Here is a 144179-nt window from a genome sequence, read left to right on the forward strand (position 1 = left end):
ATCTCCCTTGTGTTCCTCCTCCCTTCTCCATTCTGCTGTCTTTTTTCTTCCCCACAAAGCATTCTCTGAACATGTTTTAAGGCAGATGTTAGCCCTGATATAAGCAAGAACGGGACCCATAAATATTTTGCTGAGAAACCCTTCCTCTCTGCGCATCTCTAGGCATGTGGTGGTGCAGGTGGTTCTTCACCAAGCATTTTCTAAAGGTACCATTTCACTCCAGAAAAAGATTGATTTTCCCAAGCAGTTACTAGGTTCTGAAGTGGGCCATTATTATAGATGAAGCTGAATGGTGGAGCTTGGCACGAGACAGGATATATAACAACCACACTGAGGAAAACACTCCTTCAGGGAGCTGGGATGAGCCTCTGGGAGGTCCTCCTTGATTGGCCAAGGCAGGCTAGACGTCCCCCTACATGCTGCCATGCTGTGTCTTCCCCCTGCAGAGCCCCTGACACTGTGCTTGTGTGCTGGGCTCCCTCACCACCCAAGTGTAACCTTGCACAGGGTCTTGTATGCAGTAGGTGCTCAGTACATGAAGTCTACAGGAAAACAAGAGACCTTAGTAAGACCCTTTCTCCCAAGCAGTTTCTTAGCCAGCTCACCTCTAGAGCAGTGGAATTTCCACAGGTAGCCACACTGAGAATTCCCACTCATATGTGAAGCCGGAATGGATTGCATTCCAAATAGGTATTTCAGTGAGCGGTTCAGCATTTCTTTCCAACAAACACATCCAGACCTGTGCTGTTGAGTTATTACAGACACCACAACAAACGGGCCGAGCATACCTCCTGTCCTGGAGGAACTGACAGTCTAGCAATAGGTCCTTCCCCAATTTTGAGTTCAATTTTTCCCAAATCCTAAATTTTGACTGCTTATAGAATTGTCTGAAATGGGAGTCTCCTCAGCTCTGTCCTTTTGCCCCAGTGGGTGTGAGCTGGACATCGGCTGGTGTGGTCTGTGGGGCCTGGGGAGGTGGACTCTCTTCTGCTGGAATTTTCCAATGTATGGTTCACCCATGTTAGGTGCAAGTGTATTTTCCTAACCAGGGCTTGTGTAGAATATTATCAGGTGCATTGTATGTTTTCTGGAAATTATCATTGCCACATGATTTTTATTTGCAAGTAGGGTCACAGCCTATTTGTTTTTTCCAGAATGATTCCCAGAATTATGAACAGTTTTGAAATTCACTTGGAGGTAAAGCAACACATAGTTCACAAAATGTCACTGGGCTCTGTTATGATTACCAGACCCACTTTAATCCATAAAGTCACCTTGCTTTAGGGACTGTTCCAATTTAAGGGAACCAAAAACTTACCGGTCCCACAGGAGGGAACTTTTGGGCACGATGAGTAAGTTTATCATCTTGAGTATGGCAAAGTTCATGAATGTCTGCTTATGTCAAAATCTATCAAATCATCTAACTACAGGTGGTTTACTGTGTGTCAATTATATGTCAGTAAAAGCTGTTTGGCTCACTGCTTATTACCTTTGGTCAGCGCTGATCTTTTGATTTGGGAAATGCATGCTAACACTTATTTTCAGAAATACAGCGATCTTCTATTAAACCAAAGTTAAAGAAAATTTGGCATAATTTTAGATGGCAAGGTCGAGAAAGCTTGCTCAGCGTTGAGAGCAGAGGGTGGATGTACTGTGTGACCCAAAGCAAATCTTGTAGTTCTGCTCTTTCCTTTTTAATAAGGCCAAACCCAGAGCATCTAGTCTTACTCTTGACTTGCTATTTCCTTTCCAACCTCCAAGCACAATAGAATTAGCCTCTACCTATCGCTGGCCCTTCTCCTTTCCCCCTCCAGCACTGGCTCCATCATTAACCCATGCCTGGTCTCTGTACCCTGCAGATTCTGCCCCGTCATTTCTGCCGCCTCTCCAGCCATCAGACCACTCTTTCCGCACACGTCTTTTCCTCTTGCCAACCGCTCTACCTCCAGTGCCAACCACTCACTTATATTCTTTATAGAGAGTCATGTTACCAGAGCCAGAAGAGACTTCAGGGGTCAGCTCATCTGCCCCTCCCACTGTATTGGTATCTAGCTCATGGCTACATGGCTGGGGCATGCCACTTCGGATATCCTGATGGCCATGCATGGCCTGGGATGCACTGGAAGGGTGGGACCAGAGCAGAGCAAGGAATCAACTGATGTGTGGAGCTGGCTGGAATCACCTGGCATCATGTACTCTTAAAGCAAGGAGAGGTTCAGGAGCCCCTTAATTTTGCATTTTGTGTATCAGAGGAAAAACTTGTCTTTTTAAACAGTTTTATCTGCTTATACCGCTCTTAATCCTAAGAACTTCTTGTTCATCCCCATTAAGAGGATTGATTAGAGGTTCAATCGCCTTAGCACAGCGATCAGTTTCCACACAGCCCAGGCCAAGTCCACATGTCACCTCCGGATGCAGGTACCCAGGCCTGCAGCCACACAGAAGCACTTCCCCATCCACACCTCATGCCGTTGCACACACTGGTCCCTCTGGCTAAAATGTTCTTCCCACTTTCCCCACCTAGAAAACAGCCATTCCAACCCCTCCTCTGCGATGCCCTGCTGCCTGCGTTATCCTGTCATCACCATCCCCCGAGAACCCTGCCAGTGGTAATCAGAATAGTAAGGACAACATCGGCAGTGAGTGTCAGTTGAGTATGGACCACATGCTGGGTGATATGCTAATAAATTCTCATCATTTATTTAATCAACAGAAACAACTTTATTATGATGCTGCTTTTAGGGATGAGGAAACTGAGCCTTAAGAGGGTTGGTCACTTCCCCAAGGTTACTGCTAGGAAGGGGTGACCTCAGGCTCAAACTTGAGTTTGTCCAGCTCCAGAGCCCAAACTCCTAACTATGACATTGCCTGTCACCACTTAACCATGTTTTCTTAACAATCATCTGGGAATAAGTCCTTTTCCTGAGGACAGGGACCTCAGGGTGTCTCCAGTGCTTGGGACAGTACCTGGCATATTCGCAGTGTTCAGTTTTCAACTGCTTGTTGGATAAATGAATGAAGAAATGCATCTCAGTGGGGCCCTCCCCATATCAAACAGTCCTTGAACCAAACCCATGACAGGTACATGTATGCTGGTCTGTGTCCAGCTGGGCTATGCTCTTGTGCCACCCCTACGTGAGCTGGGCTCTCTCCAGCCCCTGTCCTCGTCCTCTGAAGAAGCCTCATGTTCTAGGAAGATGGCCAAATGAGGCCATGGGTCTTCCAGAAGGAAACACCTGGCTGGTCAAAGGCTTTTGCAAAGCTTTGTTTCCACAATTACCCCTTATTTCCCATTCCCTCTTAGGTTGCATGCAAGCCAACTGTTATTTCTTTTTAAACAGCTGAGGACACCAGATGGAAGGGTAGGGGGAGGTGGAGACACAGTGACAGGCAGGAAGGGGACAAGCAGGGGCTGTGGATGAGTGGGGAATGTTCTGAAACATGTGATGTAGGGACAATGCCAGACAGGTCAGCAGAGGTAGGAGTGGAAACAGGAGCTGTAAAAACGAGCAGCCACCGTATGTGTGCATGCACATGCATGGAGAGCTTTCAACACACCATTAAAACAGAGAAAGAAATGTTCTGGTTTCCGTAGCAACAAGGCTTATTGGTGCCTCAGCCAGCAAAACTTACTGGAAAAAAAGGCATTTGTCTGTTAAGAAGCCTGATGAACTGGGCGATAATTAGACAGCGTTCTGTCACCACTAACGGCATACGAATATACTCCAGAAAATATTTTGAAGAGCACGGATTGTCACAAATCCCATGAAGGCTGAGGATGGGAGTGAGAGGCAACAGGCAAGGAATAAAGGCTACTGGGATGATCCTAGGTGAACACCCCAGTGGGGTGGGCACTTGCGAGGGACAGGCTGGAGCCAGTCCTATGTGTCAGTCATCAGATCTAGTCCTATTCTTCTTGTCCCTTCAGGGCAAGGATGTGTGCATCTGTAAAACCTAAACTAGATTCAGTATGAGAGAGTGCACTGACCACACGGGTGGGATCTGTGTCTGTTAGGACCCTAATGGTACTAGAATGAGCCACGTGAATCTCATAGGCCATCTGGTCCCTCAGATGGGGTGGGACAAAAGAGGAGATTCTTGAAAATTGAGTGGGGGGTGATGCAGAATCTTGCTTAGGGTAGAAGGGAAGGAAATGCATCATTATTTGATATTCATAGCAGAGGACATGGGGTTGGGCATATAACAATTGTTAAATTTAATACTGAGTGCCTGAGAGACCACATGGATAGATGGATGGTGGATGATTAAGTAAGCAAACTGATGAACAAATGGATAGGGAATCATGGGGAACTTAGCTGCAATTCAGTTTTATCCTGCAGAAGATGGGCATGGAGTGGGCACACTTCCGAGGTGGTCATTTGAAGACGGGCATACCCTGTGATGTCCTGGGGCTAAAGATGGCCCAACATCTTCAGGATACCTTATGAGAAGGTGAATTTTCTGCATATTGTCCTCCACTGTGGATGGCATGCCCTATGGTGCACCTTTCCAGTGATACAACCTGCAGAAGGGTGAAGAGCCCACCTACTTCATCCAAGTATCAGGGCCACCTTTTGTAGCTCTTTAGGGGGCTCAGGTGAGCCCTGAGTTTTGATCTCAATCAGCTTTTGTTCTTTGATTCCCTACGGTGCTTGGTAAGCTCCTCATTTAACACTGTATGCGTATCCTTCACATCATTATTTATTTTTTAGTTTTTCCTACGTGTACGTCACATGTCTCCAACCTGACTAAGCTCCTTAGGGGCCTGGCCTCCGAGAGAACTCCTCTCATGCCAGCACAGTGAAGACCACTGCGTGTGGAAGCCCTGAATGTTTGCAGTGCTAACACGAGCAGGATACTGACCAATAACTTTTAAGAACCGAAGGCTTTAGGCTCCATCCCAAGCTTGGATCAGCGCCATGCCAAGAAGCCTTGTGCACCAAACACACCCACTTGTACCATTCCGTGGCTGCTGTCTGCTGTGCCTGTGTGTGTGGGCGTGGGCGTGGGGGCTGTGTGAACAGATGGGGAAGAAAGGGAAGGAGTCAGGGAAAGTGATGGAGGACTCATCCCACCTGCTGCTCACCGGCACTTGGCCTGTCCTTGACCTGAGTGTGTCACAGCCCTGCCCCAGGGAGGTCCCGCCCAGGGAGGGAATGCAGAACCAGCATCCCTCAGGTTTTCTGTTCCGGAGGGGGATGAGGTGGGGTGCACCCCAGGAACCACTGTCCCTTTATCACCACAACCCTGGCTGTGCTTTTTGCTTAAGCTCTGTTTTCTAGTGAAGGAAAACAGAGGTTCAGAGAGGCTGAGCTAATTGCCCAAGGTCACACAGCCAGCGAGTGCCATACATTGGATTCACATTCAGCATTTACACTGTGTCTGGTGTCCAGGCTTTGAACTCCTGTCTTATGTCTGCTCCTGTGACTCAGGGTTACTGAAGGCAGTGGAGGAAGCCAAAGTATATTTCACTTCCCTGAATAGATGCTTTTTCCAAAATACAGCCGGTTTGGGAGTATGAAAGAGAAAATAGGATCAGAGGCCACTGCTTCTTAAAATGAGTATGAAGGAAGCAGAGTTCAGAGCAGGGAAAAACTTTTAAGTCTTATTTTGTGTAAGCATTATATTCAACAGATTCCATTCCAACTATAAACAGATTTTCACATTTCCACCTTCCCCTTCCCATTCTCCCCCATCAGCCCCCACTATCCCCAACAGATTGTTCCCTTCCTTCTTGTTTAGATTACACGTAAGCAAAACTGGCTCTCCTTTCAGTCTCCACCCTCCGGCCCTGCACCATCTGGGGGTGCATATTTCTTACCCCAGTCTCTTAAAATCCTGTCTTTGCTCTCTGTCCCGCGGCCCTGCCGGTTCACTTTTGAGGCTCTGCGGAGTTTCTCCGCCGGCCGCCAGGGGTCGCCATCGAGCAGCCGGAGCCGCCTCTCCGCAGGGGCGCAGGGGCCTCTGGCCCGGAGGCGCGAGCGCAGCGCGTGTGCGTGTCAGGGCACCGCATTAATCAGGCCGCCGCGCTGCAGTGCGTTCCGCGGGGAGTCGGAGCCCAGGGATGGGAACGATCGGGCCTTTGCAGGCAACTAGGGCCTGGCAGCCTCAACCCTCCCGCCCCAGGCTCAGAGCAAACAGTGCTCAATCAAGTGGAGCGAGCCAGCCACCCTCCCTGGCCCAGGGCCGTGCCCGTCTTTGAGGATTCCGGAGCCATTGTCCCTGGCCCAGGATTCCTGAAAGGAGCAGGCGTCACACAGGGCCTGTCCGTCTGCGAAGGGCAGTGCCCTGCCAGGCCTGACTCCAGCAGGAGAGGAGGGAGGTGGTGTTACAGGGCAGCCCCCTGTGAAGGAGGAGAGGACGGGCTCTCCACCCCTATCGGCAGCCGGGTCCCCAGGAGCCGAGCGCCGCCCTCCTCCAGCACACACCGGGTGGTTTCTCCGTCGCCTCAGACAGACTTGGCCCAGCCTCCCGTGGTCTCTGCATGTGCCTGGAAAGCAAGGCCTCTGCCAGCATTTTATCAGATGGGATGCAGAGGAGCGGAGGGGAGCACGTGCTTCCTTTAGCATGAATGTTTCGGCATTATGTTTCATTTCTCTGCTCTACTTCTCTCAGTTCCCTCCCACTGCTCTTTTCGGAGACGGAAGTGCTTCTTAAGATTTGATGCCATTACTGGGTATCTAAGGTGGAGGCACAGGGGCCAGAAAGCGGGGGAGGAGCAGAGGGCAGGCTGGAGGCTTACTTAATGGGGGGCCCGGGATGCCTGTAGTAAGTCAGTGAACAGAAGCTGGGGGCTAGCCCAGCCTTTGCCAGCGTGGGAAGTACTGTCGAGCAGTTTTATGCAAGACTGTGAGGGGACCCCACAGGGGCCCAGAGGCACCTCCTCTTTCCTTCTCTTTTCTCCCACTTCTCCCTTCCCTTCGTTCCTTCCTTGAAGAGAGAAGCAAGCACACAGACAAATATGTATGCGTAAATACATGCTTATGATACAGGACAGGCTTTGACCTTTTAAATGAGTTTTAAAAGGAATTAGGAGCTATGGGAAGAGAAATTAACATAATGAAAGACTCTGGTGAGATTCTTGAAATAAGTGGGATTTGAGTTGGATCTTGAAAAATGGGTAGGACTTCTGCAAAAGAGAGGAAGACATGCCAGGTAGAAAAACAGAGCTTGAACAAAGACATAAAAGAGATATTTCATGGCATTTGGGGAGAGTGATGAATAGGCTGCAGTGGTTCAGCAAAAAGGTAGAGGGGAAGGGATGTGTTGGGTGTAGGCATGCAAAGGTAGGCTGGACCAGAAGAGGGAGAACTCTGCCGGCCCAGATGAGTGAGAACGCTGTAGAAAATATAGTGAAGCCTATCAAAGGTTCTCATGGCACCACAGACTTGGGGTTTGGGAGATCCCTCCAAAGGATGGATAGGTAAAGGGTTGAGGGGCTGACAGGGTGCTGGGCAAGGGAGATCTGTTAGGAGGCCACTGGTAATAGAAATAGAGATGATCAAGGTCTGAAGAGGGCTGTTGCCCTGGGAGTGGAAAGAATGTAGAAACCATGTGGAGGGGCCTCATGCTTCTGCTCAACACCTACCCCCATCTCCTTCGCCTCCTCTACTCTGTGTCACAGCTGATGTGCTCCCATCCTCTTAACTGCAACATGGAAACTACTGGAGGAGAACTCTCTCTTCTCCCAACCACCAGGTCCACATATGAGCCAGGGTGTGTGGACTATTGTCTCCATCTCTCCTCCTGGAATGCAGAGTCCCCATATCAAAGGCTGGTGCCTCCCCTGTGCTCTTCTAAAGAACTTCTTCTTCATTAGTCCCTCTCTCCCCTGCACCATCAGTCCCCACCTTTTAATATTCTTTACTGCCAAAACACAAATGTTCTGCATGAATCCCCTCATCCCAAAAGCTTCAACTGATGCTACATTCCTCTCTGCCTACAGCCTCACTTACGGTAAAACCTCTCCAAAGTATTGTCTAACAGACCGCTTCCATTTCTTCATCTACAAACTACTAATCAATTTGTTCCCTTCTGGCTCAGAGCATGGCTTGGTCAAAATTACTCTTCAATCTCTATCACCCTAAATGCAGCAAGTGGTTTTCTGGCCTTATCTGCGTCATTTAGTAATATTTGACACATTTGACAATTCCTTCCTTCATGTAACACTCTTTTTTCTTAGCTTTATAACATAATATTCTTGTGGATTTTTTTCTTTGTCACTGGTCTCTGCTGCTTATGCAGTTTTGCTGGCGCATCCCTTTAGGCAGAATCTCCAAGTGATGACGTGTTGCAGAATGGGTTATGGCGCCTCTTTTCTCCTCTTCCCTTCCTGTGCTTTCTCTTCTCTTCTTTCCCTGTATGAGCTACTCCCTTCCCTTCATCTGTGAGCTCCCATGGCACGGACACCACCTCTGCAGCGATGTCTCCTGGATGGGCCCCTGCCCCGAGCCCTCCCCATGGAGCCCCACACTGACACATCTCTCGACTTGACATCTCCACCGGGATGTCTCACTGGCATCTTAAATTTAGCCCATCTAAAACAAAGCTCTTAATTCCCTGCTGCACCCACTGCCAGCTGGGTGCCTCTTTCTGTGTGCCCAGCTCACCAAGTGGCATTATCATCCACCTGGTTGCTTGCACCAGAGACCCTGAGTCATCCTTGCCTCCTCCTTTGCCCTCATCTCTGTATCCAACTCATCAGGTTCACTTCCAACTCGCGTCTCAAACTGCTGCATTTTTCACCATTTCTTCTTATAACTCATTCTTCATGCATCAGTGTGAACCTTCAAAAACATTAATAAGATCAGAACCCTGCTCTGCTTAAATGCTTCCGTTTGGTTTCACATCACACTTGGAATACAATCAAATGCCTTGAATGGCCTCCAAGGCCCTTGAGGGTCTGCCCTCGCCCCCTTACTCTAGTTATGGTCACTCTGTCCTCAGTAAGGTCTACCCGAAAGCTCTCATTGCTGGCACTTGAGTATGTGAAGCTCTTTCTCTCCCTTTAGCCGTGGTATCTGCTGACCCCTGAAGCTGGATTGTTTTGTTCTTTGCCTGGATTTTTTATGGCTCCCTTCCCATCCCATAAAGATGGCTTTCTGATCCCAGTTCCCACACCACCCTGCTTATTTCCTTTGGTGCACTGACCACACTAAGCAAACCAAGGCGTATTTATTGTCTGCTGTGCCTTCTGAGAATAGGAAACTTGCTTGCTTCTCACCCCTACATTCTCAGCACTGAGCAAAGCTCCTGGCTGCGAATTAGAAGTGTTATACATTAGGTAGAAATGAGAGAATCTGGTTCTCTCATATACAGAGCCGAGGAGGAGGGGGAATTCCATTAAAGACAAGATGAAGGGACTGGAAGGATGCACATGCCTCTCCCTTTGAGAGGAAACAAGAAGAGAGAGGCTTGGGTGGGGATGGGTGTGTGTGTAAGGGGATGATTTCATGTTGAGTGTGCAATGCCCGTGGGACTTTTAACTGTCAGATGAGGTTGTAGGTCTATAGCTTGGCAATGAAGTTAAGGCTTGAGCTCTAGGCTTGGGAAACAACTATGTCAATGATAATGGAAGCCATAGGCATGGATGAGACTGATTTCAGGTACAGTGAGAGCAGGAGAGAGACAGGGACAAACCCTCAGGGTACACCTATACTTAGGGAAGAGAAGATGTGAGCTGCCTGTGAAGGAGACTGAGGAGCAGGAGGGAAACCAGAAGGAGGAAGTATCACTGAAGCTTAGGAAAGGCAAGATTAAAAAAAAAAATGGTAGCAAAATTTCAGTTCAGCCCAGCAAATATTTATTATGCTGTTTATGCCAAACTCTATATTTTACTCTAGAATTACAAATATCAATAAAGCCAGATCTCTTGTGTGTGTATGTGTGTGTGGTTTAGAGTCTGTTAGGGAAAACAGATACGTAATAAATATATAAATAAAAAAACATACTCACACAAAGTAGCACTATGCATTTTATAAGTATATACCCAGATATAAAGATATATGCCAAATATATTAGAACAGTTTCCCATGGTGGGGGGGGACAGGAGTACAGAATGGGGACAAAAAGGAATTAATATATAAATAAAACAAGAGAGGGTCTCAACCATGCAAGGATGTTAGAGGGTCATGAAGGCTTCTGATCATTCAACCTGCCCACCTCCTGGATCCTTGCTGTGTTTTCTTAAATATCATGACACCTTTTGTCTATTATTAAATGTTAAATATGTACTGTAAAATCTTTAAATGGCAGGGAAGATATAAATGAGAAAATAAGCATCACCTGACATCCTATCACCCAGATACAACATATGCTAACATTGTAACCATGTATACACACATATACATATATGTATATTTTTGGTACCTTTAGTTATTTAAAAATTGCTAGCAGTTTCTGTTTCAAATCACCTAGAAACACATCTCTTTTGGGAAGAAGCACTTGCATACCTCCTTTCAGATAGTGCATGTAAGGGGAATATCCATCTTCACATTGTTCTAGGAGAAAAGTGTGATGGAATATATTGTGGCTCATGAGGACCTAAAGTTTAGGCATTGGGGTGGGTGAAATTAGTGAATTTCTACAATGTCCTTTTGCCTCCATTGATTTACAAAGATGTCAAAGAGCCTTTTTGAGGAAGGAGAGGAGCATTTCTGTTGAGGTCCAAGGTTATTAGTATGTGTCCAACAGACTGGTGGAAGCCCAGGTGGCAGGAGAAAGAGAGGGAAGGGAGGCATCTCAGCCGGATCCATGGAAGGCACCCAGGGAAGGCCAGAAGCCGCCTGCGCCTACTCCCTGGACTGTGGGCTCATGTTGGGAAGGGTTGAGGGTGAGTGCACCCTGAGAATATTGTGGTGAGCAAGCATCTGGGCATAAGGGGTGTTCTGCGTGTTCAGGACCTGAGAAAGGATTGTAGGGCTCCTGTTGGGGCAGAGGTACTGAGTGGTGGTCACAGCAGCTAAGTTGCAGGATTGGGCCCTGGGCACATTGACCAAACTTTGCATTTTTGTTTCTTTCTTGGGCAGGACAGTAGTGACTGAGTATTTTGGCCTCAGTCAGAAGGTACCTCAATTACTTCTGGGCCTTTTGAAAAAGGGACTCACCTGGGGAAGCAGGGATGGGTTGCTCATGATTGATGGAATGAGAGTTTAAAGTCATTTATTTGGCTTTTAAGTGTAATGTAACTTGATATTTACCTCAAAAGAGTGAAGCAAGATTATACATATATACATATATATGGCACTTGTCTGTACTGCTGGAGCCACAGTGGGTTACAAGACCATCTAGTCTCTGTAGCCCAGAAGTTCATGTTCTAGTGGGATAGCAGAGGAATTTGGCCTTGCCCAATTAGAGTCTGGTCTTTGTCTGCTCCTACTAGGTGACTTAACCTCTAACCCTTGGAATTTCCTGAATGGTTGAAGAGTCTTTGTTATTCATGGTAAGCGCTGCAGACCCCATCTTGTAGTTTATGCTAACCAGGGGGCTCATCTGGGCCCCTTGGGCTACATGATATCAGCACCCCCACTGTGGAGGGGAGAGTGTAGATTGAGTTCAGCCTTGTGGGCAATCATTCACTCAGTCATGCCCTCATAATGAGGACCTATAGGAGCTCTGGACACCGAGGCCTGGGGAAGACTTCCTGGCAGGCAGCTCTCTAGGTGTAATGTCACATGTTGTAGCTGGGAGGGGTCAGCACCATGCTGGTTTTAACTTGTTCTTCCTTTGCTGGTTCTAATTGGTATCCTTTCCCTGTAATAAATGTGACTGTGAGTATAGTAGTTTTCTGTGAATTCTGTGTTTCTAGCAAATTATCAAAACTGAAGGTGATTTGGGGAAACCCCTGAACTTGCAGTTGATCTCAGAAGTCTTAGGCAGGGTTGGCATCTGGAACGCTGTGTCCTAAAGTCTGTAGTGTGGCTGACTTCAGGTATTAGACAAACAAAAAAACAAGTAAGTAGAAAAGTTACTTTCAGATAGTGATGAGTTCCTGAAGAAAATCAGAGTGATGGGAAAGAGAATGACAGGGCATCATTCTGGATTGTTTGGGTCTTCAGCTGCATTTTTGATGACAAGGCAAAGCCAGTCAGACAAAGACCTGGGGGAGGAACACTTGAGGCAGAGCCAGATGGGGGCATGAATTGTTGTAAAGTGGGAATGAACCATGTGTCTTTAAAAAAAGGAAAACCATCCAGTGTGGATGGAGTAAGTGAGGCACAAAGAAACAAGGTGGGGACGAAGAGGTGAGTGGGGTCCTATTTAGCGGGACCTTGTAGGCCAGGTCTGGCCTTTGTGTTTTGTCATTAAGTATGAATGAAAATTCACCGGAGGATTTAGGCAAGTGAGTGATACGACCTGCTTATGTTTTTTACACGCACATGTAGAATTTGGCAGAAAAGGGATCATACTATCCATGCTATTTGCCCAGGAGTAGGTAATACCCAATCATATCTGCTTGGTATGGGAGTTGTAGTGACATGCACTTCTAGCAGGGCCTGTGGGAGCCCAGAGGAGGGGCATTTCCAGCCTTAAGGAATCATGGAAGCTCTCCTGGACGAGAATGCCTGAGCCAGGTCAGAGGAGATGAGAGGTAGCCAGCCGAAGGAAGAGAGTGTAAAGGGACTCTCAGGCAGTGGAGGACCACAAACAGGCACAAAGGAGGGTAAAGGAACAGGGCATGAGGCAAGTCACCTGTGTGGAACAGGACAAAGAGGCCACTGGAGTCGATATTTTAAATTGAGATATGGACATACAACTTTGTATTAGTTTTAATATGACAACATAATGATTTGATATTAATGTAAAATGATCACCACAATAAGTCTAGTTAACATCCATCACCACACATAGTTACAATTTTTTTTTCTTGTGATGAGAACTTTTCAGATACAATGGAACCCCTTTTTAAGAGAAGTTGTCCAGCAATCTTGAAAGATCAGCTTTTGGGATGTTGTGATGATGTGACTTAAGCAGGCATTGTTGGAGTACGGAGACAGAAACCACACAACCAAGAAGGGGCACTGGTTAGTTTAAAGATAGCACAGCCTAATGGATATCCAAGAACAGGACACATTGGGATTGGAACTGGAAAGTCAGGAACCAAAGTCACTTCTATTTTTCACAGTGAAAGTCTGAGGTGAGCCCAGTACATTCCTGGGCCTGTCTACTCCAGGTCCAGTCATCTTGGGAAGGTCAGCAATTTCAAAGAGAGGAGCATGGGTCAGGCAGGCTTCCCAAATATGCCTTCAGCAGCTGCCCTAATGATTGACAGCATAGGCACTAGAGCCAGAGTAGTGGTGTCAACTCTACCACTTACCAGCTGTGTGATCTTAGGCTAACGGCTTGACCACTCTGTGCTGTTTCCTCTATAGGAAGATAAGGGTGATAATGAGTCTTTATTGGCAATATTGTTATGAGGGCTAAAAATGAGCTAATCCATAATGTGTAGGCACTTGGAACAATGCCTGGCAGATGGAAAGGTGTTAACTATTTGTTGTTGTTGTTGTTAGGGCCTAATGAGAGAATGAGAAAAATAGGAAAGAAGATTTTTGTAGAAGTTTGGTAGGGAAGGAAAGGAACAAAATACAACAGTAGTTTCCTGGGAAATCAGGAGGGATGGGGGGTGGGGATATATCCAGATACAGGAAGTATGAATACCTTTATCAGCTCAGAGAGCAGAGCCAGGAATGAGGTAATAAGTGAGAACCACGAACCTATGGGCAACAATGCAGAGCACATGTGAGGGTTGGAATTAACAACAGAAATGGAGAAAGAGAAAAGGGAGATGGGGATGCAGATGGACATGGGAAAGGAGAAAATACACATCTGACATCCCTGCTTATTGCAGAGAAAAAACTGGCAGTCTTCTGCCAAGAATGAAGGTCGACAGCATGTTTGAGGGAATTTAAGAGAGCTTCAGAATAATCTAGATGCCCTTCCTCTATGAAAATTAAAAAAAACCCTAATTTTATAGGAAGAATAAGTTTCTCTCTTCCCCAGGCTCCAGCCACATACTAGACACACATTTCTTGTAGCACCTTTCATATTTGATACTCATGCTTTGTCTGACCCCCCTCCTGAATGTTATATCTATGAGGTTCTAAACCTTAGTGGGTTGGCAGATTTCCCTCAGCAACAAGTGTGCCTGAGAAAAAAGTACCCTGTCTGCATGAAGACACTTCAGAAGGATCCCAAAAGAGCTATCTGCTTGCCAACCTCCCCTCCTGTGAAATAACTATAAAAATTCGTAGGCAAACACTGGCTTGGGGAAGAGTCAAGGATTGGTGAGAATTTTAGCCCCTTAAAGGAACTGTTGAATAACTAGATAAATTATGTTTATATGGTGAATTTTATATAAACCTACTATGAATGGGAAAAAGAGATAATTGCTGGGAACAATCTAAGCACTTGAATCATGTCTGTTGAATGAATGGTTGAGTATATGAATGACATTTAAGACAACTGAGGTAAGAAAGAGTGTATGTGTCCTCTACTCAAGTGTCCCCGTTTTATGATTTTTGTGACAGAAGCAGCTTGTGTAAAGAGGCTGCCAGACTCCATGGCATTAATCCAGGGTTATGGATAGGTGGAGAAACACCAAAGAGGATCCAGTGAACAAAATTTTTTTCTTGTGGTTTCCAGTGGGGTTGATTTCAGAAGGGATCCCTTAAGGATGCTTCCTCAAAACTACGCATACCCAAAAGTTAGCATCTTCTGGTGGATAACCTGCTGGTTTCTGAGGTCTCTGGACTATACTGGGTACACAGTAGAGAGGTCCTCGGTCTTTTGACCATCTCCCCGTGCTGGTTTGCTGGCATTAAGGCCACAGAGCACCAATTATTCCTTGTGCTAGCTTATGCCAGTTCTTCCCTGGTCCAGAGAATTGACCATCCTTCAACGTAGAATAGTCTAGGGCAGTGGCACTCACACTTTCGAGTGGACCAGAATCACTTGGAGGGTTTCTTAGAACACAGATTGCTGGCTTTGCTTCTAGAATTTCTGTATCAGTCAGCCCAAGGAGGGGCCTGACAATTAGGGTTTCTACCAATTTCTCAGGGGAGCTGCTGTGGCTGTTTCTGGACTACCCTTTGTCTACAGTTTCTTCACATCCTCTACCCGGCTTTGCTCAGTGGAGAGTGATCCATCCCAGCAAAGCGAGCTGCTCTGTTCCTCATCTGGACCCTCTGACTCCACCACTCCTCAGTGGCTGCAGCCCAGCAGCTGTGGCCTGTAGAGCAGGAGGGAATTTGGAAGACCAGCTGCCAAAAAAGAGCTATCATGTTTTGTCACTCAGCCTGGTCAACTCAGCTCAGGGCACTCAGAGCATGCTTCCCACCACTGTTGGCAAAGACTTGGGTACAGCACTGCACTTCTTCAAAGAACATTCTCACTGGGGCCCGGGTCTGGGGCTTTGGTCTCTGCTGGCAGTGGAGCTTTTATTTTCAGAGGACCTGAACGTGACTGAGGAAACGCCCTGACCTTCGCTCTTGCAACAGCCCCCTGTATCTCCTGGCTCAGCTCTTAGGTCCTGCCCTCACCCTTCTCCCCGGCAGGTCCCTCCCCTAACTCTTCTCTTGTGCACCAATGCAGTCCCTGCTCTACTCTTTCCTTGGTGCGCCAGAGGATCCACATTGCCTTCCTCCCTCTGGCAATTTCTGCTGTTTCCCCAGGTACCTTTGGACAGCCCTTTCCTTTAGTTTGAACATCCCCCAAGGGGAAGGCCTGGCTTATTTCACTTTGAATGTCTCCTTCATGCTCCATCACTGTAAAATCCAGCCCAGTGCTGTGGGGTGCCCAGTGGGTGCTCAATAAATACATGTTTCCCAAATGTGGGAAGGAAAGGCTCGGCTGCATTACACTGAGATACAGTTTGCCGGTCTCCATGTGTGATGTCCCTTTCACAGTGCACTTATAGTTGAAGAGACTCCTTTCCTTTCAAAACGTTTAAGTTCTTTCAGTTGGATTAGAAGGGGGTAAAATCAAGTTTCCAATCAGAGGCCTGTCTCCCAGCATTAAATCACTGTTGGAGATTCTTTGACTGGAGTTCCAATGAGCTGGGCTTGGTTTGCGTCTGTGCTCTGGAGGCCCATGAATGTTGAAGACTGTGTGTGGGTTGAAGGAAGTTTATGATTATTGGCAACCAAATAAAAACCACTGTGAACCAAGAAAAATTCCATTCTACATCTTCGTACTTCCATTTTACATCTTGGTACTGTATCTGTCAAATTGGATTACAACATCTGCAGAACTTACCTACTTTCTGTATGATTTTAAAATACCTAAGATTATGAAAATGCTTTGAAAAGTGCAAGGTGAGATGTAAATAACAAGGCATATATTCTATTTCTGCCTACACACATATTTTGAGGTTTCAGTTCTGACATTATGTGTCTCAACCATTGAGGAGTATCTATGGGTGTGTGAAATACATACTCAGACACATAGACACCTTTTTTTTGCCCCTCATCTGCACTAGGATTTATTTTAGAGAAAATGTGACAGAATCAGTAAAATCCACTGGGTACTCCTCCCCAATCTCATTTTTCTTCTCCTTCCTTTCTTAGAGGTAATCAACACCCTGGATTAGGTGTTTGTCATTCCCACACATTAAAAAAGCCTTTTAGTATATACATGGTCATAAATAATATATAGAATTGGCTCTCCTGTCCTAAAATTTTAGATAAATGGTAGTGTAATGTACATATCATTCTGCAACTTTCATTTGTTAGCTCAGCATTTACATATACGTATGTACTTTATGGAAGTGTATCTGATATACAAAAAAATTCACATTAAATGAATACATCTTGATGAATTTGGACAAAACCTATGATACCATCAGGTTCTAAACAGACCCATATTCTCATGGACACTTTTAAATAGTCTGCATGTCTGTGTGTGCTGACTTTTGAACCAGCAAGGATCATTTTAAAATCTGTCCATGGCAAGTGTATGTGAGGGACATCACAACGACACGTTTGTATGTCCAGGTTCAACGAGGTGAATTTAACATATCCAGGTAAGTTTTACCCATGTTTATCAAATATACTTTTAGTTCAGATATACCACAGATCATGCCCTGTCCTTTCGAAATACAATAAGGCACCTATTCCCGCCGTCTTGTTAAATAGTTAGCTCTCTAGGGAGGTCCTCATCCCCAACATTTTGGAAAAATTTCTTCTGTGCTTTAGACTTTGATTTTGGATTAATACCCATACAATGGCACTAATGGTTGCTAATCTACTTCTCAGAGAGCTGTTTATATATATTCTCTTATGAAAGATATTAACTAGCTAGCCCAAGAAAGTTCCTGTGTCTTGGTGAGAACTGTCATTCCAGGAAAGGTCACAGAGACTGGGTCTTCCTAGGAGAAAACTTTGCATTTCAAACATTCCTGGGAAACTCAAGCACACGGCTTCTGACTAGGAAGCAGTTCAGGCTTATGATCAGTGAAGATACCATTTCACATAACTGATTGCATTTGACATGAGAAGCGCAGACCAAACCTTGACCCTAATTAATGAAATTGCCAACTGCTATTTACAGAGGTTAGCCCAGCACCTGTGGTATGTTTGTGAAACCTCATTAATTTAGACTTCATTTTTTAGAATTTGTGTTTCTTTACATTTTTCTTGGCATTAACTATAGAAGAGGTTCTGCCACAAGAATTGACAACATGAAAAGTTATAGTGGGGATACATATAACACATGGAGGCATAATTTAAGCAAGCCGACACCCTCTCAGTGGCGGTCTGTCACTCTGTCTTTGAGCCATCGCAGGACGAATGGGTGTGAGGTGGATATACAGCATTGCGTGGAGACTGTAACCAAGAGCTGTCAGATCCGAGGCTCTTCTTTCTCTCCTCTGGCCACGTGCTCCTTGTCATGGCCCCTCTGCTCCTCTCTGATACCCGCTCCATTGTCTTTCCTAGCCAGTGATTGGGTGAGCTTACAGTTTCTGGGCCTTGGTGGCTTCAGTTTGTACCTGGCCATTGTGTTCTTACTGCCTCCAGGCACCGAAAGCTCATTCTTCTGGTATTGTCTAGTCCAAATCCCCTACTGGACCATTGTCTTTTAAGCAACACTTTAAGGGCCACAGCTGAGGGCCAGACCAGATGTTGATAGCCCTTATTCTAACTAGTTGGAAAGAGTCCCATGTTATAAGCTGTGGCCACCTGAGCAGGGCAATGTCTCCTGGAATTGGGACACTGGGCAAGCCAGGCATTTGGTAGCTGCCTGCTTGTGCCAAGACAAGGAAATAGTGTCCATCTCAGGTGAGATTTCAGTCCTAGGCACAGCCACCCATTCACCTGACAGCCCTGGCTCCCCTCCCCTATATTTTGGTGCTGTATGAATGGGAACCTTTGACCCATGGTCCATTCTGCAGTGGAGCATGGGACCCCTGAGGGCTGTGGTGCCCCCAGTTCTCTTACATACCACGCTTGCCCAGTGATGGATGTTCTGCCCACTCCTCCCTGAGGAGTCTTCCTCCACGCCCGGAGCTCCAGCCATCCCCATGACGACCTCAGACTGCTGTGTCCTGATCAGTTCTCCCTGAAGCTCCAGACCCCTGTGGCCCATTTCATCTCAGACATCTTATCTGCATATCCCACTGGCATCTGCAATTCACAGGTGTGAGTAAACACTGTTATCTTTTCCTAACGCCTCATATTCTCCAACTTCCTAGGTTTCCCAATTTACTGACTATCAAGAACTTCTCAGTTGTTCAAGTCTGGAAAGTCCTAACAACTTTGAATCTTCTCTTTCTCTCTCCCAGTCATACCCATTCAGAATCCACCCCTTCATCACAGTGCCTGTTGCCAATGCTTGTTCATATTGCCTCTATTTCTTCATTAGATTTCATATAACAACCTCCTAGCAAGAAGTTCTGACCCATTTTCTTCTCTCCTACTCTTTCTGCCATGCCACTGTTAGAATTATCTTTCAAAAATGACCCAATGTCAATTCCTTACTTTAAAAACTTTAGTGGCTCCCTATCACCTAGAAGATAAATTATAAACTCCTTAGCATACTTTATTATACTAGTTATGATGTGACCCTAATTTCCTTTTCCCTTTTCATACCTTTTTGTTTCCCATCACTTCCTGGGCCTCAGTCATGCCCAACTATCTGTTATCCCCACATGTGCCATTCTTCTACAACTTCATATATTTGTATAATGGCTTTCTGTCTGGAATATTCTTGCTCTACTGATTCGTAATGGCCAGCTCAAAAATCTTATAGTTCAAATCCTCTAGTCCACTTCGTCCTAAGGTGACAACCTTCTGGTCACAGCTCCCAAAGTTCTCTATCCATTCTTCCATTAAAACATTAAATGGCATTAGAATTATCTATTTTATAATGGTTGGCAGACTCCAGAAATTTGGGGTCCAGGAACATAATTTTAATGTGTGATGGGGCTGAGTAATGACAAATGGAAGTGTGGCAACACAGAATGCATGGACCGACCAAAGGCTTTTTTAGTGGACGTTGTTTCCACTATCATCTTCTCCCCTCATCAAATGTGAGTACCTTTCCTATATTTTCATCAGTCCCCTACATTAAGGGTTTTGCCAGAAAACTAAATTGCTTTTGCAGTGGGAGTGCAGGTCTGACCTGGTTCCCCTGATCAGAAGCACCTGCATGAGACGGGGATCTGGAAGTGAGCAATGTGAGGACAGGCAGCACCAGAGCATTGCTGTTCTGGCAAGCCTGGTGGTGAGGGCGTCTGGTTTTGTGGATGGACATGCTGAGCGTCAGGAGGTGGGATCTGGGCAGAGATGGCAGCACTGTTCTGCAAGGGAGGCCTCCGTGGTGCAAATGGGCTTGTTGAGAGCCTCTGACCTACCTAACATCCTATAATACACATTTTATGCTTAGACTAGCTAGGGTGGATTGCATCATTTGTGGCTAAGAACACCTGAGTGAAAAATTATTAGAATTGAAAGCATGTATATAGTATTAGTCCTTTATGACTACACTAACAAATCACCATAGATTTAATGGCTTAAAACAATGCCAATTTATGACGTACAGTTCTGCAGGTCGGAAATCTGACAGAGGCCTCACTGGGTTAACATTAGGGTGTCTGCAAGGCTGCATCCCTTCTTGGGGAGTCTGGGGAGACTCTGTTTCCTACTCTTCTTTAGTATCTAGAGGCCACACATGTCCCTTGGCTCTTGGAGCTTTTGCACCATCTTCAAAGCCAGCAACAGCAGGTTAAGGACATTTCACACTTCAGATTTCTCCTGCTGCTTCTTTTGTCTTGTCTCTTTCTGTCCTGACTGAGGCTGGGAAAGGTTCTCTGCTTTTCAGGACTCGTGGGATTAGATCGGGCACGCCTGCATAATCCAGGACAGTCTGTCCATCTCAAGGTCCTTTAACTTAGGCACACCTGCCAAGTCCCTTTTGCCCTGGAAGGTGACATCTTCACAGGCTCCAGGGATTAGACTGTGGATATCTTCGGAGGGACATTATTCTGCCTAATATAATACATATTTATATAGAGAGTACATACATGTGTATGTGCGCATGTAATACACATTTATATATCCACATTCCCAGAGCAGTTCTGACTCCTGGGTTTCATGGCGCAGCTCCGGCTCACTCGGTACCTCAGGGAGGTGGTCCTGTCTTGCTCATATTCATGGGCCTGGCTTCTCATTATAATTACTGAAGAGGTTGCTGAGTATAGAACCTCAGCCGGGCGAACTTTACCAGCAAGCCAAGACCCCTTCCCCACGCCCGCGGCCGCCCCCACGAAGACACGGCCCTGGCTGGCAGGCTGCTCCTCCCAGGCTCCGCCTTGGCACCACTGGGCGCTTCCCTGTGGCACTGCCTCCTCTTTACAGGTACCAGCTGTTACCTGAGCAGCCAGAACATTACACTTCATATCTTTAATTTAATTACTCCTGAGACACCCTAGGGAGGTGCGGCCGACTCAGGAGCGGAGCACAGAGAGGGAGACCCAGGGTCCTGGACACTTCCGCAATCCCCAGCGTGAGTCCAGAGAGGTCCGGAGAAGGGCAGAGCTGCTGGGCCCCTGCCCGGTCCCTCCCACCAGGCCGCGCGGCTTCCCTTCTGCCACCCACAAGCTGTCCCACGGGAACTGGTTCAGCGGTAGAAAGACAGTCAGAAGGGCCTGCTCGAAACCCAGGGGGCTCTTCAGGGGGCGGCGCGCCTGGCAGTATTGAAGCTGACACTGGCCTGGGTTCTGTGATGAAGTCAACACACATGGCGGGTCCTTTCAGCGCGTGGAAACCCGGTTAGGTGTCTTAAATGACTTCCCACCGCTCTCTGGATGAAGTCCTAAATCCTTCACAGAGGCCCGCATTGCTCTGCACGATCTGGGGCCTGCCGACGTCTGGTTTCCTCTCTCACCAATACATTCCTGGCTCGCGACAGCCCAGTCAAGCGGGTCATCTTCCAGCTCTTCAAAGTGCCTGTGCCCCGTGCCCATGTGCTTCCTCCCCCTCGATCATTCCCCCCTACTTACCCTTTCATCTAGCTAACTCCTGCCCCACTTTAGGTCCCTGCTTAAGTTCACTCAATTCAAGGAAGGCTTTCCTGCCACCCTAGGCTTTAGTCAGTGTTCTCCAGAGAAACAGGACCAGTAGGGTATGTGTGTATTGGATGAACCTGCATAGCCCAGGAGCTGCAAGGGGTGTCCTTGTCTTTGAAATGCAAGTGAGACTTCCTGAGACCTTCATTCCAGGGGCAGTGGGGATCCACCTCTCCCAGTGTCTCCAGAGACACTTACAAGAGTGTATGTATATATGTATTCACGCTGTTAGTTATAAGGAATTGGCTCACAGGATTATGGAGGCTGAGAAGTCCCGCAGTCTCCTGTCTGAGAGCTGGAGACTCAGAAAAGCTGGTGGGTGTAGTTTCAGCCTGAGTCTGCAGGCCTGACAGGCAGGAGCACCGGTGGTGGACATCCAAGGCCAAGGGCAGGAGAAGGTCAGGGGCCCAGCTCAGCAGGGAGGCAGCTGGAGCTCCCGCTGGACTCACGCTTCCCTCGCCTTTTGTTGCACCCGGGCCCTCAGTGGATTGGATGAGACTCACCCGCACTGGAGAGAGCAACCTGCTTCACTCCGTCTACCAAGATTACTCATTCAAATGTCAGTCTCGTCAGAAACACCGTCACAGACACACCCAGAAACGGTACTTAACCAAATATCTGGGCATCCAATGACCCGGTCAAGTTGACACATAAAATTAGCCATCATTTTCCTTTTGTAACCATATTATAATAATTACATTAATGTAACCATAATTACAACCATAACAACATATCATAATTACAATTAACTAATTATCTATCATGATATGATTACTACCTTAAGGTCTGGCTTTCCTTTTTAGACTATAAAATCCACAAGGAACTAACCTTACTCACTACTTTATGCTCAGAGTAGAGCCTAGCGATGGAACAGAGTTGGCACTTTTTAAGAATTTATTGAATAGCAATTACTAAACAAGTACGCACCGAGGGATGGAAGGGAGCTAACAGCAGGGGGAGCAGCCCGGGTCCTGGGCTGGCTGTGCTGGTAACCTGTGTGGGGACTGGACCGCCACTCACTTCTGCCTGCTTCTCCCCTAAGCCAGGGCTCTGCCTCACTACGGCGCAGGTTCTTCCTCGAGGCCACACTGACAAGTCTTGAAATTTCTCCCAAACTCTGTTAACAAAGCAAGGGGAAGGCAGCTAATGGAAGCAGGGTGAACTCAAATGGTCAAGGCCAAGTGGGAAGGCAGAATGAGTCCCCTGAAACTTGGGGGTTGGTAGGGGCCATCGAGTTTATCTAGTTCAGGCCCTTATTTTTTAGGTGAGGCACTGTAGGACCAGATAAGCTCATTGGCTCATTGGTGACCCAGCCAGGACTCAGATTCACCTCTTCAGATCTCTAACTCAGGGTCCCTTTAACTCCATCATTTCCCCTACCCACTCTTAGACTTGTGCACATGCCTGAACACAGATACACAGAGGCAATGTAACTGATAAACCTACAAACCCAGGTGCTAGATGGGGGTGTCCTTGTCTTTGAATTGCAGATAATACTGTCCTGAGACCCTCATTCCAGGGGCGGTGGGGATCCACCTTCTCTCCCAGCCTCTTGGAGGTACCTGCAGGAACGAACTCTTCTGCTGCTCACCTCCAGCTCTCAGCTCCTGCTCCAGATGAATTAATTCGAATAATGCGTCATCTGGGCAGCTTGTGTATCTCTTGCCTTTTCCTCGCCACATTCCCCCTTACCGGATGTGATTCCCTCCCCTCCCCCAAGTGACACCATCACCAGGCTGATGGAGCCTGTGTGTGGCAGACACGGGTGAAGGTTCAGGGCCACAGCCGGAGTTTACATAGGAGCACCACAACCAGCTTCACTCCATAACAGGCACCCTGTTCTTGAACGTTCTGGGGCACTCCACACTGGCTGCTGTTCTCAGCCACACTTTGCAGGCCCCTCTCCCTCCCCTCTTCTCTCTCATCCTATTCCGAATCCTGTTACATTTTTGTGCAAAAAAGCCTCAATTATGTCATTGACTATCTGCTTTCGGACCAAGCTCTTGGGGCCCATCTTCTATACTTCAGTAGGCATGGCAGGTATCTCCCCAATCAAAGACAGAGCTCTCTCTGACATGAACTTTACCTAGTGCCATCTGTGTGCGTGTGTGTGCGTGTATGTGTATGTAAACATATTGTGGTTCATGTGTTGTAAATACTCTCCTCATTTTTCTAGTTGTTACTTTAGTTTAGTGTTCCAAAATACTGCTTAGAGAAGGAGGAGAGCTCAAAGAAGGATCAGGAAGAGAAGAATGCAAATGGCCACTCTAGGCAGGTAAGGACTGTGCTACAGAGGGGTGGGAAACGCTCTGAAATCCACAGAGCTGAGACAAGGCCCAGGCTAAGAGGGGCTTCTAGAGGTGGGGGGCCAGTGGCAGGGCACTTGAGGCAAGGCTTGTGGGGGGCGGAGTGGTTGAGGCCTCTCAGGTGGGCAGGTCAGACGGAGATTGGGCAGAGAGAGAGGGGCCACTGGACCAGCGGTCAAAGCCCCCATATCCCGCTCCTGCAGCTGTTGCTTGACCCCCAGTTCTGGCTGTCAATCCCCATTAACACAGGGCCCTGGGAGGTACTTCAAGGAGACCTGGGAGTCAGAAGCCAAGGTCGGGACAGAGGGGGATTTTGTTAGGCCATTCTCACTGGGTAGAAAGAGCAGGGCTAGTGGACAGCTGCCGTGTTCATGAATGGGAGGCGAGGAATGGGGGAGCTGGTGGAAGGAGTCTTTGGGGAAGGAGCACAGACCTTCTGGCTCTTGGCTGTCTCCTTCCAAAACATGGGTCCGGTCCAAATGGGCTGAACTCTCATTTGCTTCCAGAAGCTCTTCCTCGCTCAGTTTCCAGCTGCCCTGGGCCTGATCACAGAGCCTGAGTCTCTTTTATGTTAGTAATTATAAGAGTAGCTAATACTCACAAATGCTTTTCATGTATTTACAACAAACTATGCTAGTAGGCATTACCCCTATTCCAGGAGGGAGGAAACTGAGATAACAGAGAGGTGGCGGAGCTCGTCCGGGGTCTCACAGCCGGCAAGTACGGAGGCTGGGAATTAAACCCAGGCTTTTCAGCGTCAGCGTCCAAGTGCTCAGCCACCGAACCAGCTGACTTTGAGGAGACACTTGAAGCATGAACTCTTGTATAGATGCCTGGATAAAAGGCAACCCCAGGTACAAGGCCACCCCATTTTCTCAATCAGAAAAATGACAAAAGAGACAGTTTGACCACTTTCAAGATATAAACTTTTAGTCAAGTATCAACTCTAATAAGACATTAATTATTCATGTAAAAATTACGTAGGCTTGTGCTAGTCTAGGATCTGAGCCTCAAGGACTGGAAACTGACTTCGGCTGATGTGAAGGATATCAGGCAGCAGGCAGAGCTGGGGGAAGGTGGAGAACCAGTCCTGAGAACAGATGCTCCAGGTTCAGCTCAGCCACGAGGACACTGCTAAGTGACCTGCATTGCTGCCACTGAGGGGCCCTGGTAGCAGTGCAGTTCAACATTAAGACAGATCAAGCTCCATGTACAGCTCCAAGAATTGACGGGATAAACACATCCATGTACCCAGCACCTCTCCCATTGCAGGACATTACCTGTACGTCATATGAAAAAGCTCAGGGTCACTAAATATTTAAAACAGTTTCTCAGAGTGTAGCCCATCTGCACTCTTACCAGTAAGCTGTGAGTGTGTTGGCTGCTGTGCATCCTTACCCAGCCAGGGCCTGTTGTCTTCTCCATGGCAGCCATTCTGGTGGATTTATAATGGCATCTCACTGAGGTGTTCATTTGAATTTCTCTGATAATTAGTGAGGCTGGGCACCTCTTCACATCATATTGACCATTTGATATTCCCTTTGGTCCTTTCATTTTTTTTTTTCTCCTATTGAATTGTCTGTCCTTATTGATTTGTAGAAGTTCTTTACGTATTCTGGATATAAGTTCCTTGATACATGTCTATTGCAAATGCTTTCTCCCACTCTGTGGCTTGTGTGTTCCCTCTTTCATGATACCTTTGAACAAAGGTTCTTAAATTTGATGTAGTTCAATTATTTATTTTGTTCTCTTTACTGTTTGGCTGTTGTTTCCTATATAGGAATTTTTTGCCTACTCCTCAGTCTTGAAGATATTCGTCCATGTTTCCTCCTAAGATCTTCATCATTTAACCAACATATTGCTTTTTAAAATGGTCTTAAATATTTTGGTTATGACAATGAAGAGTTGCAGTTTCTTGAGGATAATGGATGAATCCATGTTAAGTGTTTTGTCCTCTTTTAAGCAGCCCGTGTCAGATTTATATCAGATAACCTCCGAAAGCCCCCAGTATAAGCAATGGTTGAGATCATTTCAGGCTAAAATGGGTTTTCCCAAAACAATTTTTATGGCTCAAAATGATGTAACTAAGAGAATTCCATTGGTAGAGAAGAAACTCTCATTTGATATCTTAGCAAAAATGGCATATCAGGCCTGTTTTGATTGAGAGTGATGTGAATTCAATGCCAAGTAGCTTAACAAAGAAAAATGAGAGTGATGGAGAGGGTGTTGAGTTGGTTCTAATCCTAATAACCAGGAAGGATGCGATGGGACCAAGTTCAGGCATAGGACTTTAACTGTACGTCTTTCTCTGTACCTCTACATCTGCTTACCTAAGTGTTTTGGCTTTAGACTCTAGAGGAAGAAAGGATGATCACTGATAGCCCTCAGTCTATAGTCCTATAATTAACAATCCAGAAAAAGAGACCCTTTGCCCAGTGTTCATATATTACAGCTGAGAGAGGGCTTTGATTGGACTGGCTTGTGTCGTATGCCCACCTTTAAACCTATTACTGTGGTCAAGGAGATGGAATACTCTAAATGGTCAGCCTGGGTCACATGTCTACCCGCATGGCAGTGGCCGGAGGGCTGGGTCACTGTGAATGACAGCCCACTTTGCACAAGAGGGTAGGTGGGTGGTTCTTAGGATGAAAGTGAGGCAATGTTTTCAGACATCCACTGAAATACATTTGTGTTCAAGTGGCAAGAAAAGGAAGAATCTTTTGGTGCCAATGATTCTTCCCCGGCCTCTCTGCTTTTTATAAAATTCTGTGAAGGGACCTGTGCCAGATGCTGGGGACACAGACATGAAAAAGCTGTTTTCTGTGTCTTTAAGGCTCATACCACCTTTCAGCAGGTTGGAAACATGAAGACACAAATGCAAGGCAGTGTGATGTAAGCAAACCGGAGGTCTGCCCGAGTGGCAGAGGGGGCAGCTGGTGCTGTCTGCGGAGGAACGGATGAGGAGCAAATTTCTGACGGGGAAGTAGAGAAAGGGCACCAGGGAAATCCAAGTGGGGTTGTGAGCACAGCCAAGAGCCTTTTGGCATTGCTGGCTCCGTCTGTGCCAGGAGGGGCATGGGCACAGGCATCAAGGGGGCAGGCAGGAGCTGCCACCTTAAGGCCGGTGAGACTTTCATCCCTAGAATTGGCTGCATTTTGGCCACACGAAAGTGAAGTCCTGTCCAGGGAGCCTGTTAGCCTCTGGTAAGCGTTCACCTGAGGCTCAACCCCTCCCTTGGCTTCCCATCACACAAAACGTGCACTGCAGAGCATGTGTATGTTTGCACTGAATTCAGGGCTGTCCTTTCTCCGATCCCTCTCTTCATGTCCGTGCGTGCCTGCGCACTCTGGCATCTCTCTCTCGCTGTGAAAGGCTGCCTGCCCTGTGGCGTGTTGACAAGGAGAGACATGCTGGGGAAATGTCATGGCTGAATGGTCCCCAGGGAGACAGCTTTGTCAAATGCTAAGCGTTTGGGAAAGATAAAGGCCCCCGTGGGCTGGGGAGGGAGTGACTAAGCCAGGGTAGGTGAGGGACTGGCAACATTGGTGCCCCTAAGGCAGCCTTAGTGCTTGTTTTGGAGTAAGCTGAGCACAGGTGCCTGCCATTTGCAAAGGGTGAAGTGAAGCGCCTAATAAAATCTGGTGCCCAGTCCTGCCAGCCTGTGTTCTGGGCATGATTAGGGAGACTGACAGATGAGTTTGGGTGTGGAGGATCTGTGGCCCCTTCTGGGTCTGGAGAGAGCAGCTTTGCAACCAAAAACACACTTGAATTCCCCAAAGGGGTTTGAAGCTGATTTAGCAGGAGGGGCAGAGGTCAGCGGGAAGCTGGGAGTTAGGCAAGATTTGCAGGACTCCTGCTCCAGTTCTGTTATGAATTCCCAGTGCACTTTTCTGGGACCTTTATTTTCCAGGCACAAATGGACCCAGCCACAGGGACTTCTGAAGAGCCATAGTACCTGTGGTTTTGGACAGGAATTGGCAATGTTTTGGACGTTTCCTGAGCCATATTGAAACCAAACCCATTTACTCAGCATGCAACAGGCAGGATTTTTTAAGATGCAATATTATGTATGCTTCAGGGAAGTAGAAAGGTTCCTCCTTTATGGTGGGCAGCACCCAAAACAGAATTCGAGGCTCTTCTGTTCCCCAGATTAGTCATAACTAAACTGAGTTTGAAGAGGAGGAAAAAGAGGTTTTGAAACCTGAACGGTCAAAATCTTTCAGAAGATGGATCATCAAGGCAAATTTCCTCTCACTTACAATGAGATCGTATAAAACACTGCATTCTGCGATATTCTGGTTTTGAGAATATTTGGGTGGCTCCAAAAAGGCAGAGAAAAGTTGCCTCATGACGGAAGTTGCTTATGACTTTTCTTAGACTAATTATACAGGAAAACACTTTAATGTCCACACCCGAGCTGACGGGCCATGGAAGATAAGTAAGGAGCGGAGCTGCAGTCTCAGATTCACGAGGGCCTTGTTTGTCCCCGCATGCATTCGTTTTTACCAGTCTTCTGTGCCAGGAAGAGAAACAGAAGGAGTAGGAGAACAGTGAGTCCCAGCTACGGGCAGCCACCCTGTTCTTGGCAATGGTGGTTAGGAAGCCAAGAAGATTTTGAATAAAAATGATGGCTGAGGGTGAGTTGAAAGAGTCCAGTAATGGCTTAGTGAGGCAGGCATGCTCTGGGGAAGCTGCAATGGGCTGAGAGGAGACCTGTTGGGTTGGAGGCGGAGGATTCCGTGTAGATGGGATGTGAAAGGGGAAGCCAGAGGCAGAGTAATCATGCCCCTCGCTATCCTGCTTGCTGGCTGCATAGCAGTTCTGGCCAATTAGCCAGGGCTTCTCCCCACCTCTCCTGCTAGGCAGCGCTGCTAATGGGGGTGAGGTCAAGAGGGTGTCCTCGCTTCAGTATCCACCTCATCATTGCCAGGCACCACTTACTGACAGCTAATTTTGCAGTTGACAGTTCTCAGTGGCTTCTGTAGAGGTGCCAGTGGGGGGAATGATCCCCAGAGGGAAATGGAGAGAGGTTAAAACAGTGGAAATGCTGGCAGAAGTACAGGGTTAATAGAGAAAAGGTGGACTATTTATCTTTGCCAAGTTGCATGGTGTCAGGGCCTTGCTGTGGCACAAAGGAAGGTGCCCCACCCTGGAGGGGACTCCATTGCCTTTAAAATGCAGGGCAGAGGCCTTAAGGATTTGTCCTAATGCTGGTGTGGTGGATCCTGTGGATGACCAACCTCATGGAGATTCATTTTTCATAGGAGGCGCATGACGGCTGTGAATGAAGCCCTTCCTGCTGGAGAGACTTGGCTCACAGTTTCAAGAGGAAAACAGGCAAGATAACACCTGGCTGGTTTCCTGGGGGATGGACGTGGTGGAATTCTGATAAACTGACTGAGAAAACAGCATCTTTCCCTGCCTCACTCTGTCAAGTGAGCACCAACAGCCACTCTCTTCCCTGGTGTTTGGGTTGACAAAGAGTGAACCTCAGCTAACCAGTATGTGGGCCGGGAGAGGTGTGCACCACCTTCATTCAGTCAATGTTTGAAAACTATTGTTTCAAGTTTTGTGTTTTTACACAGTGGATTCTCTATCTCTTTGGCTAATGTGATCTGAATGAATAATGTTTTAACTAGCCTGATCGTCTCATCGATGCAGAAATCCTGTCTATAATTTATTCCTTCCTGCCTCCCTTCTCTCCTGGGACAGACATTTTTGATATATGTATTCAGATCAGGGCAATAAGAATGGATAGTAATTCATGTGGTTCATATGTCCAGTGGGGGCAATAGCCGTGTGGATGCAGCATACCATGGCTCAAAGCACAGTGTCTGGCATGTGATAGAGTTTACTCTATAAATTTTTGTGTAAAAAAATGGAAGAAAGGAAGAAAACCACCCTCAGTATTTGTGCCTTTTGCTTTTCAAGGAAGCCTTTTTCACCATTGAATAATTCTGCCAGAAAAGCCTTTCTTCCCTTATTGAACTGATGTCTGTGTCCCCTGTGTTTTCACCTGCTGGCCCCTGGTCTCTGTCTTCCTGTCAAAATTCTTTTCACCCTTTAAGAATCATCTCAGTGATCACTTTTGTTTGCTTTCCCCATTCCATGTTTCTCCTTCTTTGTTGGCCAGCGAGGTGACTGAAATTAGTCCTGCAAGATGCTCCAGAGAGTGAGAGTGTTTGACTTTGTGAGTCTCCCTTCCCTGGGTTTAATTTTGTAGGCGATGGTTCAGAGAAAACCCAGCTGCGATATCCCCTCACCGGGCATGTGCACGGGCGCCAGTGCACACCACATTGGCAGTCCTGCGGCCCAATTACAATAGATCTTCTGAGGGAAGAGCCACCCTTTACTCCCACGTATACCAGGAATGCTTGGCCACTGGTAAGCCGCGGCTTCACCCTTTGTTGGACAAGCCTTTAAGGATGTCATCATAAATTAAAATGTCACAAGTATGAGCACAGCCATGAAACTTTAAGACCGCCTCTATTTGACCCAAAGTGAAAAGGAAATGGGCATGCCGTCTAGTTCACAGCAGTGTTAAAGGTTTGTGAAGAGGACTTGCAGCTGTGATTACAGATCTGACTTGGGCATCTCTCCCTCACGACTCTTCAATGTGACACAGACCTTGCTCTTCCAAGCCAGTCTCCTTGGCAGCTTCTATCGCCTTTGTAGAGTTTATGTACATTGTCCTGCTTGTAAACCCAAGTTTGTAGACCATTTTGATCATTTAAATTTCAGCATTTGCTCCCAGCAGCCCCTCTTAGCTTATTAGGTCACAAAGGGTTTTTAAAACAAAATCAAACATTTTCAAATTTACGAGACTGAAGTTTCTTGGCTATAGATTGGTGATAGCAGCAGAAGGGAATCAGGTTTTAAAACTTGCTTTGGGAGTATTGAGCAATTGCATTTGTAGTGATTTTACAACCTGGTGGGCATTTATTTTGAAGTTATCTTTTGATGCCATACATTGGCCACTTACATTTTCCCTATTGATTTCTCCTCTAAGCTCAGCCCAGGAGCCTCATTCTGTAATAGGACAACACTGCTTTGTGTGCTGGTCCCCCGCCCTGTCCTCCATGACAGGCTTATAACAGATGAAGCCAGAGCACACCATACCTACAGACTGAGGGGGCAGCACCTGTTTAGAGTGGCCCATAGAGTCAGGGAAGCCCCTCTTGTGCTTGCTCGCCCCTAACATGGCTGGGGCTGTGTTCACCTTCCTCTTGATGTAATATGTCACCCCCAGTGAATCAGCCCTATTGAAGAAGTGGTGGAAGTCAAGGCTGCAAGTCTGTCACCAGCACATATTACTCCTCTGAGTTTTGGGCTTTGCCTCAGTTGACCAGGTGGAAACTCATCAAAGTGTGGCAGAGAGGAAGGCGAGCCCAGACCAGTACAGAGCCAGGGACAGAGGGAGCTAAACTGAGCACGATTTTCCCTATTTGCCATGTGGCCTGGAGAAGCGCCTACAGAAACATTAGCAGTTCACTCGTGAAGATTTCCATCTTCCGTCTTGGTCTCTCCCCCCTTGTACAGGAGCCCCCAGGGCTTCACTGGCAGGGTGCTGAGGGTTCTTCAAGCAGGATCTCCATTCCAGGTGTCAAATTGCTTCTGTGACACTCCCGTGGGTGACTAGTGGTCAGCTCCGATTTAATGCGATCAACCCCAGGTGCGGCGCCCCTTCGCCCACACTTGGTCTTGCACCGCCTTCCCCATCTGAGTAAATGCTAACTCTAACCTTCTGGGTGCCTTGGGGTCACCCCTGAGGTCCTTCTCCCGCACGCCTTTTTGTTTACAACTGCAATCTCATTAGCTCCGTATTCAAACCATATCCAGCTCTGACCACTTCCCACTTCCTCCATTGCTGCCGTCCTCATTCAAGCCACCTTGATTACTGGAGCAGGCCTGCAGCCAATCCGCTGCTTCCACTCACCTCCCTGCAGGCTCCTCCCAGCACAGGGGACTGAGAGCCCTTCAAAATTAAGTCAGACTGTGTCTCTCCTCTGCTTAACACCTATACACGGGCCCTAAAAGGCCCTACATGGCGCATGATTTGTTTCCTTATCCCCCCGACTTGACCTTCTCCTACTCTGCCCCCACTTGCACCTCTCCATCTGCTCTGGCTGGGCACCCTCCTGCCTCAAGGCCTTTTATGTGCTTCTGCCTCTTCTTTTCATGCTTCTCCTCTGGAAATCTGAGTGGCTTGTTTCTTCATCTCCTTCAGATCTTCCTTCCATGTCACTGTCTCATTGAGGCCATCTCTGGTCATCTCAATAAATCGTGTCCCCACTGAATACTTCCCATTCTGCTCCGTTGTTTTTGATCTTAGGACTTATCACTGTCCTGCTTCTCTCTGGCATGCTAGTGAGAGTATGGCTAGTGCCGAGTGACAAGCCCCCCGAACCCAGTGACGACAGTCATTTATTTTCCCTGCAAGCACATCTGTGAGTGAGTTGGCTGACGATTAGGCATCCAGGCTGGGTTTGGCTTCCTGCTCCGCTTCAAGCCGGAGGTCTGGGCTGACCTCCTCCTTGCTGGCAGGACTCAGGTGGCCTCCCTGTGACTTTATTCTGGGGCCCGTGCAGAAGGGGCAGTCACCCCCCAGGGTAAGCTCTTCTCATGGTGATGGCAGAGGTGCAAGCAGGCAAGCCCAACCTGGAAGCACATTTCGAAGACATTTCAGCCTTCTTCAGTAATGATGGTATGTCCAACATTTTCTGTGATGTGTTATACGTTGTTTCTCTCTTGAGATGAAATTGTATTATCAGATAGGACCCCCTCCCGCGTCTCACTCTGCCACTACTTTTGTTCAAAGATCAAGTTTTAGAGTGACTTTCCCTAACAACTGTTTCTAACAGAGCATCCCTTATTTGATCTCCTTACTCTGCTATATTTTAAAATAGCATTTATCTCTACGTAACATTATAGTAAATATTTATTTGCTTGTTTCTTTGTCTTTCCTACCAGAATGCGCACAGACCTCATGAGGGGAGATACTCCGTCTTGTGCGCTGATGAATTCTCAACACAGAGAACAGTGCTTGGAGCCTAGAAAGCTTTCAATAAATACTGTTGAATGAATTAGAAAAAACAGTTATCAAAGGGGTCTAAGACTGTGTTAGAGGAGTACATGGAGGAGAGGGATTTGTCCCTGAATTATGTGGTGTGATTCTGCAATGCCCATTTATTCAGGGCAGAGCTCTTTTTGACACAACATCAATATTTTTTGGCATTTGTTTTTTATTTGCTCGTAAAACACTGTCTGTGCCCCTGTAAGAGCATCTCTAAATTTTTCTTGATACTGCATGTGATGTTTTAATTATTTCTGAAGCCATCCTCTCAGCCTGTAATATATCTGTGCCTCTTGTCTGCTGATACTTTGAAAGTGGTAGAGACTGAGCTAAAAATACTCAGAAGTAACTAAGCAGTCAGCTTTGTTTCAACCTTGCACACTGAGTGCTTTTGTGTCTTCTCCTCGCATCTGGTCTCAAAACAAAAATCTTTAACATGGGAAGATATTCTAGTCCTAAAGCAATCTATTATTGTCACAGATAATGAACAAGGCAGCTTTAAAAAACACCCAAACAGTGTTCTCGAACCTGTCTCTCCAGGCGCCCACCTCGCTCCTACATGAGAATGCTATAATCAGGTTCATCCCAAGCAGCCTTACTTTTATATAATTTAGAACTCTAATGATTTGTTAAACCTCACATATTTGTATAGCATTTGTCCTTTTTTGGAGCACTTTTTCATCATAGATATTTTTTCTGTATACGTCAAAATAGGCATGGCTGCTCCCATTTGTCACAGGACAAATCAGGCACAGAAGAGTTCACCGACATCCTTAAGGTCACTGGGCTAACTAGTAACTGAGTCAGTATGAAATCTCCAGTCTTCTGTGCTGTGCAGATTTCAAATGTTGAAATATTAAGGTAACCTCTTTTGGTACCCAGTGTAGACTCCCTATTTTCTAGATTTGAAAACATATCAGTAGACTTAAAATAATAAAGTTAAAACGAATAAAAGTGTATTTGGCAAAGCTGTAAGGCTGGGATGATCTACACTATGTGCTCTGTCCCCTGCCCCATGACTATATTTATGAGGATAAAACCAGGGTGGTTTTAGTGGAAGAGGATAGGCATGAAATGGAAGGAAATGTGTGTAAGGGCAGGGACTTTGCCCAACCGTATACATAAAATGAGAGGGCCTTCTTTACCACTCTGCCTCTCTCAAGCCCTCCCACACAGAGGCTTAGTCCTGTCCAGGATCTGAGCTAATCCTGACCAGGGTATCAGTGGCCTCAGGCCTCCAGAGGTTGGGTTCTGGGATTTGCTGTCATGGATCAGGTGTCTGATGTGAGCTATAGATAACCTATGCCATCAAGTCCATGCCTTCTTTTGGCTGCTACCATGGTCAATTCATATGACTCCATTTCTCTTTGGAGCCCTGGCCAGAATATCAGACCATTTATCTGGGACCCTGATGCCCCATCTAGCCCCTACCAGCTCATAACCTGAAAGGGTGGCTGAGTTTTGTTTTCCATAGATTCCAGCACTGGTTGGAAATAGGGACGGATTGATTGTTGGTAATACAACCTCCTACCTGACTATCGGCATGACCTGCAGTGTTCACTGCTGAAAACTCAATACCTTACTTCCTACCTGGGATGGCGTACACAGGCAGTGAATAAATGTGTGAAAAAATAAACACACTTTCTGGATTCTTATGTCTACTCATTAGGAGAGCATCTTTTTAGATGGACATCTGTCTGGACAAAAGTTGAATTAATTCATCCTTTTGGACTGTGAGTCTTGGGCTTTCCACCTGTACTCGTGGGGCCCACTGGCAGCTAATTCAGTATTCCCACTCCCAGACTCATGGGCAAGCGTGTGCCTTACAGGGGTTTCCTGTTCATTTGCCTCTTTATCCAAGGTGGCTATCCCCACCGCCTACCACCCCTGCTTGACAGTAGTGGAAAGACCGCCCCTTCCACTTTTGGGGACTGTGAAAGCCATTGTAGAAACCAGCATGTGTGCCCTTACTAAACAAACTCTAAAAATTCTTTTTGAGGAGAAGGAAGGAGAAATCTCTGGCTTATGCTCAGGATTTTGAAAGCAGAATTAGATTTGGCAGTAGCTAAACCTCAATTACATTTAACAGAGATTTATTTATTTTTAAAGTACTTCTATATGCCTGGAACCACAGAAATGAAAAAGAGGAGTCAGTCATGGGCTCTGCTCTCCAGGGATATTGGATACCCAATAGTAACTGAAGTAGGCACAACATGCCCAGCCTCAGGCAGATTCAGCAAAGCTATAGCAGGGCAAGAGTGATGCACCTCTGGGACTCAGGAGTTACTGTTTATTTCTGGGAGACTCGAGGAAGGGAGAAGTCTTAGAGTATGCTAGCTTGTTCTTTGTGTCTTTCCATTTCCTTTCTGGGATCTTTTCTTTTAAATTAAATGAACTCAATTCAATGAAAAAGTCCTGATTGGTTAGTACAATCCAGAGTTCAAAAAAAACCAAAATGATTTCAGTAGACATACATTAAGAAGCCTTTCTTTCACCATATTCTCATTCAGACCATTCCTTCCACTCGTGTTTCCTATAGGTAAGCTTTCGTCTTGGTTTCTTGTGTATTCTTCCAAGGCTACTTTACGTAAAAGAAGCAGATAAAAATACACATATTTTATTCTATCCCTTTTCTTACACAAACTTAATGTTATATCCAGTCTCTATCTCACTCTTCTTCCTTCAAAATATATCCCAGAGATGATTTTTTATCAATAAAAAAAGAGTGTCTTCATTCTTTTTTTAAACAAATGCATAGAAAGTCTTACGGTTTATTTAACCAGCTCCCTATAGATGGACACTTGGGGGTACTTCTGTTTGCTATTAAAAATATGTTGCACAACCATTTACATATATGATTTCATATGTGTGCAGGTGTATCTGTAGGCAAATACCCAAAAAGTAAGACTGCTCAGGGATCTACTCTCTTCTCTTTTTCTATTTATATCAAGCTTGTTATTCCCAGTCTCAGAGATGTTTGCTTTGCCATAGAGACTCTCAAAGAGCAAAGGAATGGATTTCTTATGGTTGAACTCCAGCTCTAAGAGGAGATATTAGGTGGGATCTTAAGATACTTTCTACATGGTAAGACATACAGGAAGTCCCTTATTCCTATGTGACCTACTTACGGGATTGACTGTATTATCAGATCCTGATTTCCAATTCTATTAATATTTGCTTTGGCTCTGTTTGTGGTTAGCTCTGCCCTCATTCATCTGTTCAGTCAACAAACGTTTGCTGGTCACTTACTAGACCTCAAGCTCCGATAGACACTGGAGTTGGAGTGGACTCATCCTTGGTCCCTGCTTTCTAGCTCAAAAACTAGACAGAGATTTAAACATCTAAGTAAACATGGAGTAGAACAGGTGTTACTATAAACATATATAGTAAGTTGAACTTTGCCTCCAGCAGCCCTGCCTCCTCTGTGTATGTTCTTAGCAACCTATTGGATGCCCCTCTGCCACTTGCAATATGCTCCTCCTAAAACACAGAAATTGGGGCCAGAAAACTTGAATTTCTGGGCTAATCTATGTTACTTATAACTACTTGATTTTTCAGAATATCAAAATCTTCACCTGAAATGTGTGCAAACATCAAATGATATAAAAGCTTGAAAGTGCTGTGCAAATTATTGTTTGTATCTTTTCTCCACTAAGAAACAGAACTGTGAGTGAGACCATCAAGTGTTGTGGCAACAATTTCAGTAGTAATGATAATATCTGTTTCTGGATTGATGGAGCCCCTCAAGTCCCTTTTCTTTGCCAGTGCATTTGTCTTGAGTCCCATGTAGTAAAAGGCAGATGTTAAAGTTCTCCTGCAACAGCCATCAGGGCAATTTCTCTGCTCCACCAGGAGGACTTGGTGTGTCACTTAGGGAGGTGCCAGCATTGGCCCACCTGTCCTTGTCACTGTCAGTGTGGATTCATTACTTTTGAGCTTCTGAGCTGACCTCCTTGCTCTCAGCAAGGTGGGGAGGGCTTTTTGACATGATGTCCCTGGGACCTGCACCAGAAACTATTAGAGTTGTACCCAAAGCATTCCTGCACGTGGAAAGCATATTAGCATCAGCACATGGTCAGAACTGGGCATATGAATCAGCCAGGGTGTGGTCAGGAAGAGAAAGCCCAGGCCAGGTGGTCCCACAGGAGAAATGTACTATGGAGAGCACATCTCAAAGATGCTGGAAGAGCTGAAAAGTCAAATCGGGGATAGGGAGACAACTCAGACGTTAGCACCATCAACAATCTGCAACCTTTTCTAGGGGTGGAGGGAAGAGGGGAGGAGGTAGTGTTAGCAGAGCCCCAGAGACAGGCCTGCCCTGGGGCAGCTTGCCTCACAGAGCGGCCCCAGCCCATTGATGCGGCTGCACCCCCCGCCCCCCCTCCACCAAAGCAGAGCGAGGGAGGGATTCCCCGTCTCCTTCACTCCTCCCATCCCCCAGTCTCCCGCTTGTGCCTTCCACGAGTTGAAACTAGTGAGAAGACACTTGGCAAGGGGGCCTGGGAAACATTTTGCAGGGGAAAGTCGTGGAATGAGTCTGAGAGCGGAGTCTCAACGCACTCTTAGAAGAAGCCTTCTCTCTAAGTGGGAAAGGTTTCCTCTCACTCTGTTCTTATTCCTAAGGGCAAATTCTTTTGTTTTGAGGCCTTTCAGGTTTTAAGTTCTTTGTTACTCCCTTTTCCATGAGGGCCACTGAGTCCCGTGCAGAGAGGGTTCTGACAGTCTCCACCTGGGATCGTCACATCATTGCACCTGTTCTCTTTGACGCCTGCAGCTGTCCAGCTAGTCCTTTCTTCAGCGGCTTGTGTGGAAGTGGCAAGGGCAGGGTCAACAGGTCACCTTCAAGGCCAAGGGCATTAACTCTCTTTGAATCACAGAAAAGCCAGAGAATCGCTGGGTGAGTGGAGGAGGGTGATTGCTGGGAATCAGGTCGCTTAGCACCTGCCACTCCTCCCGTGCGCTACAGCGGAAACCTCTGAGTTGCTTTACCTTCAGATGTGATCTCCCGGGCTTGATTAGAATTAAAGAATTTTAGAGCTAGAAATGTTGTTAGAAATCATCATTCTCAACTGTTTCTCATCCTTCATTTTATAAACAGTGAAAATGAGGTCCAGCAAGGTTAAGAGACAAGATCAGGATCACATAACAAGTTAGTGGTGTGAGCTGATTTTAAAACATTCTGTTTCCATTCACACAAGTCAATTTTGCTTAAGATTCATATGGACTCACTATCTTTATACATAGTTTAAAACATTTAAACAATTCCTCTCTTACTACTGCAGAATTCCTCCTATTGCAGATCAGTTTAGGCAGGCTCCAGCTCTTTTGCAAATCACTTTCTGCAGATTTTTCTTTTCCCCTTCTGCCTCCACCATATCCAGTACAAATTACTCTGAGCCTGGGACTATGTAGAATGCGCCTAGGTTTGAACTGGCCTGTGCCTTGTATTATAGAGGGAGGGGCTTTGAGGCTTTCCCTTCCCCAGTGTGGTTGTGGTTCTTTCGATGAGAAGTTCTGCAATTTTATTACCAGTGAAGTAAAATAGAAAACCAATACTATCATTTTCACTGTAGGTTTTATTTCCCCGGTGATACATGAAGAAATTGGTTCAGCGAAGAAGCCAGTTATAAGCATGGAAATCTGCAGACTGTAAGTCCACTGGAGCCCTGGAGAGGGCATGGAGCCGAGGGAAAGAGGCGAGTCTGATCCGCGGTGGGAGGGCTGGTCCTGCGAGGCTTCTCAGCAGCTCCCGGCAGGGGCTTCCTGTAGTTTAGTGTTTATCTGAATAGGGAAGGAGAAAAAGGCAAAGAAACCAAGAGAATGAAGATGGAAAGAAACAAGGAGGGAAGGCATGAGAGAGACAGAGACTGAAGGAAAGAAGGAAATGGAAGGAAATGTCCCCATAGAAGCAAACAGACCGTGGGAGAACAGGAATCAACAGGGCCGCGTGTCACCCAAGATGATCGTTTTTTTTATCAGTGTGAGGTAGTCAGACTCAGGCCATGTTTCTTTGACTACAGGGAAATCAGAGTGACCAAAACAGGTCTGTCCATTTGCAGCTGCAGGGACTCACACCCTCAGATCTTACAAGGGATGGAAGGTGGGAATGGGGAGGATGGAGACGGGGGCAGGCTTAATCTCCTGGGCACAAGGGTTGCACACGCCTGGGGATCAGTATGCACTGATTAAATTTTATTCCTCCCTTTGCAACTTGTTCTGATGTAGTCATGGTGATGCCAAGTTAGAAACAGTACAAAGATTGATTCACGGACTTTTGTTCTTTTTCAGTTGTTGTGGTCAATACTTGGTTAGAAACCAGGCATTATCAAGTTTGGAAGGTAGAGGAGTGGGTAGGGGAAAACTTCATGGGTTGACATAGAGGTAGGAAGGTGTTTGCTCTTCTGGGCAGTAGTGGAGGAGGAGAATCTTCCAGAATGGGGCTAGTGCCAGCGGGTTGTGTAAAATGGAAAACAACTGCCCTTTAATTAGCTGGAAGGAGAGAAGGCATAACTGGTTTGCCATTCTCAGAGTACTTTCAGTTACATTTGCCGGTGGGTCTATGATGCTCTAACCTGGCAGTCTCCTGGAACTCAGAACCACTGGTAGATGGGAAAGATCTGGAGCCAAGTCATCCTATGACTGCACCCTGACACGATCATCAACTGGCTCCTTACCTGGATTGCCAGGGCTGCCCAGGTTCTTGTCCTTCTCGAATCTGTTTGGCACCTTTTTGCATTTCTTCAGTTTGGGAGCTACTCACCATTCTTCCAATACATTCGCTTTTTAAATCTGGGACAGGAAGAATCTGTTCCTATTGTTTGAATTCAAAGGACCCTAACCCAACCAATAGATACTCTTCTGTACCAGACCACTGATTCCTCCATTAGACTTTTGGAATCTCTAGCTTTTCCAGTAATAAATATTTCCAGGCCTAAAGTAGACTGACGTCCCTCAGTTTAATGGGAAACCTAATAAGCCCTGGCCTTTCTTGAACCCTAGAATGAAATGTTCTACCTTCTTGGCTATGAAAGAAGGTTCATAAACATCTACATATGGATCAGGCTCAGAAAGGCAGCCCGTGGTGGGAAGGGTGAATTCTAATTCTGTGCTAACTAGTAATCAGTAAATCTCTCAAGGCACAATTTAGTTTCATTTTTGTGACATGGACTTCACAGGGTTGGTAAGACAAAGTGACTGAGCTCATGCATATAAGGAGCCACATAGCACCTGGCACATAATGGAAGGTGTCTCCACATGTCTCCTTTGGAATATAAGTGCCAAACCCGTGGGCTTGTGGGAATATCTGTAGCAACATCCATAGTGAATGTGGATGAGGGATTTCATAATCCTTGGGAATGTCAGCACTTGAACAGAACCACTGAGCTCAAAGGACAGAAAGATGCCCAGGAGCTTAAAGGCCAGAGAAGGACAAAGAGGTGGTGATGCAGAGATTAAAAAATAAAGGGAGGGCCTCATGGGGAGGGACTAGGTATACCAAGAGAAGACACACGCAAGGCAGAGCGCAGGGGAGACACAGATACTTACAGTCAGGGATGCAGTGCATCTCGTGAGTTTTCTCCGGTTCTGAACTCCCGAGTTGTTGTACAACCTAACACCTAAGGACCGGAGTAGGAGCATATTGAACCCGAGCACCAGGCTAGAAAGACCAGAGCTGGCATGGGGCTGAGGCCTTCTGCATAAGCTAGAATTTCTTCAAACTACTAAGGCTTTCATTAAGCAAACTTTAATTTCTGTGTGTTCTCTCCACTGTACCTTAAAATAAATGTATTCTTTATGATCTGGGGAGATGCCTACTCTTCTAATTTGGAAGAAATATAAATGTTGGTAGGATCGTCTCTGGAGAATGTTGCTACCTATCGTCATTAAGGGAGAAAGAAATGAAAGAGCAGGAGATAAGCTCGTTAGTTGAGAAATCTACTAAAAGAAGGGAATTGGCACCTCAGGGCCTAATCTTGAAAGCTGTTCTGGCACAGACAGCAACATACTGAGCAGAGGAGGAATGGAGATGGGGAATGTGGAAAAAAAAAATTATCAGAAATGCTAATCAAAAACATAATGAAGTGCTAAACTATTTTAAATAACAACAGTTTTGCTATGCCAACTTCATTCAGTTATCTATTACAGTTATTAAAAATGCTCCTATTCCTCAGCTGTTTTCAGCACAGAAACCCAAGAGTTAAACTGGTAATGGCAGCAGCTAAATTCCTCATATCTCTGAGCTGTGTGGGATGCTATTCTTGATGACAGCCACAATAGCCGAACACATCTCTGAATTGTAATTGTCACAGGGCTCTTTCCTGGGTTCATCCACCTTACTTAGCATTTTAAGTCTCTCCTGCTTAATGAAATGTCATCTTTTCATAGCTGGTGACCAAATGATTGTTTAAAGTGAATCAGAATGTGAAAGATGATGGCTTGTATAACTTGGAGCTTAATTCATTGTGATAGTTAGACTCAAGCTAACTAAAGGATGTCATATTTCAGGACATGTGACCTTTTACCATCCCACACTTCACCAATTACAGCAAATTTCCCTTTATCCAGAGTAGCTGGAGATAGGTGGTTTCAGTTTCCCATATTCTGATTAACTGGGTATTGACATATAATCCAATTATCAGAGAATGAAATTCGTCTTCTCTGGATGGTGGTCTCAGCTTTGTGACCTTTCTGTTCCTTCCAGTCTTTCTTCAGGTTAATCTTCTTGAAGAGTAAGTCATTTCTCCCCAACCAAAGACTTCAATAACTCATAACCAGTGGGATAAAGCTGTCATTTAAGGTTGTTCATGACTGTTCCCTGTGGCCCCTCATGTTCTTCTTCACACCCCAACCCTTCTTCACTCCTGTGTTCCCCACATAGGGTGGTGCCCTTCTACCCTGTTTTGACATATTCAAATTCTGCCCGTTCATTTTTTTTTTTAGTCGAAGTATAGTCGATACAGAACATTATATTGGTTTTAGGTGTATGTATGACATAGTGATTCAACAAATCCTTCTCATTCTTAAAGACTCAGGTCAGTTCTTTCCTCTTTGGAAAGCTGTCCTCAGTCTCTCCCCTTCAGCCCTCAACCTCCTGTTTTTACCCATATCTTCCTCTTCTGAATTTCTACCTCTTCGAAAATGACTTTCCCCTTTCAACCATTATCATTTACATCTACTTTATCTTGCCAATTAATCGCAATTTCCTTGAGTGTATTATGTGTGACAGATACATCTCTGTCAGCCCCCTAGATGCTACCACACGCCTTGTATACAGTAGGTGTTCATTAAATGAATGAACCAATAGAACCATAATTTCATCATTAAAATGGGTCAGAAGGTGCTTTTCTCTTAGATAATTCATAGAACACTTCAAGATCTCACTGGACTTTTCATTTATTATGCTTAACATCAGCCCTCATTAGAGAGGCTGAAAAGAAGTCTGGGTATTTGAAATTTCCAGTTTGGATTTCTGAACAAAACTGAAAGCAAGTACATTTAGCAGCCAAGGGACTGACAGACCTGGAGGAAAAGTGTAAATGTTCATTTACCTCCCACAAAACAAGGTAAGCAGCACAAGGAATTAGGAGAAAATTAAATCCATCTAGACATGGAATGATTTTGTCTGAAAGAATCTAATTAGTCTTGTCAGAGTGTGATGAGAACCTTGGTGTTAATACTACTCACCAAACCGGCTACCGGAGGATAATGACTTTAGGAAACCCAGCCACATCAGGAGGCAGTACCCGGCACTGAGCAGAAGCGGGCAGCTTCCTTCATGATCATCAGAGCCACCGCCGGGGATTGAAAAGTCACTGTGGGTCCCTGCCCCAAGGCCTGCAGGGCATGGTGTTTATTTCAGAGCTGGCACACTGTCCAGGATGCCACGCCTATAGGCTGGCAAATATTCACGCAGAGTCATGCACTTACAGATAAAAATAAGAAAGAGGCCAGTTAGCAAGCATGGGTGAGCGGGCAGTGTCCTTGATGCCAGATCATGCTGTAGTAGGAGCTCATGGAAGCATATGATCAAGGTAGCAATGGGTCAGCTGCTAAATAAGCTAATTAACAGAAACCAGGCAAAGAGAAGTAGATATCAGGAAAAAGTAGGAGACTAGGCCAGGCAAAGAGTTGAAATCTACAGAAGTTGAGGGAACAGTGTAAGATGTGTTGTCAATATGGAGCAATCTGGATCATTCTGGAGTTTTCTTTCCAGAAAACAGCTGCATGTCCCAACATCCAGGAAAGGCATCGGATGCCAGTGGAGTTTGCTGTTCCAGCTCCAGCTGCACTGAAATGCCCTGTGGCTTCAGTGAAACCCATTCTGAGGCCTCCTATTGTTTCTGGTGGGTGGGAAGGGTTCACTGAAAGCTGGTGGCAGGATGATGTAGGGTGATCTTTGGAGGTGGCTCTCCAGGCAGAATAATTTTCCCAACACAATGGCACACAGTTGTTGGAAAGACACCCTCCCTGGAGCATTAAGCTGACCAGGACCTCTATTAAGGATTCTCTTTCTTAGACTTTTATCTTATCTCTCTCAGAGGCTGTGGAAACCCAAGGTTCACTTATAATCCTCTCCAGACTCTCTCTGTCTTGGCCTTTGACATTGACACTGACTGTGATTCTTCTCATAGCTGCTTATAGTGTCTGGTAACAGCTGGTGGCAGCAGGAGCCAGGCTCACACACCCTCCCAGAGCAGCCCAAGCCCATCCCAGAGCAGCTTCTGGGTGGATAGCTAGATACAGTTTGTTGTGTAATGGAACCTTCTGAATTACAGACTGTACAGTGTTAAAGCTAGAAGAAGACAGCTTTGTACTTGATGTACAGAGAAACAAACTCAGAGTGGTTAAGTGATTGGCCAAGATCACAGACTTACTTAGAACCAAGAAGACCCAGATCGCCTGAATTCCTGTCTATTAAATCATATCCAAAGGTCATTAGGGACCACATCCATTCCAAGTCAAGGGTTTATGTTCCCATCTGATTAGTGAAGAGGAAATTCTGGTCCATTTCCTACTCAGTGGAAACTGATTCTTAAGATGATTACTGTGAAGATGAATAAGAATGGGTGAAGATGTGTGCCCTTGACCCATTTATCACATCCCTCTGAACCTCAGCTTTCTTAGTTGGAAAATGGGGACTTATCACCCTCTCTCAAAGGATGATTGGAGGGGTTAAATGGGTACAAATGTAGGTAAAGCCTTAGGTGCATGGTCGGTTCTTGCATCATCAAAAGAAAGGTTCAATAATGTTCAGTTCTGGTGCTTTGTGTGTCATTGCTTTAGGGTTCTTGGAGCTTAGTTAACTCTTGCAAGGTTCCCCCTGACCCTTGCCCCATGTTCTGTTGATTAGAAAGAAGCACAGTGTGTGAGGGGAGTGGGTACTTATGACCAAGAATCAAGATAGCCAGGTTCCAGTTCTAGCTGTGCTACCTGCTAGGTGGATAATCTTTTGTAAACCACTTAGAGTCTATGAACATCAATGTCCGCCTCTCAAAAACTCAATAATAAACTATTTCCCATGTCTACCTCATAGGACTATTATGAAGACCAAATAAAGTAATAAAAGAGCACATGTTTTTACCATTGGCTCGGTGGCTATGCAAAGAGCATGTCAGTTTTCATCGGTCATTTATTCTGGAGACACAGCTTGCTCCATTTGAAAACTTGAGCTCAGACAGGCACTGACTTGCTAAAAGCTTAACAGTTACTGAGCAGGACATCCAGGACTCAAAAACAAGCCTCTCAACTCCACGGGCTTTCCTCACCGTGAGGGTAAGCAGTTAGACAGACATGAGCAGGAGGGGAGAAAGGAGGATGGCAGGCCGCCCGGTCTCCACCCAGAGACTGCCCTGGTTCCCTTAGGCCGACCTCCTTTGTGGTTGAGCACAAACTGATAAGCAAAAGATTCGAGTCACTGGGACCTTCCTGATTTTACAGCATACACACTTAATGAAAGACCTTGTCACTAGCGACCCCAAGGCCATCATAATATCATTATTATAGCATTTATATTACAGTTTTGGCCCCAATGTGGCTTTCTCTTAGATGCTCATGAGAAAAACAAGAGGAACAAAAACTTTTGCAAAGAAGCTGAAGGGGGGATAACAAGATGATCCAAAAGATAGCGTGAAAATGACAAAATGGGAGGGAGGAAACCAAATAACCCCCATAAAAGACACAATGTAAAACCCCAGAGGGGCTACCCTCTCTCGGGGTCAGTCCGCTCCTCTGTACTTCCCATTTGCTTTGCTAAATAAAAACGCTCTGCAGCTTTAACTGTCTATCAGGTCTCTTCACTGAATTATTTCCTTTGAGAAGACAAGAACCAAGGAATTCCAAAATCTTCCACCTGGTAACATTGCTATTATGTCAAATCACATGAAATTGCTATTTTTGTAGGTTAAAAAACTCATTAATGTCAGCAATTTCATGTGTTTTAACTTGATGTAACACATCTGTATGAAGAACTATTCAAATTCAAAAGAATATAGAACTACTGAGTATTAGTACAGCTCTGATTTGTACCACTTAGGACAATGTTCCCTTATACCATGTAGAGGATTAGAAAGGGGTCATACATTTTAAATTTCCCATTTAACCCAAGCTAGAATTGGTGGAATCCTGCTCTGGTTGGGCACATTCATGCAATAACTCAGCCATAACTCACGCACTAGAGACAAGCTCTATCAGTAGCTCCTCCTCAAAATGAGGTCCTGATCTGTGTGTACAATATTTACTCATAATCTTATGGGAAATTGTGAATTCATGATGAACGTGAACTCAGGTGCAGACTGAGATACTAAGTAATCTGGTAACATAAAGTATATGCTTTAACAAATGTACCTTTATAAAACTGAATTTATTTTTTAATGTGGAATTTTTAATGTGGAATTAATTTTTAATGTGGAATTTATTTTTTAATTGGTCTGTTCATGAAAATTGCAATATTTTGGAAATCCCCAATTATTTGCTCATAGGGTACTTGGAATCCTATGGGGAATGTTGATTAGAGCGTCTCTTCACTCATGCTGGAAAAAAGACTGTGAATGGGTTTTGGGATGGGGTTGGCCTAGTGTTACCTGTACTGGCATCCTCCATATGGTATAATACAAGCTTGGATAGCTACCCCTGGGAAATGTATACAGATTATCATGATTGCCTTTGTCTGGATGGCTAAGGCCAGATTACACCCTATCAATAAAAATAGAGATTTTCCCTGAAGATATTCCTACTGTTGTTCATCCTGCGGCAGGGAAAGCGAGAGCAGAGTCCTCTGGACCAAGGAGGGAAGAATCTCTTTCTGTGGGTTGAGGGCAAACTAAGGTTCAGGATTTCGTGGTAGAGAAAAGTCTGGATATCCCTGTAGGATTTAATCCATCTAGTTTCTGCCAGATAATGGCCTTGCAGTAGCATTTAGACAATTTCCTTTTGAAGTTGTGTCTATCTTATACCAAGTCTTCGGAACATATTCACTAATTGTTATAGATCAGCTTCTAGGTAAATACAACAGTTGACCAATGTACTTACTTTCACTCCCTCCCAATAGCTCACTAAAATGATACAAAAGATATTTTTAATCTTTAACCATAAAAATAAAGAATAGGAGAGGAAACAATGACAATTAAACTTTGGAGGTTGGAAACCAGTTGGATAAATGGCAATGACTTAGCAAACCTGAGAATGTATAGAAAATGAGTAGAAAGAGTCTGCAAAGTAATTTGAGTTACATTGAAGAACTCCCTAGAGGACCCAAAACTGGTGTCACTAAGGAAGTGGGTGTAAAAGTGGGGCTGATAGGAATATTAGTTCAAAATCTTTTTAGGAAGCAGTTACAGGCCCCAATCCTTGCCCCAACAAAGTGCTGCTCTCTCTCTACCAGTGGCAGGAGATGGGAGATGGTAAAACAAAAAGTCACTTAAGTGAGGTACAGTTGAGAGTAGCAGTACCATAGAAAGTAGAGGTGTCAATGGGAGAGGATGTCAGCCAAGGTAATTCTTCCATAGTAAACCCCACCAGCATCAACCTACCCACTAGCTCAGAGCCATCAGTTGGCAATTTTTAATGAACACTCTCACATATAACAGACCACCAAGACAACCATGCATGTCAGAGGGAAGTCTGTAACATGAAAGCAATAGATAACAACAAACAAAGAAAATTAAAGCAACTCGAAGGAAACAAAGATTACACAGGAACAAGAACATTTAAAATATTTGATATTCTCAGAGACCAGAGAGGATGATACCTCTATAGAACAAGTATATATTGTATAAAACAAAAAATTTCAGAAAACAAAAATGCTCTTAGAAATTAAAAATGACAGCTGAAATTTAAAAAATGGAAGAGTTGAAAAATAAGACTGAGAAAACTCCCCAAAAATAGAATGAGAAGGCAAAGAGATGCAAAATAGGAAAGAAAAGAGGAGGAATTTATATAACCAGCTCAGAATGTCCAATACTTTAAATGTAGGCATTCTGAACAAGAGAAGTGGAAAACAGGAGAAAATATTATCAAAAAAATAAATTTCACAGAATTGAAGGGTATCAGGTTCCAGATTGATGTGGCCTACACCAAGGCACATCATGTGAAATTTCAGGACAACAGTAACAAAGTCAATACCCTACAGTGGCTCTAGGGTGGAGGGAAGAAAGTTCATAAACAAAGGATACAAAATCAGGGTGACTTTGGACAACTCCAAAGGATACTGAAAGATGGGAAAACAATGGAGAAATGCCTTAAAAATCTGAAGGAAATTACTTCTAACATGGAATTCTATACCTAGCCAAACTATAAGTTTAGGATGAAATTAGAATAAAGACATTTTTAGACATCTTTTCTTGGACAATGATGTGTTACAATTAAACAAGTAACTAAATCCAGAAAGCAGATGTTGGATTCAGGAAATTTAACAATCTCATGTGAGATTAAAAGGAGAATTCCTAGAGCAATGATAAAGGGGGGGGGTCTCAAATGACAGCTGTGTAACAATTATAGAGTTAATGAGGCCATCAGAAGTTTTACAGGAGAGGTTTCTTCAAGTTAAAATTGAAAGAACACCTCATGAGAGGGTTTGGATAATTGGTGGAGGGCTTAAAGCTTAATTTGTGGTAATTACACAGAAAGCTAAGCAAAATAAATAATCAATTATTGACTCCAAGGAAACAAAAAATTATATCCAATAAAAAAGCAGTCATAATGCATTCTATAGCTCAGCTGTGAATAACATTTATATATTCACAATAGTATAACAACTGAATATTGATACAACTAAAATGAAACATATATTGGGAGGACAGAAAGATGAGAAAGTGTATGGGATGGGGAGGTAGAGAGTAGAGGTAGAAATTAAAAAGAGCAAAATGTTCATCATCTATTATGGTAAGTTAACATATTTATATACACATAAAAGCATGAATATATACACACATATATAATATATATAAACAAACATATATTAATATAGCATATTATTAATATACAAGTGACTGCCTATGGGTAGGGGAAAATTGATTAGGTGGGGGAGTAGAGGTTACTAATTTTAACAACCTGCTTTGTAGTATTATTTCATTTATACATAAACAAACAAACAAACAAACAAATATATATATACACACACTGATAAAGCAAAATTCTTTAAAATGTTCAAAGATCATCCTTGGGTGTGGTTAGAAAGTCCATGGGTGGGGCCTTGAAGAAGTTCAGTACCAGGTAGTAAATTGGTCACCAAGCTCTTGAGCAGGGATGTCTGTCAAAGAGGCCAAGGACAAGAAAAGTAGATTTTGATAAAGTGAGCATTCTTTAAGGCTACTGGGAAATAACATGGAGAGGAAACCAGTTGAAGAGTGAATTTTGAAAATATTCAAGATTGTGGTACTCAGAATGGATGCTCAAGCTATTGTTATTTGAAAATTAAGAAGGGATCCTATGAAGACTGCACAATGTATACATCTGGGTTACATGCCTGTATAATGAACATTAGCATCTAATTACCTTGTATATTGTACAATATATTGCATACCATGCTGCCTACAATATACTACATGGCCTATCTTAAATACTTATGTATATAAATGATAGCTCTGTATGCAAATCCTCATGCTGCTAAAGTTGTCCTGTTCACAATGGTGCCCCCAGTCAAGATCTAGGCCGCTTAGTCTGTGCATAGCTATTGATAATTTTCCTTATTGATAAAAAGGAGCTTTTGGTTGTTCATTAATTAGTACTCAAGGCATAGAGTGTTTATTTTATGTAAGTGATATTTAAATCCCAATCAGTTCTTTTATTTCAGCATGAGTTATTTATGCCAAAATGCTACAGGGCAGGGATCCACCCTGGGGATACAGGGCCAGTCTATTAGCCTGGGAAAAATGTGAGTTATATAGCCTTGAAAATAGATGTCTAGGGCCTAGCTGCCTGATGGAATTTTAACCAGGCTTCACTCTTTCCCAATACTTAACAGGTGAGTAAGGCAGAGCCTATATGTGCTGGTGGGTTAATAGGTAGCTCCCTGCACTTCTAACAAGAATGGGAGAATAAACACCATGAAAGCACAGAGCAATGCATCAAGGCACTATTTCATATCTTCAATGCACTTATTTTCATATCCATGATGTCACTGATTCTCAGATTCCTTGTATCAACAGTATTAAAACTCCAGACTGGGCTTTAGGAGACTGGAACTCTGTTTCCAGTTCTGCAATTACTCCAAAGGCCTTCACAGCCCTGCCAGGAGGGACAAGCTCAGGTAGCTGTGTTTTGGGCCTTGCCGTAACTTTTGGGAATGACGGCCAGAGCAGCCCCTTGTGTGCAAGTCTAAGGGGAAAGGTGGGCAAGCAACCAGTCTACTTCCACATGTGAGAAAGTATGATCAGAGCATGGCCCTGAGGCAGGCACCCCGTTATCCTCTCCAAACAATGAGGAAGGTGGTGGCTAAATCTACTGAGACCAGAGCTCGGGCTCTGTTTAAATAGACACCCTTAGAAACAGTCTGTTTCCAAAGTAGTGATACCAACGCCAAGATTCTGGGCCTGGAGTAAAGGCCACAAAATCAAATAATACAGCTGCATTCAGAAGACAGCTAAGTTGCTGGATGATTACTAAAGGTCTATCTATAGCAGCCACAGAAGCTGTCAGACCAGGTTGGATAACAAACAGGCCAGCATCTGATATGCTCCTTATTTATCATGTCCCTTCATGTTCCATGATGTTGCAGCGCTGGCAGTGATCGCTATCTCTGTGTGCTGCTGTCGACATAAAGATGAGTGCATGGTCATGGGTGTGCACGCAGTGAGACTGACAGAAGGCTTGAGAGAAAGAACAGTGTTAGCTTGGTGCTGTGTGCAGAGTGGAACCCAAGGGTGAGGTGCAGAAGCCAAGATGGAATGTCCTCCCTTGGGGGTGGGGGTTGGTATACACAGGACAAATAATGCAGGTCTTGTCCTGAGAGGAATTTGGGGTGATTCCAGTGCCCGAGGTGTGGGACAATTAATTTCTGGCCATCCTTTACTGCTACCAGGATCCTCAGCCTTTGCCAGCTTGTGTGCCCCCTGGTGTTATTCACTCTGCTTAGTGTCTGTGCTTGCAGCCCGCCAAGAGCTGGCCAATCATCGCCTGAAGGGTGCTGGAGTGCTAGGAGGGTCCAGGCGGTGCACAGAGATGTGTGTAATGGTGGGCCCGTTGCTCTTTCTTCCAACCACTTGTCCTGAGATGCATTCAAGGGTGCTGGGATTCTCTGCAGCCTGAGGCTGCTGGCCCACCTCCCCAGGTGGTGCGCCAGTCCTTCCAACAGGCGTGGCTGGGCTGACTCGGCAGGCTTCTGAGTGACTGCTGCTCCTGGTGCTCTGTGGCTGAAGACATGAATTGACGTTGAGTCAGTGGAGAGCAGCAGCCGGTGGCTGAGAGTCACCTACAAAATCCTACCCGATGCTACAAAGGCAAGAATAGCTTCCTAACTTTATGAGGCATCAGAGTCTTAGACAACAATGGGAGTTTGCTTTTTTTCTGGAGAAGGGTAATCTGGTGCAACAGACCTGGTTTGAACAGCCCTTTGAGATACCAGCTTATTATCTCGCTAGAAGAGCTTCTTCCTTACATTTTCTGAAAAGGGCCGAAAGTCACCATTTTGGGCTTTGCCAGCCACATACAGGCTCTGTGTTTACCTCCCACCGTCCTTCTTCCCCTTCGTCTTCTCATCCTCCTACCTTTTCCCCTTCCCCTCCTCTTTTTTCTTCCTCCTCCTTCTTTTCCCATTACAAATATGAAAACCACTCTCAGCTCAAGGACCATGTAGACACTGGCTGTGGGCTGGATCTGGGCCATGGGCCTGGGGCTGCCGGGCCAGGCTCCAGAGCTTCAAGTGAACAGAACCACCTCGTATTGCACAAGGCACCATGGCACTTGCCAAAGACGAATTTGCATGGGACCGTGACTAAATGTGTGGCTCTCAGCTGGGTCTGCTGCACCTCTATGTAGTTCAGAGAGGTTTGCCAGGAGCTGAGAACTCAAAATACTTGTTAGGATTCATTTCTGTAGATGGTTTCCCAGATTAAGAACTGAGTTAAAAGGGAGAGAAATGCGAGGCAGATAAGTTGAGATGCCTTGTAGACCAGAGTATGAATTATAAATATCTCTGGCTTGGATGGGGGGGCTATGAAAAGAAGTCAATCTCAACTTCCTGTGCTCCTCCACCACTAGGTCACACCTTGGAATTAAGCGTGTAGTAGGCTTCCCCAAATCTGATATCTTTGGGAAAACCTGAGACTACCATGGATGGAACCCTGCTTCCCTTGGAGTAGGTTCCAGGGGCTGCAAGCCTGCCAGGGAAGCCCCATAGTAAGCTAGGCACCACGCACGAGAGAAATGGTGGAGGCTGGTGCTGGCCTCGATGGGCCTGGCCTTGTGGTCCTTGGCTCACGTGATTTGTGTGTGACCTGTAGTTCCTGTGAGGTGGTTCCTATGTGCCCCAACTGTTGATGGAATGAGGTGAAAGCTTGAAGGAAGGGTTATTAGGTTCCTGGGGGAGCTGTTAACAAAGTACCAGGAATCAGGTGGCTTTAAACAACAGAAATTTATTCTCTTGAAGCTCTGGAGGCTTTAAGTGTAGAATCGGGGTGTCAGCAGGGCCATGTTCTTGCCTTCCTTGCCCCTTCCAAGCGTCTGCTGCTGCCGGTGGATCCTTGGCATTCCCTGCTTGCAGCTGCATCTCCTTAATGTTACCTCTGTCATCGTCCAGCGGTCTCTCTATGTGTCTCCAGCTTTACACGGTGTTTTCCTCTCTTACAAGGGCGCCAATCACATGGGATTAGTGCTCACTCCAACGACCTCATCTTAACTTGATTACTTCTGCAAAGACCTTATTTCTAAATTTGTGGGTACCAGAGGTTTGGACTTCAGCATATCTTTTGGTGGTGGTGGGGCAGTGTTTAACTGATAACAGTGTTAACAGCTGCAAAGTGCAGAGGCTCTTAACTGTCATCCGATCAGGTAGTACAGCTGGATCTCAGAGGGTCTGCAAGGTCAGCAGGATCCAAAGCAAATGACCAGTTAGCGAAGGGACAGTAGCGGCTTCCACGGGGCTCAGGGATGAAGGCTTGGAGCACATCACTGTGGACTCTAGCAACGCACCCAGCTAGAGTCAGAAGGCAGCATGCGGGCTGGGTGTGTCCACTCTCCCCTGACCACCGCACCATAACATTTCTTGATACTCAGGGCCTTAGATCCCCGCCTTGAGTAAAGGGAAGGAAAAGGGCAAAGGGGAGGAAATACTGACTGTCAGATGATCTTTGCCCTAAAGAGATGAAGTTCAACCTGAAAGACACTTTCAAGCCAGAGGATGCTGAATGACAGTCAGCTGGTAAATCTAAACTCTGCCCCCCCTGCTAGCTTCATCAGGGCAGAGGCTTGGCAGTACAAAATAAAGCTTTCTGTGCATATGTCCACCCCCATCAGAATCACTCTTTGATCTGCCTCTGCATGTGAAACCCATTATTGCCGACCATGTGAGAGGCACTGCTATTGCATGTGAACAGTGTGACAGGGTCTCTGCCCTCGTGGAGCTGACGCTCCCCCTTAGGAAAGGACTGTCATCATGCAAGTGCTGGCCATCCCCATTCTCCCATCAGGGGGGCCTCAGGGTGACCCACCCCTGCCCCCACTGCCAGGCAGCTCCAGCTCTCTCAGAGACTGGCTCTTAATTTTCTTTACTCCTCTTGGCACAACTGGGTTTCAATAATACAAGTAGATGTCATGGGCATAGATAATTTCAACTATAGCCTGTTGGTGACTGAGTGGCTGCTTGATTTTCTCTCATCTGTTCAGTACTTAGAATGGCTCTTAGGAAGAAACTTCTTCCTGTCAGTCTAAACACCCTCCTTCCCAAAAGCTACTTATCTAGTACCCCCCACTCAACCCAGATTTTTGAATGCTACTCTAGCTGCTTTGGGTTGCACAAATGGGCCATCAAATTCTCAATTCCAGCTTGGAAATCTCCTTCTCGGCCCTTTCCTTCTGCTCACCTCTATGGATGCTTCCTGCAGTAGCCACCCACGGGTCTCTCTTCCAGCATTTTTCCTGCTGGAGCCCATTGTCCCCATTAATCAGAGCACTCTTTCTAAGGAGTGCACACCTGGTCATATTCTTTTTAAAAGCATTTACTACATATAATATATATCCATCTAAATATACAAATATTGAATCATCATGCTGCTTACCTGAAATGAATATAATATTATATAGCAACTGTATCTCTATACAAAATTAAAGACAATGTGGCGTTGAAAAATATCAAAAAGAAATATGACAAAAAAGGGCCCTGGTATGCTATCTAACCAGAACTTTGTGGGGTAGTTTCATTCACCAAATTTCAAGAGTGAGATAGAACTATAGAAGTAAATAAAGGGGTGAAAACTGAAGTTTGTTTTTCTTTTTAGAAAGAGCCAAAGTAATGGGGGCTGAGTCAAAAAATAAGGCCAACAGTGACAGTGGGCCTGAAATAGGGAGGGAAGGGGGTGCTGATTACCTGGTCTCTGCAATAAGTCTGTGGGGGTCTGCGTGATGGAACATGCGCTTAAATATGAAAACAAGATGTATTTCCCCTAGAAGTAATAAACCATCTCCCAACACACACCTTTCACTTTAGTGAGGAAAAAGCATTTAATGGTCCTCTATTGCCTAGAGGGTAAGATCCGAAATTTTCATGGATAGGCAACCCCCAGAGGAGCCCCCACAGTGGGATTCTCTCGGCTCCCTGAACAGATGAAGCTGGTCTGAGTCTTTAGAAGTCTGTGCTTGGCTCACTGCCCTCTGCTGTGGCCTGGAAATGCCTATTCATTCTTCAGACCTCCATTCATGTCATTCTGCTGGAGCTTTGCTAAGAACCCTTATGCAAGGTTCTCACAAAACCTTCTGTTGCTAGAGCACCTCCCATACTGAAGGCTCATTGTTTCTTAGTTGATGTTCCCCATTTGACATCCATTCCATCATTTGTTCACTCAGTTAATATTTGATGAGCATCTACTCTGTGCTGGACATTGAAAAAACACAAGGAGCTAATATTGTGGTGAAGGAATTATAAATTCTTTTAATAAATTTAGAATATGCAGTAGACTGAACATTTTGGGGCTAGGATAGGGTCTTCTGTCTTTATGTCCCTGGTGATTAGCACATGCTTGGCACAAGCCTGTCCCTCGGTAGTGCTTGTGAATGAATGAAAGAAAAAAGAAGCAGAATCTTATGGTATTGGCTGCATGAGTATATAGAGAAAGCCTTTTAGGGTATTATTTATTTTTGATTCTTCTGAAATTCCCTCCTTTCCTCAAAAAAATCATCTTCTCCACAGAACTCTCACTTATATTACCAAGAGGGCTTTTTTTCCCCAGGCTCTTCTCATGTGCCCTTCCCTGTATCTCATTCTCATCATTGTCTTTCCCTCATGATATTCACTGCCTGGCAGATTTCTCATTCTTTCTCCGGAAAAGCAGACCTCCAGCTTTTCTGGGAAAAAGAGAAACGTCTTCTTTCCCCTCCGATTTCATGAAGACTGGCAGTGCCCTCAAGACCAAGGTATGGCAGAGCACAAACTGCCCTCATATTACAGAATATCATTAGTTTCTGTTTCTCCTGAAGGCCCCAGGAAGGCAAATATGCTGCACACACAGATGCATGTGTCACTCCAGATGGGGATGTTCACGGGTACCTGCGCGTGACAGCATACAGCCATGCCCCATCCCCCAGGGCGGCACTCCTGGTCCTCAAGATTTGCTAAGGTGGACCTCTGCCTGAGCCTCCCTTTCTGCACTCTCAGATATTCCTCTGCAGCTTCCAGGCCTTCATGGCCTTCGGCCTCCATGGCCTCTCCTTGGTTTTGTTTCCCTATAATCCCTTTTCTTTTGCAACATCTGTACTGAGATAACATTCACATTTGCTGATGTTCTGAACTGAGCTCTGTCACTCACAATTTATTAAAAGTTAACTATGCACACCACCACCTTGACAGGGTGCTTTTCTCGGGGGCCCCTTCTGGCCACAGTCACCATACTGTGGGGATCCTAAATTGACAGCAGGATACAATTTTAGAACCTGGTCCCCTTAGGCAGGCCCCATCACTCTTCAAGACAAAGACTAATAAACAGTGACTCCAGAAGCTTCCAAATAGGGCTAGACAATGAATGGCTAGCTCTTTAAAAATGTCCCACAGCTAAACCTCATGAAGATTCAGTGTCTTCCTCACCCCCTCACCTCCCCAGTCATCTTGGATCAGTCAGGATGAGCTAGATAATGCTGTGTTGACAGACGCCCCCAAATCTAAGTGGTCTACCATAGTAAAGGTTTCTTTCCCACTCGTTCTACTTGTGCACTACAGGTTGTCTATGCTCTGCTCGATATCCCCACTTTAGGGCACAGACCAGCAGAGCAGCCTCTGGCCAAAACATGGCATATCTCCCAGCAGAAGAAAAAGAGATCATGGAGACATACGAGCTGTTTCCTGAAGCTTCCATCACGTTCACTTGCATTTTATCAGCCAAAATGGAGTCACGTTGACCAGGCCTAATGGGTATCCTGGGTGAGGGTCAGCAAATAATTTGATGGATAATACAATCGGTGACACATTGTGAACTTAATCCTCTAAATAACTCCTCCTTTTCCTCCTCCGATCTGTCTCTTCCTTCATTCAGATGTGGGTGAATGGCACTCACATCTACTTGGTCACGTTTCCCCAGGATGCTGCCAGAATTGTCTCTTTAATTCATAAAGTGAATCATATCACACCCCTGCCTAAAATCTTCAGTGTCTGCCCGTTGCTCATGGGATAAAGTCCCAACTCCTCAGGGTGGCTTTTGTAGGTTTAAATTCAGTCTGCACAGCTACTTGCGAATCCTTGGAGATGCAGTTGGTGCATACATCTTAAATACTTTTATTACACTTACCACTCTTGGTATCCAGAGTCCCCTGCAGTTCCCTAGTTCAGATATTCTGATCTGTCCTGCAGTCCCTGATGTCCAGCAAAGACTGTAACTAAAGTGGCAGGGATTGGCAGGTTCCAGGATGGCATTGTTGCCAGGCGTATAGTGCTTAATAACCAATCAGACTTACTCATTAGTGTTATTAACCCTCTCTCCCCAGCACTGCCTGCAATCAGTTACATGATGGCAGGCCAGATGCTTACCAGATGTCCACAGGCCAGTTTTGTGGGTTTTCTCCATGCTCATCAGGCAGTGTGTGAAAATGCCTGAGCTGGAGAGAAAGGGGCTGGGGCTGGGGGTGGAAGGATGGTAAGAGCAATAAATGAGCACATATCTTCAAAAGACAGGTCGTGTAAGCCAGGTCTGGTATTAATGAATGTTGGGTTTGTTGAGAAGTGGCATCCAGGCTGTGGCAGATAGGAGATGGGCTCCATCTGGGACCAGTCCTGGCCAGGGAGGGATGGGTTACAAGAAACAACCATTCTCTGCCTGGTCCCACACCCACTGCCTGGCGAGCACATTCCACCCTGTGTGGTGGGAGGGTGATGAGTCCCCGGTGACCCCAAACACTTCCAGTTATCTGGGAAGTGAGACTGTGGGCACCTGGGTGAGTCATGTTTGCATCAGTAGAATGTAGATATGGTGATAGCTTTTCTAGGATGCAAAACCAGAGATTCTTACAGCAGCAAATTGGATAAATGAAGTCCTGGGGATTAAAGCCCTCTCCACAGTGAAGGTATCTGGCGTGTGAGGTGAGGCTGATTCCACAGCCCAGATCTGTGCCATGCCTGTGCCTTTTGGCTGGTGGAGCCTGAGCATCAACAGGAGCAGACAGGACAGTCCTACACTCTGACCCCACTCCGTAGTCTGGGCTCAGAGGCTGCCTTTCCGGAGGCTCCCTTCCCTGCTCCCGTGGAAGCAGATGGAGAGTGGGAGTGAACAAACAGCTTAGGCAGCCACTGAGCTGGGGGCGGGACGATTGTAGTAATTACAATAATAAAAATAAAATTATCACCAGTTATTGAAGATTTGCCAGGCATGCATTTAACCCTCGCAACAACCTTATTTGTTTGTGGCACTATTGTTCCCATTTTACAGATGCAAACACAAGTCCAGGGAATGTAAGCCCGCAACCCCACGCAGTGCTGCAAGTTGTACAGTCAGAATTCAAACCTATATTGTGCAATTCCTAACTGTGCCTTCATTTCCCATTCTACAAAAACTTAACACCTTTGACCCTAGATTGATTTTTGGTGATTGTGGTAAATTGGCAGAAGGTTTAATACAATCTTATTTTTGGTTGGGAGTGCTTATAATTAAAATATGCTGTAGTCAATGGATAAGGAGTTCTTTTAAGCTAAGAACCTGTGAATCTATGTAGCATCAAGAGAAAAATTCAGCGAGCTTTTCTTGATATGAATATTTTATTGAGCAAGGAACAAACCATTTGTGGGCAGGGAGACTTCAAACTTGAAACTGGTGTGAAGTTCAGAAGCATAGCATTACAGGATGGCTTATAAAGTGAAAATGAGGAAATTGTTTAACCTTTATAATGATTGGTCATTACAGTGGGATTTCCAGATGGCAGGGGATTGGTTAAAAGTAATGATCTTACATCATTTTAGGAGAATGGTTTAACTTTTGATTATGATTATCAGAGGCATGTACATGAAATAACCTAAGTTAAATTTCACTTGTATTCATGAAATAAGCTAGACTACTTTGCTATTTTGCTTAACTGGTTTCCTCTGCTCAGGATTTTCAAGTCTGGTCTCCATTTAATTTTATTTTAACAGAGGGTAGGTTCAGGTAAAAAGATTGGGGAATCATGTTTGTAGATGTCACATGTATCTTTTAAGATTTAAATGAGAGAAACAAGACAACATGTACACACGTAATCTCTGTACCTGAATAGCTGATTTGGCTTCCTGTGATGTTTGCTTTGGCAGCCTGGGAGCCAGACGGCCTTGAGAATGGAAGACTCAAATCTGAGAAGGGAAGAGTGCAGGAGAAGCACTAGTGGTTATGTGGTTTGGAGACAGGACCCCTGTGTCCAGGGCTGTTCTCAGGCTCTCAGTGGTGCGGTGTGGGTGGTGCTTACCCCATCAGTTCCCTGGGCACTTGTGTCCCCAGGCAGCTTTCTCACAGGAAAATCCCTTATGTTTACAACAAAGCCTCTTCAGCGTCAGTGGGAAGCATCAGGGCTGGAAGGGCTGTAAACTCACGGGCATGGAATAGCTTGATTGAAACCCTTACTTACTGCACATGGAAGGGTCTGAAAGCCAATACTGAATACTGGACTCCCAGCATACTTCCAGCCTCCATGCCAAAGACACTCCCCCTAACTGAGATATTTGCTGGGAATGCCTGACCCGCTCATTTCTACACCATTACCTTTAATGTGGCTAAGACATATTAGGTGCTGATATGTGTTGTTAGAATGGATTAATAAATGGGTAAGTCATTCTCTGAGCAAGAAGATAGAGATCAAGTTGTGGGGAAACATTTCATACCATATTTAATAATATGATTCATTCAGTATCTGTGGAGTTCCATTTTAAACAGACCCGTGTAAAGCATTGTAAGAGATATAAAAATAGAACTTAGGGCTACTTTCCCTAAAGAATAGAAACTATAGTTATGAAGGCAAATGATAACTGAATATTTTTCCCTTGACCTGAATTCTTTTCCCTTAATCTCATGTCTAGATTCCTCCCATCCTCTAAGACCCTTTCAGAGGAGGCCTCCTCCAGGAAGATTCTCCCTCCTCTGCATTCCCAGAGTGTATTATAATTGTTTCTGTATATGCACGATCTACTACATTCTGCAGAATATCATTGCCACCTGAATCATTGCTGTATTTTCTTCTCCTGGAGCCTAGGGTAAACCTAGAATATAACAGACTCGTGATGGTTTTTAAATTAATTATTGAACCAATGAAAACCCACTAACAAGACAAATTTTGAAGATGACATAGGACAATGGGGAAAGGGGAAGAGAGAGGAAGGGAATCCAGAATGCAGAATGGACTCTCCCTACCATGGAAAAAGAGTCATGAAGTGTATCTAAGGCAGTGTTTGGGGAGCTCACCAAGAGGATGTGACCCCTGGTTGACCTGGGAGCTAAACCTTGGCAACTGGAGGCTCCTAGACCCCTCTTCTATCCTTGGAATGTGCATTCCGCTTACTCTCCCTGCTCCCAGAAGCTGCCCTTAGGACATAGTCTCGAGCCACCCAAGACAAACCTCAAATGAAAGTTCCCTTGCTTATTAAACCTGCCAGCTACCCATCTGGAATGGCCTGCCTGTCCTCAGTCTCCCCCTAACCTCTGTGGATGGGGGCCAGTTTCAGATTACACCTGAGATCTCCAGAGGTGGTGACCCAACAGGTGGGGATGAGTCCGAGAGCTCAGTGATGACTAGAGCCTTGTGCTTGGGCCATGCTGGCTCATAAAAGTCTGTGATGCCATTGAGAATGAGAACATTAAAGTCAAATTTATTTTCAACATGGATTTTGGGGTATAAGGAATGCAGTGCAGACTGGAGTAGAGAAGAAAAATTTCCTTCAGGTGAGCCAGGAAGGTGCCAGAGAATCAGAATGGGAAGGGAGGCTAACAGAGCAGTGATTTGACCAGTGGAAGGGATAATTCCATGGGTAAAGCTATTGAGAAGTGAAGACGCTAGTGTCTTAGTGGTTGGGAATTCAGTCATCATGGGAAAGGTTAGTTAGTCCATTGGGCCTGTAAGATCCAGGGGAATAGGAGAAACTGAGAAATAAGTGGGAGGGTTTAACCTAGATTGAGAGACTAATTATATTTAATTCCGAGCAATAAGACCCAAGATAAAGTTAACAGGTAGATTTGGGCTCTAAAGGGCTTAAGAAATTTCTGGCCAAGGTGTCACTGAAAGGTCCCTCTTTGAAACCTTTCAGTGACTTTCTATACATAAAAAATTTTTAAAAGAGCAATTTCAAATTCAAAGCCATGTTCAAACATAAGATAAGCATCTCTATGTAGCATAAATAAAACAAATATGAAATGTAAAGTAGACTGAATCTGGGAGCCTGTGAGGCTCTGGGTCCAAAACCAGGACAAGGCAGCCAGGGGTTTCATTTTTTGCCAAGTAACATGGGAGAAGAGATAATAAACTCTCAAAATAAGACTGTAAACCAAAAGCCCCAAAACATGAAGGAAAGATAATGCTAAAAAAAAAAAAAAGAAAACAAAATCAACAATCAGGAGACAAATTAATGCTAATGTACAGGAAATAGTAAAGCAATCTGAAACAGGCTGTAAGGCATGTGTGCTCAGAATCTTCACAGAGACAAAGGAAGGAAGATTACCCCCACTAAGAACAATAAATCATGACCGACTCAAGTAAGAAATAAAACAAGAAGAGAAGTTTATAAAAATGAAGCGACTGGAAATCCTGGATGTGAAAAATGATCTTGAAATGGAAAAATCTTAACACAGAAGATAAATTCCACACTGAACCCAAAGGGACAATTACTGAACTGGAAGACAGTAGTGGGGAAGCCACCTAGGATAAAGCGGATAAAACTATAAAAAGGCAGTTAAGAGATGTGGATAATAGCACATGTAATATGTATATTCTAGAAGATGAAATAACTGAGAACCAGTATTTAAAGAGATAACAGTGAACATTTTCCAGAATTGATGCAAGACCTGAATCCTTAGTCTGAAAGTACACAGAAGGACTAAAAATAAATCCTCATCTAGACACACTGTGGTGAGATTGAAGAATAAAAAGTATAAAGCAATTTTTTTTTAGATCTACAGGAGAGGAAAAAACCCAAATTACTTTAGGAAGAAGGAATTCCCTCGTACCATCAGGAAGCCTCTCATTAAGAACAATAGGAAGGTCAGTGAAGTAATATCTTCAAAATATTGAAGGAAAATGAGGGGTCAGATGCATTAAAAATAATTTAGGTTAAAAAATTTAATATAAAGGCAAAATAATGGTTAACTGAGTTTGTGCTACATGTCCCCCCACTGCCCTTTCCCCTGAGCCTTGTCAGTAGAACTTGTACCATAGGCGTACCTCAGCTAGAACTAGCTTCTGTACTTAGCTTGTCAGTAGCGCTCAATTGGGAGAAATTTTGCCTCTCAAGGGACTTTTGGCAATCTCTGGAGACATTTTTGATTGTTACGGCTTAAAGATGCTCCTTACATCTATTGGGTAGAGGCCAGGGATACTGCTCAACATCCTGCAGATATATAGGATGCACTGCCACAAGAGAGAATTATCTCACCCAAAATGTGAATAGTGCCACTGTTGAGAAGCCCTGAGCTAGAAGTGAACAAGAAACAACATAAGCCCCCAAACTAGTAAAATATATTGATTAATTAACTGTGCATTATTAAAAAGCATTAGCAATACAAATGGTACATATAAAAACAATAGAAAAGCATAAAAATGTGGAACTACATTCTAGCAATAAGGGTGGTTTATGCATGGTGAAGAGGAGGGTAGAAAGGATAATTTTAGACTTTATTTAAGATGTACAGTTAAGTATGTTTTGTTAAAAATTGGGGAACAACAATAAAAATAATAGAAAAGTAATTTATAGGTTCCAAACTAGCAAACGAGGAAAAGTAGGACAATGGATGACTTCATTACTTTAACAAGAGATAGGAAAAGAAAGATAATAAAAGCAAAAAGTGTGGAAAACAAAAGACACAAAGTAAGATAGAAATAAAATCAAATATGTAAGATGCAAAAATGACAAGGATAGATCTCACCTTTCATAGATAAAAATTTATTGATATTTTAGATATCAAAAAATATAGGTATCAGAAACACAATGTTGGGTAGAAAAAACAAGTAGTATGATGTATATATAGGCTGATGGTACCATTTGTGCAAAGATTATATTTTAAAATGTTATTTATGGATAAATGCATGCACAGTAAATAATTAAAAACATGAAAGGAAAAGATACACATGACCTTCAGGATAGTGGAGACAGAGGAATGAAACTGGAAGAAGAGAATATAGGAAAATGCCCTTTCTGAAATATTTTATTTCAAAAACAGTAAAAATTGGAAGCAAATACAGAGAAAACAATAACATTTGGGTAGTGGGTACACAAGTGTTCATTATAGTAGCCTTCAAGATTTTCTGAAAACTTAAAAAATATATTTTTATTATAGTATTATTGATATACAATCTTATGAAGGTTTCATATGAACAATATTGTGGTTTCAACATTTACCTATATTATCAATACCCCCACCCCACCCCATTGCAGTCACTGTCCATCAGCGTAGTAAGATGCTGTAGAGTCATTACTTGTCATCCCTGCACTGTACTGCCTTCCCTGTGACCTACCTGTATTGTGAGTGCTAATTATAATGCTCCTTAATTTCTTTCTACCCCTCTCACCTCCCCACACTCAGGTTGCTTCCATATCTTGGCTATTGTAAATAGTGCTGTGATAAACATAGGGGTGCATATGTCTTTTTGAATCAGGGACATTGTTTTCTTCAGCTAAATGCCTAGGATTGGAATTACTGGGTCAAATAGTATTTCTATTTTTAGTTTTTTGAGGAACCTCCATATTGCTTTCCACAATGGTTCAACTAATTTGCATTCCCACCAGCAGTCCTCTTTCTTTGTGTCCTGGCCAGCATTTATTGTTTCTTGTCTTTTGGTTAGCCATTCCCAACTGGTGTGATGTGATATGTCATTGTGGCTTTAATTTACTTTTCCCTGATGATCAGCAATGTAGAGCATCTTTTCATGTACCTGTTGGCCACCTGAATTTCTTCTTTGGAGAATGCCTGTTCAGATCCTCTGCCCATTTTTTAATCAGGTTATTATGTTGTGGTACATACCCTCTATACCCATTTTGTTGAGAGTTTTTATCATGAATGAATGTTGAATTTTGTCAAATGCTTTTTCAGCATCTATTGAGATGATAATGTGATTTTTGTCCTTTTTGTTGATGTGGTACATGATGTTGATTGATTTTCAAATACTGTACCATCCTTGCATCCCTGGAATAAATTCCACTTGATCATGATGGATGATCTTTTTGATGTATTTTTGAACTCAGTTTGCTAATATTTTGTTGAGGAGTTTTGCATCAATATTCATCAGGGATAATGGTCTATAATTTTCTTATTTTGTGGTGTCTTTGTCTGGTTTTGGTATCAGAGTGATGCTGGCCTCATAGAATGAGTTTGAAAGTATTCCCTCCCCTTCTACTTTTTGGAATACTTTATGGAGGATGAGTATTAGCTCTTCTTTAAATGTTTGATAAAATTCAGCCATGAAGCCATCTGGACCAGGGGTTTTGTTCTTAGGTCATTTTTTGATTACCAGTTTGATTTCATTGCTGATAACTGATCTGTCCAGATTTTCTGTTTCTTCCTGGGTCAGTCTTAGTAGGTTGTGTTTTTCTAGAAAGTTGTCCATTTCTTCTAGGTTGTCCAATTTTTTGGCATATAATTTTTCATAGTATTCTCTAATAATTCTTTGTATTTCCATGGTGTCCATTGTGATTTTTTCTTTTTCATTTCTGATTCTGTTTATGTGTGTACACTCTCTATTTTTCTTGATAAGTCTGGATAGGGTTTATCTATTTTGTTTATTTCCTCAAAGAACCAGTGCCTGGTTTCATTCATTCTTTCTATTATTTTATTATTCTCAATTTTATTTATTTCTGCTCTGATCTTTATTATGTCTCTCCTTCTACTTACTTTGGGCCTCATTTGTTCTTCTTTTTCTAGTTTCATTAATTTGAGTTTACACTGTTCATTTGGGATTGTTCTTTTTTCTTGAGGTAAGCCTGCTTGCTATATACTTTCCTCTTAGAACTGCTTTTACTGCGTCCCACAGGTTTTGGGCTGTTGAGTTGTTGCTTTCATTTGTCTTCATATATTGCTTGATCTCTGTTTTTATTTTGTCATTGATCCATTGATTATTTAGGAGTATGTTGTTAAGCCTCCATGTATTTGTGGGCTTTTTTGTTTTCTTTGCATAATTTATTTCTTATTTCATACCTTTGTAGTCTCAGAAGCTTGATGGTACAATTTCAATCTTTTGAATTTATTGAGGTTCTTTTTATGGCCTAGAATGTGATCTATTCTGGAAAACGTTCCCTGTACTCTTGAGAAGAATATGTATCCTGCTGATTTTGGATGGAGTGTTCTGTAGATGTCTGTTAGGTCCATCTGTTCTAATGTGTTGTTCAGTGCTTCTGCCTCCTTATTTTCTGTCTGGTTGATCCATCCTTTGGAGTGAGTGGTGTGTTGAAGTCCCTAAAATAAATGTTTTACATTCTATTTCCCCCTTTAATTCTGTTAGTATCTGTTTCACATATTTAAGTGCTCCTATATCAGGTACATAGATATTTATAATGGTTATATCCGCTTGTTGGACTGACCTCTTTATCATTATGTAATTTCCTTCTTTGTCTTTTGTTATTTTCTTTGTTTTGAAATCTATTTTGTCTGATACAAGCACTACTATTCCTGCCTTTTCTCCCTATTATTTGCATGAAGTATCTTTTTCCATCCCTTCACTTTTAGTCTGTGTATGTCTTTGGGCTAGAAATGAGTCTCTTGTAGGCTGCTTATAGATGAGTCTTGTTTTTTTTATCCATTTTGCAACTCTTTGTCTTTTGATTGGTGCATTCAGTCCATTTACATTTAGGGTGATTATTGATAGATATGTACTTATTGTCATTGTAGGCTTTAGATTTGTGATTACCAAAGGTTCAAGGATAGCTTCCTTACTATCTAATAGTCTATCTTTTAAAAAAATTTTTGGTATCATTAATATACAATCACAAGAGCAACATTGTGGTTACTAGATTCCCCCCATTATCAAGTCCCCACCACATACCCTGTTATAGTCACTGTCCATCAGGATAGTAAGATGCTATAGAGTCATTACTTGTCTTCTCTGTGCTATACTGCCTTCCCCATGCTCCCTGTCCCTATGTTATGTGTGCTAATCATAATCCCCCTTCTCCCTCCCTTCCTGCCCACCCTCTCCAGTCCCTTTCCCTTTGGTAACCATTAGTCAGTCCATTCTTGGGATCTGTGAGTCTGATGCTGTTTCGTTCCTTCAGTTTTTGCTTTGTTCTTATGCTCCACAGAGGAGTGAAATCATTTGATACTTTTCTTTCTCCACCTGGCTTATTTCACTGAGCATAATACCCTCTAGCTCCATCCATGTTGTTGCAAATGGTAGGATCTGTTTTCTTTTTATGGCTGAATTGTATTCCGTTGTGTATATGTACCACGTCTTCTTTATCCATTCATCTACTGATGGACACTTAGGTTGCTTCCATTTCTTGGCTATTGGAAATAGTGCTGTGATAAGCATAGGGGTACATATGTCTTTTTGAAACTTGGCTCCTGCATTCTTAATGGTAAATTAAGGTAAATTCCTAGGAGTGGAATTCCTGGGTCAAATGGTATTTCTATTTTTGTTTTTTTCAGGAACCTCCATATAGCCTTCCACAATGGTTGAACTAGTTTACATTCCCACCACCAGTGTAGGAGGGTTCCCCTTTCTCTGCATCCTTGCCAGCATTTGTTGTTCCTAGTCTTTCTATGTTGACCATCCTAAATGGTGTGAAGTGATATCTCATTGTGGTTTAATTTACATTTCCCAGATAATTAGTGATGTGGAGCATCTTTTCATGTGCCTGTTGGCCACCTGAATTTCTTCTTTGGAGAAGTGTCTGTTCAGATCCTCTGCCCATTTTTTAATAGGGTTATTTGCTTTTTGGGTGTTGAAGCATGTGAGTTCTTTATATATTTTGGATATTAACCTCTTCTAGCAGTCTATCTTAAACCACTTATTACTCTATTTCAAATACAATGTAAAGGTTCTTTTTTTCCCTTCTTTTCTTCTTCTTCTTCTACTGTTTATATATTAAGTGTCATATTCTGTACTCTGTGTATTCCTTGACTAACTTTGTGAGTAGTTGATTTAATTTTGTATTTTCTTAGTTATTAATTGGTCTACTTTCTTTCCTGTGGGTTTATTTTCTCTGATGACAGCTATTTAGCCCTAGGAGCACTTCCATCTAGAGCAGTATCTTTAAAATATCTTGAAAAAATGGTTTGGTGGTAGTGAATTCCCTCAACTTCTGCTTAGCTAAAAATTGTTTAATCCCTGTTTCAAATTTAAATGATTATCTTGCCAGGTAGAGTATTCGTGGCTGGAGGCCCTTCTGTTTCATTGTGTTAAATATATCATGCCACTTCATTCTGGCCTGTAAAGTTTCTTCTGAGAAGTCTGATGATAGCTTGATGGGGTTTCCTTTATAAGTGGTCCTTTTTCTCTCTCTGGCTGCTTTCAGTACTCTTTTCTTGTCCTTGATCTTTGCCATTTTAATTATTATATGTCTTGGTGTTATCTTCCTAGGGTTCCTTGTGTTTGGGTGATCTCTGTACTTCTGTGATCTGAGTGACTATTTCCTTCCCCAGATTGGGGAAATTTTCTGCAATTATTTCCTCAAAGAGACTTTGTATCCCTTTGTCTCTCTGTTCTTCTTCTGGCACCCCTATAATGCAAATATTGTTCTGTTTGGGTTGGTTGCACAGCTCTTATTATTCTTTCATTCCTAGAGATTCTTATTCTCTCTGTGCCTAAGCTTTGTTTTCCTATTCTTTCAATTCTATTTCATTTACTATCTCCTTTACCTCATTTAATCTATTTAAAATCCCTCCATTGTGTGTATCATTTCAGATACTGTATTTTTCAAAATTTTTCTATCTCTTTGTTGAAGTCCTCCCTGAGATCTTGAATATTTTTCTGTAAATCCATTAGCATGTCTATGACTTTTATTTTGACATCTTTATTGAGAAGATTGGTGATTTCAGTTTCACTAAGCCCTCTTAACGGCATTTTTTCTTGAATTTTTGTCTGGACCAAATTCCTCTGTCTCTGCCTTTTTGTGTGTGTGTGTGTGTTTCTTATTGGATAATAGATTTGTATAGGAGGTGTCCTCTAGTGCCCATAAACTCAATTTCCTGTGCAGGAGCCCCAACTGTTGGCATGCAGTGGGTGTCTGCCTTGTTTGTGTTCTGCTTCAGCCTGCTGCAATGGGGGGTGGGTGCAGGCTGGTGGGACCAGTGCCTGCTGGGAGGAAAGAGCTCTCAGGGCTGGACTGCACATGAAGTTCCCTAGCTGGCCCAAAATAGGCTGAACAGGCTAGGGTTTCTCCCTCTGCCTACCTGGGAGTGAAGTTTGATTTCACTGCCAGCTGGCAGGCTGTGCACCACTGCAGGGCATCTCTAGGCTGTGTTGCCAGTGAGGGGAATGGAGCATCTGAGTCTCCTGAGGGCTTCCAACCTGTTGGGCTGAGGGCAGGTTGTGGAGGTATTGTCCACATGACCTTTATCCTAAACAGAGAGTACTGTGCACTCCTTGCCCCTCTGGCACCCCTCTCGTTGCTGGGAAGTCTTTCAAACTGCCTTCCCTGCTTTCTTTCTGAGGGGGGCTGTAAGAGCATGCCTGTTCTGCACAGGCATCTGGTAGCTCAGATTCCCTGAGTATTCTGCCCATATCTATTGTCCAGCCCCACTAATCACCAGGGCATCCTGCAGTATGAGCTTGTGCTCCCAGTGCAGATTTCCATGGCCAGGTGTTCAGGGTCCTTGTCTTCTACTCCCTCCCTGCTCCATTCCTCTTCCTCCCACCTGTGGGCTGGGGTGGGAGGAGGGCTTGGGTGCTGCCAGATCATGGCTTTGTCACTTTACTCTTTTCTGTAGGGTCTTCTCTTCTTCCCCAGATGTAGGTGGTCAGTTCTGCAGTCTTCAGGCTGATTTCAGGCCTAGTTGTATTTACTGTATCTTCATGTTCTATGTGACTTTGAGAGGAGATTTTTGCCTTGCTTTCCTACGCTGCTGTCTTTTATTCCTAGAAACTATTTAAAATATTTTTTAAAGTAATTATAAATGGATTGAAAATGGAATAAATCTGTCCCAAGAAAAGATGCACAAAGACAGCATGCTGATAGAGTTTTAGAAGTAAGTCTGCATTTTTAGGGATGATGTTTTCTTCCAAATCTGGTTTATTACTTGTTAAAAATATCTAGGTAGTAATTGTTTTAGGCTGTTGCTTTTAATTGTATATTTATTCTCTTTCTATCAGATAGTCATATAACAAATAATTTAGTAATTCCTATAAAATAAACCAACCAAAAAGTAGATAAATACATATATTCATAAATAGATAAATAAAATATTTCAAAGTTTTCTCAGAGGAGAAGGCAGTGCCTACAGGACGAAAGAAGGAAATCATAGATGTGACCTGTGTAATGGAGAGGTCTGCTCCTGTCCCAGCGCTGCCATGTGTTGCTGCAGGCAAGTCGTTTAATCACTAGGAGATCAGATTCCTTGTAATAAATAAAAGAGGTTAATAATACTTGTCTGATATGGTTGAAATGATAAGGGGAAAGTACTATACACATTTTAATAGGCCAAGTGAGATATCTGAAATAGAAAAGAGATGAGCTGAGCTGGTTATGGAAATTTAGGTAGGGGAAATGGGAATAGAATGTGCAAGTCCCACGTGGTGAGGTATGAAGAGGAAAGGTGCTTGTAAAGTAGAGGAATGTTTCCACTCCCTATTCAACATGTACCTTAGGCAAAAGTGGACTAAAACGAATTGCCAGCACTTTACCTCAGAGGGCATCACCTTACCTACTGCTAGATTTGGGTAAAAGGCAATGATGCAGGATAGGTCAGTAGGAAATTGGCACTAACAGGAGTAGTTATCTGATGAATACAAACAGGCTATGCACTTTACATATATAGATATAAAATAAAACTGACAAATGCATCAGTAGAAAGTATGCTGAGAAGGGTAATTGCTTAAGAGACCATATCTCCACATATTGACCCATCCTGGGAGTGTTACCATAACTCTTGTTTCCTGATACCTGGGGAGGTGGTAGGCATACTCACCATAGGCTAAATGAGTTCCCGCAAATTCTCTGTTCCCATCAATCTAGCAGTTACTGCCATCTGGTCCCCGTGGCAGTTGGGCAGCAAGTTATATTGGTTTAATATAGTTTGAAAATCCATAACACTTTTCATTTCCTATGTATCCCAAAGCATTTAATGTTTAAAGAAATGAAGTCAGAATTTTCTCAGGACTATAATTGGAGCAGCAGCAAAGAAAAAGAACTCCAATAGCTGCAATGGATATCAAAAAAGGCCTCATAGCAGTCCCCAGTGGTTCATGAAAAAGATGCCAAATAAAAGCTGCTCACAGTCCCCAAAACAATAGCAGAAATAAGAGCAACAAAGAGCCTTTATTGAGTGATCACTGTGTGCCAAGCACTTTGCTGACTGCTTCTCATCCTCATGTACACTTGCAACAACCCTGCTAAGGAGATATTATTATACTGATTCTATAGATGAGGACACTGAAGCTTGAAGATCATAGCCAATAATTAGCAGAATGGGAATTTCAACCCCAACTTGTGACTTTCCAGAGCCAGAGCTCTTAAATACAATTTCAGTGTTTTTTGATCCCCAGTCAGCTAAACACCTTCATGACTCACCAAGTCCACCTACCACCTGAATAAACCTATTAAATACTTAACTCAGCTTCCCCTCCCTACCTTTTAAAAAAATATTTTATAGAAAGAGAAACATATATGGGTATAGAATATCTGGAAAAGATTAAGAAAGCTACACAAACGAATACATGGGTCAATGAAGGAAAACACCTTTGTAATCCCTACCCAGGTCAAGAAGTACAACTTTGCTGACCACCTCAGAACCTGCTTCATGTGCTCTGACTCAATCAAAACCTCCTCCCTTCTCCCACCAATAACCACTATCTTGACTTTTGGGGTGTTTTGTTATAATTTTATCACCCCAGTGTGCATCTCTGGGATTAGTAGTTTAGTCTTGCTCTTTTTGGAAACATGATATTGTTTTAAGTACTAAGAAAAAATCCAGTTTCTCCCTCTATCCTTTTATTTTACTTACAATTTATTTGTCATTGATCTGAGCTTTTTGCCTTGTGGAGTTTTACTCAGTCTGGGTTTTGCTGATTGCATACTCATTGTGCAGTTCAACATGTTCCTCTGTCCTCTATATTTTTCTGTAAATTTTTAGCTGGATCCAGAGGTTGATTAGACTCAGGCTCAATCAAACTGGCAAAACTATAGGTGGTGGTGTGCTCTTTCACTGGAAGGCATGTAGTATCTGTTGATTTCAAAGCCTAGATCCATTAATTCATTAGGTAATAAAAGTGATGGTATTCTATTTCTTTTATTCCATTCTTCAAAAGTTACCAATCAGTTAAACTCATAGCTTTAAACATATTTGAAGGGTTTAAGTCTATTGCAATTATTATACTTAATGAAGCTTAAAATATCCTATCTTTGGGGGCCAGATCTGCTCCAACACTGGGGCTGTGACACTGACTGGGCTGTAGGGACAAGAGCGAGGAAGGAAAGGCCACGGTCCCCTCTGAGCATCCTATGGGATGAAAAAAGATGGCGGCATGAGAGGAGAGACAGAGGCTTCCTCCTAAAACTGGATACAATTAGAAAATTTAATTGGCGCAACTAATCCTGAGAGAGCAACAGGAAAGAGGATGGCGTCAAACTGCACACACCTGGAGAAATGAGCAGACCTCAGCGAACGGGGTAATGTACCAGAGCTGTGACTCCGCGGGACCCGAGCCTCTCCCCAACCCCAGCTCACCGGTGGGAGGAAGAGAAACGGAGCAGGGAGGGAGTGGAAGGCTTGGGACTGCTGAATACCCAGCTCCGGAGATCTGCTCTGGGAGCACAAACCTACATTTCAAGGTGCTTTCATGAGACTCGCATGACTACCGGGTTGGAGTGTTAATACAGGCAGAGTTCCTGGGGAGACTGGGATTCCGGCTGCTTGTGGAAAGAAGGCATCCATATCCGGCTGCTCTGGGACAAAAACATATCTGTGTGACCGGCCCACTGGCTCAGGCAGTGGAGACAGGCACAGCAGCCAGGAGGCAGGGAACAGCTCTTCCCTCCCCCCAGGTACCAGTACCGCTCCCCTGCGACCCTTGACATTGCTTCAGGCACTGAGCAGCTCCAGAATAGAGTTTCTGGACACTAGAGGGCCACATATACAAACATGAAACACCAAAGGAACCTTGTCTAGAGTAAAATTATTAATACAGCTCCTGAGAAATATTTAAATGATATGGACCTCGTGACTCTTCCTGAAAGGGAGTTCGAAATAAAAATCATCAACATTGTAATGGAGGTACGGAAAGATATCCAAGAACTCAGGAATGAATTCAGGTCAGAGATCCAATCATTGAAGAGCACGATGGAGGGTATTAAAAGCAGGTTGGATACGGTGGAGGAGACAATAAATGAAATAGAAACTAGAGAAGAGGAATACAAAGAAGCTGAGGCACAGAGAGAAAAAAGGATCTCTAAAAATGAAAGAATATTGAGAGAACTGTGTGACCAATCCAAGTGAAACAATATTCGCATTATAGGGATACCAGAAGAAGAAGAGAGAGAGAAAGGGATAGAAAGTGTCTTTGAGGAGGTAGTTGCTGAAAACTTCCCCAATCTGGGGAAGGACATAGTCTCTCAGGCCATGGACATCCACAGATCTCCCAACACAAGGGAGCCAAGGAAGACAACACCAAGACACATAGTAATTAAAATGGGAAAGATCAAGGATAAGGACAGACTTTTAAAAGCAGCCAGAGGCAGAAATAAGATCACATACAAAGGAAAGCCCATCAGGCTAACATCAGGCTTCTCAGCAGAAACCTTACAGGCCAGAAGGGAGTGGCATGATGTATTTAATGCCATGAAGCAGAAGGACCTGGAACCAAGATTACTTTATCTGGCAAGACTGTCATTTAAATTTGAAGGAGGGATTAAACAATTTCCAGGTAAACAAAGACAGATTTGATGCAATCCCTATCAAATTACCAACAACATTCTTCAATGAACTGGAACAAATACTTCAAAAATTCATATGAAACCACCAAAGACCCCGAATAGCCAAAGCAATCCTGAGAAGGAAGAATAAAGTGGGGGGGGAGGATCTCACTCCCCAACTTCAAGCTCTACTACAAAGCCATAGTAATCAAGACAATTTGGTATTGGCACAAGAACAGAGCCACAGACCAGTGGAACAGATTAGAGACTCCAGACATTAACCCAAACATATATGGTCAATTAATATTTGATAAAGGAGCCATGGACATACAATGGCGAAATGACAGTCTCTTCAACAGATGGTGCTGGCAAAACTGGACAGCTACATGTAAGAGAATGAAACTGGATCACTGTCTAACCCCATACACAAAAGTAAACTCAAAATGGATCAAATACCTGAATGTAAGTCATGAAACCATAAAACTCTTAGAAAAAAACAAAGGCAAAAATCTCTTGGACATAAACATTAGTGATTTCTTCATGAACATGTCTCCCCGGGCAAGTAAAACAAAAGCAAAAATGAACAAGTGGGACTATATCAAGCTGAAAAGCTTCTGTACAGCAAAGGACACCATGAATAGAACAAAAAGGTACCCTACAGTATGGGAGAATACATTTGTAAATGACAGATCTGATAAAGGCCTGACATCCAAAATTTATAAGGAGCTCACGCATCTCAACAAACAAAAAGCAAACAATCCAATTAAAAAATGGGCAGAGTTGCTGAACAGACAGTTCTCCAAAGAAGAAATTCAGATGGCTAACAGACACATGAAAAGATACTCCACAACACTAGTTATCAGAGAAATGCAAATTAAAACCACAATGAGATATCACATCACACCAGTAAGGATGGCTGCCATCCAAAAGACAAACAACAACAAGTGTTGACGAGGTTGTGGAGAAAGGGGAACCCTCCTATACTGCTGGCAGGAATGTAAATTAGTTCAACCATTGTGGAAAGCAGTATGGAGGTTCCTCAAAATGCTCAAAATAGACTTACCATTTGACCCAGGAATCCCACTTCTAGGAATTTACCCTAAGAATGCAGCACTCCAGTTTGAAAAAGACAGATGCACCCCTATGTTTATCACAGTACTATTTACAATAGCCAAGAAATGGAAGCAACCTAAGTGTCCATCAGTAGATGAATGGATAAAGAAGATGTGGTACATATATACAATGGAATATTATTCAGCCATAAGAAGAAAACAAATCCTACAATTTGCAACAACATGGATGGAGCTAGAGGGTATTATGCTCAGTGAAATAAGCCAAGTGGAGAAAGACAAATACCAAATGATTTCACTCATCTGTGGAGTATAAGAACAAAGGAAAAACTGAAGGAACAAAACAGCATCAGAATCACAGAACCCAAGAATGGACTAACAGTTACCAAAGGGAAAGGGACTGGGGTGAATGGGAGGGTAGGTAGGGATAAGGGTAGGGAAGAGAAAGGGGGTATTATGATTAGCATGTATAATGTGGGGGGTGGGGGAAAGGGGAGCGCTGTGCAACACAGAGAAGACAAGTAGTGATTCTACAACATCTTACTATGCTGATGGACAGTGACTGTAATGGGGTTTGTCGGGTGGACTTGGGGTAGGGGAGAGCCTAGTAAACATAATGTTCTTCATGTAATTATAGATTAATGATAACAAAATAAAAAATATATATATCCTATCTTTGACTAATGGGAGCCTCTTCATTTTAGCTCTTGGCTTTCTTGCTATGGGTATGAGAAATAATCCAAGATTATCATATGTATTTTATACCTTAGATCTGGAATCTACCATTTCTCCAAGAACCTCTGTTTGTCTTTGTAAGAAATCATATCTTAAGGCCATAATCTCAGTTCTTGTTACAGAAGGCTTACTGTTACAGAAGTGGTCATAGTTTCTAGGCATTTTCAGTGAACAGAGCTAGGAAATATATATATACTACATACTGTTATATATTTAAATATATGTAAGTATGAAATATCACATGAATTCCTACTGAGACTTTCAATTAAAATCTGGGAAAATAGAGTTTTTGCTTAACCTTTTCGGTTTTACATTTTAAATCTCATTTCTACATTACATTTTAAAAAATCTTGTTTCTTTCACACTGAGAATTCCAGTTCCAAAGGACACAGGGATATTAAAAATAATACCCCATATTTGCTTTATCTTACATTGCACAAACAACAATCTCAGTATAATAATGAGTCTGATTCTCCTTTTTGTATGATTGTTGATAGCTTTCAGGCTCAACTTTTCTTCTTTTCCCCTTGCCTCACATCTGGGTAAGAAGATAACAAGGTTTATATGTTCTACCTGTTAGCACTGGTGGAAAGTTCATATCATGTAAACCCTAGACTGTGCATGGGAACCCACATCCCAGCCTTACCACCCCTAACAACAACTAAATTCTAAGCCAGTTGCACCCTTACTCTCTCAAGACATTTTTGGGCTTGCTGGAAGCCAGCCCTTCACTCCCCAGAAAGCTTCATTGTGTTAGTAAAAACTCTTTCATACCCTTTTGGTGCATTTGTGGCATCATCAGTCTTGACATCTGATGTATTAATTGACAGTTCTCCCTTAATTAATTAAAGGAGTTAATGAATTAAACTCCCTTAACAATAATAATAAATATTTATTTATTATTTATTATATTTATTAATTATATATTTATTAATTATTCAATATTTATTTTTATTTAATATTTATTTATTATATATAATATATATTAATATAATAATATTAATTCAATTAATTAATAAATATTTAATATTAATTATTTATTAATTATATAATATTTATTAATAAAATATATGAATATTTATTGATATATATTATAATATATTATTATTATTATTTAATATATATTAAAATATAATAACAAAAATAATTAATTAAGGGAGTTAATTAAACTCCCTTAACAATAATAATAATTATAATAATACTATAATAAAGGTAATTACTAAGAGGTTAAAATTGTTATGTATATTAGCTCCCCCTTATCCATGGGGGATATGTTCCAAGACCCTCAGTGATGTCTGAAACCACAGATTATACCAAACCCTATATATACCTTGTTTTTTCCTATACATAAATACCTATGAAAAAGTTTGATTTATAAATTAAGTACAGTTAGAGATTAACAATTAACTGTAAATAGAACAATTATACAACATACTATAATAAAATTTATTTGAATGTGGTCTTTCTCTTTGAAAATATCTTCTTGTACCATACTCACCTTCTTCTTGTGATGATCTGAGATGATAAAATGCCTACCTGATGAGATGAAATGAGGTGAATGATGTAGGCATTTTGATGAATATTAGGCTACTACTGACCTTCTGAGGCTATGTCAGGATCTGCTTTTGGACCACTGTTGATAATGGCTAACTTAAACCACAGAAAATAAAACTGAATAAGGGGAGACTACTGTAAGTGTGCTATCAATTTCCTTCCTCCACTTTTTGTAATTATACAGTATCTACATTGTCAGAGTCACAGCCATTCCATTCTATACTCTTTCTTTCTCAGCTATAATCACAGTTATTCTGGTGATTATATATTTTAAGATCTGGTCCTTATATATAAGTTGCTTCAGTCGTTTTGGTTTTTTGAAACTTGTTCTCTACAAGATTTCTCAGGCAGTGCTCATAAGGACAATATTCCCTAGGTTTGTGTATGCTGTTAGCAGTTAGTGCTCTTTGTCACTGAAAGTTAGTTTTGCGTGATATAAAATTCTTGGGTCATGTTTTCTTTCCTTGGTTATATTGCTAATGTTCATCCATTGTGTTTTACTAACTTTTGAGTTCAGCCTTTTTCTTAAATTAGGTTTATGGAAGTGTAATTTACATGTAATAAAATTCACCAGTTTTAAGTTTCTTGGATTTATTGGAAAGATTGCATCATTTTTATGTCACCTTGCATATTGTTCTTGAGAAATTGGAGACTAACTTGATATCTGTTCATTGTAAGTGACTTGGTTTTTTGTCTGGCTTTAAGCATTGCTGGTAAAAATCCAATGGTGATCTAATTTTCTTTTATAAGTCACTTGCTCTTTGCATCTAGTTATTGCTCAAATAATTTTTTCTTTTTAAAAATCATGTATTGTACAAATATTTTCTATTCATAATAAATCTGAACTAATATTCCCAAATATTGGGTTGTGCTCTTTTAATATATGGTTAAATTTTTCTTTTTTAATTACAAGAAAGTTTCCTTGGACTATCATTTTCTGAATTTGCTATGTTCCTTTGCTTTGGTTTCCTTCTTTAGGGATTCTTATTATCTGTATCTTTGTTTCTCTTCAATGTTTATTTCTTTATCACAATTTTTTTTTCTCCTTCTTCCATCCAATTTTATTTTAAACACTTTTTTCTCCTATTTCTTTTAAGGATTTATCTGTTGTATTTATTCACCAATATTCAACCGAACAAGAAGTGTTCCTTCTTGTTTAATCCTCATTTAAGAGACGATTTGTTCCTTTATTTATTATTTTCTGAGTTCTGTTACCACATTCTAAGTTTTGTATAGTTCTGATTTATGTTGTTCCTTAACCACCCCCTTTTAAAATTACTTTTTAAGTGTCTTTTAGCTTTGAAATAGAAGGTTACATTTTTTTCTCTTTGTGGGAAGTGCTTTTTCTTTCCTGGAAGGAATATTGTTATGTTTTTAAAAAATGTTTTATTATAAATATGTATTTTTAATTATTACTTTGTGTGGGATTTAACCTCAATATTTTTCTCATGCTCTTATGTATATGAAATTAGTTTCCCTGAAATTTTAGAAAGTGATGTTTCAAGATAGATGTTCTAACTTCACAGAGCTCTCTCTTCTATGGTTTTATATAGCGTTAAAAAAATAATTTACTTTCTGAGATCTCTTGGCTATGTCACACTTCCCCAGTTTCATTTGGATTTTTAAAAATATCTTTATTTTTCCTTTCCTACTTAATTTTAATTCCATTCCAGCAGTTTCTCCTCAGTCAGGTTCTCTTCTTCAAAGGGATCCTTAACTGGTAAGTTTTGAGAGTCTGTAGAAGCTAGACTTCTCCATTCCTTTCAAACTTCACTGCAGTTCACTTTTCCTCACCCACAATTAAGGGCAGTTACCTTCAGGATCTCCAATTTTCTCATGCTCTTATGTATATGAAATTAGTTTCTCTTATGTATATGAAATATGTTGGATCTTTTTTGCTTATCTTCTAAAAAATCACTTTCACCTTAATACTTATTACATAGTTCTTTATTTTCTTTTCCAATTAATACCTGTTAGCTATTTTTGGGTTCTTCTCATGTTGCTCATGAGCTTCTGGTTTGCTGTGTCTAGTTGTATTCTTTGTTCCAGTATGAAGATTCAGGAAGATTCAAAAGCTATGCTGTTGCTCTCTTCTGATTTTCTCAGAATTTTCTACTTTTTTTTTTGAATTGCATTTTTTTGAATTAGGTGTATTGAGGTAAATTTTACATGTAAAAATTTCTGACCAATTTTATGTTTCCTGAGTTACATGAAATATTGCTTCCCTGTTGTGTTGCCTAGTATATTGTTTTTGAGAATTTGGAGGCTCATTTGGTATCCATTAATTGTAAATGACTTAGTCTTTATGAATGGAGTCCCAGAAATATATTTTTCATCTAATTCAGTGCCTGAGTAATTTCAGTAAGCTATATATTAATGTTAACTATTTGGGATCAAGTTTGTTGAGGTATACTATAGGTTCTTCCAATTTTTTTTAACTTTCAGAAGGTTTTCTTACATTGGTGTTTAGAAACTTCTATTTTATTTGCTGTCTTGCTTGTCATCTTTGGGATCTCCAATTATACATATGTCGGATCTTTTTTGCTTATCTTCTAAAAATCACTTTCACCTTAATACTTATTACATAGTTCTTTATTTTCTTTTCATTCTATTATTAATTTTACTTAGTATATTTTCAATCAAATCTATTTTCACCTGAGCACTTTGTAATCTTGTCTTCATTTTTGAGATTTTATTTCTTTCTTCATTTTTTTCTGAGTTCAGTCAACTCTGATTTTGTATCTTTTCTTTTTCAATTTCTGTAATGAATTTTGAATTTATGGTTGAAATATTCTCTGAAAATGCAATTTAGATGACATTTAATTCATGTTGGAGCCCTGTGTTACAGTTTTTCTCTGCTTTGTGGTTGATTGGGGAGGATTTTTTTGTTTGTTTTATCATTTGAGCAGTTTTATTGCACAATTTCCATTTTCTTCTTTCAGCAACTTTGCTTGGTGCTTTCTATTTGTTTAAAAATATTTGGAAATTTCCTAGACCAGCCATAGCAGATATTTATGTGGAGGAGGGAGAGGAGTTGCTTGGCTTGCTAAGTTTCTTTTCTTTTGTACAGTGAAGTACATTTTCTTTAATAAATAGTATCTATTCAGGGAGAGAGAGGCTCTTGGTTTTATGATCGTCTCTTTTATTGTTTCTGTAGAACATGTATTTCAACTGCTTGTTTCTTACTTTCCCTTCACCACCATGCCATCATAAGAGGCATTGTATCAATCAGGGTCCAGTCAGAAGATTTAAAAAAATGCATGAATAATTGGAAACTGAAAAATTAATGTTAAGAACTGTTAACTAATAGTAGGTAGTTGAACAATAAAATAGATTAAAAAAAAGACTCCCAAGGGTTCAGGAAATAGCAGGTCAAAGAAATCAACTACTAATTCTAGGCAAGGGAGAATGGCAAGAAAGAAATTGAGGCCTTAGGAGAATACCCTCATGGCCACAAGTGTGAGATTCAGATTTGTTTAAAGAGGGACATACAGCCTAACTGTAATGACAGACTTGTCAGATAACATGGTTAAGTGAGGATACAGTTTCCTGACAGCACACCTGGAGTTGCTGTGCAAGTGGCCCAGTGAAGCCACCCAGCATCAGCTGCTAGGTAGAGAGAGGATGTGTTGAGGATGTATTTGGAGTTGCCAAGGTAGTAGACCACTGGAGTGGGACAGAGTGGCCTGAAGGCATAGCCAGAGTGGGTCCATGAGGGCCACTAGGCTGCAATGCTGAATGAAAACATGGTGGACTAGAATCTAGAAGAGAATTATCTTCATATGGCTGTCACCTTGAAGTCTTACTCAAGCGCCCTCTGTTAATGTAGCTTTGTATTGTGTCAGCTGGCAAAGGAGACAGGTTTACAGGGTCTAGCTGCAGTATAACAAAGGGGGCCAAGGAAGGGTGGATTTGGAAATGGGGTACAGTAAATTGCTAACTGGTACAGACACCTTCTTTTCCAAGTTGCTTCTCTCTCAGAAGCTGTACCTTGCAAATACTGCCACATATGAAACTATACACTTTCAAGCCCTTATTTTCAATTCCCAGTTGCCAGTAGTCTTATCTACTATCTCAGACCTTTTCTCAGTGTTTGTATGTTCAGGATAGGATCCTCTCTTTCTGGAGGTGAGTTTATATGTGTTCTGCCATCTGCAGAATACTGCACTCTCCTTTCCTTCATGTCTCCCACTGAACCTCTTCTTTGGCATGAATTATAGATGTGGCTCTGATAGTCTCAGATGTTAATATTCCCATTTATTTGTAAAATGAAGTTTGTAGCTTTTTTCTAGTTTCAGATCTTTCTTTTCCTACTTATCTGTAAAATGACACTTGTAGCTTTCTTTTTATATCGCAAAGTTATTACCTTGTAAGAAACCACTCAAATGGCATGTAACCACAAGTATTTATTTTTTGCTTATCCATCTTTGGGTCCACTGAGATCCAGGCAGGGATTCTCTGGGCTTAGTTGTAACTTCAGTTTGGGTCCAGGTTACTCCACATGCCTTTCATCTCCTAGAACTAGTAACTATGCAAGGCATGTTATTTTCATGAAAAAAAGACAGGAGTGCAAGAAACTAAGCCCCTCTATGAGAGCACATTCAAATCTCTCCTTGCAATCCAATCCCACTGACAAAAGAAAGGCATATGAATGAATCCAACATGAGTGGGGATGAAAAACTTGTTTTCCTCATGGAAGTTGGAAGAGACGAAGTGAATACTTGCTGAGCAATTAATCTAGTTTACTGTAGGTTTCCTATAAATAAGTATTTATGTCCATCTCACACTCAGAATATACTCACTACCATCCCAAGAGCCCCCAAATTCTTATCAAGTCATGGCAGAAGGCTTAAAGATCAGGTCTCATGACCTACCTCAGTCTGGATGTGGCCCCTCTTTGTCCAGAGACCTCTGAACTAAGAAGATAAGTTATTATCTACCACCACTGCATACATATCCAGTATATGATGATGGGCCAGAAACAGGTTAGCTCTAATTAACTGCATTCTAAATATTCTGACTTTAAATTGGCAGGAATGGTAGTCACACAGTACTTGCCTGCTGGTTTATAGACATTCTGAAATCCTGCTGGGCATGTTGTCAGATTTTATCACACTGAGGATAGAAATATTCCTCTATTACGCTCTGGTGGTCCCCTGCAGGAGTAATCCCAGGTCCACTGTCCCTTACTAGCTTTGGCTCCAATCTCTGGGAGTTCCTTCTTGCTTTCTTATTTGATTCCTATCAGCCCAAATGCCAAAAGTCACACATATTTTTTTGCTTTTTGATGCATTCCTCTTTCTTTCTAGACTTAAATTGCAACAAATTTGGACACCACATGCTGCTTCTATGGGATCATGTTCTCAAGCTCTTTAGTCCCCCTTTTGTTTAGTTGAAAGGATCTACCAGATTTTACCTTCATCTTTTCAGTGATATAAGCAAGTGCTACAGCCACACGCTTGATAAGACCTGTAACCTCTGGTCATATTTTACTGCAAGCACCTTGGGTTTGTCCTTTTCTCTGAGGCTGTGGTAAAATGGCAACACCTTTGGTTTAATAATAAGCACTTTTATTTTCTAACCTTGGAATTTTCTTCTAAGTATTGCTTGCAAACTGGTTAGTATTTTTCTGACCTAGTCATGTAGTACCCTATGCAACAAGTCATGTAGTACCCTGTGCAACAAGTCATGTAGTACCCTATGCAACAAGTCATTTAGTACCCTGTGCAACAAGTACCAGTGCAACAGTAGCTGCCAGCTCACACTTTCAATGTTCTACCTCAAAGCTTCTTCATCCAACACTAGATATGTGTTAGATACATTTTCTGCCTTCAAGATACTGCAGGTGATAGTTTACCAAATATGTTGTCACTGCATAACTTAGATCACTATCATTCATCCTTACGTAACATTCTCCTTATTGGTCAACCTTCCTAGTCACAAACTTCATACCAAAAATTTTAAGTTTTTGTAACAGCAGCATTTCACTTACAGTACTAATTTTTGTGTTACCCACTGCTGCAAAGCAAATAGCCTTAAAACTCAGGAGCATAAGACAATAAAGCATTCATTTTTCATTTACGATTTTGCAAGGTGACTGAGATTCAGGGGATCTAGGCTGGGTTCAGCAGGGTTTGGTTACAAGCTGCAGGTTATATCCAGGTCTTCTTCTAGTGTCCCTCATTCTTTTTCAAACCAGCTTTTAAATAAGGATTGTTCTTTTCATAGCAAAAACTAGGAGTACAAAAGACTAGACCCAAATCTACAAGCACATAATCAGGTTTCTGCTGCATTATATCCCTACTACGTGATCAGCAGAAGCAAAAGTCATCTCAGCATGCCCAGTGGTTGTGATTCTTAGGTGGGAGGGAGAGTGGATAATTGTGAACAATAATTAAATCATCATATCTACCATACTCTGTCTCCTGGTGATGTGCTGTGGGCACAGGTTTAACTATACTACTCAACTCCTTTTGGAGGTTATATGAGAAATTTAGATATAAGCAGCTGCCATTATCCTGTAAGAATGTAGAAGTTTTCTGTTTAAGTCAACCTAATTATTTATTTATTTTTACTTATTCCTAAGTAATAATATCCATAAAATGAAAGACTTAATATGTTAGATATATTTTTCTTAGTGCATGTGATTTTAACATATACATTACCATTTTAAGGGAATTCTTTTCCCCAACACTGCATAAAACCCCCTGGTTTACTAACTGGGATACACATACCAAACTTTTGGATAGCACTGTGTTACTTTACATTTACCATATTACCAAAAAATTCCCTAAACCTCTGATGTAGGTGTCTCTTGTTCTTTCCTCCCACATAAAAAATCGGATGTATTCAATGTCTCTTCATGCGATGGATCTTGACAGCCTGGATGATAGGTTTGACTCCAGCACATGGCATGCAATAGTAACAACACATGATGCTACTTACGTTGTAGAGGTGATCTAAGTGCTTTATGTATTAGCTAATTTAATTCTCGCAACAACCCTCTGAAATTGTACTATCATTGTCTCCATTTTCTGGGTAAGGTAACTGAGGCACAGAGATTGTAAGCAAGTTGCCCGAAGTCACAGATTTAACAAGTGGCTAGGCCAGGATTCAGACTCAGGCAGTGTGGCTCCAGAGTCCATGTTCTTCACCACTCTGATGTTCTACCGATCGTGGCAGGCGCTCGGTAAGGATTTGTTGAGTAAGTGGATGCACAAAATCCAGTACATAGTGAAGGAGAAAGGCCAAAGTTTAGGGTCATCATATGGTGTTTCAGAATTACAGGATACCTTTTCGCACATCCACCTCTTTGGAGTGTTAGGATTGGTTATTTGTTTCATAAATGGATATCAAATTATCCCATTTCCCAACGAGCTACAAAAGCAGTACTCTACTTAAAAAGAACCAAAGGCCATGTGCTGTTTATGTAGTGCTTTGTCTGAAGACAGGCGTTAACTCACCAGTAGATGGAAGTGAACACCCTCTTCCTCATGGTTCTGCTGCGCCCTTGGCTGAAACAGCATCAAATGCCCCCACGACAGATTCATGTGGATCCCAATGGGTTAAGAGCTTCAGGCCCAATCCTGAGGCACCCTTAGGAGCAGATGGTCTCCTTTCTTTTTCCTTTCTTCCCTGAGGCAAACATTAACTCAGCTGGCTCTTGGAATTGATTTATGCTTAAGGTGAATTACCTAGAACCAAAGAGCCTTTTTTCAGGTGTTAGTACTAGGCTAGGGCACCCTGAAGACAATAGCTTATTTCAATTCCAACATCTCTGCTTTTCGGGCCACATGATGGGGGCTCACAGTGTTTGCAATGGTCCTTGGGCCAAGTACCCTGCAGGCTTTTGGAGCTGGGAGCCCCTCATAGTCTGAGCCTTTAATATAGATTTCTGTCTGCTTGCCTGTACATGATTGTGAGGGCACCAGAGCACGAAAGAATAATGTGACCTTCCAGGGCTGTGAAAACAATCGTGTCCTCTGTGAATGTGTAGGTTGAGTGATGATGCAAATTAGGGCTTCAGCTTATTCTTCAGGGTGAAGTGCCCAAGACCTTGAATTACCTTAAGAATATGTCATCTTTATTTATTCATACCCAGGAAGACCCGTGCCCTGCCCCCTTCTTAATTCAAGAATCCCTACATCCTTGTGATAAAATTGAGCCCCGTGCTCTCGCCTTCTGCACCCTGCCCCAACTCTGCCCTTTTTCATCTCAGTGTAGATGAAGATCAGAGGCACATCCCAGCCTGACCAAAAGCCAAACAAAAGAATTTATCTAACATCCATTTAATGGGTATTTATTGAGAATCTTCTAGATATTTGGAGAATTTTAGCAGAGACCTGAAGCTCCATGCTAGATCCTGGGATGATGGGCAAAGGATTTCATTTCTCGTCCAGCTCTGAACTGGGTCAATTAATGTCTCAGTTCTTCATCTGCTGATGTAGGATTATAATGATTATACTTCAGGTTTTTGAAAGAAATACTTTATGTATGATGTGCGGCACAATGTTCCACTTAAGAGAAGATCAACAAATGTTGGTACTCCCCTAGCCCTTCTCCTCTCCTTTCCTACCTCCTCCCCAGGCACAGAGGAAAGAAAGATGGCTCAGAGGCAATCCTCACTCCTGAGGGGTCAGAGTCCAGTGGGGAAATAGGTTTGTAAAGAGATAAGCTCTAATAAAATGGCTGGAGAGAAGGATGAATGACGTGCCTTGGGAGGAAACAAATGATTTCTTAATAAACTCAAAGCTGGGAGTTTTAAAGATCCTATAGCTTAGTTTCCTTATTTTACAGGTGAGAAAACTCAGGCCCAGAAAGTCACATGGTTTGTTCAAGGTCACAGCACAGCAGAGGTGGGAGTAACACTCAAGACTCCAGATTCCCAGCTTGGCGCTTATGTCACACAGGATATGAGAAAGTCACTGAGGCAGGGGAGACTAACAATTTCTTACTAAGCAGGAAAGCACAAAGCTGGAATTACAGTAGGTGGGCCTGGGGGCTGGAAGAGGGCTCCAGAGCCGAGGAGCCAACGAATCGCCTCTTGGGCTGCCAGAGCCGGTAACTGGGAGCTCAAGGGCAGGTCCCTCTCTGGCAGCCCTACACCCACTCAGAGAGTAGGCCTGTTGTCCCAGAAGCCAGGCCCAAGAGTCAGTACCACAGGAAGCTCATCCTAAGGGAGGGCACGGTGCAGGGGGAGAACTAGGATAAGGGGGGCTATGTCCTTGAGGCTGGAAACCACTGGAGGGCCTTGAGCACTTCGGCAGAGGAAGCCTGCAATCCGAAGCTAAACCATATTTGAATCTGGAGTGAGAGCTTCCTTTCATCTAGAACCAAGTCAAGGTTTTGGACTATGCCTGTTTTAAGGAATGCCTAAGTGTTTTTCATGCCCAGGGAATTGTCTTCAGAGGCTCTGACCAGGGACATCAAATGGCTCTTGCCCTGCACCCCTCTCCTCCTGCCTTACGAACCGCCAAGGAACTCCAAGGTCAGCTGTCCATAGGAGGCAGGTAGAAGCACGAGGGTGTGCTTGTTATTCACATCCTTACAAGTGGCTCAGAGTTAGCCCGAGAAATGAAGGACCAGTTTGCCTAAGTCTTCCCCAGCCTGCCGATGTTTCAATTGCATTGAATGTTTTAAACTCTAAAGCAAAAGAGAAAAAGCTAATTATTTGGCTGTTGGAAATAGAGGAAGAAACAGCCATCATCACTCACCTTACTCCCAATCTCCTACCTGTGGTTCCAGTACAAGAGCATATTGATAAGGAAAGGTGTGCTAAGGGAAGGGCAGTCCTATTTTTTGTTTTGTAGGGAAGATCATTGGAATTGAGTTGAGGTTCAAGGCTGCAACAAAACAGATATGTAATCCGTGGCATCCTAAATCCACAATGGGGGTGCAATGACCTCAGGGAGGCTTCCCCTCTGTTACCTTCTCCCCCTCCTTGTGCTTCCTCTCCCCAAGCAATCTGAGCAGAGGTTCTTGTCAGAATGAGGGTCTTTCTTTCTTTTAAGATGAGGTCGGGGTCTAATTATTATTATTGGCCAAGTCATTTATCTTATTTAAGAAGCCGGTGTTTAAGAACAGAAATGAAAATACTTCTCTGACTAGGTTTTTCTGACCCTTACAAGAGTCTCTCTTATTTTTGGTATATTTCAAGTCAAAACATACTCATTCTTCAAGTCTTAAATACAGCATTAGTATGATTTTTCTTTTTAAAGGGGAAAAAAGAAGCGAAAACAAGTATCCTTTTGGGAAAACTTCTAATGCCTAAGCCAACATCTGCTTTACGATTCCTCATCTCCCAAGGCTACACGATCACAGGGAGAACTTTCAGGAATCTCCAGTGTGTGCATTTGTTCTTCTGGCTGAAATATCTCTCCTTGCTGAGAAGGCAAAGAGGGCATGGCTGTCAGCCTGCAGTGCTCTCTGTCTCTGGGCGTGGCATCCAACTGCTCTTTGGATGGACTACCCATGGCTTTTTAAATTCCTTTCTCCTCTCAGGCTGCTCCTATGTTCCCAGTATCCTGATTAAAAAATGTGGAGGGTCCTATGCTTTTGCCATTGCAAAGCTCTTAGGAGACTGAGAGCAGAGGCTGCAGAAATTCCCCGCTTTCTGATTTCTCTGGGTATTCTCAAGCAGGACAGCTGAAATGGGAGCCTGATGGGTTTGCAAATCCATTAGTATGTCACCATCTTGGAGGAGTCAGAGCAGATAAGCAACAAGTGGAGTATTTGCACAAGCAGGGTGCTAAGGATGCAGGGGACGGGACCGCGCCACTGGAGATGGGCAGGCACCAGCCCTACCCACAGAGCTCTTCAGCTACAGAATAGAGTTGAGGACCCTCCCTTGAATTTCCCAGTCTGAGAATGAAAGCTAGACAGATAAAAGTGCTTTTAAGAGGTAAAGGAAGTTTGTTTGAAAGTTGGTGAATGCTAAATTAAGGAGGAGCTCTTTGGAAATTCCTTTTGATCTGTATAAATGACAGAATGTAGTGTGATCTGTGTACCTAACACTTGTCACATGTCATCCACTGGCACTGATGCCTCATATCTTCCTTTAGTTCCTGCCTCCTTTTCTCAATGATCTTCTGTCCTGTCTGCAGTCCCCAGGCCCCTGTCCCCTCCCAGCAATTTTTCCTTCTAGTCTGAGTGGATTTTGTTGGTGAGGAGCTCATGATATCAAGCAGAATGTGTCTAAGAGCATGCAGACCGTCCCAGGGAAGACTCCTAGTTCTCAGATCTACTGCTGGAGATAAGCAAGAGGCTGTGCTTTCTGAGGCCTGGATGTGACTTGAGCATCCTGGGGAAAATCAAGGGAGCTGAAGGGAAAGGAGAAAAAGGCAATAGCAGCATTTTTATTTGCATCAGGCATGTGGGGAGGGCACACTGGAAACACTGCCCTCTGATTTTCATGCAGAAAGATGGATGATCAATATGCAATATGCAAATGACAAGGAGGCGGAGGCTTTTCATATTGTTTTCTTACTTTGGTTGCTACAGAGAAGGTCAATGGAACTTGAACGTTTGGAGGTGGCATCTCTCAGATGAAAGTAAGAGCCCAGCTGACAGAGGCTTGACCTCGCCTTCCATTGATGGGATGGGCCACCGCCAGGGGCTTTCAACATCTCAGCCCCCCAGTTTCCTCATCTGGAAGACAAGGGGGTACAATGAGGTTGGTTTTCAACTCTCTTCCCACTAGGAGCAGAAAGCTTCTGTAAACACCTCCCTTCCACCCCCTCTGCCCTTTGTTTTCGCTGGTTATTTCTGTTTTTGTCACTGAGTCTTCTCAGTGTTCCCTGCCACCCTCCTGTGGTAAGATGACTTGTCCCACTCTTGTCTGTCCCATGGAATGAGCCCTGAGATGAAATAGAGCAGGTTGTCGCCTCTATTGTGTGATTTAGTGTGTGTGTGTGTGTGTGTGTGTAGGCTGAAACAGTTTCTTCCTCCAAATGTCCTGCCAATTTCTAAAATTTTGCCATTGATTATTCATTCCTTCCTCTTCAAGGCAATTTGTTAAAATATCAGAAACCTTGAGAGCAGTAATATAGGTCTAATCAGTCACTGGCCCTTTAAAGCAAATAACTCTTTCCTGATAGCAGGTTTTGAGAAGGGGGACAGCTGGGGCCACTGAATGGAAACATCCTTCCTACTTCAGTCTGAAGCTGGCTGTTCACCTGGGGGTCCCGGTGCTGACACAGTAATGCGTGCCCAGGCCCACTTCTAAAGCTAAATTGCAGCCATGTGAAAACTAACAGCCTCTATTATCCGTGAACTGGACATATTCAGGGCTCCATGCTTGTGGGAGTAAAATCTGAAGCCAGAGCTGGAGAACTCAGCTCACGGCAGCTGTTTTCTGGGTTTGAGATTCAGAGAGTATTCATTTAAATGTGCACTCTCAGTGGTTGCTTGATGCTAAGAAAGAAAAGTCCCAGAAAAAGTCCTTTAACTATCCCTAAGGCAACTCTGCTCTAATGAAACTGGGAGCCTCCCACACACCCCAGATGTAGGTACTAGGGCCTGCCCTTCCACATCTGCGCGGTTCAGAAGAACGTCATTTTAATTTGCCGCTGCTCTTCTCCTTGCTCTTGTGTTCCAATACCCAGTAGTCCAATAAGGAGCAAGAGAACTAATTTTCTAATATTAACAAAGTTATTCAAGGGAACTGCATTTTCTGTTGCTGCAGTTGGCATATCTTTTCCAGAAGGCTTGCCTGTGGCTGGCAGCCTGCCTGGCACACCCCTACTGGAGTCCTCTGGTGATGGAGAACAGGGCTGACAAGATTCAGATGGTCAGATTCCAGACAGGCCAGTGAGGGCAGTAGTCTGGGAACCACGGGAGTTTGAGGCCTGAGAGAGGCATCAGCTGGTGGCTGTATCCAATCTGGAAAGAGGGGTGGTGTGGCCCAAGAGGATCCCTTAGGGGAAGTAGACTGAAAGCAGCTATGAAAAAATTCTGAAATGAGGACGTGGGACAATGCTGGTCACATGCCCAACATGCCCCACCTAGAAACCCCACATGCCCCACACAGAAACCCCACATGCCCCACACAGAAACCCGCTTAATCAGCAGCACTTTTTCGTGTGTGATGTGATGGAAACCACTGCTGATTTTCCAAATGCAGGGTAAAAGACTTACAGCTGAGATGTAATTATCCAACCAAGGACTGATTTCTGCTTCTTTTGGAATGAGGTGTGCCATGTGACTAAGCCCTCACCAACAGAGTGGGAGTGGAGGTGATGTGAGCCATTTTTAGACCTGGCCACAAAACCTTGCTCCAGAGCTCCTGTGCCACCCCCTCCGTGATGGCTGGAGTGGAATCCCAAGGAACCTTCAGAGCCATAGCTTGAGGATGATAGAGCCACTATCTGCCTGGATCCCTGGATCCTGAGAAAATGCTTGGAGCAGAAGGCCCAGCAGATAGCCTGCTCGAGATTATTAACACGAAAACAAAAAGTTCGGCTATTCTTGAGCTATTGCATTTTGGGGCCTTTCCATTATAGCAATTTAGACCATACTAAACGTCTTAGTCCATTTGGGCTGCTATAACAAAATGCCATAGACTGGGTGGTTTAAAAACAACAGAGATTTCTTTCTCATAGCTCTAGAGGCTGAAAGTCTATGATCAAGATGCCAGCAGATTCGGGGTCTGGTGAGGGCCTGCTTCCTGCTTCATAGACGGCCATCTTTTCATTGTGCCTTCACATAGCAGAAGGGGCTAGGGAGCTCTTTGGGCCCCTTTTATAAGAGCACCAATCCCATTCTTAAGGGCTCCATCCTCATGACCTAAGCACGTTCCAAAGCCCCACCTCCTAATGTCATCACCTTAAGGGCTAGGATTTCACCATATGAATTTGGGGGGAAGACAAACATTGAGTCCACAGCACTAATTAATATATACAATAACCATACAAAGTAGGTGATGCCCCCATTTTATAGGTTAGGAATTTGCAGCTCTGGAAGTCTAAGGAATTTATTTACCCAATGAGAAGATTTGAATGTGGAGTCATGAGTTGAACTGGAATCTGGCTTAAAACCTCTAGCTCCCAGAAGTTTAGGTGTCTAGAGAAAAAGAGGTGGAAATAGACGGTTTAGATGAAAGGGAATGTCCAATTCGGTTAGTATATCCACTAACCCAGGCCCCTGTTTACAGCCCCTTTCTACAGCTCCAGCTGCTGCCACACTGAACTTTGTCTTCAGAAATGAGAGAGCTGGAAGGGGTCCTAATAATCACCCAGCTCAGCAGTTTACACATTTCATTTTGGCAGCAGAAACCCTTCTAATGAAATCTGACTCAGAAACCTTGCGCGTGGAACAGTTCAGAGCAGACCTTGTCTCTTTGATGTGGGGATCTGGAGCCCCACCTGCTCATCTCCTGCTCACACCCCCCCTGAGGCTGTGACCACGGACTGGGCCAGCCCTTCACTTTATAGGTAAAGCAACAGTGGAGCCCTGTGTCTTCATCAGGGTCACACGGACAGTAAATGGCAGCACGGGAACAGGAACCAGGCTCCTGATTTTCAAATTTGGAAAATTTTCCATTGCACTGGGCATGCTCTTTTGAGATATCAGCCCTTGAAACAGGTCCAGATCCAAGATACTCAGGCTGTTTATTCAACAAGGACAATTGGCCGAGGTCAGAAATTAATTATTGTAATTGTTTTATTTCTGTGTAACAAATTACCACAGACTTTGTGGCTTAAACAAAACCCTTTTATTATCTCAGTTTTCTGCAGTCCAGTGGGATCAGCTGGGTTCTCTATTCTGGATCTTCCCAAGGTGGAAATCAAGGTGTTGGCTGGGATGCACTGTGTCTGTAGGCTTTGGAGAAGAAACTTCTTCGAAGCTCATTCAGGTTGTTGGCAGAATTGAGTTCCTTGTGGTTACAGGACTGAAGTATCTGTTCTTGCTGGCTGTTGGCCGTCAGTTACTCTCAGCTTCTGGTGACCACTCTCCTCAGGCCATTCTCTGTGGCCCCCTCATATCAAATCCCTCTCAGTTCACATCTGTCTCACTTCCCCTTCTGACACAAGCTAGAGGAAACTTTTTGCTTTTAAATAAGTCATGTGATTAGGTTTGACTTGTGTGGTTAATCTCCCTATCTCAAAGTCAACTGATTAGTAACTTTAATTACATCTTCAAATCCTTTTGCCACATAATGTAGCATAATCATGGGAGGGACACCAGGGAATGAAGGTCATGGGGCCATCTTAGAAATCTGTCTGCCACACTTGAGTAGTTACCACTCACTGTAGATCACATCCCCTTCTCTTGGGAACTTCAGGAACAAAAGTAACATCGTTTACTCCTGTGACATCCTAATAACCTTTTGCTAAATTCTCTCTGCCAGCTTCTTGGGTAGGTGAAACAACCTAGTTACACTGGTTTTTTCCTTAACATGGTCCATAGCGCCAAGGTAGGTATTAAGATCTGCAGGGTGTGTTTCCAGCACTGGCAGCTCTGACAGGGCAAGCTTAGGGCCTGAACTTTCCCTACAGGCTATTTCTGGACATACACAAGAAAGCAGGTACAGGCCTTAGATCCTGGGGCTATCAAAAAAAGCAAGGGCCTCTATTCCCCTGGTAGCTGTCATAGAATGCCAAGCACAACAATCTCCAGAGGGGAGAAGAGATTTATCCAAAGTTTACAGGACTAGTTAAAGATAACTCCTAGTTCAATGTTATTTCTGCTACTCTAGGTCAACACTAGTGTCAGCTGTTTTCTCTGCTGATTCTTTGCCCTGGCGCCTAGGTCATCTCAGAAAAGCCTTCCATAGTGTTTCAGTTTGTTTCCTACCCTGTGGTTCAGCAGGTAGGATTGCTGATTGTGTTAGCCAAGTCTGAGAAGCATGGGAAATTGCATATTCCAAGCATCATGCTGGCAGAGCCTGACGGACCATCCCAGAGAAGCTGTCTCCAAACAGTTGTAGAAGAAAATTGGGATGAGAAAGTCAGGGCTGGGAAAGAAGATGCCAAGAACAGTAGGTGGTGTGGTAAGCTCCCTGGTTTCCAGTTTTTCTGTGTCAATGACTTCTCTTCTAATCACCCCTGGAAAATACACACGGGTTCCCTTTGAGTTAGGAATGCCTGCTACCCATCACCATCAAGCTTTTCTAGTGAGGAATTTGGCTCTCATAAGTCAGATCTTTCTAGAACGAGTCCCATAAGCCACAAGGAGGCTGCATGTGGGGTTTTTCTCTTAGCCTCTTGAATTGTGTGAGGTCCCAGGGTTGGCATCACCCTCCCTTCCGCCAAGCAACCCTGTGAGTTGCAGATCTCAAATTTTATCTTCTCCAAAACCGAAGGTCTTGGAGGAAAAAGGTGGTAGAGAGATGGCAATGGACTAGGACTCAAGGGCAGATGCTGCAGAGGTGGCTGCCAGTAGCCATCTCTGTGAGTCCTTTCCAGGTTCTCTGATTACACCTTTGAGTTGGGGTGGCAGGCTGGTGTTGAGTAAAGACGTAATTCATAAGTTGTCGGCTTGGAGAGGATAAGTCTCACCCCAAGTCCAGGTCTGGACCTACAGGCTTGGAAGGACCTTCTTTGTGCAGCAAATTCTGCAGATTCCTGGCTGGACGCTCATAGGTCCACTTCTTTCTCTCTGTAATGCAACACTCTGCCACCAGGCTGGCCTTCTGGGGAGTGCTAATCCAGACCAGGGCACCCCAGTAAGAGACAGTGGGGAAGGTGCTGGTGCTGTCAGGGGCCTTCACTGCTGGCTTCAGTCATTTCTCACTGCTCTTCCCTTCCCTTGGAAGGGATGCAGTTTACAATGGGCCTATTAGAGCCCTAATTGAATCGTTAACACACCAGCCATTAGCAGCTGCTAATGAGGGAATCCAGGGGATTACAGCATCAATTATCAAGTTTGACTTCTCAATGTGGCTCTGCCAACAGTGGGCTCTTGTGAGAGTCTGTAGAAAATGTGACAGAGAGAGAAAGGGAGGACAGCCATGGGCACATCGTGTGACTGTGCCCTGTGCATAACCAAGATAAGCTCTTACCAGGCCTGCTCTCACGTGGTCGCACAGCACGGGTGCCGGGGCAGCCCATGCCTCCGGAGATGGAAAGAGCCTCCCACTCCCAGGCCTGCACACCTTTCTCCCAGGTCCTCCCACCCTCCTTGGAGCTCATATGCTCCTTTGCCCCCAGGGCCGTTTTCCCCTCCAAACCATTCCCCAGTTTCCCACTGCCCACATCCTGTCAGTCACCCAGCCCTTGGCATTTCAACTTTAAGTATCTCTGGATTCCTTCCCTTCCTTCCTTTTGCTCTAGTGTTGCTTTAGTTCAGGCTCTTATCACCATGGAAATGGTCCCAAGTCAGTAGGAAGACTAGTCTCTCTTTCTCTAGTTCATCTCCTCCCTTGTGACCAGACTCTTTCTAAAAGGTGAATTCCATTGTCGGACCTAAAACCCTTGAGAGATCCTTACAGGGTGAAGCGTGCGGGTCCCTAAACAGGGCATGAGAGTGCCTGCACGGTCTTCGTCTGCCCTACATCTCCGCCTCAGATTCCACCACTCTCTGCTCTTCACATCTCGCTGGAGCTGTGGTGAACTGCCTTCCCTTTTCCCCCAAAGTGCCAAAATTTGGGGGGGCAATACATCTACCTGAAGTGGCTTCCCCTCTTGACCATCTGTGACATACAATATCATATAACATTATATGATTATATGTTGACATACAATATTGTATTAGTTTCAGGTGTGCAACATAGTGATTTGACAATTATATACACTATGAAATGATCACCACAATGTCTGGTTACTGTCACCATACATAGCATAGTTATTGCAATATTATTGACTATATTCCCTGTGCTGTACTTTTCATCCCCATGATTTGTTTCATAACCAGGACCTACTTTTTTAGCCTCATGTATGATGTCTTCCTAACTCATCCCTTCTTTCTTGTGAGCCCTATACATATTTCTCTCTCCTAGTATGTATTTATAATATAATTATAATTATTTGTCTCCCCTGCTGGACTATGAGATAATTAAGTGCATCAATTTCGATATTTATTTCTGGAAGCCAGGGTTCTAGTATACAGTGTCTGGCACATCCCAGTAAGCTCCTACTACTATAGGGTCACATAGCTTGATTAATGGGGAATAGAAAATAGATAATGTTTTTCACAGGTTGTTTCATGGACCTATATCAGCATGCATTTTATTATTCTATGTGGGACTCTTAGTGGTTCACAGTCTAATTCTTCTGAACCTAAAGAGAAATGCCTAACTCATCAGAACTCCCACCCTCTATCCCAATAGCTCAGCGCTTCGCCTTGGGATCCATGAATAATTATTGAATTGAATTAAAATCTGCAAGTGTTTATTAAGCCCCTTGTTCTATGAGGCCCCAGGAGCAGGTGCTTGGGAAAAATATCAAAGGCTTCAGAGTTGTAGTTTCCTTCAAGGCCCTTCCAGCAATGAAACTTCCTAATTGTTTATGCATTATCACAGGCAGATGCACCGGGTCCAGGCTCCGAAATTGTGTCAGGGTATCGTGTGTGGAAAAAGGTGCTTTGTAACCCTGAGAGTCTTCAGCGGGATGATGGAGGCAGCTCCCGTTCACTCACTGCCTACCACATGCTTGTCACTGTGCCCAGTGCTTTGGTCTGTGTTCACGGGGACTCAACTGTCACAGCCACCTCGGAGGGGTGTCGTCCTGTGCCCTGGCTACATACGAGAACACAGAATCCCATGGAGATGATTAAGAAGCGGACCCAGGACTTACACCGAAGCCGGTCTGCTGCCTGGGCCCCAGCTCCCCACGGTGACTACTGCCCCTCGAGGCGAGTGTGGTCAGTATAAACCAATCGCTCTGAATGGGAGGGAAGCTCTCTCCAGGTCCGCCTCCTTTCCCCTCCATCTGTTAAACTTTGCAATCCTGTTGACTGTCTGCCTGTCCAAGCCTGTCCAATTGGACAAAATGAGACAATACAGAGATTAAACTATTGCTCCAGATCAGTAGCCTTATTTCAGCCCAGAACTTTCTTTGGTTGGGGATTTCTGAAATTGAATTACTCAGTCTTAAAAGCAGGAAATTGAAGCTCCCTGAAGGAAGAGACTGCTGCTGTTCAGGATGGTCTTCCCTGCATGCAGAAAAATGCCTGGCATATAATCAGCACCTTATAAATATTTATGAAAAATACCACAAATGGTAGAAACAGGGATATTGCAGCCGCATTTAAAAGGCCATGCCCATTATTCCCTTGAAGCCTCCTTTACCAGGAACACCTATGAGACTGTGCAGCGCTGTGTACTTCAGCCCGGTCCATCTCACTCCTCCACGAGCAGGGGGAGGCAATCCAGTGCGCAGCCTGCAGGACCTGCATGGGAGGCACGGGCTGCCCCTGGCCCCAAGCAGCTCCTTTACTCCTAGTTCACCAAAACGTGGAATTTAAGGCCAGATGGGGCTAAGGTAAGATGGGAGGGTTGTGGAGGCATGAAATTTGAGCAGGACTCACCCTTAGAGCCCTGCAGGTTGCTTCATTCACCTTCCTGCTGCCTTTGTTCCTGATAAACTCATTCTGTCAGCTTTAGACAAATGGGGGTTCCAGTGTCTGTAAAAATACAAACTTTCCCATAAAATGTATCATGCCAAATCATTTGTTTTACCTCATGATGGGTGAGTTTGTCCAATTCTTCCCCGACATTGAAAAAAGAAGTCCATACAATATTTAATCATGCCCTGTTGGTCCAAATGTGTTTTTTAAGTGGACTTTATTACTGACATAACATTACACCCAGTTTTATGAAATAACACTGAGAGACCCCTTTGCCCTTTACCCCAGTGAGATAACATCTTGCAAAACTATAGTAAAATATCACAACCAGAATGGTGACATCAATACAACCCCCAGAGTTTGTTCAGAACTTCCTGGTTTTACTCTGCGCGTATTTTGTGGATTTTGTTCTGTCCGACTGTATGACATGTGGGGCTTGTGTACCACCACCTCAGCTGGTGAGAGCTTCTTTCACAAGGATCCCTTCTGTCCTCTTTTATAGCCACGCTCCGCATCCTACCACCCCTCTTCCATTACATTTCCATGCTTTGCCATCTTCCATTACATTTCCATGCTTTGCCATCTTCCACATTTGATGGCCACAAATATTCCATTATACAAATTTGCTACATTAATCTAGTTATTGATTGGCAAACATTTTTTGCTGGATATATCCCGTTTGTTTTACTGTTCTGGAGATCGACTTCACTTAATCTTTTCACACATTCAGGATTATTTCCCTAGGATAATTTCCTAGAACTCACCACTTTTAAAAAATTCATCATTTGATTACTCAGAGGTTACTCCACTCACCAAGCTACAGAGGCTTTAGAAGGCTGCTTCCAAACATTAAAGCCATGAACGGTAGACAGAGTCTGGCCCAGACTGGGATATTCAAAAGTATGTGTTGCAATTCCCAAAGGTAATTTCAAAAGAGACGATGCAATAACATTTGGAGCCATGAAGGTGTTACTGAAATTAGTGCAGGTCACTAGCTTGAAGAGAGCAATGATCTGTAAGTATGAGTTCTGGTTTTGTTTATCAGACACTTTGCTTAGTAGCCTCTTCAAGTATGATGGAGCAAAGGTCAAGGGAGGAAACCTGAGGTCAGGATATTAGCCAGAGAGGATACAGAGGGAGTGGGCTTGTTAGCAAACTGGAGGCACACAGTTCCCCCTGGAGTCTGAAGGGCACTTTCAGGCAGGAGCAGGTTTGCCACAGGGCATTGCTGGCCGAGGAGGGGAAAGGCAGGTGGGCAGTTTGCCAAGGAAACCAGGTGGGGTGACGCCACCATCTGGATCAGGGACACAGGAGGCGAATGGAGGCATCTAGAGGGTATTGTCAAAAGACTTAGAGGAGAAAAACATTTAGAATAAGAAAACTTGATCTGCCCAGAGGAGGTAGGGAAGTGTTAGTTAGCAGGGAGGAGACGGCCCGAGGAGCTGGGCCGGCTCCCTTCTGGGGCCGGGGGGCTGAGGTCCCTCTGGGTCCTGCACGGACCCCCTGCCCGAGAAGGTCTACCAGGAAGGAGCTCAGAGACGTGGTGATGGGCTCTGCACCTCTAGGAAAGCGGCTGCATCGTTGGGCGCTAAGACTTCCCTTCTTGCACGCCTGAGCAGTGCTGCCCTAAGACCTAGGCAGCTGGGCCCTGTCTAGGGCCCTGGGATTTGAAGGTCCCATTCTAGTCCTTGGCTAGTGTTGTCTTCTTGCCCCATGGAGTGAGGACAGAGCCACTTGGAGCCCGCATCCACCCACAGGCACTAGACCCCCAGTGCCCTGTCACGCGCTTTACCTAAAGCCCAAATTCCCTGCTCAGATGGTCTCAGGTCCATCCCAGAGCTTTTGTGGGCCACTTTATGGGGTCTCTCGGCCCTACCAAAGGCGATCCAGGTGCTGCTGGCTGTGCTCTTGGGCCTGAGGCTGACTATTTGGGGCTAGCATGGAATTCCATTCTGGGGGCTGGGGGCCTATGGGCAGGTGCATGTGGTCCTGTGAGGTGTAGGTTGGGGCCTTTGGTAGGAAAAGAGAGGTGTGGGCTGTGGGCCTGGGCCCTTGTTAGTCCTGTCCTCTCTCCCAGGCCTGGCAATAGTCAGGGGCAGCCTGTGGGTTAGTCCCTGTGCAGTTCTGACTCTGCACCCTGCCGCCTCCTCCTGTTGCCTGGAAATGCACCTGATCTCATAGCAGTTTTCCGTTTGAAATGGAAATTGCTTCATTTGTCAGTGTGTCAGGCTCCCAAGTAATTACCCTTCCAGAATTCCTGAGGCCTCCCCCCTGCCGCCATCTTCACCAGCTTTCCTAGTGTGTTGGGTGAGGAGGCCCTCTACCTTCCCACCTCTGTTTTCTGGCAAATGAAACAAGGTTTAAATGCAGAGTTGAAAGGAGAGGGAGGTTCCCCCGGGGCAGCGCTCCCAGCTTAGGTAATGGTTATAATCACACCAGCGAGGGGGGTACAAATACTAATTTCTAGGCCCTGTGCCTGGAGGGTCTGATTCTTCTGGTTTTGGGGGACCAGGAACAGTGGCTCTTGGCCTTGGATGAACACTGGAGTCCCTCGGGGAGATTTAAAAATTACTAGTGCCTTGGTCCCAACCCCAGGAAGTCCAGTTTAATTGATCTGGGCTGTGGCTTAGGTCTCCGGAGTTTCTAAAGTTCCCCAGGTGACTGTAATGTGCAGGCGTGGCTGAGAACCACGGCTCAGGACTCCCTTCAAGCCTCAAATGAGCCTTCTGACCAGGGAAGGGCACAAAAGTCGCAGGTGGTCCTGCAAAGGGAGGGAGTGACAGATTTTTCTACCTCCAGGAGGCCTCGCTTTGACTTTGTTTTTGTGTTTTGTATTTCTCAGAAGTAGCTGGCAAGCTCTTTTGTCCTCTCAGAGCTGGGAGAGCTGTTTCCCAAAAGCAGCCAGGTAATTGTCCCAGGGCTTGCTAATTCTAGCTGGGCCGGCCTGCCTGCTCCCCCATCTCTGCCATCCTCCCCACACCCCCCAGCAATAATCCTCACTTTCTAGTGCACAAACATTGACTCATTTTCCCGGGGGGTGCGTGGGGCAGGTGTTACTACCTGCACCTGAGTCCTGACCTGGAAGTTTCAGGGGCTGTCTTTTCTGGGATGCACAGTTCCCATCACCCCCTTCCCTTTTCATCCCCTTCCCCTTTCTTTTATGAATTTGTGCCATCTCAGTCCCTCCCCAGGGACTCACACCCCCGACCTGTGGCCTGGCTAAGGAAGGACGTGCTGAGGATCCTGACTCAAGGCCTCAGAGGAGGGGGCAGAGGGCAGCGCTGGCTCTAGACAGGCAGGATGAGGAGTGCCTGACAGGTGATGGCAGATGCTGGACTCGAGCCCTCTGGGGTTTTCCGTGGCCCTTCGCTTACCATGCACCGAGCGAACCGCAGGGCAGTGGTGAGCCTGAGCACAGCCCATAGGCCTGGCAGTGCAGACTTTCTTCTCCCCTAGGGCATCCCCATGCCATTTGTTGGGGGCTCATATAGGAGCCTGAAGGCTCACATACACCCTGGAGGCAGGCCTGACCTATTCTGGAAAAGGCATGAGGCCTAAAAGTAAAGAGGGAAAGAGGCAAGTGACAATCTGCTGGTCAAATGTCTGCTGCAGTCACTAATTAGCCAGAGGACAGGCTCTAGTTTTAAGAGATGGGAACATACACCCGCCTTTTCAGACACCCATGTCCCTAGACAGGACTCTGATTTTCTAAGTGCCAAAAGCCAGATTCTATCAACTACAAACCTGTGAGCTTGGTATTACAAGATTTTGCCAATATTTTCACCAGGTTGTTATTAAAGGGTTTGTTATGGAGCACCTAGAAAATGACTCTAGGATCTCGGGGGCCCCATATAGGTCTGAGGGCAGATGATTTTGCCCTCAAGCTAATGACATCTTTCTCTGACAAGGTCACGTTAGGCTGGTCAGCGAAGAACTTGCAGGCCTCAGCAGCTGAGCAGCAGGGACTCTCATGGTGTAGTTGTGGACCCGAGAGAAACACATGTGTGGATACATGGATACATAGGCATGTTGGTAACTCGCTGAACATCTAGGCACCACAAGTACTTTCTTTGTAATGAATGTGTAAAAAATCCTCCTGTAGTTGTTTGATTTTAAACCCCTCTCTTTGTTCTGCTGCCTTCAAGTTTACTATTTATGACTTAGATGGGAATATAGATTTTCAGAGAACAGGAAACTGAGAAAATCTCTCTCTTTCACACACACACATACACAGAGATAGCTAGTTAGATAAATAGATTTTTGAAAGGCTGTATTAAAGAATGGAATTGGGCAAGATGATATTTAACGAATACATCTAATAGCATGACTACAGAGAAGACATGGCTTAGCAGTAGCTCATGTGAAAAGATTTAGCAGTTTGTGTCAGCAGAATCTGCAATTGTGTTGTGAGGGCTCCTGCAATCCTGCTTGAATCTTGGGCTATAGTAATAGAAGTAGAGAGTCTGAAGTTGAGGAGGTGATTTTCTGTTCTGCAATGTCCTGGTCAGATATCATTAGGCATTTTGTCTTCCGTTTTGTACATCATCCTCAGAAGCTGGAATGGTCTAGAATGGAAGAGAGAAACTAAGTTTAATAAAAATGACCTGAAACATTCTCAACTGAGGAAGACAGAAGAAAGGTGGATGAGAAATTTTAGGAGTCATGGAAGAGAGCTGTAACATATGAAGCCTGTCTAGACACTTCTGTGATACCCTTAGAGGTGGAACGAGTACATAGGAGAAGCTCTGGATGACCAGGTCAGGCTTCCACATAAAGGAAGCCCTCCAGAGATGGGATTCTGGGCTCAGACCAATCCCAACACACGCTGGAACAGGTCAGTCAAGACAATACATAGTTGCAGTAGATATTGTCAGAAAGGCCCTCCTAGGTAACTGGAATAGGAGACTTTATACTTAATTTGGTTTCAGAAACTCCCGAAAGCTTTCTTGATGTCCAGAAACATCTTTTCTGGCCATTGTCTGAAACTTCCCCATTAGCGCTCTGTCCCTATAGCTTAAAGCTTTGATTCCTGTTTTATGCCAATACTCCTGGAGGTCCTATCAGTAAATTATATATAAATATAAAAGGGGAGAAGTGAGAAACTTGAAGGGGAGGGAGTAGAGAGAAGGTGTGAAGACAAAGGATGGAGGTGAATTTGGAGATCTCAAGTATGGGAAACCTATATTCATTTCTATTTGCCCGACTTGAATCAGAGGGTGGAGGGCAGATTTCCACTGCTAATGATCTCAGATGATCCCACATCCCAACCTCAAAAAGGGCTCCCTTTAGCCTCTCTTGGCTTCAGTATTTCAAGGCTCAGATGGGAGTTTCTGCTGCCAGCTCAGGCCCATCCTCCTGGGTCCTGCCCAAAGCCCCACACCGGCAAGAGCAGAGGCAGCAGGTGCCTGGTTCCCTGCACCACCCATCCTGCAAGCTGGAGGTCTGGCTGGCATCACACCCAGCGCATTTCCAAGAGCTTGCTAGCTGGGTATTTACTGGGAGGATCCTTGGCAAGAGGAGGCCGTTCAGCAGAAATTTTGCCCAGGCCCATTTGCCTGCGGTGCCGTGGCAACAGAGGTTTGCTGCCCCGATGGAGTTCGGTTTATGTTACAACATCAGCAAGCTTATTCCTCAGGCTGTTTATAGCCCAGTGGCTGGGAACAGGCGAGGCAGCCCTCTCATCACAGGAGGCAGGGTGGAATGTGACTTGTATTTCCCTAACTCGGTAGCAGGGGAAATTTGATTTATTTTAGCGTTAATCCATCACCCTCTGGCATCCTTTCAAGACAGGCCTTGAGCATAATTACAGGATCTGGAGAAAATGCAGAAGTCAAGTTCAATTCATTCTATTAACATTCTAAAAACATTTAATTACGATAAAAACCAAAAAGCATTTAACGTGAATAGGACCATGGCTTTATCTTCTCCATGTGTTCATCGCAGCAATCACTCTCTCTGCTGTTGCTGGCCTGTTATAAATTTGTTTCCTGGTTTTGAGGGTTCCCGTTGTCACCTTAGCTAGGGGGCAATGAGGTGGGATGTCCACTCGGGACCTTTTCGAGTCACATCAGGCCTAAGACCATCCATTTCTTTCTGGATGGTCATTGTGTTATCCTCTCCTCCTCTGCACTCTACTTTTCTTTTCCAGGCCTCTCTTCCCAGGGAACAGGTGGGGGCAGCTGTGGGAGGTGGGAGAGGGGGCATGGAGTCATGTCCTTCTCCTCCCAGCTGTCCGCTGGACAGGTCCTCATGCATGCAGGGCACCGCAAAACAGGGGCGGCTGCGGTTGTGATTTTGAAAAAAAGTACAATGTTTCATTTCTTTAAAAGTCACTGACGTAGTAATTATGGGAAAGACTAGCACTTTGTCAGATTTCTTTCTATTCATTTTATGATTAGGCATTGCTTTTACTTTAACTTCCATATGGGGTTGTGGTAGACAGACCATGGCCCCCCAAAGATGTCCATGTCCCCCTAATCTTGGGAAGTTTGAGTATGGCATGTTATATGGTAAAGGGGAATTAAGGCTGCAAATGAATTAGGTTGCTAATCAGCTGACTTTAAAATAGGAACCTAACCTGGTGGGCCTGTGTAATGACAAGGGTTCTTGAAAGTGGAAGAGAGACAGAAGACAAGGCCAGAGTGATGTGATGGGAGAAGGACTCGGACCCTGTTGTTGCCTCTGAAAATGGGCGAAGGGGCCATGGGTCAAGGAATGCTAGCAGCCTGTAGAGGCTGGAAAATGCAAGGAAATAGATTCTCCTGGAGAAGCGTCTAGAAAGGAACACAGTCCTGCTGACACCTTGATTTTAGCCACTGAGACCCATGTTGGACTTCAAACCTACAAGAACTGTAAGGTGATGAATCTGTACTGTAAATGTGTGGTAATTTGTTACAGAAGGGGTTGGAAACTAGCTGAGGCCCTGTCTACGTTAGGGGAGGAGAGATGCTTGGAGCCATGTCGTCATCACCAGCAAACACGCTCATTCCCAAGCATCCGCCAGGTGAAAGGCCACGCGCTGGGGCCTGATCCTTACCCTGCATACACCCAGGAGGAGGCGGCCTGAGCTGGGTGCTCAGTGAGGATCTGGAGGGGAACCTTCTGGAGCTTTCAGGACGGAGCCAGCCCAGGCTCCATCCCTTCCCATCTGGCTGAACTCTGGAAAGGTATTTAATGTTTTTGAACTGCGTTTCCTCCCATTATAAAAGATACAATAATGATATTATACTATGGTTCATGAGTATGAATGAGTTAGTTAGCATTGGCACGGCACATGAGAAAGGTCAAATAAGGGTTAGCTGTTAACAATTACTGTAATTGTTATTATTGGACTTCCTGGAAGTCTTTAGGGGCAAAGTGGGCTTCAAAGAAGGGAAGTTAGAGAGATAACAAAAATAGGTAATATTTACAACCACTTTCTGTGGACGAGCATAGTGATAAGCACTTGTCTTTATATCACTATGAGCAAAACCTAGGATGGTCCCACTTTACAGGTGCAGCAGCAGAGGCCCAGGAAAGCTAAGTCACCTGACTTGCACAACAATTAAGAGACCAAGCAGGATGCAAACCCAGATTCCGGTACTCCAAGCCAGCATACTCCAACGGCTACTCAGAGGCAGCGATGAGCACGTGTTGGAAGGAAATCAGGAAGGGCCACCAGTTCAGCTGAAGCAGAAGGTTGGTGTGACGAGTAACTGGGACCAGGCTGGGAAGTCAGCAGGGGCTGCACATGCTCACATAATGAGATTTTGTTCTTTAGGGAAGGTGGAGCCATGGGAGGTAAACAGATGGTATTGTAGGACTGTGAACCTGGTGGATGTGTTACGGATGGAGTCAAGACCAGGGGATCCCAGACGCAGACAAAGCACTTAGAATGTTACCCCAAATGCTGAGACACTGAGCGCCTGCCTGGGGTGAAGCAAGAGGCAAGGAATGGGTGAGTGAGGAAGGTCACGCAAAGGGAGCATCAGCAGGGTGGGAGTGCGACCCGTGACAGTGGGGGGAGAAGGAGGGAGGAGGAGAAAATGCAAGAGTTCAAGCTTCAGGGCTTGGTATTTAGCCCTCTGATGTAACGGCTACCGAGGCAGGCGGGATTTGGAAGGCCATGTCTGGGTTGTTCTGATCACATTGACTCTCTGAGCCCCAGATTTTTTACGTGTACAATGGGGGTGGCCATGCCCCGCTCCCACCTCACAGAAACATCCAAGGATGCTCCCATGACATCACAGGTGTGACGGTGCTTGGACAGACGAGAAGGTCATACAGATACAGTGGGCTGCCTAATACCGGCTGCCCTGGCAGGACAACTGGACCAACAAGCCCTTCCAGGATGGAGCCTCATCCTGTTTATATTTGTTTGGATGACAGTCTCAGGTTTTGTTTTAGAAGCCCGGAGTTTCCACATGCAGTTGAGAATCTTCCTTCAGAAGCTGCCCTGAGCACTAACCACTCTCTCTCCGGGTGCCTGGAGTCCCCTCTGGCTTGGCCACCAGCCTCTGAAGGAGGCTGGATGCATCATTCCAGCCACAGAGAAGCTGCTGCTCTTCTTTCCAAGGAAACAGATCTGTGAAAAAGCTCAGCAGCCCCCAAAGGGAACTCCGGGCCTCGCACAAAGAAGAGTCTGTATCCTCACGCTGAAGACATAATTAAAACAACTCAGCCTCCCTTATCTGAGACATAGAAGAAAAATGAGTGGGAGGATGGAAGAAAGAAAAAGCCCTTATCTCTCATTTTGTAAGTGAATTTTTTTCTGCCTTATAGGAAAGGGCCACTGCCAAATTGTGTCCATTGCAAGAGGAGGCCTGAGTGGGCTGGGAAGGACCTGGCACACGGCTGTGATGGTTATCAGTGCCTCAGAGGGTTGCAGGAAGGCTGGGCACAGCCACAAGGTGAGGCAGTGACAGGTGGTACTGCAGCCCATGCACTGGGGCTCAGGCTGAAGCTGTCCCAGCCCACCTTCTGGGACAGGTGTCCTACCGTGGCACAAACACCCAGTGGCCCAGCTCACATATGCCCGGGGAGTGGAGAGAACACCTTCTCTGCCCTGCCTTTCCACGGATCGCCCCGTTTCCTGCCACTCCGCCCTGTTCTTTTCCAAGCATGCTCCCAGAACACTGAAATACTCCCCCAATCCATTCTTCACACAGCTGTCTGCCAGGATTAAGTAGAGAGGAAGACACCAGCAAAAGCAGCAAAAGTAAGAAAAGTAAATAGCAAAGAGGAGGCGTGGAGCAAAGCTCCCTTCCCGCCTGCTCCGCGCTCTGCCTCTGTGATGTGAGATGGGGAGGCACTCTGGATCGCACATCTCCCGTTGGCACAGAGGGCGCGTGCTGACTCGAGGCCGCCCTGCCTGCACAGTCCCTGCGGAGCAAGCCCTTGGGGCGCACTCAGGTCCCCTTCTTGGACCTTTGGTGGCAGCGTGGAGAGCTGTGTGGGGAAAAAACCCACAGATGGTAGCCAATGAATGTGGGATTTAAGGAAAACAACCTCACAGAGGATTTTATGGTGATTTAATTAAAACATTCAGTCACAGAGTCAATAACAGAAGCAACAAAAAATTAGGTGTGGGCATGAGACAAAAGAAGTTCCTGAAGACTGAGGAGCACAGGAGCTCTGAGGGAGAGAGCCCAGGGGAGAGGCTGTCCCCGAGGCAGGAGGCAGGGGCGCCCCGAGGGGAGGCCAGGGTGGGTGAGGGACGAGACCTGCCCACCCTCGGCACAGAGGAACTCTCACAACCTCATGGCCGTGGTGCGTGCTGAGGCCTGACCTGCAGACTGGGGAAGGCCAGGGGAAGGGCAGACCCCCTTGTCTGGAAGGGGGAGTGAGTGGGTCTGAGGCCGCAGTCAGGTCAGGTGTTCGGGACCCTGCAGGAGCTGCTATCGTGAGGTGGTGGAAAGCCATTCTGACTAGAAACCAGTGGAAATGGCCGACGGGAAGTGGGTCAGAAAGTCAAAGAACATGTTTCAGCACATTTAGACCTCTGGCAGAGTACTGCCAAGCCTCCTATGGGCTCTTATTTTAATGAACCCAGTAGATCAAGACTTTTCCTCGAGGGGCGCTCAGCATGAGCTGGTGGACCTCTGAGAGCCGCCTGCTCATTTACTCAGTCCTGTTGATTCTAATGTCTTTATGCTCCTCCATCTCCTACTGGTTTCTCGCCTGAGTTTAGACTCTCATTTTTCCCTCCTGCATTATTGAAATGGCCCCTAAATGGTTTCCCCACCTGTGGTCTCATCACCTTCCGATCCACTTCCGTTCACCTTCCAGACCGAGGTTCAGAAATCACACAGATGATTGTCTCTCACAGCTGCCTTACCCTCCCTGGCTCCCTGTTGCCCACTGGCATCTTCTCAAAGCTTCCTTGGTCATAAAACTCACTCAGCTGAGATGGCGGCCAGAATACAGATTCTTAGGCTCCTTTGAGATTTTAAATTAGCAGGGTGGGGGTGGAGCTCCAGAATCTCCATTATTAATAAACACCCTAGTTGATTCTTGTGCTCAGGAATGTGTGGGAAACACTGTGCATACAAAATGCTGAACCCTCACTTGGGTGAAATGTCTGTGTGGGGCCACCGTGCGCCTCTCATCGTCTCTGTACCGACAGCTGGGCCGCATCTCTGGGCATGGATCGTCGGAGCCCAGCCAGCCTGCGCTCTGGAACTGGGGTCCAGACCTGAAAGTCTGTTCAGAACACCAGCCACCCGGCAGTTCAGGCTCCTTTACCGACAACACCCCACACTCTGGGCTGGGAGAAGGTGGGACCGGCGTGAGATTTTTTTTCTTTCTTTCGTACAAAAATGAGAGAATAACAGACTATAGGTAGAAGGGGAAAAGCAATTTTTAAGAAACATATTATATAAATAACTTGTGGCGTTCATTGCCTCCTGTTGTTCTGAGACAAATAGCTTAGTAAGTAAAGCCAGGCAAGGCAGACAGACATGGTAACAGCACTAAAACGAGCTTTGCTGTGATTCTCCGAATTGCATGCACCTGAAATTTCCGATATCCAGATGGCAGAATCCTGAAGACAGCAGTTTGCTGTGACTCGCTCAAACCCTCCCTTTACCTTCTCAGCTCGCCTTGGGCTGTCTTCCTCGGCTATTGGGTGTCTTTGTTGGGGGACCAGATACATAGAGCCCCTTACCACAGATGCCTTCTCAGCAGCGCCCCACCGCCCACCATGCTTTTCCCTATTCCCAGCCCACATTTCATACCTGGACCACTGGGGTTCAGAATGGGAACCAATCGCAAAATCAATCCCTGCTAAGGTCTCAATGTCTCATAGTCACTCCCTTCAATAACACAGTGCTTCTGTTTTACCAGGGAAATACTGGGAGACAGGACTTCACTAAAGGTTAAATTTATGGGTGGAATTTTAGGAGATTGTTAGACTTAAGAAAAGATGATCATTTCCCATCTGATGGCTTTAGCCATTGTACTGTAACCCCTCTCAGCACAGAGTAAGTACTTGATGACCTGGTTCAATGCTCTGGACCAGAGAAAGATTGATTCCTGACATCTGGATTCTACCTGGATTTTCTTGGACCGCTTTAATGTAACTATTGTTTTGACAAAAAAGGATGAAATACTAATGGAAGTAGTATATCTCTGAATATTAATGGAAGTAGTATATCTCTGAAGGCTTTTCATTGCAATAATTCCTAAATTAAAAAAAAACTATGTCAGAACATGTCTTTCTGACTTGAAGTTTACTGATTTAGGGTTTAATAAAATATTGCTACTTCTATTCTTCCTCTAATATGAATGTCTAGAATAAGCATCTCCCTCATCCCTGGCAATTTTTTTTGTCTACAGCGCAAGCAGTGTTTACAGCCGTAACCCAAATTTCCAGTTTGGATATTCTGCCTATGGTCTGTTTTAGATCTCAACAACCTTTCATGGATAGAAAGTATCACTCCTTGTTTTAGCTTCCTAGGGCTGCCATAGCCAGGAACCACAAATTGGGTGACTTAAAACAAAAGAAATTCATCATCATACAGTCCTGGAGCCTAGCTAGAAGTCTAAGATCAAGATGTCAACAAGAGTCATGCTCTTTCTGGAGGCTCTAGGGGAAATCTTTTCTTGTCACTCTTGCTTCTACTGGTTGTGGGCAATCCTTGGTTTTCCTTTACTTGTAGACTTATATCACTCCACACTCTGCCTCTATTTTTACAGGTATTCTCCCTGTGTGGTTGTGTCTCTGTTTTCTCTCCTAATAAGGACATAAGTTGTTGAATTAGGGGCCACTGTAATCCAATATGATTTCATCTTAACTAATTACATCTGCCAAGACCTTATTTCCAAATACTCTGTCATATTCTGAAGTTCAGGGCAGACATGAACTCTGGGGGGACACTATTCAATCTGAGACACCCCCCCTTGACATTTCTGCCCTCAGTTTCCAACCTACAGTGAACCCATCTAAATACACATCAGTTGCTTCCTCTTCTTTCCAACTCACCTCTTGCTGTTAATGGCCTTAAGCTGTTTCAAAAGAGTCAAATATTCTCATTCTGATCTTCCCAGTGCAGGGGCTGAAAGATGACTGGGGCACAGAGCCGTCAGTGCTTTAGTAAACTGGCTCCTCATCTCCTTGCACACTAAATTAGACTCTCTTTCTCAGCCTGTCTTGATATTAGAACCTGGCCATATGACCAGGTTCTTATCAATAGGATCCAAGCAGAAATCATGTGCTCTGTTTGCAGGATTGGTCCATGATCACCTCCCATGCAGGATCCTCCAAACTTTTTCTTTTTCTTCTAGCTTGAGGCAGATGGGCAGCATGGCCTCAAAAGCTGTGTGCTAAAAATGGCAGGGCCAGAAGAAAAAGGAGTTGGAGCTCTCTATCATTTTCTAAAAAGAGCTACCTACAGCTTAGGATTTTACAAAAGCAAGAAGTGAACTTTGATTGTGTTAAATTTTGGAGCTTGTTGCTATAGGTATTAGCCTACTCTAATTAGCTAGGGGTCTCGTCCAAGCTTATGTAGCCATGCTTATATTAGTGGCAGAAGCACAAGCCACAAGACCTGGTTCTTCTGACTCTTATTGCAACTCTTGTCAACCCCAACTTCCCCATATTAATTGAGTTTCAATCATTCCTATGATGCAGTATTTATTTCTTTGTGACAAATTTTAAGAACATTTATTTCTTGGCCTGAGTCTGTGCTTCAAAACATAGACATGTGAAGTCATGAGAATCAATGTGGACATTCACATGACCGTTTCTCCTGAGTGTTACTGGGCACCTCATCCATTATGACCTGATTCTGTGTCTTAGTCCATTTGGGATGCTCTAACAGAACACCACAGACTGACTGGCTTGTAAACAATAGCAATTTATTTCTCATAGTTCTGGAGCATGGTGCTGGCAGATCCGATGTTTGGTGAGGACCAGCTTTCTGGTTCATAGAGAGCTGTCTGCTCATAATGCCTTCATGTGACTGGAGGGCGAGGGAGCCCTCTGAGTCTCTTTTATAAGGGCACTAATTCCATTCCCTAGGGCTCCACCCTCCAGACCTCATCATCTCCCTAAGGCCCCACTTCCTAATACCCTTACATTGGGGGTTTGGTTTCAGCATATGAATGGGGGGCACAAATATTCTATCTGTAGAATTCCATAGGTTTTTTTCATTTTATCCAATTATTTCCATTGATGTCATTTAAAGCCCTTTGTGCTTTCTTTCCCGTATCAGTGTGCCTTTCAGCTTTCTCTGCAGATGTTCCACATCAGGATGAAATATCCTCAACCAAGCCTGGGCACCCCTGTCTAGCTGTTTTCTCACTAGGTTAAGATAGTTTGGCTTCCTTCAAAGTGTCCTCTTTGACCAGCAACCAGGTGGTCAACATTTCCCAAGTCTTGGCTTTCCCTCCAAGGCCTTTCCCTTAACTTATGTCAGGAACCCATACGTCAACTATGGAGCTACTGTCACATTGAGGTATCAGCATGCACCCAGATTTCCTCTTCTGGGGACACTCAGGACTCCCACAGAGAGCGCACAGGACTGTGAGGGCCCGCATTAGTGTTACGTAGGGAGGGGGTGGCTTTGACCCATTTCCACCCTCCTTCATGCATTCCTAAAATAATTCTGACTTCTGACTGTCCGCACTCAAAGGACTGCACGCTTTCTATTCTACCTCAGTATTTCCAGGTTTGTTACATCCATTACGTATTTTCTTTATAAACCCATTACTTCCCTTTATCCCCCTACTTAAAAAAAAATCTTAAAAGTTTATTTTTCTAAGCTGAATGTCATGGGGCTATTTTCCACTTTGTTGAGTCTATTTGTACCATTATTCTACCATTCTCTGGCTTGCACTGGCTCCCAGCTGAGCATGAACATACCATTTCCAACCACTTCCAGATCATTAATAAAGCTGTGAAGGAAGACAGGTTCTTACCCCAAACCCAGTGGCACCAATTAGACACTTACCCCCAGATGGCTTTCTTGGCAATTTATCATTACCCTGTGGTCTTCCAGCCAGGGTCTAATCAGTGAGGCTGGGTTCTTATCCAAGCCAATTTCAAACTAAGTTTCTGAGGAAATTTTCTCAAGACCAGTTGGTCTGCTTTTCAGAATCTGTCTCCTTTCTTCCAGTCACTCAGTTTAGAGCACAGAAACCTGCCAGGCCATTTATTTGTCTCTAAGAATGGTTCAGAGTGGTAGCATATATCTCTTTTTTGCTTCCAGCGGCCTTCCCTGTCTTGTGGAAAGGGAGTCGAAAGAGAACCAAATCCCTGAAGTCCGCCCCCTCCTGTAAGCCGAGACTGAAGTGTTGTGGAGATGGGGCTGGAAGGGGGGTGCGTCTTCTGCCCTGGACAGGGCCTTGATCACCCTGCCTTGCTTCCCAGACAAATGCTGGCGCAGAGCTGTCTATAAAGACCCAACAAAAGGAGGCCAGTGATGTGAGCTGGCGCCCACCATGCTCAGTGAGTCTAAGCACCAAACCACCACTACTGAGTGCTAATTATGTCTTAAGCCTTGTGCCAGAGGTACCCATACAAAGTAAAGAAGACATAGCTGACACCTGCAGGTGGCTTCAAGTCTAGCGGTGGTAGAATTGAAAGACTCAGCAGCCACATTTCTGTTTCTCATCATCTTGCCTGAAAACCATTGGTCCCTACTAGGGCTTGATACGTCAGAGGACCCTGACAAATAGAAACATATTTGAAATGTTAATACCTGGCACAATAAAACTTCAATGTCTTATGAGTCATTACCACTGTCAGCTGGATTGGGCTCTCAGAGAATGAGATGTGGAACAGGTACTTTACTTGGGTGACCTATTTAAATGAAAAACTATAAAGGAGGAAGCCGGGGTATCAGAGTCAGGTCCGGCACTAGGCATGTGTGTGTGGAGGTGGGTCGGGGGAGGATTCTGGGCACCAAAATGAGGTGGAATGCTCTCCAGGGCTGTTCTCCTAGACCCATTGTCTCAAAAGAGGGTGCTGGGTTCCCTGCACCAGAATCGCGCAGGTGACTAAGATGCCGATTCCTGTAACCCGGCTTGGATGATCCCACTACAGTTTCTGAGTATGAATCTGTATTTTAAACCAGCACATTTACATGGCTGTAAATCAGGAGCTTCAAACCTGGGATTCACAGACATGTTAGGGCAAGGTTCTCAGCCGCTGGTGCATGTAAGAATCACCTGGAGAATGGGGTACAATGCAGACACTGGAATCTAACAGCTTCTTCCATAGGTCTGGTGAGGGTCAGGGAGCCTGTCGGGCCCTTCTAATTAGCATCCCAGGTGTCTAATGAAGGCCCTCCAGGGCCCTCACTGTGAGAAACCCCTCTAGGAGGTCTCAGGAGTTCTCTGCTGTGCTGTCCCCACGCCTCCACCTCCACTCCCTGACAATTCACATGCAAATCTCCTATGTATGTACCTCTGTGCCAGCTTATGATACAGAAAGTCTCTGGCTTTTTTCAGATCCTCACAGGGGTTTAGGTCCAGAAAAAAGCTAAGACACAGTGTAGATGCAGGCTCTTGTCACTAGTTCTGATATTTTCCTGCATCTCTGTGCAAGCCATGCAGAAAAAAACAATGTATCAGGTAGCAGCTGCAGAAACTGCTCCCTCAGGTAAGCTAGTTGCTGCTCAATTGATGCATAGCCCTATCCCAGCAGAAGCTCAGGGACCAGAGCACTCGGAAAACATTCAGTAGCCAGGTTCTTATTCATTCTCTCACTGCCCAACCTTCAGGCATTACTTTAGGGAAGCCAGTTTTAAAATAAAAAAAATAATAATTGCTTATATCACTCTCCTTTAATTTACAGTCAAACTGAGCACCCTGTCTTCACTGATCCATGGTTTCACCTGCATTTGTCCAGCTGCAATTATATCCTCACAAGGGTTTTTTGTCGTTTCAGTTCCTTCTTGTTTTCGATTTAATTCGAGTTCAAATAAAAAAAGAAAGAAAAAAAGGCAGATGTTGCTTTTATCTAGGGGTCAGTTGGTAGAAGAAAACCACTAAATATTTCAAGGCCAGAAAATTTGGAGTAAGTGCGAAGTTACCAACCTAAGGCCCAGGGGCAGAGCTCTCTGCAGAGGAAAGCCCGCGGGCTTGGGGAGCTGCCCAGTCTCGGCAGTGTGCTCCTGTGTGACTCTGGGAAGGAAGTGTGCACTCTTCGAGCCTCAGTTTCCCCATCTGTATGCTGGCAGGTGTCCTCACTCCTCTCCTGTGGGCAGACATTTTAGCAGTCCAGCGGATAGGACTCAGCACATTTTTCTCCCTCCCAGTGAATCCACAGGTTCACAGAGCCTTGTCGAGTTTACTGATGATTTTGTGTAGAAGTGGAGGAGGGTTAACAGCACACGTCTCTGCAGTAAACTTCCTAAGCCCCCATGAACAGAAGGACTTTCTCTCCCAAGTCCTTCTATTTCCCTGCTAACCAACAACTTCTCTCCTCCCTCTGCTTCACACAGGGCCCAGACTCACTGGCTGAGCTTCCTCGCTCTCCCCACCCCACAAAGTGCAGGCCCCTGAGTCACTGTCCATGTCCTCATTGCTTAGGCCCCACACCTCCAAACCCATAAACCTACAGCCATCAGGGGCTCCGAAAACAAGCACATCTGCCTCCCTGACCAGCTCCTTACCTTGGAAAACATGCAACTCAGCCATCAGAGTCGATTTCATATTAACTACACTTTTTGTTGCCCTTTCTAGGAAGCCTTGAATGAATTCCAGTCTTTTTGATATCATGGGTAAAAAGTGATGGACTGCAGAGGTCCCCCCGGCTACTTTTAGGGCCTCCAGCCACCCCGACAGCTGAGGGAGCAGTGTGTTACCAAGCCCCTAAACCTGCCAAGGCACAGACCACTACGTCCAGGCCAGAAAGCTCGGCCTCTGAGACAGACGGTAAGAAGAGCCCGCACGTTCTCCCCTGCCACGGGGGGAATAGCGCCTGTTTGACAGGACTGCCCGAACACCTAACTGAAATAACCTCTGTAACCACCTAGCAGAGTGTCAGGCACCACGGGGTGTTTAAGGAAGGGCCCTTGGTTAGACTTAGCTCCCACGCTGATTCACCGTCCTGGCTGGAATTCCGTTTGCTGGGAGTTCCTTCGCTTCCTTTCATTTCGGTTTCATTTTTTTAAAAATGAGTAGTCTCCAAACTTACTTCTTTGAAGGCAGACTGGCTAAAGCCAATTACCCTCCGTGTCTGCAAGGAGTTGCCCTTCAGTGGGCCTTGACTCTGCTCCCCCCCGGGGGACATACTGCATTTGGTCGGCCGTTCGTGCGTTTCGGGCCAACCCTGGGCCTCCGGCACCGCTCACCGAACATCCACGTTCTCGCTCTGTGGCCTCCTGCTGCTGATGGCCTTGTCCCCCGTCATTTCAACACATTCTATTTCTCTGGTACGTCCCACCTCTGCTCCTGGCTTAGACTGATGGTTCCCCGGGATCCAAGGAGCCTCTGACTCTCCCTGTTGAGCGTGTTGCCCTGGCATGTGGATTTCTATCCCTCCTCTGCAGATGATCCCCTTTGCAGATTAGCAGGCCGCAGGTTTCATAGGGGAAGGTAATTTTAGGATCGGTTATGATTGGTTTATTATTATTCCCTTCCTCACTCTGCTTCAGCCACACCAGCTTCCTCGCTGTCTGAAATAAGGACACACTGCTGCCCCGGGGTCCGGGCACTCTCCCCTCTGCTGGAACGCTTTCTGCCCAGATATCCACTGGCTCACCCTCTCCCCTATTTCAAGTCTTTGTTCCCGTGTCATCGTCTTTTCCATGTAGGCTTTCCCTACAATACTCCAATGCCACACAGCCTCTTCCCTGCTGTTTTGTTTGTTTAACGTTTTGTGTATGTGTGTGAGAAAGAGAAGAGGCAGAGAGGGACAGAGACAGAGACAGAGAGACAAAGAGAGACATGAATATAGTTTACAGTTTGTCCATTCCTGCTAGAATGCAAGCGACTGGAAGGCAGGGAATTGTTCTTTTATTTCTAGCTAGGTATCCCCTATATTTATATATATCCCCTTCTATATAATCTTTATCTAGAATATACCCCAGCACATAGGTGTTTTGTATTAATCGTTGAGTGAATGAATGAGTCACTTATTTCAGACAACGTATGGGCCCAGAAAGGTGAAATGAATCGCCCAAGGTCACACAGCAATCTAGAGGTAGAGCCAGGGAGTTAACTCCAGCCTCTGTCACAAGGCTCAGTGTCCTTTCTCTGCGTTCAGCCGCCTCCATGATCAACCACGATCCACAGAGCTCTGCTCCTCGGCTCGCTGCTCCTGGACTACAGTTAGGGGGAGGCTGGGAGCCTGGCCCTCAGCAAGGATTAAAAGGTATAATGTCTTCAATATCTTACATGTATGTTCTTCATAACAGCTGCTTCATTCACTGTTTCGGCCATACTGCTCTTCAGTTCTTCGGATTCCCTCAGGGCCTGGCACACACAGTTCCCTGGAATGCCATGTGCCCAGCTTCTCCTTTGACTGCGTCCTTTTGCATCCTTCAAGCTTCAGCTTAAATGTGCCTTGTTGAGTTCACCTCTTACTACCCACATCAAATACGTTTCAGTTATTTTTCTTCATAGTATTTGTCACTATTGGTTTGTGGTTATTTGCCTAGTCAGTTTCCTCCTGCAGAGCAAGAGCCATTTCTACTTTGTTCACCTGGTACAATCAGTGCCAACACATGCCTGTAATGAATGAATTGATGAATAAATCTATTACCAAATAAAAGGCAAAGGATTTGGGAATTATTATGCATTATCTCATATTAGCCATCATAGCCCGTTTTTGAACACCTGTTATCTAAAGAAGCAACTGCCAGTGAGTAAAGGCCCCACAAGCCAACCACAGGTAGCAAGGAACTTATACAACACATTTGATGGCTGTTTATGTTTGTTTGAGTCTGTTTCAAACTTGCCAGGAAGATCACAGGCGAGTGACTTGCTGTATCTTCATCACAGTAAAAAACACAGACAGAAAATAAATGTTCTATTGTTTATTATATACATAATATCATAGGTCCGTACTTACAAATTAAATTGTATCAAACTGTGATGACACTTAAATTCATATCTAGTTTAAGCATTATTAGGCTACCTTGTCTAGTGTCTATCTTGTTAGATTATGTCTAAATGGAATTTGAAATTATTTTAGATTAATGAATAAATACGGAGAACTTACTCAGTACCTAGCCCTCAGAAGAATATAGGAGAGTTCTAAGATCATGGCCCTGTTCTGAAGAAACAGACTATTTAGTAGGATGAACACATTTTATACACAAGATGTCACAAACAGGATTATACTCCATAATCCTGTGTGTGCATTGAGCAGGAAAGACAGTTAAGTATGGAATTTAGGAGGAGGAAAACGTGTGCTGGCATCTTCAGGAGGGGTTTATGAATGAGGTGGCATTTAACTGGGCTTTGAAGGATGGGGGAGAATAAATCAACATATTTACTGAGCTCCTACTGTGCATAAGATACTGTACTAAATACTATGGCAGCTACAGAGAATTATAAGACAGGGTCTCTGCCCTTGGCAAGTTTTGATCTAGTTATAGAGTCAAGACATAAATTAGTGAAAAGTTTAATAACATTATGAGAGACAAACAGCAGCTTAAGTTAATAGCAGTGCAGGAGATGTCCCAAGCATTGTGTGATTAATTACCCAAGGAACAATGGAGACAGTTAAAGCTTTAGGAGTTCAAAGAAGGTGGGCTTAGAGGACTTCTCAAAAGACACAGGACTTTGTGTTGGAAGGACAGGAGAAGAAGATGGGCTGAGAAGACAAAGATGAAGAAAGACATTATCAGGAAGGCTGAGAGGAGAATAACATCAGCAAAAGTGTAAAGGCAGGGAAGGAACAACAGGTGTCCCAGAGATGTGAATGAGCCAGATTGGCTGGAGCAGATAAAAAATTACAGAATAGTTAGAAATAAAACTGGGGAGAAAGATTAAGACCAGATCATGAAGGCAATGAAAGCTATTCTAGAGTCTTCCTATCACCCTCCATGCCGTCAAGAGACACTAAAGATTTTGCACAGGGACACAATATCTTGGCATGATTTGCCTAGCAGTGTAAAGAATGGCTTTGAAAGGTGCTGCTGCTCAGGAGGTTGACACCCAGGTCTGAGCATGAGGCTAACAGAACTGGGAAGGGCAGTGGGGGCCACTCACAGTGGAAATTAGTAAACATATGAGAGAAACTGCAAAGGAAAAATCAACAGGTTTCATGGCTGGGTGAGTATGGGGTCAAATGTGAGGCTTGAATGTTGCACACCTGGGTTACAGGAGATTTAGTAATACCCACCCACCTGCATGCACATTCAATTACTAAGCACCTACTATTTGCTAGATGCTGGGCTTAGATGTTGAAAATACAAAGATAAATAAGACAAGACCCCTCGCTTTAAATTTTTTACTGCTGAAAGTGGGATAATATTTGATAAGCAATTTTAGGGTTCCCAATAACAGGCAAGAGGGGGAACTTTAAATCTCAGTCGTATAGGAAGAGATTTAGACTTCATTTTAGATCTGCAGAATTCAAGGTACTGGAGGGACTTTCACAGAAAACATTCAGAGACAAATGTAAATCCAGAGTTAAAACTCAGCACGAAACTCACGGAGGGAAATGGAGATCTGAGAGGGCTTGATTTAGAGTGGAGGCCTCCAAGAGGGATATCCAGAGAGATGCAATAGAGGCCAAAGTCTTCACCTTAGGCTACAATTGTATTTAGAGGTGGCAAATCAGATCTCAGCTAAGATGGATAAATATAATCAGAGAAGAGTTGGAACAGTGCGTATCATTCAAAGGTAGAGAGGCTGTAACTACTGACAGTGAGGACCGATCTTCAGAAGTCAAGATAAAGGTGAGAAAGACTATGGAGGGGTCTAGTTAGGTAAGAGACCCTCTGGTTCTGGAACTTTTTGACCAAAGACTGGATGACTAAATACGTCATGAATATCACAGGAAACTCTCCAAACTTGGTGGAAAATTAGGTTAGATTAAAGCTTTTCAACTGTGGTGTTTCAGAAGTGGTGTTAGGAATGGGAGCAAGGTACAGAAGTTTACAAATGATTTGCTTTTTTATAATAATAAATCAAAGTGCATTAATTTATCCAAATAATAATTTGGTGTTCACTGACTTGAATATAGATATGGTTCCTTAAGTAGGAAAGAAAGGTAACTTACCTGAGAGGTAAATGATCTGGGAATTGGACATAACTCCTGCCTGTGGCATGCCCACCAACACTGGTGGCTCATGCAAATATCAGTAGCACTGGTGAGTATGGTTGAAAAAGGCTGGGTGGGTTAAATGAACTACTGTTTCTTCTGTAGTTCAATATTTCTGTAACACAGCGACTTAACAAGTTTAGAGGTCATAGGTTGTCAGCTTCTGGAAGGTAGGGAATATGTGTATTTTACTGCTGCATTTGGATCCCTTACAAATCAGATACACTTGTGAGTATTTAATATTTTTGCTTATAAATAAACTGATGAGGCCTTCAGAGTACAGTACAGTTTCAGTGGAGCAGGAAGAAATTTTTGGAATCTGGTCAGAAAAATGTTTAAGAAGTTAGAAAACAGAGATAAAATCAAAGGGAGTGGCTTCTGTAATAGCTTCATATCTGTGGATGGTCATTATATTAGGATGTAGACCTGTGCTTTAATAAGAGTGACTTAGGTTGGATATAAGAAAGCCCTTCCTGGCAATAAATGGTGATAGATCTGGAACTAAGATCATCCAAAATGATGTGAATGATAGGACGCTGAGAGTGCTTGAAAAAGGAAAAGCAATCTGCACCTGAGACCTCAGCTCTTCCTTTCCCTTCAATGATATAGCCAGACTTCCATCAGATTTCTCTCCTTGCAACATGTGCTAGAGTGAATTTTCTCTTCGTGAGAGTTTTGATTCTAACCACCCATGGACTCCTGTTAGTGACCTGACTCAGGCTGGTATGTCTCCTAGGAAATGCAAATGAATTAGTGCATATGCATTAAGCATTAAGCAGTGACTGTCAGACAGTAAGATGCCACTAGCAGCAAGCACTTAGTGTAAGTGAGAGGAGATGGTGTGTGTGTGTGTTTCAGCCCTCCTCACATTCACAGGGCAAATGTATTTCCTCTCCTTTCCTTATAAGAAGACCCAGCATCACAGCTCATTGTGAGTTGCAAGTTATATCTTCCATCCAGGTACACCAGGAATGGAACTCATGGACTCAAGCACGTTATATTTCGCTTTGCCCACTCTCTCTTGCTCTACTCTCTGATTACTGTCATCCATTTATGAATAACTACACTGTGGTCAGACATTTACTGTAAGCATTGCTGGTGCCTTTAATAATGGCTGCCGTCCCCTGACAGGTGGCGCTCAGCTGAGAAAGGGCCAGAGGAACCTGAACACAGATTCCCTCCCTCCCCCATTTGGCCTCCATCTGGACTTTCTCTCCTCCCTTCTCGCAGCTTTCTGCTTCCTCCTTTCCATTCCATCGCCTCTCCCAAATTCATATTCAAAGATGCTTTCAACATAACACAAATACTGCCAGAGCTAATTATAATTGCACATGAATTTTGTTATATGACATAGATTTTCTTCCAGTCTGAATATTTCAAATAGACCTATGAGAGGTAAAAAGAACGTGGTAATTTTTCCCAGCCTCCCCCCCTCTCCCTTCAGTTTCTTTTGAGGGGAATACTTTCTTTTTTTTTTGCCTCCCTGTCTGTGTCTATTTTTATTCCCTGTCCCTTGCACCCTTATGTAAACTTAAAATATTGATGAACTCCATTCCAAGCTCAGCATTCATTAGCAGAAACTCAGCTCAGTTCAGCACAGGTGGATACAAATTCACAGGATTCCTTAGAGGCCAGAGGCAGGGAGATGCAGAGGCTAATATAGGAAGGAAAAAAATGACTTGAAGCACTGATTTAATTCTCTGTGGACTTGGAGCATCGTTGCACGAGTGGGAGAAAGGGTGAATTATGAGAAATGATCCAGTAGAGAAATGATCCCCTAGGTCAGCAAGACTCAGTGGTGGCCCGTGGATGGTGTGGATTCCAGAAGGCAGGAAGTGATAGTGTAAAGAATGTCAACTTGCAATCAGACCGCCTGTGTTCAACTTCCAGCTGCAGTTCTTACAAACTGCTTGATCTTGGGCACGATACTTAGTAATGTAAGCAGTTTCCTTTAAAATAGAGGAAGTAACAGTTCCTATCATATTAGGGCTTGAGGGAGAAATTAGAGACAGCTTTTATAAGCAGTGGCTGGAATGTAGAAACTGATCAGTAAGCAGCAGGTGTCATCGTGTGTCACCCCTTCAGTGTCATTCATCTGTAATCAGCAATGTGTGACTATTATTTATTCAACTGTCTCCATGAGAAGTTTTCAGTTCATGAAAAATGATGTTCAAAACCAATCATTAGCCTTAGAAAAAAAGGAGTGAAGGCAGATTGTCCCGAAGAGGATTCCAATTGATTCTGGATTGATAACAATTTACTAAGTTTTCTACACTGTCCAAGATATTAATCTGCTGTTGATTTGTCTCAAGTACATCTTAGCTGCAACCTATCTATATGTAGATAAGTAGATACCCAACCTACGTAGCAGGATGGTGAGTGACACGCCTCCTATTGCCCTGGAGTTTGTGTCTGGGTCTCTGCAGCAGGAGGCTGGAGAGATGGGGAGTAGCTCGCAGGTCTGAGAGCTACGGGACCAAGGGTGGAAGCTGGCAGGCTGAGCCGCATCTTCCTTGTCCACGGCCTGTGCTGCGCGGAGGCTCACAGGGCACTCTGAGGAGCTCGCACGTCTGTCTGAGGGGAGAGAGCCCCTGACTGGAAGCTGGCTGCATGAAGGGCTTCAGGGGCCCATCTGTGTATGCTGGAGAGGCAGACAAGCAGCGGAGAGAGGACCGTAGTGGTGGCCAGCCAGGCAGAGGCACTTGGCCTCCAGCCCCACGTTTCTGAGAGTGTCAGGGTTTGAGGGGCAGGGGGTAGGGTGTGTCGCCGAGTCAGGTCACAGTCCCAGGTCTCAGGTTGTTATGGGCTGCATTGTGTCCCCCCAAAATGACATGTGGAGGTCCTAGCCCCAGCACCTCAGCATATGACCGTATTGGAAATAAGTGTCTTTGCAGAGGTAATCAGATTAAAACAAGGTCAGTGTGGTGGCCTCTAATATGCCTGGTGTCTTATAAGAAGGGGGCATTTAGACACAGACATACACAGGGGGAGGAGGATGTGAAGGCACAGAGGAAGAATGCCGGGTGACACTTGGAAGCAGCCGGAAGAGATGAGGAATGGCTCCCTTGCACTTTCCCAGGGAGCATGGCCTGCCACCACCTTGATTTTGGACTTCTAGCCTCCAGAACCATAAGGCAATAATTCCTATTGTTCCAAGCCACCCAGTTTGCGGTACTTTGTTACAGCAACCCTAGGAGATGAGTATGTGGCTCAAAGCTGTGCAGAAAGTGGGGGAAGGAGACATGATTGAATCCCACAGAAACTTTAACTGGGGCTCTGCTTTAAGAGCCAAAGATGACCACAGAACTATGGAATTGGCCCACTGTCCTATTGAAGGATGTGCTATGTATTAAGAAAAGGAGGTTCTACAGAGCAAGATAGAAGCACTGACTGGAAAAAATACAATCATTTTATGCATATACCCCACTGAGTTCTGACTGCTCAATAAGCCAGTTACACACAGATTCAAATGTTCTCTGCCCAGCAGATGCTTGGGAAATTTGCCAGGATTACTCTCGGGCTGCATGCTGGTTGCCATGACAATGTAGGTAAGACACAATCCTGTAACACCCCCAGCTTACAGAAGGGGACCAGTGGTACTTGTAAATGCTCTAATCACTAACGTTTTGTGATTAAATCTGATGTTTAGTGATGAACCCTCAGGACCATAAATCTCTGAAATCTGATGGAGAAACAAGGGTAATAATGGAAATCCCTTAATGTAAAAGTCACTTAATAGGTGGCTTGGAGAAAAGACCCCATCTTTTCGCATCTTGCCTTTGTCTGTAGATCAGCACCAGCAAGCAGCTTACCCAAGAGAGTCTCTACCACATCTAATTCTCGGTGGCCTCCATCAAGCTCTGTGGGCTTTGTTTCTTATCCTCAATACACCCACCCTGAGCTGCCCCACTAAGTTTATGCACAGTCCCAAGACGGCGTGGGCTGCAGTCTGAGTTTCTGGGGTGGATGGCTAGCCAGGATTTGTTCCTTGCTCCCTCCTGGAGCCTGGAGGCAGGGAGAAAAGAGTTTTGGCAAGCTATGCTCCTCCTGCTGGACCTCAGCAGGGGCTTATTGCTGCAATTAGCACTTCCTCTCTTGCAGGACAGCAAGGGCAGCCCATTACAATGCTTCCTCATTACAAACTCTCATTTTCTTCTCTTTACAGGGATGGAGTTAATTAGATTTGTTTTCCTGCTTCTTTGATAAACTAGAAGGTTCTTGTTGGCCTACCTGGGCATGACCAGCACTGGTGGTTTTGGAAATGCTGACAGCCCTAGAAGAGGAGGCACTGAGGGAGAGACAGTAGGGCATGGTGGGGATGGCTAGGGGAGCAGGAGGAGATTTTGGCCTGGGCCCAGCACAATGTTGTGGCCCCCAGAATAGAAAAGAAGGGATGTTCTAAGGGGCCTGAGCAGGGGAAAGGGAACTTTCCTATTTGCAAGTGTGCCCCTTTTTAGTGATTATCTCCCAGCATCCCAGGTACTCTTGGTGAGAAACCAGATTTATCCCTCTTGACACGTAACCTTCCTGCCCATTGCAGCTGGACCTGGATGGTGATCCTGGGACATTTATTCCTGCTCATTAGTTGCCTCTGCCGGGGTAAGAGGAAAGGAAAGATGGGGGCTAGAGTTTCTTACTTCCTCTCTGTAAGGTAGGTTGTGGGGAGCTAGATGCATAGGACTCCGCCATTCTAGGAAAATCCTCTTGCTCACCATTTGTCACCAGCTCTGCTCTCTTTCCCTTTGTAAACTGGACCCTTCTCCCTTTCCCAAAACCCACTTTCCTTGGCTTCTGGGATTCCACACGTGTGTGGTTTTACTCTTGCCTCTTGGGCTGGTTCTTCTCCATTTCCTTCTCTGGTTCCTCTTCCCTTAGCTGTCCCTGAAATGTTGGGGTGTCTCAGAGCTTGTTTTTAGTCCTCTGTCATTCTTTCTTTCTGAGTTATTTTACTTATTTCCATACTTAAGACTTTCAAACCTCTATTTCCAGTCCAGGAACTGTTTTCTGGGCTCTAGGCTCAGAAATATCACATGTTGTTAGAGAATTATCTTCATCTGCATGTCATCCAGACAATTCAAATAGAAAACATCTAAGTGCTCCCTTCATTCCCACCCTCCAACAGCTCCCTCTCTTCTATTGTCTCATAGTCTGCCAATTGGCAAAAATAGAAATACAGAAGGCTTTCTTAATTCTATTGTCTACCTCACACCACATCGAACCAATCACCAAGCTCTAATAATGCCACCATCTAAGTAGACCCGAGCTCCATCCACTTCTCTTCTTCTTCACTGCCATAGCCCAGATCACCATCTATCCTCAAGTGTGGATGGAAGACATGTGGATTCTCCAGGAAGCCTAATTTTTTGGTATGTCTTCAAAACTACATTGCTTAAGTGTAAATTCACTGTTTTTAAAGAGGGAAAGCACAGAGAAAGGACACCGTGGAAGGAATGCCCAAATTATCTTCTATTGCAAACTAAAGGGGATTAGCAAACTAAAGCTATTGGGCTGGTCACAAGTTTTATAAGTTTTATTGGAACACAGCCATGCCTATTCATTTATGTGTTGTCCCTGGATGCTTTCACAAAATGACTACACAGTTTGGTAGTTGTGGCAAATCATATCTGGCCAGCAAAGCCTAAAGTATTTTACTTTTCGGTCCTTTACAGAAAATATTTGCCAACCTCTGTCCTATAGTTTCCAACAATTCAGCTCTGCCTCCACACTTGCATCCTTCCTTATGCAATAATTTAGAAATCATCTGCTGTGAGTTAAGTCTACCATTTCCCTTGGCAGGGTTAGAAGGGGGTGGTTGAGGCAGGGAGGTGTCCCCCACACCCACAGTGGCTTTTCAAAGCATTCTTTCCAGCCACATACAATGGTTCTGCTTTCTGCTTAGAGGGACATCTGAAACATACAGTTGTCTCTATCTTGATATATTTCCACGGATGTTTTAGAAACAGTGAGGTTTCATTTCCCATCATAGTTTGACATTCCAGGCACTACCCAGCTTGCTCCCCATAATTTGGTTCTGATCTCATCAGAATGTTGCATTGACCTCCTATCTGGCCTCCTTGCCTGAAGTCTTGCTCTTCTTCAGATCATTCTCCACTATGCAGATAGAATCATTTTTTCCAAATGCATATCTGATCATGCCACTCACATGATAAGGCACGTTGCAGAGTTTAGAGACTGCACGGTATGCTCTGCACTCCACATAATTGTTTACTGGCCCTTTAAGATCTGGTCTAAATGCTCCGATTTGCTTACAAAGCATTTACTTTCTGCTTCCAGCCTTGTTTTGGGCTTCATATCCTGCCCCTCACCCTCTTTTTCTCTACTCCAGACAGATTTCTCCTCTTTCAGTTTCCAGATGTACTGTGCTCTTTTCCTCTGGTCTTCACAATTTATTTTTCTCTGTGTAGAGCACTTTCCTTCACCCTTGCCCCTATCTGGCTAACTTTAACTCATCCTTTATGTACCAGTATAAACGTCACTTTCTCAGCTAGGCTTTATCTGTCCTCTAGACAAGATTAATCACCCCTCATCTCTCTGCACTTGCCTTATCACAACACCAGTCATTCTTACTGTTACCACTTGTTTAATTATCTGCAAGTTTCATAAAGACAGAGAACATTACTAGCTTGTATTGCTCAAGCCTAACTAGCAATTAGCAAGCAGTCAAATATTTACTGAGTAGATAAATAAATGATTGCGTGAACATGTGACTGTGTGAATGAACAATGTAGTAGCTTTCTTATACTGCTCACGGTGCCCTAGTCTCCATGTAGAACTAGTTCCCAAAGCTGGTGCATTCTAATTTTTACCATCTTTCATATGCTTTCCCTCTTTTGTCTAATACCTGGCCTGTGACAATAATCTCCAGTTCACTTTCAGTATGGCACCTCACTCAATCTCCACACAGACATCTGAAATAAGTACCTATGTCCTTTCCTTTCTGGCCCTCAGTATAAACTCAAAATCATTTTGCTTGTTTGATCAATTTCTGCAGCCCCATTTCTTGTCCCTCCTTTCTCATGATCTATACCCTGGCCACACCACCAAATTAGTTACCGTTCTTCAGGATATATTAGCATGTTTCATGCCTTCCAGCTTTCCTCTAGCTTCTCTCCATAGGCAGCACACATCTGACCCCAGTGCATGCACCTGGGGAAACCTTGTGCACTTTTGAAGACTGAGTTCAAGGATACATCTGTGGAGCTGGGCTGACACTCTTTTCTCTGTGCCCCAGATGAATGAATGTCTATCACAGCACCAATATCACTTTTTGCATGCATTTATTTGTCCTGGCTTTTCCCTCTATCTTGAGGATAGAGACCACGTCTGACTCATATTTATATTCTCAGCAACTGGCCCAAGGTTGGCACTTTTTGCTGAAACATGCAATGTGTGGAGGTGATTTCTAAAGTCCCAGCTAGCTACATCACTCTATTCATTAAGGAACCAGTCCAGGGTTTTCAGCACATAGAGCAAGCATCCTGCAGGACATTTCTGAAGTCCCTCTGAACTCTCTTTTCCCATTCTGAAAGCCTGGGCAGCCTAGGTCTGGGCTCAGCATGGCATTCATTGCTATTGTGAATACCACAACCATGTGATAGGGGAATCTTTCCTGTTGACTTGCCAGAACCTTATCTGAAAGGTCAAATGTAATCTGGAGCCCATTTCTGCCTTTTAATGATATGCATCTTTTCCTCTGTTCTACTCCAAGCCCCCAGGAGGGAGGAACCAAAGTAGTGGAACATTACAAAAGAACCCAAGCAGGGGTTCGTGATGAAGGAGACCTTCCTGACATAGGAAGCGTCACATCGGGTCAGCTGCAGCAAAGATGCAGGGTGTGAAGCAGTGGTGCCTGAAGGCAGGTGAGAGCAAATGAGGCTCAGGAGGGCGGTTCTAGAGAGACTGACCTGGCTGTAGAACTGGTCTTGTAAACAGCCAAATTACGTCATAAGTACTGGTCTAGTCTGAGATGCTAAAATGGCATTTTAAGAGACTCAGTCTACAAGAAGAGTGAGCAGTGGAGATTTTCAGGGCACAGCAGTCCAGGACCTTTTTAGCAGGGCTCTCTTTCCCTGCTTAAATGAAACAAAGGATGGTGACTGGAAATGGGGTGCTAAGGTTTAGCCAGCCATGCCTTCCACTTGAGCAAAATATCAGAGCTCCAATCCCCATGGGACTCAAGATGCAAACTAGGGATTGGGGCAGGGGCTAGGAAATTGTCTTCTTAGATGCACACACAGTAGACATTGTGGGCATCCAAGCACTCATTAAGGGAACATTAGGTAAGGGCTAGAGATTAAGCCTAGACTCCACTCACTTGTAGAGACAAGGCCCAGATATTACAATCTTTTACTCAATGGTCAAGCATGGGGTAGGTCAGCCTGAGGTTTGGAATTCTTCAGAATATTTATAATCAGAATTTGACTTGCAAGATTTTGAAATAATAATGGCCACAAGCACATAAGTATAAACAAAGATATATAAATGTATGTGGGATATGATAGTTACTTGGATCTATCAAATTGGGCTTGGGCAGTTTTAAAAATATTTAAAAATAATCAGTGCTGGTGAGGGTAGAGTTTGACAGGCCTTCTAACATACTGCTGATTTTACGTTGATACAACCCTTAAGGAAAATTGTTTGGAAATTCATGGCAAGCCCCTTAAAGAATATCTGTTACTGCTTATGCAGCCCTCATTTCTGCCTTTCTCTTTCTTAATACTACTCAGGTTTTATTTGGACAGTCACCCTTCTGCAAGGGACCATATGTTTAGGGGAAGTTGACTACCTTTATGAATAGTCTCTGATTGACTTATGCCAATCAGAACATTGATCCCCTGGTGCACAGCCATTGGTCTGTAGATCAGCAGAGGATCAATATTCCAATCAGGGTGTATCTCAAAACTCTGGCTTGGAATTCAGAGACACAAATGTACTCTCTTCTACTGTATGTGTCGGAGAACATCTGTGGCCCTGATGTGCTGGTAGCCATCCTATGGCCACGCAGGGAGTCAGCTGAGGATGGAGTTGCCTTTCACAGATGAGAGAGAAAGAAAATGAATCCTTGACCACATCGTCAATTCACTGGACCCATGGACCTGAAATCTGGCCTCCTTCTGGAATTCTAACTTCCATGTGGCAACAAAGTCACTTTGTTTTTATGCCAGTTTGAGTTTTGCTTTCTGCTATTTGCCGCTGAAAACCTGCTAAATTTGACTCAGTGATTTTACTTCTACAAATCTACTCTAATGAAATCATCATCAATTCATACAAAAACACATAAGTATGCCATTATTTATAAGAGAGAAAAATAGGAAAGAGCATGCATTAATGTCCGCAGATGGGTGAAGGTCAAATAAATCATATTGTACTTACAAGAAGGAATTTTATGAAACTATTACAAATCATGTTTCTGAAGAATATTTAATAACCCTGGGAAATCCTCACAGTATAATGTAAAGTATACAATGTCAGATATAAAATGGGATTCACATAATGTGATCCCATTATCTTATTTACATATAGAGAGACTGAGACCAAAACATTCACTGTTATTTATGGGTTTTGAACATTGAATTTTTTAAAATGGGCACATATCATTTTTATGATCAGAAAATATTCAATACACATTACCAATATTTTTATAGTTTTGACTTTGTCAGAGATCACAAAGGGTAATAATATATGCTGATTTTTTATTTGGTTGAGGTGCATATTCAAATCATGCCCTGGGAGGCCAGTCTGAAGGAACGCATCCCTGAACTCTGCTGCTGTTCACATAGGCCAGACCTTCCATGGAGCTCCCCTCTCCTGGCAAGAAATCAGGCTTCTGGGGAGCCGGGGCAAAGTCTGTCACCCAACATAGAAGCAAATACTGCTGAACCGAAGGACAAAATCGGTGCCTTGCCTACTTCTCCTTGAAGCCAGAATGAATCTGAAGTTACACTGACTCTTTCCAGACTCTTCCTGCTCCCTCCCCCATCCCTCGCTCAGGTTTGGGACTGTTACTGTTCTGCAGATGGGAAACCGAAATGCTCTGGGAAGTGACTCAGCCACAGCCAGACTGTGATACAGCCACAGAGAAACAGTTTGGAACCGGGACCATCTGCCTCTCCAATTAGGGGCTTAATCCCCAAGGTAGCTTATTATCACTTGGAGCTATTTTTCCCCCAGGCAGGTGTGGAGAGTAACATCGTGAACCTGGTGGCCGTGCAACCATTGCTCTTGCAGCACAGTCCCACTGGGAACAGTTCTCTTACTTGAAATTTAGGATCAGTGAGCCCTGTTTCTCCACTCTTATTCAGAAAAGGTCATGTGAGCAGGCAGTATATCCTCCCTAAAAGATTCAGATCCTGGGGTTTGCGTGTGGGAAGCAGGATCTCCTCCCCCTCCTTCCTCTCCCTCTTCCTCCTCCTGCTCCTCCTTCTTCTTTTAGAATCATCGTTACTGGCTCACGTTGCTTAAGGCTTGACTATGGGTTTTCAGGGGCTTCCGTTGCAGAGAGAAATGTCTGCTTTTCCCATTACCCCAGTGACTTAGGCATCCGGCTGACTGGGTCCTTCCTCACCGTTGCACTTCTGGCCTTGGCACTGCCTTGTTGTCTTAGTGATCATCTGCTCACTGGGGTACAGGGCGTTTGGAGCCTCCTTTCTAGGTTTGGCTGTCCCCAGAGCCAGCTTTCTCCAGACGAAGCTCATTTCAGCTGAGACCTATAGCGGGATTAGGCTGATGATGCCGTTCAATGCCAGGCTTCCCAGATCCAACTCCTTTGTGCCTTCATGAAATATGATGTATGAAAGTCATCCTCCTGCTGATTCTGTCCCCCTGGTCGTGGCCAGGGCTCAACTGCATGCTTGGAATTGTGCTAAGAAATCATGTCACCAACCTCACCTCTCTTGCTGACCTGAAGTTCTCAACATTGGCAGCATTCCTCGGTGAGGAGAGCACGTTAGGCAGAAGCAAGATGAAGGGTTATTTATTTTGCAGGTTCAGGGCTCTTCATTCCTGACATGAGGATCTTCCAGGAGGGAGGGGAGTCTTGGAGCAGAGCCGTGGAACATCCCCATTCAGGGCACTGGGCACAGCCTGGGCAGGCCTGACCCATCTCACACTCTGATGCAGCCCCAGGTGCATGGATGCACCGGTGTTAGCCTGATCTAGGCCCATCCTAGCCCCCCTTTAAGGAGAGGTCATTGGTAAGGATAAACTTGCGTGTGTGTATGTCTGAATCACGTCTTGGAGAAGTCGCCTTGGAAAGGTGAGCCCTGCTTACCTCGTGGACCGGTCAGCCTCTCTCTGACTTCAGCTGAAGTAAATGTCAATGCCTGTGTCTTTAGGCCCTTGCTGTTCTCTAATCTCTCCCCACGGGATTAGGCACAACCACATGAGTGGCTTTTCTCCAGAATCCGGTCTCTGAGCTGGAGTGACATGGGCCATAGATGGGGGCTAACAGCACCGGGGACTCCACCCCTCCTCAGAGTTCCCATGGCCACATACACCATGTGACTCACTTTCCCTTAGTTGTATAACTGCTGCAGTCCCCGGCCCCGGACCCGCCCTTAGTGTTCACTGAATGGGTCACTCCTACCATGAATGGGTCACCACACCCTTGATGCCCAGCTCCTCCAGATCTCAAAGACTGAAGAGAACTGAGGCTTTGAAATCCCCCACTCCCAGGGATTCAGTTCTCTAACATTCACGGAGGGCCTCTTTCGTGCCAGGCTCAGTGTGAGGTGTTTTCCTTTATCTCAGCAGACTTTCAGATTGTTCTGTAGCTATTATCATTATCCCATTTTATAGATAAAGAAACTGAGGGATTAGAAAAGGTAAAGGACTTGCTCAAAAATCACCCGGCTCATAGTGGAGTGAGATTCAGGTCCAGATCAGCCTGACTTTAGAACAATACAGCATGTGTCATTTGCAGGCTCTTGCCTTGGGTCAATAGCCCTGATGAAATAGGATGTTCTCATCTTTGAACTTCTCTTCCTGCATGATAAGCTTTTAGGCCTCACCTTCCAGTAGGCGGAGTCCCAAGAATGTCTGGATAAGAAGGAAGTGGTAGAGCGAGGCCTACACATCTGCATTTCGTTTCTACCCAGCCTCCCTCCTCTCTTGCATCTTGCCTCATTTTCACAGGGGAGCTGGTGACATGTAGCAATTAAGAGCATATTCTCTGGATTCAGAATGATGGATTGAAATCCTGGTTCTGCCATTAACTGTGTGACTTTAGGAAAGATACTTGTCCTCTCTGTCTCAGTTTTCTTATCTATAAAATAAGGATGGTAATAATATCTACCTATAAGTTTGTGATAATGAAATACAACAACACATGTACAGAGGTTATTACCTGTTGTCTAGAGAATGCACAAATTGGTCATTTGTACTACTAACAACTAGCAGCTAGAATGGGTGTGCAAACTGGTGCAACTAGTTTGGAGAACAGTTTGGTGGTATCTAGAAAAGTTGAAGATGTACATACCATAGGACTCTTCTAGGTATGTGCTTACATATACCTAAAAAACATGTAGAAATGTTCAGAAGACATTATTTTCAGTCACAAGAATTTAAAAACAATCTGTATATTCGCTGGTAGAATGATTGAAGCATGATACAGTTGTACAATGAAAAACTCTACATCAGTGAAAACAAATGAGCTAAAGTTATGCAGATTAACATGGATACATTTCATGAATGTAATGCTGAGAGAAAATAACAAAAAAAGTGGCAGAAGATATATACAGCATGTTGGGTTTAAAACATGCAAAACAATGAATCTATGTTACTTAGGGATACATACGTATGTAAGAAAAGTATAAAGAAATGAAAAGCTCCATTCACTGTGGTGGGGAAGGCAGGAGCACATAAAGGTATCCATTCATTAAACTATTTTCTTCCTCAGATTGAATTGGGGGTTCATGGTGGGGTAGGCAGAACTCTAAGAGGGTTCTCAAGGTTCTCACTGCCTTGCCTACACACACCTACTCCCAGCTAGTCAATCAAACACTAATTGAGGTTCTGCTGTGAAGGAATTTTGCAGAGGTAATTAAGGTTCCAAATCAGCTGACTTTAAGGTAGACCTTAGAATAGGATTATCCTAGATGGGCCCGAGGTAATCAGCTGAGACCTATTAAAAGAGGCAAGACTGATTCTGGTGCTAAAGACTGGAAGCATGGGAGGGATTTGATCTGAGGCAGGTTTGTTGTTGGACTGAAGATGGAGGGAACTGTGTGGCCTCTAGTTGCTGAGGGCAGTCCTCACTGGCAGCCCGCAAGGAAAGGGGGACCTTTGTCCTACAACTGCAAGGAACTGATTTCTGTGAACACCCTGAATGAGCTTGGAAAAGGACCCTGAGCCACAGAGGAGATGAAGAGTGAATCTGGCCAATACTTCAGTTAAGTGTTGTGGGATCCCGAGCAGAGAAGCCAGCCACCCCAGACCTAGACTGCTGACCCCAGAATTGTGAGCCACCAGGTGAGTGTTGGTTGGAAATAAGTTTGTGATAATTTTTCATGCCGTCACATCAAACGAACACACACCAGAATTCCTAGTAATAAATTTGTGATAATTTTTCATGCCGTCACATCAAATGAACACACACCAGAATTCCTAGTATTATTCTTTGTGTAATTTTTGTACATCTGAAATATTTCAATGCTTTTTAGAAGCATCTAGAATGGAGTTGGAGATGACCAGTATTATAGAGTTTAGGCCTGAATAGCATTAGAAAATTATTACCTGAAAGGTAGCCTGTGTGTTCAGCATAGAGTAAAAACCCAATAAACACTGACATGGAGATGAGGCATGTTGGCGTGACATTGCTGAGAAAAATTCAACAGGTAAGAGGCATCTACCATGCGTGGACTGGGTATGGACTGTGGGAGTGAAATCCCTCGTTGGACCAGAGGAGTGGAGCTCTCTGAGCATTTTTAAGATGTTCATGGGATCCAAACAAAGTTCTAGCACAGTGGTTAGAATCTACTGGTCTCCCTGAAGGATCTTAGGCTCTTGGATCAAGTCATTCTTCTTCTGTTGGGGTGGGGGAATGAGTTGGATGAGATGTGAGAGGAGGTGGAGAGGAGAGGCCCCCTGAGAGTGGCTGTGCAGGAGACCCCATTCGTCCTGGGGAAGTGCTTCAGCCTGAGCTTGTTGTACAAACCTGAACTTACTCTTGCCCCACTGTCAAGTCCTTATCTCCCTCAAACTCTTCCTGATTTTGAGAAATGATTATTAGCTACAGGTCTGGGTTTGTACCATGGAATGCCCAAGTCAGACTGCAGTAAATGGAATAAAACAAGCTTGTGAATGGAAGATTCTCTCTTCTCCCCACCTTAAGGAGTTATTGAGTGGCATAAGTTTGCTGCACCAAGGAGCCCCAGTCCAGCCATCTACTTGCTGCATAGCTCAACCCAGATGTCCCCATGCTGTCAAACTCAGTACACCCCGGATGATCTCATTATCTCACCCTCTCATCCCCACTGGTGGACCTGCTTTCATATACAATGTCGCCATTCATTTTGTTCACTCCCCAGTTTCTAATGGAGAAACTATCATTTCATTACTTTTTTCCACTTTCCACTCTCTGTTCCATCCATTCATTATATCTCTCTAGAATTTGTCACTTCCTTTTTCTTCCCAATGTACACTTACTTTACTTATATGTAATCTTAAACCCTACAGAAAAGTTGCAATAATTGTATAATTCCTGTGTAGTCCAGTATAAACTGTTTGACATTCTGCTCTCTTGCTCTCTTCCCCTCTCCCTCTCGCCTCTTATTCCTTGTCTGTGTGTGGTTTTTGTCTATGAATGATTTGAGAGTAAGTTGAGGCATCCTACCCTTAGAACTACTTCAGGGTATATTTCCCAAGAACCAGAACGTTCTCTTACATAACCACAGTACAATAATTAAAATCGGGGAATTTAGCAGACATAGTAGTTGTCGCTAATCCAGAGTCCATAGTCAAGTTGGAGCAGTGCTCCCAGCGATGCCCTTTGTAAGACTTTCCCCCGGGATCCAAGGGTTAGCCCAGGATCACGCACTGCATTTAGCTGTCACGCCTCCAGCTTCCTTTCAGCCCAGAGAGTTCTTTTGCTTTTCTTGGTCTTTCTTGACCTTAACATTTTTTCAGAGTAGAGGCTAGTTACTTTGTAGAATGTCACACAGTTTGGGTCTGTTTCCTCATTAGGAATTTCAGGCTAGGCAGGTTGGGCAGGCATATCATTTTGGCAGGTCCATGATGTCAGTTTGTCCCAATATTGGTGGTGGTAATGTTGATTATAGTGTGGCTTCTGCCAATTTTCATTTCTACGTTACAGTTTCTTTCTTTGTAACTAATAAGTAATTCATGGGGAGATGTTGTGAGGCTATGAAAATATCTTATATCTCATCAAGCTTTCACTCACTAGTTTTAAAATCCATAGATGATTTTCAAATTCCTTTATTCCTTCTGTATTTACTCATCGGAACTTTTAAAGAAAAGAATATTTATATCCATAAAAATGTTTGGTTTGTATTTTATTGAGTGGGTTACAATCCATTACAACCATTATTTCTTTTGTTCAGACTGCCCTGATTTTGCCAGTGAAGCTCCTTCCAACTGGTCTCTGTGTTCTTTTGATGTATCCCCACCATTCTTCATGGATTTTCTTACTTTTTTATGCAGTAAGATGTTTCAGGCTCATCTTGTCTTGTCCTTGCCAGGAATGAACCTTTTCTCCAAGGAACCCTGGTTCCTTTGAATGGAGAATGGTATATAGAAACCAGTATATGGGTTTTACATACACTTAGTGTATTGTTATTTCTAGGATTTCTCAGGAGACAGAGCTACAATATAAATGTGTGTGTGCATATATTATATATATATATATATATATATATATATATATAAAATAGAAAGAAAGACTAATATATACATATATAGTAAATTGTGTGTACTACAGGGCATATTCTTTCTCCTCTTCTTGTATATAAAATTATCTTCTCTAACAGTAAGAAACCTGGCTCTCATTTTCTTCTATATATTTACTCATTTTTCAACCTTAGAATAAACAGAAAATAGTTTCAGAATTCCTAATTTACACCACTGCTAAATCTAAATTTGCTAGAGTTTAGTATTTGTTTATAATTCTTTTCAGTTAAAATATACAAACAATGCAATTGCACAGATCTTGTGTGTAACTCATCAAGTGGCAAATGCATGTCCCATAAATGCCTATCAAGATATTATGTATCCATCATTCTGGAAAATTCCATCATGCTCTTTCTCAGTTAATACTGCTATGCCCTACAGGCTACCGTTTTTTTTTTTTCCCACCAAATATTAGTTTTGCTTCTCTAGAACTCATAAAATGGAATATCCAGACATATTCCTTCATTCTTTAGCCCAGAATAATGCCTGTGAAAAATCATCCATGTTAATGTGTATATCAGTAATCCAACCCTTTTTCCCACTGAGTTTCCTCTCTACTGTATATATACCTCAATTTGCTTATCCATTTTCCTGCAGATGGACATTTGGATTGAATGTGATGATTATGAAGAATGCCACTATGAATATTCGTGTCTAAGTCTTTTTGTGGATGTATACTTTGATTTCTCTTAGGTAAATATCTTGGAGTAGGATTACTGGATCATAGGGTAGGTGTGCCAGATTGCATTTCCCAAACTTGGTCATGAGAGTATCTTCAGCTCCACATGCTTTTCTTGGAGCTTCTCTCTTCTTTATCAAGAGGCAGATTCTATGCCTTCACTACTTAGACCTGCACAGATCTGTGTGATATCAAAACTAGAAGATGCCACCTGATTCTATTGCTAGATCATAAGGTACCATGCACTGGCCATGTGCAATTCCCTTTTCTCAATGATCACAGTCCTCTGCTTCCTATTTTTCAATGTCTGAAAGTCATTTTAGGTTTTCCCATCTTAGTAATAGTTTTTTTTACAATGGGAGGAAAAGTCTGGTGCCAATTACACTATCCTGAATGGGATTCTAAGTATGGTGGCTTAAAGCAAGTTTATTTCTCTATATTACAGTATCTGGAGGTGAGAAATACAGGTTAGCAGGCTGACTGGGCTCCAGGTGGTCACTTCAGAAGTCTTAGTTCCTTCCATCCTGCTGTGTCTTCATCCTCTAGGATGTTGTTTCCATTGCACAACTGAAGCGAGGCACAGTCTAGTCTGAGAGCCAGTTCATAGGAAGAGAAAATTCCTTGTCTTTGAACTTGGAAATTACCTAGAAGATTTCACACATAAATTTTGTTCACAATCATCGCATTGGCCAACTAGACTACAAAGCCATACCTTGCCAAAAGGGAAGCAGGGAATATACCTTCTAGGTAGAGAGATGGCCATGTGCCAAGATTAGAGTCTATTACTTTGAAGAAGAGGACAGAATTTGGTAGATAACTAGTAGTTTTTGTTACACCACCCACTATCCATTCCTTCAGAAACAATTTAATGATTATGTAGTTCCTCTACCTAAAACCCTTCAGTGCCTGCCCATTTCAAAATCTGTCCCTGGGCATATCAGTCTCAATATGATCTGAGCAAAACCCATCCTTCCCATGAGAACTCCCTGGACCCCTCCACACTTCACTACCTTTCCTCTCCTCAAGAGTTCATGCCTCCGCACCTCTGTATTGCCACAAACTGTTCCGTCCAGTGACAAGTTTGTCTCCTTTTTCTTCGCCATGAAATTCCTGTCCATTTGTCAAGACCCTTCTCATCTTCCAGGAAGTGTTTTTTTTCCCCTCTATTACTCTGTCTTTTTGTACATTTTAACTATACTTTTGGTTTGCTGGTAAATGTTTTCACAACCATCTCTTTGGGGGAGAAAAAAAAAAAGATTGGTAGTTGCTAATTTCCATTGTGTAAATAGTTCCACCACAGTTGATTTCAAACTATCAACGTAATGTCAACTGAAAGCTGAGTTGGAAATGAATAAGAACCAGCTCCAATTCACCACTGACTATATACATATATTGTATTTATCATATCACATTATAATTATTTCTTTACGCCCTTCTCTCCTCCATTAGACTTTAGTTTATTTTCAAGGATAAAGGCTATATCTTGTTATATTTTCTCCAATGTCATGAACCTTAGCATAGCTCATTCATAGTAAGAATTAAGAATAAAACCATTTGTATGTGTTTTAGGAGAGGTTGCCACGGGGTGGAAGGAACTAAGAGAGAGGGACTACCTATGATCTCAGTAGGTAGTAACGGACTTCGCAGGGTTGAGAGAACTAGTTACCATGTACTTACTTCTAGTAAGTGAAGAATCCAGCCCTTGTCCCTGCATCTGTCTTTCCTTCCCTTCTTACCCCAACCTTGAGGCAATTTAGTCTCGACATAGTTTGTTTCTTCTTCCTAACTCTCTTTGCTCGCCAATTGCCGTTTGGTCTCTTCCTGATGACAATATGCAATGACAGTCCTCTCACTACACTCCTGTACTGTTTGGACCTGCTCTCTTCCACTTAATACTGTCTCCTCTTTGGTTCCTTGACTCCCAGACTCCTAGTTCTCCACATAACTTACTAACCATCTTTCTCAATCTTTGCCCTTGTATCCTGGTCGTCCTTTAGGGTGACTCTTCCCAGGCTCTGCCCTTGAGCCTCTTCTCTCTGTGAATAATCTTATGAGTTCCCTAGTTTCAGTTCTAGGCTTAATATTCAGTAGCACCTTGCCCCAGTATCCCAGAGGTCACGTATCTAGTTAAGTGTTGGAGAGTTATAGCTGCACAGCTCCAGAGATACTTAGTCCAGCATGTCCTGATCTGAACTCAGACTCATTTCTGCCCCCAAATGTTTCTGCTTCTGTATTTTATTTTCTATAGGTGGGGGTCATCATCCAGAAACCTGAGATTTATTCTAGACTTCTCTCTTTCCTTAATTAATCAATGAGTGCAACTGATTTTATCTCCTAAACCATCTTCTCTGTCTTATTCTTGCCTCTCTATCTCCGTGGACCTTTAGCATCTGCCACCTGGATTGTGATAGTGTCTCTAAGTGCAGTCCTTGTCCCAGCCCATATCCCTCAAAGGCTCTCCACAGTGCTGTCACGGTGACCCATGGAGGGCAAATCTAACCACCTTATCAAAATACAGTCTGTATCTCCCAGCATTTGACATACATAATGGCCCTTCATGGTTTGGCATCTAATTCTCTTTCCTGTCTCCCTCCTCCCTTCCACTCAAAGGCTACAATCACCCTCATTTTCTTCATCTTCTATCTACCTGCATCTTCTGTCTTTACATAAAACAAGCTCCCATCGCTGTTCCACCGTAGTCCTCCAAATTCTCTGTCAATCCACTGTGTCACCTCCTCTCTGAAGTCCTCCTTAATCCCTTCTCTGAAGAAAGAAGAATACCTCCCAGATTTCTTACCTGCCTACATGTCTGTTCTAGTGCATATTGTGCTATATGTGTTAATCATTTTATATTGTTTATCCCCTGCACTAGATTGTGACCCCCTTTTCATTTTCTCTTCCCATCACTGTGTCTGCAATGCCCAGTGTGGTACCAGTCCCTAAAGAGTGCTTATTCAATACTTTTTTGGTTGCAGGTAGTGTTGAAATAGAATGTTAAAACTACAGTCAAACACTGCTCTTATGCAATATTTAAAAACTGGAAATTCTAGCTTTATAAATTGGCTGGTCAAGAAGATGTGAAGGATGCTTATGAGCCTTTTATGTGCTTTTTTTATTAGGTCTGAGTATCTCCTAATTCATTAATAATGAGGAATAGGAAGAAAGCTAGTGGGCTTTTATCTCAAATCATTATTAAAACAGATATCCCCCCTCAACTATTCCCTGTATAAAGCACAGTTAGAGTTTGTCTGTAAAATCAGCATTCAGGAAATGACTTGGGTCCTGACCTAGTCCATAAAGATGGGATGCCGCTGTCACTTGGCATGGGAAGCCTATCCACCATGCTCATGGATTTTCTAGATAGAGTTGATTCATGTTATAGGTAGAAAAGGATGCATCTCCACATCTCAGTGTGTGCAAAATAGAAGTCGTCATCCTCCCTCTCAGCCCTGTACCACCTCCTGTGTTGCCTATTTTTGGTAATGGCATCACCGTGCTTCCTGCCACCCAGGCGTGAAATCTTCCTGCTCTTCTTGCTCCCCTCTCCCTCCCCTGCCCCCAACAACCTGTCTGTTGTCAATTCTGCCTTCCTATTACCTCTATCTGTCTTGTCCTCTGTTCCCATCGCTGCTGCCCTAAATTCAGGTGCTTATTACCTCTTGCCTGGCTCGCAGTAATAAACCCCCAAGTGGTCTCTCTGCCTCCCCGAATCAGTCTTACATATCAGGTTCATCTGCCTGAAGCACAGCTTTCATCATGCCCTAACCCTGCAGAAACCCCTTCAGTAGCTCCTCCATTCCCTGCAGAATAAGGTCCGCATTCATTCAAAGTGAGGCCTTTGCAACGTGATTTCTCATTACTCCTTTCATGCTCCCTATGCTTCGACTAAATCAAACCACTTTTTCTTTATTCACCCACTCATTCATTTATTCAATAGCTATTTATTGAACTACTGGGCAAGGCATTGAGGATACAGAAATGCCACATTTCTAATCTCAAGCAGCTGACAGGTTCTGCCCTTTCCCACCTCTGGGCTGTTAATCTTTCTGTCCCAGTGGCCTGGAAGGCTCTTTTCCCCAGCTTCCCATCTATGCCTGGCCAAATTCTGCCCTTGCCTCAATGCCTCCTTTCCTCTGTTTCAAATATCACCTTCTGGAAGCCTCCTTCTGGGTCACCTCTTCTCTCTCCAACCAAGAGGAAATCAATTCTTTCTCTCAAAGGTTGTAGCGTGTCACCTGCCTTCTCTGATGGCGATGTCTCATTTTCTACTGAAAATTGTATGTTCCTGAAGAAGGATATATGTCAGTTTCACCTCTCCATCTGAAGGAACCTTTGATACAATGCTGTGCAGATATTAATTACATTTAGTTGAATGAACCAGTATCTCTGAGACACATCATGGAAATGAGGCTTCCCAGGGTCTTAGAGCTTAGAATTGGGAAATAATCTTTTTCTGGTCATTGCTCCTCATTGTCAAAAAGATGCTGGCTTTTCGCTACCCATCCTCATTTTCTCCTGGGCATAATGCCCAATGGCACGTGTGATGGGGAAGTCAATGCAAAGGGCCGCAGGTTCCTTAAAAAGCCCCCTGACTTTGCATTCCTGGGGCTGCGCTGTTTCCGAGCCATGTGGTTGCTCTGTTCCTTGGTGACCTAGATTATGCAGGGCTTTCTCTGCCCTCTCCTGGAGACATGGTGGGCTCCGGCTCCTGGGGATTCTGCATCATTACAGGGTGGCACAAACAAGACTGGCTTGAAGCCAAGAGATGGATGCACAGCTGAGCTTGTGTGTGAGGGCAAGGGGCTGCGGGCTGGGTGACCAGAGCCAGAGCCAGATCCTGCAGTTGCTCCAGGACATCCCAGAGCGCAGTGGGGCCCCAGAGAGAACCATATCCGGGGTAGCAGGATGCTGGAAGTGAGTCCGAGCTAAACTCAGGGCCTCTAAGGGGTGGGGGAACATCACTGGCTCCTTCAGCAGCCCTCCCGGGATAGAAGGCTCAGTGCACACCTGTCGGCATTGAGGGATCCAATCTGACGTGGTGCGGCCTACTTTTCTTGTCTTAGCACCACCTCATCTCTGGGCACAGCTCCTGTTCCCCTAGCAACTGACCGCTCATGGTTGCTCAGCACACCCTGAGCTTTCTTGCCCCTGGGGCTTTGCCTGAACTGGGTGTGTCTCAGCCTATTGAGATCCTCTGCTTTCAAAGCCCTCCTCAAATGCCACATCTACTGAGACTCTTTTCTTGAACACCTCACTCAAAATGCACCCCTTGGTCCTCTAGTTTTAGCACTCATCCTGTTGTGCTCTGTATTTCAGGTAAGATAGTGCTGGTAAGTCCGTCTTCTTCAGTGGATTTTAAGATTCTTCAAATCACTACATTTTATTCAGATATACACTCAAAAGCCAAACACAGTAACCCTGTAGCTATCTAATCAGTGTTAAGTAGACATCCAAATGAAGCACCATCACGCTGTTCAGCAGAATTAATGTGTTTCCAGACAGTTTCTCTACCTTGCAGAAGAGCAAGGCAAACACAACTGCCCTCTCCCTTGGTGCACCTTGTCCCTGTCTTGGCCCTGGGGCTGTTTTGTGTCCTGTTTAGTGCAGGCTCCTCATTCAGATGTATCTGGTTAGGTCCCAACTCAGTGACACAGTATATTATCTAGTCGGAGACCCAGTTCCAGGAGTTGTCTTTCTTCCCTGACTCCCTCGTCTCATCCCTCCCTCTGACAGTTTGGGGCTCACCTGTTCCCCATCACTACTTTCTTTGGACTTGGTGATCAGTTGGCATGTAAGTGAAGTGTAGCCTTGCTCTGAGAGAGTGAGAGCAGGCACCCAAGCCCCTGGGCAGGCAGGGACGCCAGGAAAGCAGACACTGCCTTTCACCCTCTCTGTCTACCTTCTAATCATCTCCCTTGACTCACCCATTTTCCCAAGCACTCAGAGCTCTTAGAGTCTGTGCAGTATGATGGTATTGTACTCTACCTTTTACACACTCTCCATGACCTCGTGTGCATTTATATCATCCCCAGCAAAAGTATAAATTTCTTGAAGGAGAGAATTGTGTCTTACAGTAGTCTAGCACCCATAATACAATACAAAGAATGTAGTAACTATACCACGAACGTTGTTGAATTTTGCAAATCAAGTTCCCAATCTGAGCATCTTCATGAGCTATGGGCCTCAAAGTGAAACACTATAGGCTGTAATTAAAATATCTTCACTAGAATGTTATTCATAATAACAAATAACTGCAAATAACACCCAACAATGAGATGCAAGATTCAGTAAGTGAAGGCACATCACTTTGATGGGATATTATGCAGTTATCAAATGGTAATTATAAAGTGTATGGAGCAATATAGACACTATGATAGGCTGGTAACTGATGAAAGAAGATACAAACAATGACCTGAAACTATACAGTTAAACCTTGAACAACAAGGGTTTTAACTGCACAGGTCCTTTCAAATGCAGATTTTTTTCAATAAATACATTGGAAAATTTTTGGAGATGCAGCAACAACTTGAAAAAACATTTTCTTGTCTCTTGCTTACTTTATTGTAAGATACAGTATATAACACATATATGAAATATGTATTAATCAACTGTTTATGCTATTGGTAAGGCTTCTGATCAGCAGTAGGCCATTAGCAAAGTTTTGGGGAGAGTCAAAAGGTACATGTGATCTTCCACTGCACAGGGGTCAGCGCCCCTAAACCCTGCATTTTTCAAAGCTAAAAATAAAATTATAACTATTACTTTGCACTACAACAAACCTGGAGAGGTGGTATGCAAAAATATAGTTGGCATGAACGTTATAGGATTTGAGTAATTTTTTCCTCTGTTTTTAATGTTAAAGCTTTATCATCTTTGGAATAAGAATTTAGGCACTTATATAAGTAACATAAAATTATATACACCATTTTGCTGGAAGTTTGGGACCATTAGTGGTGATAAGTCCATCTAAGGAAAGAAGAGAAGTACAAAAAGGAGGTTTTAATCAATGCAAATTTTCTGTGTATTTCACTCTTACCAAATGAATTTTGATAATGATGGTGATGATGCTGATAATAAAAAAAAAAGGTATTTCTTTGACTTTTCCTGAGAGCTGTTAATCAGTATGGAAACTGAAAATAACCATGGGGCCCTGTAAAAATATGCCAAGTCCAGTAAGGTTAGGAATTTGGGAGAGGAGTGCTGCTCCAACCTGGGGAAGGGCTGCTCCCTGGCTGGGTGGTACCTGAAGAAACAGTGACAGGAACGATGGACAGGAATACTGAAAGGCTGGATTCTAGTCCCACTTCTGGTATTAAAGACCCACGGGATTTTGGGAAAGTCACTTAACCTAAATAGGTAATTTTTGCATCCAGCTGGCCAGCCCATCCCATTCAACGAAAACGCAGTGAATTCCTACTGGGCGGCAGCGTGGCGCTCAGCAGCGGGCCACCCCGATTACTGCCAGAGCAAGTTCACAGCGCTAGTGGGAGGATAAAGGAATGATGCATGTGGAAGCTGCACGGAATAAATGTGAACTATTGTCAAGCCGCGGAGGAGCATGGACGGTCTAGTTAGGTCCACAAAGCTAACAGCTGACTCAGCCCAAAATTGAGACAATCAACCTCTAACAAAGCTGAGAAAAACAAAGACCTGATTGAAATGGGCTACAGCTGACTTTTCCAGGCCTCCCAGCTGGCCTCGTTCAGGGTCTCACAAAAACACGTGTGCCTCCAGCAGACCACTGACCCTCCTACAGGCACACGTCTGCTCTCCTAAACTCACCTCACTGTCAAGGGCCGCTTGAATGAGAGTTTGTTAAATCTGAAGGCCTGGTGCGTGCGTGTGTGTGTGTGTGTGTGTGTGTGTGTGTGTGTGTGTGTGTGTGTGTAAGCGTGTGAGAGAGAGGGAGCAAATTTTCACACTTGAGTAATTTCTGATCTAACACATAGGACTGGCCGTATTCCCCTCTGAGCTAGCTACTTACCACTCTCCTGAAAAATACCAAATGCCTTTGTAAGGATTCCTAAGTGAACCATGGCCTTTTCCTGAATATAGTCCCTGTGGATAAAATGAGCGTTCCTGTGGCCAGGATTCTCACCTGGCAGTGGTTGACTAGCTCACTGCACACCTGTGGGCAATACATGGCTGTTGACTCTATAAAAGGAGCTCCGCCCAGTGCTCTGGGCACAACATGGTGGCATGGCTGCAAGGCTGCAGGAGAGGAGAGCAGAGCAGAGGCTGGAGAGGTGGTAGCACTGAGGACAGAGGCCCAGAGGTGGGCTGTGCGGACAGAGGAGCCCAGAGGCAGAGACTGGCTTGCTGCATGCAGATTCGCTCTGAGTGAATGGGATTCTAGTGACTGACCTGCCACCTGGAAATAAAGTTGGCTATAACCCTTTCACCCCAAGAACGTTTTGCTGTCATTTTCTTTGGTGACACTGAATCCATAGCGAACTTGCCCGGAGCTGAAACCCATTGGCAAGACAGTCCCCCTTCTCATTTGGGCAGAAATGAGACGAGTTCGGTTAGTACCTATCTGAGGGGATGAGGAGAGAATATAAAGAGCCAGCAATCAGCAGAAAAGCAAAAGAAATTGACAAGAGAGGGGAAAGGCACTCTGGTCCATGCTAATAGAGACTCTCCTCTGCGGACGAGGCAGTGACCGCGCCCGGTGCCCCCGAGCCCTTCCTCTCTGAGAAGTGCCCGAGGCAGGTGAAGGGTGCGTCTGAGGTCAGAGCCTTAGCCTCTCTTTCCCTAAGACACAGGGCTCAGCGGTATTAGTCACAACCAATGAGGTTTGATTTAACAAATCAGCAACAACAATTTCAGTCCTTAGTTATTGCTGAGTCACTGATGGGCATGTTGGTCACTTACAAACTTGCCATGGTGCCTGCAGCCCCCCAGTCAGCATTGTGCAGGGGCAGAAGCAGATGGGGATGGATCATAGAGACAGGCTAGCACCTCCTCAGTTCACCCGTGACTGTGCTGGTGTTTAAAGTGAACAACGAGGTTGATAGCCCCTATGACTAGCTTGTAGAGATTTACAGGTTTTTAAAAAATTCCAAATTAGGATAAGAACACTACTAATAGAGCTCATTAATTGATGGCTTACTTTGTTCACATGGAGTATCGAGATTTATTCCCATAGATTCTGTAGGGTTACAGAGTTAGTAAGGTGCAGAGGGAGGATTCCATTCCCAAGCATGGAACTATGACCTTGATAGGAAATGAGCTTAAGGAATATTTATCCAGTTACCAGATACCGACTTAACGTCTGTGGTAGGAGAAGTCCGGCACTAGGCATTGGAAGAGAAACAAGAGGTTCTACGGCCTGATTCCACTTCTCACCAAGCTTCAGGCTCATGTGACACTCACTTAAGTAAGGGTTAGGACACACATTTCTCACCAGCAGTGGCACTATGACTGTCACCCAGCAGTGCACTGCTTGAATCCTGCACCTCCACCAGCACTCTGGCTATTGTCACCACCATCATCCATGTCAAATAGCATTTGTGAAGTGTCCATTGTGTGTGTGTGTCACTTCTTAAAGGTGGCAGCCAGGTCACATCTGGGGCATGCTGAAGGATTAGGTGGTGCCTGAGTGAAGGTGACATGTGACAACCTCACCTCTCAGCCTGGAGCAGACAGCAGATACCAGTCTCCTGGGAGCTGTTAGTCCAGGACAGAGCACCATGCTTGCAGAATGGGAAATGAGCGTGGTTTATATAACGTTTTAGGAGGAGCTGATGTTGGAGGCTTCAGTCTCCTTTCTGCAAGCTGGTCTGTGATGACTTTTCTCTGCCTGATCAGAGGTCCCACCAACGTGTCACAAAGGGTGGCTATCACATCAGGAGGTCCTCACTGCTGCAAAACCAGAGGAGAAGCTGAATGCACACAGGCAGCATTGTCATGCCAACTGCAATGAGCCAGAAAAATAAAGTGAATCATAGTCTGCATTGGGGATTTATATATAAACAAATTTCATGCACATGGGCACACTATTCAGATGCATTTATATCACTTATATTACCTTAATCACAGAGCCAAATTAAACCAACCACGCTTTCAAGCATGCAAACCACTTTCCTTCCCTTCTCCATGCCTTAGCTTCTTTTTAATCTACAGCCTAGGATGCCCTTCCTCTGAATTTGCGAATGTCCAAATACTGAGTGTTATGGGCTGAAATGTGTCCCCCCAAAAAGATGTCAAAGTCCTGATGCCTAGTACCTGTGAATGTGACCTTATTTGGAAACTGAGTCTTTGCAAATGATCATGTTAAGATGGGCCATCAGGGTGGACCCAATACATTACAACTGGTGTCCTTACAAAAAGGAGAAATTTGGATTCAGAGACAGCATGTGCAGAGGGAAGATGTGAAGGCACAGTGAGAACCACCTAAAGCCAAGGAATGCCTGCACACCAGAAGCTAGGTGGAGACCCAGAGCAGATTCCCCCTCACATCCCTCAGAAGGACCAACCCTGCTGGTCCCCACATTTGGATTTCCAGTCTCCAGTACCGTGGAGCAATGCATTTCTATTTTTTAAGCCATCTAGTTTGTGGCACTTTGTTACGGCAGCCCCAGGCAACTAGTGCACCAACCAAAACTCCAGGTCAAACTGCTGCCCACAGAACGTCTTCTCTGTCTGTAGCACTGTGCTGACATTTAACCCAGCCGTAACTATTTGTTGACTGACTTACTGTTTGACTCTTAACTGGTGGATG

Source organism: Manis pentadactyla, chromosome 14, assembly GCF_030020395.1.
Source record: "Manis pentadactyla isolate mManPen7 chromosome 14, mManPen7.hap1, whole genome shotgun sequence".
In the NCBI taxonomy this organism is placed as follows: domain Eukaryota; kingdom Metazoa; phylum Chordata; class Mammalia; order Pholidota; family Manidae; genus Manis; species Manis pentadactyla.